Here is a 133,110-nt window from a genome sequence, read left to right on the forward strand (position 1 = left end):
CGAGGCCAGGCGCACCCAGGCAGTGCGCGAGTTCGTCGACGAGGTCGTCGAGCGGATGCAGATGAAACCGGAGCCTGAACCACCCGTCGACCCCCCGGCCGAAGACGACGACAGCTAGCTGCCGCGGCCCCTGGCTATACTCGTTGCTTCCCTTGTACCTCTTTCTTGTTTGCTTTACCTGCAAGTATGGCGCTTAGCACCGTTTGGACAATGACCTTTTGGTTAGTCCATGTAACCACTCGACACCTAGTCAATCAAGCTTGTTAGTATGCTCAATTTTTGTCCTTTACTCCCGAGGCCGCCTCGGGGGGTAGTTCCCATAGCCGGTGCGTGTCTTGCCTTGTGTTGCGGGGGGACTCGTGCACGCCTCACCCTTGACCAGACCAGGGACCCGGGACGGACCCACGGTGCCGACCTGGGGCCAAGCGGTAGCGGGGAGTCACTCCGCTTGCGGGGCAGCCCCCCAAAGCCGTGTCCTCCCGGGGCGGACCCGGGAGCCACACGGGGAGCGGACTTCCCCCTCAAGCGTCCCTTCTAACACTCCGGCTACGCACGGGATCCGGGGCCGCACCCAGCGGGGCAGCGCTCAGTTTCGTTCAGCTCTTAGCGAATTCAGCGTTCATGTTTAGATACTTAGCTTTCCTTTTGGTCCAACGTTCCGTGATGCTCTGCGATAGAGTGCAGACGGGGCACCGCCTTGGTAGGGACCCTCCCGGGGTACCTGTTCAAGGGAAACAATTTCTGAGGGATGCAGCAGGAGCGCGGGGGCAGGATCGCCGCCAGTGGCAACCGCCGCCGACGATGCTACCACCATGCCCATGCGGCAACCCTCGCCTTCAGGGACAGACCCTGGCCTTCAGGGGGGGACCCTGGTTTAGGAGGACTCTGCCCCGGGAGCAGCCGCAAGACGGCTATAACGTCCTCGCCGCTAGCTGCGCCCCACCCCGAACGGCGGGCACGGGTGGCGAGGAAGTTATAGCCTCCCAGCGACAGCCCCCGCAACTGGGGAAACCTGGTTTTTCTGGGGAACTCGCCCCAAGGGTTGCGACGACCCCTGTTACCCGGGAGCTAAACTGCTCGAGGGCCGCGACAGGGACACGGTGATGGGCCGGAACGATCGACGAGCGCCGGCACCGGTGCCATCACAGCGTCCTCGCAATGACCCGCGCCCGAAAAAGACTCTCTCAAAGGGAATGCGGCCGGGTCTCTGTGGTAGTGCACCCGCCGGCACAAGGCACGGATGGCACGCACTACCATAGAGTCTTCGCGGTCGATCCTGCTCCTTGCGGAGGTGTCCTACGGAGGGGGCGAGAAGGGCACTGTGGCAATGCACCCCGTCGGCGCCGGACGCGGACGGGACGCACCGCCACAGTGCCTCTGCGGCAACCCTCGCCCCGGAACCGCCCCTTTGAGGAAGCGCAGCAGGGGCATAACGGCAGTGCACCTGTCGGCGCGGGACACCGATGGCACGCACTACCCCCGTGCCTCTGCGGCGCCCCTCGGGGTGGGCTCGATGGGGTGGTGCGGCAGGGGCGCGATGGCGGCGCATCCGCCGGCGCTAGGTGCCGGCGGGAAGCACCACCTCCGCGCCACCGTCGCACCACCTACTTTCACGGCCCCGAGTCCGGCTTCGCTCTGAGCAATTCCGTGGTTGGGGCGCGCCTTTTATAGACACGGGGGGGGCTTGCCACCGCGCGCGACGGATCCGCGCGGCACCGTGGCGCCTTTTCCCCGAACGCGGCGCCGTTTCCGCCGCCATGCTTACCGGGTAACCACGGCACACGTGGCGGCCAGCCGACAACCCAGAAGCCTCGGAGTGCGGTGAACCCCTTGTGTTGCGGTCCTCCCGCACCACAAGGCACCGGTGTATGGTGCGTCCCGTGGGCAGCTCACGGGCACCACAGTGTACAAGATTCCTCCCTTTCCTGCAGGTTAGATCCGAGGTGCTGAAAAAATTTCGAAACTAACGAAAACAAGTAACACAGGTAAATCAGATAAATCTCATCTCTCCTGCTTCTGCATTTAAAGTTGGAGGCAAGAGGGGGAAAACAAGCGAATGAACAAGGCAAGAACAAAGCTCAGGGGTGAAACACCTATCTTTATTCACAGTTAACTAGCGGTTTACACACGGGGGCTGCCCGGTTACACTAGTTCGAGAGGTATGCATCGGAGGCATCACCTGAGGGTCGGGCTCCGCCGCTTCACGGGTAGAACTTGCGCAAGTGTTCAATATTCCAGCTATTGGGCACCGGCAAGCCGTCTTCGGTTTCCAGGCGGACAACCCCGGCCTGGTCACCTGCACTACCCGGAAGGGGCCCTCCCATTTCGGAGTCAACTTGTTCCTGGCCTTCGTTCCTTGTATCCGGCGCAGGACAAGGTCTCCGTTCTCGAGCCCCCGGGGACGGACTGGTCTGTCGTGATAACGACGGAGTCCCTGCTGGTAGCGCGCGGCTCGCACAGTAGCCCGGCATCGAAGCTCTTCGATGAAGTTTAGATCGTCGACCCTTTGCTCGTGTTGGCTGGTGTCGCCGTACATGCGTACTCGGGGAGATCCGTACTTGAGCTCGAGGGGCAGCACTGCTTCTGCCCCATAGACAAGGGCGAAAGGAGTTTCGCCCGTTGCCCGACTAGGTGTGGTCCGGACGGACCACAGCACGGGCTGGAGTTCTTCGATCCAGTGCTTCCCGTGGCCTTTGAGCTTGTCAAAGGTTCTCGTCTTGAGCCCCCGCAAAACCTCTGCGTTGGCGCATGTCTTCGCAGTAGGCGCGAAACGCTGCGCTCGTGAATTGCGTGCCGTTATCGGTGATGATGCTGTTGGGAACCCCGAACCGGCACACAATGCCCTTAAGGAACTTGATGGCCGCCTGGGCGGTCACCTTGCGCACTGGTTCCACCTCCACCCATTTGGAGAACTTGTCGAAGGCCACAAACAAGTATTCGTAACCGCCAACCGCCCTTGGTAGCTTGCCGACGATGTCTAGTCCCCAGACCGCGAACGGCCATGAGGACGGGATGGCATGTAGGGCCTGGGCTGGTTGGTTGCTCTTCTTTGAGTGGAACTGGCACGCTTCGCATGTCCTCACCAGCCGCTCTGCGTCGGCCAGGGCCGTGGGCCAGTAAAAACCATGCCGGAAAGCCTTGCCGGCTAAAGCCCGGGAGGCCACATGGTGTGAACATGTGCCTTGATGTATGTCCTCCAACAGTGCACACCCTTCCTCCTGCGGCACGCAGAGGAGTTTTACACCATTCGCACGCCTGCGGTAGACGCTGCCGTCTATCACGGTGTACATCTTGGCTCGCCGCGCTACGCGCTCCGCGGCGACGTCATCCTCCGGGAGAGCCTCCCATTTCAAATAGCGGGCGATCTCTTCCGCCCAGGGAGGAATTTCTCTGCCCATGCATGCCGCCATATCTGCGGCATGGACCCCTGCTGCTGCAGGGGTTCTCTCGGTTGCCGGAGGGGCGTCCCCGGCAGCCGTCTGGGGGGTGACTGAAGGAGCCAGTTGCTTCTGACAGAACACCTCCGCCGGAGGCTTCCGGCGCTCTGCTGCCATCTTGACCAGCTCATCAGCAGCGAAGTTGTCCTTCCGCTTGACGTGTTCGAAGCGCAAACCCTTGAACTTCCGTTCCAACTTGCGGACCTCTTCCACGTACGGCGCCATTTGAGGGCAATCGTAGTCCTTGTTCACCTGGTTGATCACAAGCTGGGAATCACCGCGAACAAACAGGCGCTTAATGTCGAGGGCGACCGCTGCCCGCAGCCCGGCAAGCAGGCCTTCATACTCCGCCGTGTTGTTGGTGGAGTTAGCAAAGTCGAGTTGGACGGCGAACCGCAGCTGGTCCCCTGTGTGTGACTCAATGACGACCCCGGCTCCCGCTCCCTGGAGACTGAACGCAGCGTCGAAGTAGAGGACCCAGTGGCCCTCGTCCAGCTTGCCGGGAAGGCCAGTCTCCGACTCACTTTCTTCTATGCCCGTGGACGTCCACTCCGCGACGAAGTCTGCTAGGGCCGTGCTCTTGATGCTTTTGGAGTTGGCGAAGTGGAGGTCGAACTCCGACAGCTCCATCCTCCATTCGGCCACTCTCCCGGTGGCTTCACGGTTGGTGAGGGTCCTCCCGAGGCAGAACCCGGACACCACCATGACGCGGCGCGCCTAGAAGTAGTGGCGCAACTTGCGGGACGCAAGGAGAATCCTCAGAAGGAGCTTCTGTACTTGCGGGTATCTAGTCCGCGCGTCGCACAACACCGTACTGACGAAGTACACCGGTCGCTGCACCAACCGCTTCCACGGCGCCGAGGTTGCCGGCTCTGGGATGGTCCCTGGGCTTGAGGTGGTTGCCGGAGGCTGCTCAGCCCCCTGCCCCGCAGCCCCAATCCTCGGGACATCTTCCTCCCTCTCGGCAACCAGCACCGAGCTGACCACCTGGTCAGTTGCCGCTAGGTAGAGTAGCAGCGGCTCGCCCAGCTTGGGGGCGACGAGGATGGGCGGTGACCTCAGGTATCGCTTGAGTTCCTGGAGCGCCGCCTCGGCCTCGACAGTCCAATCGACTGGACCCTTCTTCTTCATTATCCGAAAGAAAGGCAGGGCACGCTCGCCCAGCCTGGAGATGAAGCGTCCAAGCGCGACAACGCAACCGTTGAGGCGCTGGACATCTTTCACCTTGCGGGGGGCCTCCATCTTCTCGATGGCTTCTATTTTGGTCGGGTTGGCCTGTATCCCCCGGTGTGAAACCAAGAAACCCAGAAGCTGCCCGGAGTTGACGCCGAAGGTGCACTTATCCGGGTTCAGCCTGAGCTTGATCTTGCGGAGGTTGTCAAATGTCTCCCGCAGGTCATCAATCAGGGAGTCCCTACGCTTCGATTTGATGACGATGTCATCCATGTAGGCCTCCGCGTTGCGGCCTAGCTGGGGCCCCAAACATTCTTGCAGGGCGCGCTGGAATGTGGAGTCCGCGTTCTTCAACCCGAAAGGCATGCATGTATAGCAGTAGCAGCCAACCGGGGTGATAAACGCTGTATTTTCCTCATCCTCGACCGCCATCTTGATTTGATGGTAGCCGGAGAAAGCATCCAAAAAACTCAACAGGTCACAACCAGCGGTAGAATCAACTATCTGGTCGATACGGGGTACAAGGAAGGGATCCTTGGGGCATGCACGATTAAGATCGGTAAAATCCACGCACATGCGAAGCTTATTCCCCGCTTTGGGCACCACTACAGGGTTAACCAGCCAAGTGGGGTACAAAACTTCCCTGATCGCCCCGGCAGCCCTGAGCTTGCCCGCCTCTTGCTTGATGAAATCTTTCCGCTCTTGTGCCTGCCGCCGGATCTTCTGCTTGACGGGGTGCGCGTCCGAGCGCACCGCGAGCCGATGCTCAATCACCTCCCTGGGGACCCCGGGAAGGTCCGACGGTTCCCAGGCGAACACATCGGCATTTTCCCGGAGGAAGGTCATGAGGGCGCTTTCCTATTCGGCGGTCAGGTTTGCACCGACGGTAACGATGCGCTCCTTGCCGCCGGCTTGGAGGGGTAGCTTCTTCACTTTGGCGGCCTCCCCCCGGAGCCCCCGCCCCTTGCCGGGACGCGCGCTCGAGCCCGCACCTCCTCCGGCTAGCCCTTCGGGGTGGCGCGGGCCTTCTTCGTTGCCGGGGCGTCACCCGGCAGGGCGTCATCCTCGACAACAACTTCGTCGCCGGCGTCAGCTGCAGCAGCGGCCCGGACGACCTCGCCAACGCACCAAGCAGCGTCTTTGAGATCGCACCCGATGGAGAGGACTCCGTAAACGAACGGGATCTTCATCACGCCGTAGGCGCAATGCGTAGCCGCCATAAACTTGATCAGCGCCGGACGGCCAAGGATCCCGTTGTAGGGCAACGGGGTATGCGCCATGTCGAACACTATGTGCTCGGTCCTGAATGCTTCCCGGGACCCGAAGGTGACCGGCAGCGTGATGCGTCCCATCGGGCGCACGATCCCGGGGTTCACCCCCTGGAACGGTTCGGTGGGCTTCAGCTGCTCCATCGGCAGCTGGAGCTTTTCCACCAGCCTGGCGGACAGGAGGTTAAGCCCCGCTCCGTTGTCCACCAGGACCTTGGTCACCGTCATATTGCTAATGATCGGCGAGACGACGAAGGGTATTACTCCGGAACCCAATTGTCGCACCGGGTGGTCGTCGGCGCTGAAGGTCATCGGCACGTGTGACCACCTCAGCGGCTGTTGCGGCTCCGCATCCGGCAACAGTGGGCACACGTCGCGGGTGAGGCGCTTCACCGCGGCGTGGGATGGGACACCATAAGATCCCCCATGGATACAGGCGATGCCACGAGGCTCCTGGAAGCCCGGCTCGCCGCCACCTGGCAGGTCTTGAGTTGACCATGCTGCCCGGGACGGAATCCTCTCGAGAACTCAGAGCCGGGGCTCACGCGTCGCGCAACGGTGGTACCCCGGGTGCCACTGGTGCGACATTTCCGAGACGGGCGCCTCACATATAACTCGGATCTTATGTGCCTCAAAGTAATGCTTTAGCTTCTTTTCCGCCATATATACGCCATACGCCATCTTTTGGTAGTGGGGATAATTTTGCTTGGACGACGATAACACCTCGCTCAAGTAATATACCGGCCTCTGCACCAATTTGTCGTTTTCATCCCTTTACACTACGATGACTGCACTGACAACTCAATTTGTTGCTCCAATGTATAACAACATAGGCTCCTTCTCCATCGGCGAAGCTAATATTGGTGCCGTAGCAATCATCTTCTTCAATTCTTAAAAAGCTAGGTCCGCCTGTAGTTAGTTTCGGCACATCTTTGAGGCACTTTGGCAGTTTCATTCTTTCTATAGCAGCAATTTTTACATGCTTCGTTTTTATACCTCGGCTTGATACCAGGAAACCGAGCAACTTTCCTGCCGGCACACCGAATGTGCACTTGGCCGGGTTCAGTTTCATTCGGAATCTCCGCAGACTTGCGAATGTTTCCCGGATATCATCCAGACATCGAGCGCCCCGAGCTTCCCCACCAAGTCGGAGAAGAAGGGGATCAGCGTCGTGACGTCCGTGCCGTCCACCTCCGCTGCCTGCAGCTCGAACTTGTGCAGCAGGTCGCGCAGCGACTGGGCGATCTTCCTCAGCTTCTCTGTCTCGAGCTGCCGCTGCCCGATCAGCGTGCCGTGATGGAGTCGGGCATCTTGCGTGGCCTTCTTGGCCTTGCTGACGCGGCCCTCCAGCTTCGCAAGCTCTAAGGCCTTGGTCGCGTTGGCCTCGCCAGCTTTGACGAGCTCTTCCCGGACGGCGGCCAACTCGTCCTCAAGCCCGGCCGCTCTGTCTTTGGCGGAGTTGAGCTCGGCCTCGTGCCGAGCTGCCGCTCTCACCGCATCCTCGGCAGCCTTGACCTGCACCTCCAGCAGGACACGGAGGCCTTCGATTTCGCCGCAGAAATTGGCGATCAGCTCGCTCTTCTCATCCAGCCGCGTCTGGGCCGTCGCGAGCACCTCGGCATGCTCCTTCCGGGCCGTTTCGAGAGTTGCCGTCATCGTGTCGAGCCTTCCTTGGAGCTCCGCGCGCTTGACCTCCAGTTGCCGACGGAGCTCGGTCTCCGAGACTACCGGCTCCCACCTGGCAGGTCTTGAGTTGACCATGCGACCGATTCTCACGGAGGAATCTGCTGAGCTCGCCTTCCTATTTCTCCCCCAGGCCGGCACCAATGATGACGGTGCGGTCCGGGAACTCGCTGTCAACCTGTATCTTCTTTGTCTCCTTGGCTGCCTGAAAGGTCACACTTCCATGGGGATTGTTCATAGCCGGCAGGCCGATTTGTGCCGCCTGAGCCATCGCAACAGCTTCTTGTAATTTCTTCTTCTCGCCAACGATGACCAGTGACTCGGCCAAAGCAGACCCGGCCGCCGCACATTCCATTGAGCGTTTGTAGTTGCCAGTGATAGTTATGGTACCATTTGGTCCCGGCATCTTCATCTTTAGATAACCAATGTGAGTAGTAGCCATGAACTTGGCGAGTGCCGGCCTACCAAGCAGTGCATGGTACGGACTGCTAAGGTCCACCACCTCGAACACTAGATTTTTGGTCCGACAGTTCTCCCTGGTGCCGAATAAGACGTCCACTCGGATCTTGCCTACCGGGGCACAAGACACTTCCGGCACAATACCGTGAAAGGTAGTCCGGCTAGGCTCAAGCATGTTATCTGTAATGCTGAGCTTAAGCATCGTGTCCCGGTACAGGATATTGATGATGCTCCCATTATCAATAAGAACCCGAGTTAACGTCGGGCCCAATGAGCGTCGGGTCGACCACCAGGGCATATCCACCAAGGTTAGGCATAACCTTGGGATGGTCTGCCCGGTTCCAGTTGATCTCATGCTCCGACCAATACATGAACTTTGGAACTGCCGGCATAACAACATTGACCTCCATCTCTCGCTTGCGCTGACTTTGCTTGTTAATGGGCTCAGTGATGAAAATCATGTAGCTCTGGTGATGCTCCTTGTACTCGTTTCTCCCGGCATACCTTGGGATTTCTTGTCCCTCCACCTGGTTGACTGCACTGTTTGCCTGAGGGGGTCCTTGGATCTGTGCGTTCGTTCCTGTGAGGGGTGGAGGTGGGGGTAACCGGCTTGCCTCGCCCTTCTCGGCCCGTTGCATCCAGCTGCATTGCCGTGTTTGGTTCTCCGGCTTGTTGGGGTTAGTCGTGTGAAAACGACAAGGCTGATCCAACATCACCTCGAATGTATACTTCTACTTATCTTGCGAGGGCTTCTTTTGTTCTCCCTTCTTGACCCACTATTGATTTCCTGTTTTCTGACGCTGGCTAGAGCCGGCGTCAGGCTGGTCCTGAATTGCAGCGACATGGGCTGGCCCATACCGGTAATCCGGCTTGTCATCCCTTCTCTTGTTGCGATGATCTTGATGATCATTCCTCCGGAATGCCCCAGCAGGATTGCATGTCGGCTGCTCCCTTTGTGGTTCTGCCGCCATCAGCGATGGCTGAGTCGGATCGCCAAGCGCGTACATGTCGGCGATCCTGATCATTTCAGATAAAGTGGCCGGCATCTCTCTTTGCAGCTTCTGCCATAGCATGCTGCCGTGCCGACATCCCTGGGCAAACCACACTATGGCTTGCGATTCCACTATCCCTTCACAGGAATTACGGAGATTGTTCCATCTTGTCAGGTAATCCCGGTCAGTCTCGTTGTCTCTTTGCTTACTGTTGTGCATAGTCTTCCAGCCAATCTCCCGGCTAAGTACTGCCGTCATACGTTCTTGTATCCCTGGGCAGTTGGAAACCCGGGGCTGGTCTCTCCCTCATGATCCGATGCACGAAGCAACGCGGTCCCGGAGGGCCTTGCTCCTTTAGAAGCTCGGACAGATAAATTCTGTCAAGCCGATGTCGAGCATCCAGGGGCGATACCTGCCTGTTCCCAATTCGGCCTCTGAGCGGGCCGAGATTGTCGCGCTCTCGCCTGATATAACCCTCGTCAGCCATGGCCGAGTATCCGTCATCATAACGGTCATAGCGGCAATCTTCACCTCGATACAGGGGGTTGTGCCCGACACCCTGCTGTCCCGCAGCAGTATTGGGTGCCGGACCCCAAGGTCGGTGCCCATGATCATACGAGTAATGCTCCTGCTGATCTCGGCGGTTGCCGCCGGGACGCAGACCACTTTGGCTGTCATCAACCCTTCTGACTATTTGTTTCTCGGCCTGGGCCGGGTCATAGCGTTCCAACTGCTTATCCCGGCCAGAGTTAACGCTTTTGTCCCGTTTGCCACTAGGTGAGGATACTTGCTTGTCAACCCGGCCACCAGCATCTGCAGCCGAGTGAATGACCTGAGATGCACCAGGTTTGCCGTGCATTCTCATGTATGCCTCATTCTGTTCAGTAGCTGTTTGGAGCAATTTTTTCACGCGCAGCTGCTGCTGCCGAAGTGCCTCTCCCGTAAGATTCGGCAACTCCTCAGCCGCAGCCTCAGCAGCCCTGAGATTTTTGACAGGGGTATTGTATTTCGGCTTTAGTGCCGAGGCAAAATTTGCCGACACAGCTGGCACACCCCTGCCATCTCTTGTCATCTCAGCATTCAAGTTCTTGCCACGGTTACGCACCTCCCCAACTCTGCTAGGGTTAGCAAACACAGTAGAACTGAGACCATGAGCTTTGTTATACTCAGGGAGCGAGATGTCGAGCTGTTGTCGGGCGTTGGCGACGTCGACGGCTTCCTTCAGCAGTTTCTGTCTCTCCAACTCCAACTCCGCCTACAGCTGGGCCGGGTTAGCATTTGACGCCACCGGCGCGGTCAGCCGCTCGATGGAGGCCTAGATCTGAGTTGGCTTCGGCGGCAGAGCCGATGTGCCCGCTTGAGCGGCGATGTTCTCCGGCTTCTCCAAAGGGAGCTTCGCTGTTCTGCCGAACTTGGTTGGGACCACGCCACTTCCTGCAGTGTCCCTTCCCGCATTTGCGCCATGAGCCGTCACCGTAACTTCCGCACGGTCAGCAGGGCAGTCGACGTGCCGGCCGCGAGTGTAACATCCCAATTTTTTTAAAAAAACTCTTCATATGCATTGCATACCATAAGCATCATGTCACCTTGCATTTCATCACTTTCAAAACCCTAAAAATTTGCCCAGAAAACCTTTGTGCAAAAATGCCTTTATTTGATTTTGGGCTTTGATCTTTCTTTTGAGTATTTGCATTTTAACACATGAGGGTATTGTGATAAAAAGGGATTTAGTGCATATATAGAGCTATCCCATAAATTGGCTTTTGAAAGTATTCCGAAAAATAATTTGTTTCGATAGCCTAAGGGGCCCAAAAGCCATTTTATAGGCAAATGTATTTTTAAATATTTTATTTTGAGGAAATTCTTGTTCCAAAAGTTAGATCATATGAAAATATGATTTTTTTAAAAAATTGCATTTTATTTGGAGTGATTTGGAGCTTCGAGTCAATTTTGAGGTTCAAAAACAGAAAATAGATAAAAGAAAAGGAAAAACCGAGGAAAACCGGCCGAACCGGACCGGACCGACCGGCTCAGCCCAGCCCGAGCCGCCCGCTCTCACTGACCGGTGGGACCCATACGTCATCTTCAACCTCCGTCCGAGAAATCCGGCCACGCACGCCCCGCGAACAGCCCACGACTCCACCTCCGATTTCTCCGCGCACGGGCCGTTTCCTCCAAATCCCTGCGCGTCACCCCGAAGCCCTCGCTTTTCTCCTCCACTTCTCCCAAACCGCTCGCCCAATTTCACTTTGGTTAGAGATTAATTTCTCGCCGGAGTTACTCTCTGCCGCCGCCGTTCCGGTGAGTCTCCGCCCGCGCCAACCCCCTAATCTTTCTCCTCTCCTCGTCTCGAACGCCATGACGCGAGCCGTTTCCGATTTGGCGCCCCGCGCGCCGCCGCGCCGCCGTCTTCCCCGGCGCCGGCCACTCGCCCGCCGCCCGCGCGCCGTTCCCCTTCCACGCCCGCGCCCGCGCCCGCGCGCTGTCCCGCACCGCCTCCGCGCCCCGCGAACCTGCCGCCGCCCGCCGCCGCCGCCGCCGGCGAGCTAGCCCGCCGGCCGGAACCCTAGAACCGGGCCAGTCAAGTTTTGCCACGTTGCAGGGTTTTTCTTTTATTTTATTTCGGCCGAATTAGATAATGCACTTCTGCAGAAAAGACCCTACAACTTCAAAGCCCCATATCTTTCAAACCGTTTGTCCAAAATTTGTGTTCTGCACCTTTCTGGAATCGCACAACGTGTAGAATATTTTGGCACTGTTTAATTTCAGTTTTGAACAACTTAGATAGTAGCTATTTTCAGAATGGTTGAATATGGTTTAAATTTCAAATGAATTGTTTCAAAATAGTTTTGAGCATGTTAGCTTGCTATAAAATTATTTAAACTTGTTCTCTGTCCATTGGGACCAGAAAAGAAATTATTTTGTGTATATTCGTGGCATACAAGTCTAAATATTGTTCCATGTTGCAAAAGCCGCACAAACTTTTGTTTTAAACCCTATCCATGTATCATGCATATCAATTACCACTTGATGTTGTATAATCTGTCCAAATCTTTTGAAAAACTTTTCAAAACAGAAACGAGACTTTGTACGTTAGAAGTAACCTTTGTGTGCATCATCATGGCATATGCACCATGGCATGGTTTTTGTGTTGAATGTTGTGTTTATTTTGTGTGTGTGTATTTTTTTTAGATTGTGTGGAGTGTTTTCCTTGTTGTTGCGAAGAGTGCGAGAACTACCACAACCTTGGACAAGGCAAGTTCACTTTGATCATATCCCATTATTATTGTTGTTTTAAAATACTTATGCATTAGTGTTGTTGGTAGAGATGCATTGATAGGACTATTACTCGTACCTCTATGCTAGTTATAAATCCCAGGTAGTATAGTTTACCCTCGCCATTACCTTGCTACCAAATTGCCATCGATTGTAATTGAATGCTAAGCTATGGTAGTATCGTGGAGGAAATAACTACATTATGATATTGTTATGCCTTTGGCTATATGAAATGTTTTTGTTAGATGTAAGGCAAAACAACTAATTCAATGAACCATCCTGGGTGGGCTGCTTTGAGGATTTTGAGGATTAGCGGCGTTAGGTCCATTTCTATGGGTCCCTCTGAGTCGAGTTCTTGTGGATTCAGGAATGGATCGTCCATGGATGTCTCTCCCGTGGATTCGGGGAGCGCCTACGTTGCAAATGTGGAATGCCACCTGGGGTAACTGAGACTAGACTAGTATCCTATTTAGAAGCTTCTAGTACAACCACAATGCTATATGGGCTCTGGCGAGACAAGAGTAAGTTGTATGAACCTAGACCCGAGGAATTGTACTGAGGTAGCCGTGTAGGGGGAGCGTGATTCTCTTGTGGTTTAGGGAATTACCTCTGAAAATCTCGTAATCGATGCCGTTGCTACTCTACCCTGAGGACAGCAAGGGATTAACACGTTGGTTTCTTGTGGGGAATGTGTACAAACTCTCGAGAGCGTCAAAACTAAGTACTTAGCCGTGTCCCCGGCAACAGACAATTTGAGCAACTAGATGTGGAGCTGTAAGGAAAGTCTCACTCATTCCAATTTCTTAACTAAAATGAATGGTTTGAACAGGGTAAGAGCACTTGAAGAATCCACTTCAATGTACTCTAGGTTAATAGGAGCATGGGTGTGTCTACCCCGTGTCCATTAGTTAACATTATTATAACACTCCTATGTAGTAGGGTAATTTATGTTCTGCTTCCACGCAAATAGCCTAAACTCCACCTTGCCAAATACTGCATATACTTGGTAGGTTTTATTATAACTCCTAGTGAATCTTGCCAATACATTCAATGTATTGACCCTAGTGGCTGCATCGTTTAACGATGCAGGAAGCTCCGACGTCGAGTAAGATGTACGTTCTGCTTGTTTGGGTTACGGGCCTACATTCCAACACGCTCTCACCGTGGTGTTGATGTACCCTTGTATCTTTCGCTTTTCCGCTACTAAACTGTTGTTTTATTTCCAGCTAACCCATGAGGTTATGCGAGTTATAAGTACTTTTTAAATTCTGGATGATTCGTTGTAATATTGAGACCTTTGTTCTATGATATTACATCTTGAAACTGTGTGTGCTAGTGAGTCGATCCAGGGACTAGCACTAAAGCACAGAGATCGAACCCGTGTACGGGGGCGGTCGCTTCAGCGAGCCGTGCAGATGGCTGGGGGATCTTCAGCCATCACCACCTGCTCTGGGTACCTGCAAGGGCTGTCAGTAGCAACATAGACCTCGTGCATGCCGAAATTGATGAAGCGGCCTGCACAGGGAAGCGGTGTGCCGTTGAAGCAGCCCGCGTTGTTGTTCATGAAGCTCAGAGAGCCGAATCTCTGGACCAAACCGGAGACCACGTGCTCTCCGGTGACGAGGAATCTTCCCGTCCGAATGAAAACTCCAGCCAGCGCCGCTGCTGACCCCACGGTGGGCGCCAACTGTCGTGGTGGTGTCACGACATATGCCATAGGATGGTTTAACTTGGGGCTGATGGACGTAGGAGGATCCGGATGAGGGAGGACGTGAAGAAAAACACGCACAAAACACACAAGCACACACAGATTTACCCAGGTTCGGAGCCCTCTTGTCGAGGTAAGACTCCTACTCCTGCTTTGTTGTATTAGCCGAGATACGCAAGCTCTACAATGGCGCTCCTTGAGTTGTATTCTTGAGGAAGAAGAAGAAGGAAAAACACTAGATGCCTAAGTGCTCTCCTCCTTGTCTACAGAGGGGTAAGGTTCTATTTATAGACAGTCCATGTCACACTGACATGTGGGCCGAGTCTAACGTTATCTTCCTTGGGCCCCGCCGGGCACGCGGCTTGGTTCCCTCCAGGTAGCACTGTAGGAGACAAGACAACTTTACTTTTCCCTGCCAGTCTGCAACGAGTACAGCTATCCTCTACCGGCTTCCGTCATAGATTCTCTTTCGGTGCTTCTCTAGCATGGTCACCTGACACCAGTACGCAGGCGCTGACTGCTTTTCTGAGATGATGATGGCGCTGATTTACTTTGCACCGCGTGGTCAGGATAAGACCGTTGAGGGATCTCGGCTTTCGCCGAGATCGAAGTGCTCGTCCTTATCTTGCAAACTCATAAGACAAGATAGCCATGCCGGCATACGCCCGGGATGCCGGCTTAGCGTTAGTTTAACTTTACGATACCGGCATACGTAACTATGCCGGCTTTGCCTTCGTCATCTCGGCTAGAGTTGTGTCGCTATGACCCTACCCGGGGTCATCCCCCCCGACAGGGAGTCCGGCTGCTTCGCGCCTCCGCCTCCGCCTCCCGACCCGTCGAGAACGACCTCGTCCGAGTGTTCCGCGGCGGCAACGTCTATGTCTACTAGATTTCGAAGAAGAATTTGATCGGGGGCAATTTGATAGCAATCTCCTCGTCCATCCACACGTCACCGGCCGCCCCACACACCTTCACCATGAACTGGTGGGGCCCGCGTCTCTACCATGGACGCCCGGGAACCACCAGTCGTCTCGCGCTTCTTCTGCAAGAGGACCACCTTTTGTTGTGCCTACGGCGGCGTGATGAGCAGCGGGCGGAGTCGCAGCCGCCGTCGCGGACCGGATGAGCTTCTTCGGGTTTGGGGGGACGTCCTGAACGTCGACGGAGTCTGCGGCTCTGGACCAGGTCCACGTGACCCTGACGACAAGCTCTTTGCCCGACGACAACGCGGCCTTGCAGACGCAGGCGGTGCCCGCCTGACGGCGCCGTCGCGGAAGCACCCTAGTCAACTAGTCCAGGCCGCATTGGACTAACGGTAGGACCCACTTGGTGCCACGTCATCGATCCCTGTTCGGCAAAGCGCAGTTTAGCAACTAAAGACCGACCAGGATTCGGGAGTTGAGGGTGCTAAGTTAAGGATTTGCAGTCTAGGATTTGATGTGGTCCATTCTACAAGAACAAGGTTTAAAATGGACTTTACTCTTTTGTTCTGCTCCCCCCAGGTCCGGCCGAGCGCGGAACTCGCGGCCACAGCGCACCATAGGATCAGACCGTGACAGCGCCTAAACCTTGGCTGGGCTCGAGGCGGCAAAGCAAAGCCTGGTGACCCGGAAGCCTGATCAACGGACAAAAGGAGCCTAGATAGCACTAGTGTAGTACTGTGTGGTGGTTCCAGAAAGCAGGCGCACGGAATTCCCTGAGTCATGTTCTGGAGTCTGGACACGAGGCCGGTACAAGCTACTCCGTAGTTACATAGTACCACCGGCCACAGGCCACTATACGCGCAGCGTATGATCAGATCAATCTTGTACCGGACCTGTCACTCTGTCAGGTCATGCTCGGTTGGCGAGCGGCGGATTTTCCAGACGGCCTCCATTCCATGATTTCATCATAACCAGTGGTTTGTTCCTCCGATCGACAACACAACACACAATACGTGATCACCCCTGGTCCCTGGAGGCACAGCAAACACGTCCATTTTGCCTCCTAATCACGGTCTAATCTAATCGCCCCCCCTCCGGCCCCCTCGATCCAACAGCAGCAGGTGAACAATGCATATACATGCATCCACCAAATTGTTCCGAGCCATGCATCTAACCACTGATTGCGTGATTGGATCGGTTAATGTCACATTGTCACCTCAAATTAATTATAGGGCCATATATATTTAATTCAAGTATATAGGGGTCGATAATGAACTTCCTTTGTCACCTCCGAACGTCCTCGTTCTGCAAGTGCGAAGTCATTGTCGGGAGAGTAGGTGGCCTAGAGGCAAGATGATCTCCATGTGAAGAGGTAAATCAGATTCGACAATGGCGCCGGCCCGGTCGGTCGGCTCGGGCTGGCCCGGCCGGGCACAATCAGGTTCTCACTTCACTTTGCCCCAGCCCCGACGACTATCGTATGAAAAGAAACCGCACCTAAAAAGGGCGCAGAATAGCCTCAAAGCTACAAAGGCGCCTCTTTGATGCGTAGATCTCCTAGCAGGGCATCTGAAAAAACAGGTGAAGTGTGATCACGGCCACCCCTTCTGAATTCTGATCCAAAGGCTCGAGAACCTGAATATTTGACCATCTTGAAATAACGAGCCTGCTTTATGATCTGTAAATAACTGCTAGTAGCAGAAAGTATGCAGTCTAGTGGAGTTAGATATGTGCTGAGTATTCATTTAAGTTGATCGAAAGTTGGAGATCACAAAATCTACGAATGGAGCGAAATGTTCATGAATACACGGCCGACGCTGATCCGATGTTCCGATGTCCCTTTTATCATGGTGGAAACATGCCTTTAGAAGCATCATCATGAAAAATCGTATCGGTTGTTGGCAATGAACAGCTCCAGCTGCTGTTTATAATAACCAAAAGCATTAATAAATTTCGTTCCGTTTCCTCATAGGTAAAGTAGCTCGACATATATATTCGTTCGTTCCCACTTCCCACATACACCCGGCCCGGCCAGTGAAAGCCAAATGCCCACCAAACTGCACGTTGCATTCCAATATATAAGGGTCATATTTTCCGTTCCTCTCCTTCTCAAAGCGCAACACCGATAATCCTACTTAGCTTGTTGACACGGAACACTGTTGCTCCTGAGAGTTTCTTGGAGGCCCATTGTTTCCAAAAAAGAAAAGAAAAACGAGAGTTTGTTCAATTTGGTTTGATCAAGATGGCTTGGTTGTTGGCCTTGGGCGCGCTGCTGAGCCTGCTCGTGTCCTACTCTTTCTCGGCCGCCGGCGCCACCAGCTACACCGTCGGCGACAAGTCCGGCTGGACGATCGGCGTCGACTACACCAAATGGGCCGGCTCCAAATCCTTCAAAACCGGGGACAACCTCGGTAATATAACATCTGCTGATCATACATGCAAGTCCATCGTTTTGCACAAGTTCGATTGGCTGATTAATTAACAAGTTGGTTGTGGTTTCTATGTATATGCATGTTGCAGTGTTTAATTACGCGAGCGGGCAGCACACGGTGGTGGAGGTGAGCGCGGCGGACTACCTGGCGTGCGCGGCGGCGAACCCGCTGGGCTCCGACAGCAGCGGCGCCACCACCGTGCCACTCAAGTCCGGCGGCAAGCACTACTTCATCTGCAGCATCTCCGGCCACTGCGCCGCCGGCATGAAGCTCGAGGTCACCGTCTCCGGCTCCGGCTCCGGCGGATCATCAAGCTCCCCGTCTTCTCCGACGCCGACGACACCAAACACGCCGTACACGACGCCGACAACGCCGTACGTGACCCCGACCACACCGTACACGACGACGCCGACGGCCCCGGCGTGCTCGGGGAGTACCGGGACGTACACCCCGGCAACGCCGGGGACGACGCCGTTCATGTCGTACAACTACAATGGCGCCGCCGCGGGGCTCGTGCGGCCGGCGGCGGCGTTGGCTTGCTTTGGCGCCCTTGTTTGTATTGCCATCGTGCAGCTTGGGATGTTATAGATCGGTGTGTAGTCATACATACAGTAGTAGCTCTCTACATATTATACAGGTCATCACGTCGTACGTACGTGCTCGTGTAATCTGTTATTTGTTCTTTGCCGCGCTTATTGATGTGGAGACGACGCTCCGTTAATTTGGATGAATGGAACATGTGTGTTTCCTGGCTTCCTGCCGTGAATTGTGACACTGATGATAGTGATTCCTGTTCACTATAGAAAAAAAAACAGTATTGTGACAATCCTCCTAGGAAAAATTATTCCTCCTAGAAAAGCAGTACTGTATGTGCCAGCTTTTCAGCAGGCTGGGTGAAAGTCTTCTTAATTCTTCGTCACAAAGAAGAGAAGTCTTGTTAATTCTCTCAACGCCAACAACTTGTGTGCACTCAACGAATATGCTGCACTCGGTCGTTACATCAAGTCTCCAAAGTAACTACACAAAATACTAAGGGCACGCCTACCTCTCAGTCGAATTGTTTCTCAGTCGATGGCGTCGCAGCAATGTGATTAGCCCTCCGCCTGCATGTGCCTGTGCGTGAGTGCGTCCGTGTGTGTGCGTTCCTCTGTGTGTGTGTGTCCCCCCGTGTGTGTGCGTTCCTGTGTGTGTGTGTGTGTTTTGACTGTCCTAGATATTCCAAGAAAAAGGCTTAGCTGATATATTTTTTTGATAGAAAAATACATAAGTTTACGTTTCTATTATTAGAAGCGCTCGTGTTACTTGTTGTTGTGTGCATCGATCGATGCGGAGGTCAGGGATGTCCTTCTTTTCGTAAAAAAAACGTATATTACTTGTGCTACCGCCATTTTGGATTGTGCCACAAGAGAAATGGAGAATTGGGACCCGATACACATAAATAAAGCTCACGTGTATAACCTGTTTTATCACATGCCAAACACAACATGTAGTACAAAGTTGGGACGAACCTCAATGGTGAATCTAACGACTATAAAATCGTCTGAGCAATAAACAAAATCTCATGCCACTAAGATTTAGCAAAACTCATAGAGATATATTTGCTGATAAATAAGAAATGTTAAATCTCGGTCATCTGCAACTCACACACAAACAAAACTCAATTGCGCATCAAAAAATTTAATGTGCAACCCACCAAAAAAAATTAAATTGCACATTAGGAGGGAAGATGTGCAATTCATCTAAGAAAGTAGTCTTAAGTCCCAGTCATGAAGAAATATATTTAAACCTCAGTCATGCACAAATTCAATTGCACATCACTATACTTAACGTGCAACTCACCCCCCCCCCCCCACAAAAAAAATGCACATTATAAGAGGTGATGTGCAATTCACCTAAAAAAATATTCTTAAGTCTCGGTCATGAAAAACTACATTTAAAATAACAGTCATGCACGAATCACACATGAAATAACCCAATTGCACATTTGTATACTTAATGTGCAACTCACTCAAAATAAATAAATTGCACATTACTAGAGATGATGTGCAATTCACTTAAAAAAAACTCTCAAGTCACAGTCATGTGCAACTCACACCAAAAAACGCAATTACACATCAAGAGTCTTAATTGACAGCTCCTCGAGAAAAAATAAATAAATTGCACATTAGGAGAGGTAGTGTGCAACTCATCCAAAAAAATACTCTTAAGTATCAGTCATGTGCAACTCACACAAAAAATACTCATTTGCACAACAAGAGTCGTAATGTCTAACTCTTCCAGAAAAAATAAGTTGCACATTACGAGAGGTGATATGCAACTAAAAAAAACACAATTGCACATCAAAAGGTGTAATGTGCAACTTACCAAAAAAGGCTTAATTAATGTGCAACTCGATCACGTTCAAAAAAAATACTAAATTGTGCATCGAGGGAGGTGATGTGCAACAAACAAACAAAAATCAATTGCACATCAAAAGGCTTAATGAGCAATTCACCCCCAAAACACTAAATTCTACATCAAGAGAGCTGATGTGCAACTAACCAAAAAAACTCAATTGCGCGTCCATATAGGGCACGAGCAACTAATCCAATACTCAATTACGCATTGGGACAGATCTTGTGCAACTGGTCTCAAAAACTCAAATGGAATTATCCTCAACTATTTCTCTGACAACTTATATCTAGCAAACTCCAAACGAAAAATTTACCCCACTAGCATCTAAGTACATGCGTTGGTTGCTTGACCTCGGAAAAAAAAAGGCTAATCATCTTTCCAAAAAAAAAGAATACTAACCATGTCACGTGGCCAATCGTACGGTTATGGAGGTGATTGGGTTCTAATAAAAACAAGCGATTGAGAGTTAGCAAATACCTAAAAATAGGACATAAGAAAAATAAATAAAGTGCAGATTACCTTCTTTATATGTTGCATTTTAAGTTATGTCACATATCTAACTTGTTCAATGATAGTGGAACTCGGAGCGTGGAGTATGTCACATTTTACATTATTTTACTTTGAAAGTATCTCATTTATATAGACCCAGAAAACACAAATCAACCACTTGTGATTAACACAAACGAAGAAACTAAATAATAAAATAGAATATATATAGAGAGAGAGATGAAAACAGAAAGTCAAGAGAAACAGAAAAACCAAAACCAATCAAAGCAAGGTGCAAATAAGAAACCAAATAAAAAATGAAACAGACAAAATGCAAGAAGATAGGATCAAACCTGCAACCTCCATATACAAGCAAACAAATGGCACCATCTTTCTACCACCATGACAACAAGTTGCTAGTGCACATTCACAGTTAATCACCTATCTATTGTGTCGTTTGTTTGCTCTAGCTGCAGCACGAATCTCAATGCCCGATCGGACGGACCAGAACATCGATTGAGAAATAACTATTTCTCGGCCAACCGAAAAATAGCAAATCCAAAATACTAAACGGAAAGCTATCTGGAATTTTTAGCGCCATGACTTGCTTTGTGTGGGCCTAAAAAAACTTAAACCTATGGCGGAGCTGGAGCATAACTCGGGCTGGGCGGCTGGCGGCCCCATAGGTAAATCAGAGTGCTTTCATTTTGAGCCGAACCAGAATCGCTATAGGCGAAAGCCGGCTTTCCGCGAGAAAGAAAGTACTCCAGCTGGTCCGACCCATTTTGGGCCGAACCAAATCGCCCGGGCAATGCCTGTTCGTCAGATTCCTCCATTCGTGGCTAAAAAAAACTGTGGGTGCTACTCCAGCTGGCTTGCTGGGTACGAGATTCGTTGGCGCGGCCGGTGCCAAACCAGAACGCGCCGCCACGGCGGCACCGACGAGACGACACGGGCTCGCCTCGCGCGTGTCACCGAGTAGATCGAGCAGAGTAGCACTATTTAAAAAACAGGGAGCTTTGCGTTGCGTGGCGGTGGCTGGCTAGCCGTGCCTATTGTACTGCCTGGCTCTGCAATACTCTGGCTAGTCAGTCGTCCACCCAGTAAAAAACCCACCTCTTTTCTTCTTTCGGTGCGGAAAATGTCCGAAATTGGTGTCGATTGGTTCGACATCCTTTTACGGCTCTTTTTGACCTTCGCACCACAAAGTTTTCAACACAAGTAGTAAGAAACAAACCGAACTGTCCTAAAAATGGAAGAAGAGACAAACTCCAGCCTCGCTCAAAACGAAATCCAAGACGAACGGCGCAACTTTGAAGACTTTTTGTTCTAGCGCAAAACCATTAATTGGTCTCTTCCTCGGAACCAGGAAACGATATCGTTTCCTTCTTTGGGTGCCATGGCAGAGGACCAATTCCAATCCCACAGAAAACATCAGGGCCGTGCGTGCGCAGCAGAGCCGATGGAGTCGAAACATTTTCGCGGCTGCTTCCTGACGGCCGACTCTGGCTGTCTCGGACGCCCGTCTTGACGTTAAGTATATTTTGTAGACTTCCAACAGTGTAATGACTAACGACATAGGCATATATATGTTAGTAAATGGATTGAGTTTATGGGCGCACGAACACAGTCGACGTCATGGTGGTTCTGCAGCGACCCTATCGGCATACTGTATTATTTTTCCTAGGTCCGCCGCCGAGGCTCGCAACAAGTCAAGGAAAGCAACCCAACAGGAGACTAGAGGCGAAATTCCCTGCCGTGGAACCGAAGGATCCCCTCTCATTTCATCCCACGCCCACGCCAGATCCCGGATCCAGGCTCGGAAATTTCCCAGAAGATGTTTCACAGGGAAAGAAACTGAAAAAAAAGGGAAAAGTTGTAAATGTAAAAATAAAGCCCGTGCTACTGCTGCCGGTGCACGCGAGGAACAGCTCGGCCCGCGCGCCGCCAGCCCAGACCCAGCTAGCCAATTCAGCCAAGCCTGGCTCCTCAACAAAAAGAAAAGGTTCCGACCGGCCTTCCGGATCCCATCGCAACTCCAGCACAAGTTGCTTGCAACATCCGCGAAACTCACCCCGCGCTTTCCATTGACGCCCGCTGCGAGTATATATGCTGCCCGGCCATGCACAAACAACAACGAACTGCCCGGCCGTGACATCCATCCATCCTCTGATCTAATCTCAATCCTATTTGTCGCCTGGATATTCTTCTCGTGCCAAATGGTCATGGGCAAGAAGAAGTCCTCGTCGAAGAAGGCGAGCGCGGGGTGCCGGCGGCACCGGCAGCCGGCCGACGGGGTCGGGGTCTGCCCGTGCTGCCTGCGCGAGCGCCTCTCCCGCCTCTCGCCCGCGGCTTCGCTGCCTTCCGTCATCGCCGTGCCAGATTCTGCTTCCTGCTCGGACTATTCGGAGGCGTCGTCGTCGTCGTCGTCGTTGTCGACGGAGGGGTCTACCGGGGCGTCATCGGGGTCGGCCAGCCCCGGGTTCCACCGCGAGTTCATGAGGGGGTCCGCGAGGCCGTCGCTGCTGATGAGGCGCGAGCGGGTGGTGGCCGTGGACGGCGACGAGGTGGCGGGTATCATGATCAGGAGGAGGAGGAAGGAGAGGACGGGGTTCTGGACCAAGCTGCTGCGTGCGGCGACCGGGGGAGGCAGCAGCGGGAAGAAGAAGCAGGTCGATGGGTGCTCCATGGCGGCGCACTCCAAGACGATGGAAGCGGCCGAGACGACGAGGTGGATCATATTCTGATTTCTGATCGAGTACACGCGTGCTGCGTTCATTCCGATTAGTTAGTGTTGTTTTATCTGGCGTGGCGTTCTTTGGTTTGGTTCGTTGTTGGGTTTGGACGTTTGGTCGACGGAGGAACGGCTAGACTTGGACTATATCCGTGTTCTGTACAGATTTCAAGGAAATAACAGCTTTTGCTTCGGTGCCATTTACAGATCAGGTTACCAGGCAACACCACACGCAGGCAAACGTTGACATGTAAATTCTTGAATCTCGCCGAGTTCTTATCATGAGCACCATTGGACATTGAGTTGGATACGGATTATTGGGGTCAGTTCACCGAAACAAGTACTCCGTAGAGACAAACAATGCCATATACTCCGTATATTATCTGTAGAAATCAAGTTCATTCCTATAAAATTCATGTTTAATCAGATATCTATCCCTTCCTTGTGAGAACTTTCTATGTATGCAGTCGGCTATAATTCCAGTTGTGCCTGGGCGATGAGAGGACCGCTCAATCACATCGAACAATATGCAACTGACTGAGTTTATACCACCGCAGAAACACTCGTGGACTTCTTTTTCATTTAATACATTAGAGCAGTCACATTGTTTTCAGCCCAGAGCATCATATCGTACGTATGCATTCTTTTACAGCTTACACTCGTCAGCCTCAAGTATGAATCAGTTATCTCCAATACAAATTTGTCATTTAACAAGGAAAAAAGAACATGTCAGCAATGCCTATTTCCTGCATAGTGTGTGTAAAGCAGAAAAGTGTCATCCAGCCACGCTCCCATGATCTCTTGTTGGGAGAATCCGCTGTCCTTTCTGCAGGGCCTGTCATCATGTCATGCTTTCATGTTTGCAGCTTTCCAGATGGGCAGGCGTCTTGAGCTTCCGTGAAGCACACCAAAACCATCATCTAATCTATACATCCTGTATCTTCCTCTATTCTGCATCTAATGCTACCAAATCCTTTAATTCCTGAATTGAATATTCTAACTTATAGGAATATCACAGCCTATCTCCTCGATCCTGGAAATGTAGGATCCATGTCTCCAGTATTGTCATCATCCTCGTCATCGTCAAGGTAATCTACAGGCATGTCTGCAGGGCGACGTTTTATCCTTTGGAAGATGTCATCAAGTGATTCAGGCGAAGACAGATTCGAATGAGGAGTAAATCCTGGGTCTTGCCGCAGAGGAGTAAACTTCTTGGAACCCATATTCGCTTTAAAGTTCTGAAAACCAATCTTCATTGAAGCCCATGTTTGGGAAATTCCAGCAGACGACCGCTGCTCAGAATTCTCTTCTTCAAGCAGAGATACAGATGTTGACACGGTTTCCTTTTTCATTGGCTTCCCTGCCTGCCGACTCTGATCTCTAACAGATGAATACTTGTTGGAAATAATTTCCCTGTTGTGGGCATATTTTGAATTGCCAGCTCTGCCATCAACTCTAGATGCTCCCACTTTCATCTCCACTGTATTTTCAACCTGTAACACAAGAAAGTAATGAACAAGGAGGAATGCTAGTGATTGGAGACAAAATTTGGCCGAAGACAATACAAACCTTTCAAACAGAACAAAGATATATAACTATCAAAGCTTGGGGAAAATATAGTAATTATGCTACTCACCAATGGTACCTTTCCAGATTCAACATCTATATTCGCGCCATTGAACCTTGCCAATGGAATAACCTGTTCGCCGACTTTATATCCTTGTTCAATCCAAGATCTCTCTGCAGAGAAATTACAAACTTTACTTAGTAAGAACATGTTTTTCAAAGAATCAAAGGCAGCATTTGCACCAACTTTTGCAGTGGTGATACAAAAACAATGATAATGATACGATAAATAATATTTCTATTTAAAGCCACATAGGCCCGGGGTTCTGTTTATTGGCTACAACACCATACATGCTTACATTTTGAAGAAAACAAGAACTGAGATCAATGTGGAACCGTGGAAGCTGAAGGGACAAGGAGTTTAAAAAGGACAAAAAAAACATAATGATATGCTAACAAGAATAAAAGGATATCTGACAAATCTTAATCAATCTATTCTGATACAGTAAAGAGAAAGAAGGGTATGCCCACAGAAAAATCGATGCAGTTCAAACCTTTTTGCAGAATAATCATTCCAGATGGATCAAAACCATCCATATTCTCTTCTTCACGCTGGAATTTGAATATTTTCCAGCTTCCGAAATAGTCAATGACACGTCCAAAGAAGTTACTAGCAACAAGGAGCGTATAAACAACCATAATTAGCGGATAGATCCTGTTGAAGCCTCTCCCAAAGAACGGAACTGCATCATCAATGTTCCCCATTCTCTGCAACATATGATTATTCAGCGCAGAGCAGTTAGCTAGGTGTTATTTATCCGACAAACAATGAGCATAGTAACAAAAAGAAAAGCTGTAGGGCACCCCGCCTACAAATGTTAACTATTACTGCCTTCACAAAATAAAAGCATATATGCCATAAATAATACCGAAAAGCTGTCAAATAATTACCTTCTCAAAAGTGGTTTTAACATTACCACCTAGACGAATGAGATTCAGGAAGTTATAAGAAATAGGAGGCGCATATCTTGCAACCATCCTGCAAAACAGCATTTGGTGCACAATCTAGAATGAGTTGAACGAATTGGACGTGGAAGCACATGAAACATAAAAAAAAAGCAGAGCACTAAAAACTTACGAACAGATCATAAGCAAGCTGACGGAACTTGTTTGCCGTGGAGTGAGAGAATAAAACATTAACATCCCAATCTGAAATAGTGAATAGTATGTGCAAATACACATATACATCAAAGGGACAAATGCCGCAACCTGTAAACAAATAGGAAACATGTAAAATCATGCAGAACACGGTTGATTATGCAAAATAAATGTGCAACCGGGTTTTGCACTATCAAGCACCCAATTTCTTACCTGGACTAAAACCTCTTGCTTGCCCACAGACTTCACAAGAATGGAAAAAAGTGATAAATCAACACCACTTGGCAGCAAAGTAGCTTCTGCCAACAGTATGGCAGCTGACATGGAACCAAGGATAACGGCGAGTGCTTTCTGAAGCTGCTTTCTAAGTATACAGCGCCATATGAACTCTGATAATGCAAGAAAGTGTCACTGAGCCAGTTTCATCAATTATCAAGCAGCTATGGGCAACACATATAAGCTTGAACTTACTAAGGATCCCGAATGTTAATATTTAGATTGTTTCATCTAGAAATTGACTCAGCCATTTTAACTAGTCAAACTCAATAGCTTAAAAATATAAATAATTCGTACAGGTCAGAAGGATTACCCATAGTGTCCAAAAGTGATCCCAGTGTGCCTGATCGGCTATCCCTAAAACTTGATACATATTTCCTGGTTAGATAAAAAAAAGTAAGTCAATAAAGGTCTTGGTTGGATCTCTCAAAGGGTTTCACACGAGTATCACATCTGCAGTATATATAAATCAAGCTTTTACAAACAAGTTACAGAAGCATAATTTACAGTTCATAAAGACAAGTACATGCATCTATAATGGCAATTGAGATTATTCAGCCCACCAATCAACATTCTTTGTCAGTATCAATCATGGCACATCTAGTTACAACCAACAAATTAATCAAGCCATTTGTGGAATTATCCAAGTCCTGTTTGTACACACTTTACCCTTTTTTTCCATTTAACCAGGTCACTGAGGCATCACTAAGTTAACAAAACTGTTGAGTTGCTGTGGCATTGTGCAGCTTTACAATACAAGAAAAGGTTCCCCAAAATACATCATCAATAAATATAAGCGAATAGGACAAAAGGCCTCATTGGGGTACCTATAGACAGTACAGTGAAGTCGTAAGTGCTATTTGTCAAGATTAAAATACTCTTCTGTAGATAGCCATTTTCAACAATGAATTAGCACATTGTTCACTATAACAAAAGAGACAGCCAACTCACCATCCATTTGCATCACGCTGTTCGTAATTTTTAATTGTGTCTTCTAGATCCAGAGCTTCCATGACATAAGTCATATATTCACTGTAAATAACAGAAAATCCAGGTTAATATTATCAGCTTCCATGACACCAAGAATGTCGTTTGCTACACACACTAGGACTTTGAGCACCACACTCGGGCATGCCCAAAGGGATCTTTCCATGCATTTGGAGGTTTTGCCATGCAGGGCCCAGCTGACAGAAAGAAGGACTCTTGCCTAAGCTGTGGAACAAACCAAACAACCGCCTAATTCATATAAAATGAGAAAACCTTAGGCTGCAAGCCCTTATTACCCTTCAAGTTTCCATATAAAATTCAAAGTGCATTGGTTATTCTAGATATTACTAGGAGATACACAAAGAGTAATATTATCCTCTATTGATTTATTTCACGATACCTTTTACACCTATAGTACTCCTCATGGGCCCTCCTAAGTTGACGTCGCAGTGTGGCCATTGTCTTATCATCTGTATCATAGTCCATATCATTTTCGCCTAATCTGCCACCAGAAGGCTTGAAAGATGGATCATCCCGCAGCTGAATTGTACAAAAAAATCACAGGTTATTGCCTATAATTGCTAAAGTTTACGTCAACTTCAAACAGTAGTCTGATTGCTTTGATACCATTTGAGCAACCATTTTGTCAATGATATCCATATAAGGCCTTAAGAGATCACGCTTTGACATTTGATTTGAAGTGGCTTGAGCAACCTGGAAAAGGAACAGAACTTCAGCAAACTGCAATGAGTATGAAAACTATTAAGGATTTAGAACAGTACTTACAACAATCGCATTTGAATATTCTTGATGAGCATTATCAAGCTTTACAGCCATCTTGGCAACTCTATGAGAAAGTACTTTTTGGCGGTGAGTCCAGTCTGCATTTTTCCAAATGTTTCTTGGTATTTCACTCAACCCAAAACCAAGAAGAAAAGCACCAGTTACCAGTCCAAAGGTATTTGAGCATGCCATTGCAAAGCCCACGATACCTCCATCCCTGTCAAAACATTTATTCCAGGTCAAGAGTAGAGACAAGTTTAAATGGTATCCGTTCTTCCAGGAACTAATTTTTCAGGACTCAAGACAACGCAAATTTTAGTGCTACAATTTGTAAATTGTCAGTAGCAATGATCACATTATGCTTCTTTACCAATCAAAGGTGACTATATCCTAAACTAACACAGGATATCTTGTTCCATATAGAAATGTAAAAAAATTGTTTCTGTAAAACATTGCATTACTCGCTGGGCTAGAGCCACAAAAAGAGAGCTGAAATGGCTTAAAATAGTGAACAAATCTCAAGACAATACACAAAAGGTTATTCACATATCAGATGAGGCATGGAACACAGGAGCTCAAGTGGAGATTAAAACATACCAAGCTCTATGCATGACTAAAAGCAGTATAAGTCCAAAGAGGCCAATAGCTCCTACAATTGAATAAAAGAGCAGGTTCATGTGAATACTGGTTTTCAGCCTTTCTTTAACAGTGAAATCTCCAGCATCTTCATAGCCTTGAATAGTAGGCACTACAGCCCTGTTTAGAGATAGACACAAACCTTGTTTAAGATATAAACACTATTGAAAATGATAAGAATAAAAATTACTGCATACCATAAATATGTAGTACTATGAATAAAATGTAGCAAAAATTATTAAAGTAGTTCTTCCAAAAGACAATAGGTTGTCAACTGTTCTACTAAGTTCGACTAAAGCTAAAACAGTTGCATTGATACAAAAGAGTGCTTTGCAAAATCACTGATAGCTAGCTCCAAGGAAGCAGGATAAAAACTGCAAGATTTTTTGCATTTTAAAATTAGCACCAATAGCTAGCTCTAAGGAACATCAATTATACAATCAAGAACATTAGTAGCATGGCGGAACGCAATAGGTCATGTTGATGATGATAGTTACATACCATGTTAAGATAAATGTGCTCCAATACGACCAGCTCCAGAAGAATCCAATTCCACCTTTTTCAGAACCAATTAATGTCTGCGAGTGAGGTCATGCAAGAGTTTAGATCAAATAAGTAGATGAAGATCAATTTCCAGCACAATGCATGGATAAAGTTTGCCACAAAGAGACTGCGCTATTTATTGAATCATATATACATCTATGTGTCCGAGTTCTAAACAAGCATGAAGAGTTAAACTGTGCTTAAAAATGCTAAATGGCAGGATTATTCCATTTCATGGCCCGAGGCCCCAGCTTTGCTCGTATGGATGAAAACACCGCCATGTATGTGAAGCAGTGTAGGACATCAGCGACTAACACCCCAATGAGCATGGCATCAATGGAACATGTATCTACAAAATATGAAGGAATGCCAATGTGGCAAACCTAGGGCTTCTTGGTAGCAAACGTTTCCCCTGCACCTGATCTCTACGCTTGGCGGAGATAACCAAGTTCATGATCGGCCTTTCTACAGACAGCAGATATATGGCTACAGAGGGCACAACAATTCTCCCATAGCGTTCAGGCTAAAGATCCGTGTAAAGCTGGACTACATAGTGTGAAGAAGTTGGTGGTCTGGTTAATGTTTCGTCTCAGATTTTGGTTCTTAGTTCCCTTATGCTAAAAGTTGCTGCTCGCTGCAGCTGTTGATAAAGTAATGTAAACTGTGTGTCAACTATGCGGACATTTGTCGTATTATGCATGTCCTAAAGTATACTCCTATGAACCTAACATAACTCCTGTGAATGTCATGTGTGAATTATGAATTAATAGGTTATAAAGACAAACAGCAGAAAAAGGTGCCTATGGCAAGACCATGGAAAGGTCACTATGGCAATTAGCCGTGAAGGGTCAAATAGTGCAGAGGGGGGTTCGAAGCTAATTGGAGTCAAGCAGACCTTATGCAATTGCCCTCTGGTGCCAATTTAGCTTGGACGTAAGAACTATGAACTGGGTTTTCTTTTCTCAAACATAACTATGAAGGTAATGAACAGATTTTCTTCAATGCACGCAGGGGCGACCCTAATACCCTATTCACCCAGACCTCATTCCGCGGGCAGAAGCAACAACTCAAATGCACCAATTCAACAAACATTCTCTCCTCAAGCACCCAGGACACCACGCACTAACACGCTGCCCAGTTAAATTTGTGTCTTAATCCCAACATACAGCCAAATTGGCGCAAAACTAGAACGCGTGATTAACTCAGCCCGGGGCGGCGGATCTCAAGCCACCGACAGGGAAACATAGCGGGATCAGGGACACGTAGAGTCGTAATCGAGGGGTAGGGGGGTGGTCTCGAAGGATGAGAGATCTGACCGTCCAGATGTCGGCGGGGACGAGGATGATGAAGGAGAGGGAGCAGAACCAGGCGTAGCCGACGGTGGCCATGACGTAGCGCGGCACGCCCGGGCCGGCGAAGTAGCGCAGCGTGACGACGACCATGCCCAGCGTGAGGGGTAGCGATATCAGGTAGAACACCCACATCTCGCCGCCCTCCGCTTGGCCGCGACGCCGGCCGGCCGGAGGAGGGGAAGCGGGGGGATGGGGCGAGGGAGACGGTGGCTGTGGTTGTGGCGGCGTCGGGCCGCCGGCTTGGAAGCTTCTCCGCGTCGCGCGGCCCCCGCGTGGCGAAGGCTGGGGGCAGGGGAGATCGGGGGTGTTCTTTGCCTCCGGGGGAACTGGAAACGCGCACGGCGGGGAGACAGAAGGAGGATGGTGCTGGTGGGCTCTGCGTGCCGAGCAGAAATCGTTTTCTTCGGAAATGTAGATTTCGGGCAAAGGGGAGTAGTCCGCACGCAAAATTGGATCCATCCAATAAATAAAGTCGAATTATATTTTGTGAAGGTACCATGGGTAGAGTACAGTATATTCTTTTAGATTGTTTAGTTATTAATTGTCTCGTAATTTTTACTCCGTTTTGAGTTATATAAGTTTCCTAATTTTGTCCCAAAGTTGAAACTGTATTATTCACAAATATCAAATAAATATACTTTTTTTGAACTGGACTACGGCGGTCAAAAGTCAGCCTGCACAACATTTCAATTAAATGAAATAATCGGATACAACAAGGACAACGGCAGCCTTGGCCAAAAGAAACACAACAAAGAAAACCTAGACACTCGAAACATGCCAACGGCGAGAGAAATGCACAATAAAGAACACCGCCGATGCAGTCGAAAGGCGTCGATCAGCCGAGCCCACCCAGACACTGTGTCGTCGCCGTAGCTGAAGGGGAGCGCACAGCCGAGGCGGCCACGACACCTACGTAGCCGGCAGAGTCGAAGGGCCATGCACCACCGAGACCCGCCGCGACGCCGATGTGCCGCCGATGAAGTCGAAGGGCGACACGTAACCGAGATCATACCACCACTTGCCATCGGCTAAGCTGAAGGACCATATGCCACCGAGAATACAACACGACACCTACGTGCTGACAGTGAAGACGAAAGGCATCACATGCCGAGACTACACCAAAGGATAAGAAACGCACGCTCTCGTCAGACATAAACCGACGTCCAAGGCTAAACAAGACACAAGAAGAGACACCACCAAACATCCAACAACCCGAGACAAGAAGCTCCAGCAAAGACGGACCACACCACCCGGTGCCACCAAGAGCCATGGTCTCCATGGCGACGCCCCCAAGGAGGAAAGCGACGTAAAAACGCCGTCGACGCCCGATTTGGCCATGGCCAAATCTTAGGTTTTCACCCAGAGACACAAAAACATCGAAGTGAGGGAATGTAGAAACTATTCGACGACACCTCCAACAAGGTAAACGGCGCTACGACGTCGTTGTCATCGGCAAAGAACAAGGTCTCTGCAAGTTTTCACCCAAAGCCGACACCCCAAACACCTGAACCACTTGCCGCGAACCTAGCCCCAACACCGCAGCAGAAGATGGATACACCACGCCACCACGGCGTCGTGCCAGGACAACTACGCGGACGAGGAGGCCATGGAGCCGAGGAGGCCGTACAACACAGAACCCTGTGCAGATGGCCATACCTTGCACGCGGGCCAACCGCTACTGGAGATGGCAGCCTGCCGCCGGGAAGCCCTCGCCGCTGCCTGCCGACACCGAGAGAGAGGACTGAGGGAGGAGAAGAAGGAACCTTGGCTTGGGGACGCCAGATCTGCGAACGGAGCCGCCGGATCTGGCCGGGAACTCGCCGGATCTGACGGGGAGCCGCCGGATCTGGACGGAGTCAGCAGCCCGCGCCGAGATGCCGCATGGCCAGGCGGCCAGTGCCCTCCTGCGCCCAGCCCTGACCGATGGAAGAAGACCCCGCCGCCGCCATGCACCGCGCGAGCTTTGCCTGCCGGTGTCCACTGGCGGCGGCGAGGGGGAAGAATCCGCGTGGCGGCGCTCTCGCGGGGCAGGCTTTGTCGCCTCCCGAGTCGCCCCAAGACGAGCGACGTGGGGGCCAGTTTTTCAATAAATATACTATGAAGATATACATTATGATGTGTTTAATAAAACTAATTTAGAGTTGTAAATGTCACTAAGTCTTTCTATATATTTGGTCAAACTTTAAGAAAATTGACTTAGAATGCTGCTGGAACATCTTATAGTTTTGAATGGATGGGGTATACTCACAATCTTATAATTTGTGGTTACCAAGTTAGAAAACAAAATTTTATTTAATATTAATTGATGGTTTTTTAAACGCTGGTCTTGGCCTTGTGAGTTGAGAACCGCTTAAATCACTAGCAATTGAGCTTCAATATTGGATTTTTGACTTGGCATCATATTTTGTACTCCCTCCGTTTCATATTAAGTGACGAAATATTACATGTATCTAGACGTTTTTTGGTTATAGTTACATCCATATTTGGACAAATTTCAGTCACTTAATATGAGACCGAGGAAGTATATATATATATATTTTTAGCATCAAATGGAGATCCAAGCAGACCAAGCTTCTTTTGATAGGGTGTTGGAGCCATGGAGATATGACTCCATCGGCAATGGTTCAAATCTTAAAGTCTCGCACGTCGTGTTTACATATACATGATGCGTTAATTGGAATGCGAGATTTTGCATATTCTCCATCCATTTTAGCGTTTGATTAAGAACGACTCAAGTTGGATGTTAATGGCTAGAAACACATATGACTAAGACGTCGCAAGATCCTTTTTCATGAAAGATCACCCGGGACCTTAATCTGTATTCTGTTCAATGAGTTGGAGGTGGATGTAAAGAATGACTCTTGCCGCTTGGATGGTGCTCACCTAATGTTTTAAAGCTCACTTTCTTATATGAAATAATGATTTATTTTATGGCCGTTCATAAGAATAACAAATGTTCACATCGAGGATCGAGCAAAAATTAATGAAATGCACTTAGGACAACATCTTCAACATACAAGAGCAAAATTTAATGAAAAGCACGTAGCACAATATCTTCAACATACAAGAGCGCGGCCTTTAAAACGGACATATATGTCCATCCTTTAAATCAACAACCCTTAAAATACAGAATTTTGGGATGCTGGATTAACCTGAAAGCCTTACCGCGCACAAAGATGCAAAATGAGAGAGACGAATAAAGCCAAAGCGACTACGGTAGCGGCATGTTTTTAGCTGTAGAGATTGTGCATCGCCTTCTTACTGCATCTCATTCCTTCCGGTTTTTCTGCTTGATTTTAGATGTTAGACGAGCTTGTCTACCTCTTGAAATTCCCTCATCATGGCACAAAAATGTATGACCCAAACTTTTCCTTGTCAGAGTCAAACAAGTAATCTCCTAAACGTGCGGGATATCATGTAGTGGATGAAACGCACGGCGACACCTTCGACGCACAACAGCACCGACCTCTTGATCCTCATCTAGTCTATCTAGTCAATGAAATGCACGTACGACTCTTTCGACACACAAAGGCGCCTACCTGTCGATCCTCCTGATCCTCACCACCTTGTTAATGAAATGCATGTACAACACATTCACATCAGGCCATCGACCTCTAACTTTGAAAAACACCGATTACTACAATGCAGAAGAAGGGCGCCAACCTTAAAAACCCTCGTCTCCTCAGATGACCTCCGTTGCCAGCTTGAAAGTTCAGACCCATGCAAAATCAGTCGATCGAACGGCCGGCCGGCCAATCGAATTAACTTGACCCGAGCGCACACGGGTCACCGCGATCGCCGGCACTCCGGTGCTCCGCCGCCTGCTCCCTCTTCTCACGGATACACCTCACCCGCTCCGGCGCAAGCTTCGCCATCCTGCCTCTCACGCGCTCGGGGTCCCGCCGCTCCATGGCCACCCTCACGGCCACGCGCTCCTTCTCCATCAGCCTGCGCAGGATCCTCAACAGCGCCGGCCCGGTGCGCGCCTTGTTCTCCAGCGCGTCCTGCATCGGCGCCCAGTACGCGCCGTGGTACATCTCCTGCAGCGCCTCCCGGCACTCGCGGTCGGGGAAGAGCGCGTTGATGTCGTGCCGGGGGTGCTCCGGAGTCGGCAGCTCGAGCGCTTCTCTCTCCAGGAGGACCTTGATCCGCGCCATGGTGCGCGCCAGCCTCGTGTACCGGGCCTCGAACAGGCACGCTTCCCTGAATGGAGTGAGCGCCTTCTTCGTCTTCTCGCCGCCGTCGTTTACGGGCGAGGCCGAGGCGCGCCTGTTGTTAGCGTTGTTGCGGGGCTCGTCGGCGCGGGGTTTCTTGGCGCTGGCTTCGACAACAGCGGCGGCTTTGCGCTTCGGTGCTCGACGCGGCTGCGAGTATTCCGGCTCCCTCTTCACGCGGTACCCCGGCAAATCGCGCTCCGTTGGAAGAAACTCAGCGAAACCGCGGTGGAATTCTCCACCTCTATCTCGCGCGCAGAAGACGGCCACGGCCTGACCGTAGATCTCATGGGCGTCCAAGGTCGGCACCTCGTCCACTTCCTTCAGCAGCACGATGAACTCGCGGTAGAGCCGGGCGTCCGCGCGCTTCAGCCGCTCCAGGAACGCGAGCGCCCTGGCTTGCTCGGGGTCCACGGCCACGGCGGTCGTGCGGCGGCGCTCCGGCCTGCTGCTTCGCCGCCGGGGCGGCGCTTCGCGGGCCGCGGGAGGATTGCGGAACAAGGATTCGAAGCTGGCGAAGAGATCGGGCTGGCCACCGAGGAGCGCCTGCACCCTGGCGAGGAAGGCGGGGCGGGCGGCGGCCTGGGCGGCGACGATCTCGAGATCTTTGAAGTCCTTGAGGAGGGCCAAGAGCTCGTCGCGGACGGACGGCGTGGACGCGCAGCGGGCCTTGACGTCGTTCAGGAAGGTCAGGGAGGCGTTGACTGCCGAGATCGGGTACCTTTCTAGCAACTGCGCCAAGGCGGCGGCGGTGTCTGGCGGGGAACTAGGAGGTCGTTGTGCCATTGCGTGTTCTCGTGCGCCGTATGGAGTCTTGGCTTTGTTGGGCTCGCCTGTTTGTAGGCAGGCCGGGAGCACGAGGTTGAGTTTGAGTAGGAAACGGACGAACCGAACTGGAAGATGGAGTCGGGCGCGAATCTCCTTCGTCTGCCCCCGAATTCCACGGCTGGAGTCCCGGCCGTGCCGTTGTGGGTCTCCTAGTATTTGTGCGCGAGGTACGTTCGTTTACGTCTCGGACTCGGGGTAAACCGCTGAATTTGCGGCGACACTAGATAACATATCTGCATTTCTTTTGCGAGTGAACATATCTGCATTTTCATGTGACGCGAAACTTAATTAGTTCCTCTTACAACAAAACTCGATACAATCTGCATTTTGACGAATCTTGCGGGATTTAGGATGCGTTTGGTTAGCTTACTTTTCTGCTTTTGCTTTCAAAAAACAAAAATAGCTAACCAAAGGCTTTTTTTTATAGCAAAGCAAAACAAGTTGCTTCTTTTAATTCATTTCACAAAATATCTCCTGACGTACTTTCATCTGATTTTGCTTTGCAACTTCCGAATTTACTACCCACTGTCACCTGTAAGTCATACCGATTCATGTATATTTTTCAACCGGTGCCCCAACGCTCTCCTGCTGGTGCCTGCCCCACAATGCGTCGCCCTGGCCGAGAAGGGCTGCCGCCCGCAACTCCGTTGTTTGTTCCTTCCCATCTATCTCCTCTCGCAACCGCCGGGCGCCTTGGCTCAAGGAGGGGCCGCCCCCTCACAGCCCTGTCCTCCGCTGCAGCTCTCCTTCCTCTCCTTCTCCCTACCTTTGTTCTTTGGCCGTTCCCTCGGGTCTGGTGCCTGCTCCGACAGAAAGCTTATTAGCTGGTTTTGTTGAAGACCGACAGGTACATACGGCGGGGGTAAGGCATAGCTTGGATGCAATTTCATTGATAGCTCTCTAATCAACCTTTACGAATGAACAGCAAGGGGAGGGAAGAAGAAGATGGGATAAATGAGCACCAAGGGGAGGGAAGAAAAGATGGGAGCGGGGCGGGGTGCAGCTTCGGTTTTTTCAAAGAAGAAAAGGCAAATTGAAGAACCAAACGAGTTTCAGCTTTTTTTTTACAGCAACAAAAGCAAAGCTGCTTTTTAAGAGCAACAAAAGCAAAGACTTTTTCTAAAAGTAAAGCGAAACCAAACGCACCCTTAGTCTTGTACTCCGTATCTTGTACTCCGTATATTTTATTGTCTAGACTAACTATTTTAACTCCATATTTGTTTCGGCGTATATTTTTCTAGCCGGATCATAATAAGTTCAGCATAACACTACTTAGCAGCCACGAATAACATTTATGATCAATGCTATGTTTAATTTGAAGCACATATTCAGGTCCATCTCAGGCGTGTATCGGATGATCAAGGATGCAGTCTTCTTTGTTCTGTCCATGCGTGAAGTCCATTTTCTGCTAGTTGGAACTTAGTTCTCCATTTTCTGCTTGGAAGATCCAGGAGTCTCCAACCAAATCGGGTACAAGTCTACCGCGTGGCATACGTGGTTAGCTATTCTCTCAAAACAAAAAAATTCGGGTCCAAGTCTGCCTGATGGTTAATCAGGTTTGTGTTTTACTTTTTTTTCAATCAACTTTGTCTTTGTCAATAAAAATCAGACTCACTGTCTTGCCAAATTAACCAAATAACCACGATTGTCATGTCTACTTTGTTTGCGATAAATGTGACGCTCAGTTTGTTCCCTACGCTACATAAGCCACATTTTTTCTTGAAGAAGTGTAAAATGGGCGGTCGCTTAATTTCATCCGTAACACAAAGGCCAACACGAGCGCCGGAGGACTCGTGTCCAAGCGCAACACGAAATGAGAGAGAGAGAGAGAGTGGAAAAAACATCTAAAACATCACGCTGAAGGCTGAGTTGCTTATTCGTGACTTCCTGACTACCGAAACTTAATTCCTTCTCTAGTCGACGTTGACCTGGAAGACGTCCCTGCGCTGCTCCTCCTTGACCTTGGGCACGACCACCTTGAGCACGCCGTTCTTCATCTCGGCCTTGATCTTGTCCATCTGGTACACGTCCCCGGCGAGCTCGATGCGGCCGCTGTACCTCGGAGCAGCGGCGCCGTCCTCCTCGGAGTCCTTTTCCCCCTCGCCCTTGATCACCAGGCTGTTCTGCTCCGCCCACACCTTGACGTGCTCCTTCCCCAGGCCCGGCATGTCCACCCTCAGGTGCAGCGCCTCCTCGTCCTCCTTGGCGTTCCACCCGCGCCGCACCGTCGCCGCGCGGCCGCCCGGCGCCGCCATGTCGTCCATCAGGCTCAGCAGCCGTCCCAGGCTCTGCGGCGAGCTGAACGGATCACGAAACACATCTGCATTTCGGCACGAATTAAGCTAACTAATTAGCACTCTGCCACGCACGCCCAATATCTGTGTCCGCTTGGCAGGGAAATGGATGGATCGAATGATTTGTGGACATGGTGTGAGATGACGACAACCTGAGAAGAAGCTGGGCACGGCGACGTTACGCGCGTCGCGGCGGCTAACGTCGTCGTCCGAGTCATCCCTTTCGTAGCGGCGGAGTTGTGCGCCAGTGTTGTAGCCGCGGAGGCCGCCGGCGACGGCCACAGGCCTGAGAGCAGAGCCAGCGCCCGGGGCGGACGCCGCCGCCAGGAGCTTCTCCATGGCGCGCACCAGCGGGACCCTCTTGGAAGCCGCCATCGAAGCCATTAGCACAATTCCTCCTGTCTTCTTTCTCTACGGGCGTGTTCGTAAGTAGTTTCTGGATTGGGATTCTTGCGGTGAAAGAAAACTGACGCAGATGAGCGGCGACCGTGGAGGATTTATATCGGCGACGGAACTTCGCGAAGGGTTTCGAAGGTTCAGGAAGAGGCCGACATAAAGCTGCGATCTCCACTGTTTCGAGTTGCAGTCAGAACATTCCAGAAGGCACCGGGAAGACCAACGTCGGTTTTTTTCTTGGGGAGGGGAACCAGGTCTTTTGATGGATCGAAAACCAGTACCACGGCCCAACGAGATCCAGTCAGTTCAGTATCAAGCAAGTATATGATCAGAGGCCCATAGGCCCAACTAAACTTCAAGTAGGGTTGCTGGGCCCAGGTGCTCCCTCTCGGGCTCTGATCTTCCTTGGCAAATTCCCGCACCGTGGACACCATAGTGGGTTAGATAGATCCAAGGGAGCGCGCCGGCATGGACGAGGAGGAGCACGAGGTTTACGGCCAGGAGATCCCGGTTGACGGCGACATGGAAGGCGGCGACGTCGACATGACCACCGGCGGAGACGACGCAGCGAAGGTCGCCTCTACCCCCTCGATCCTTGTCCGCGCTAAACCCTCTTACCCTAGTTCTGAGTGTCGCTGCTGCAGGCGGCACTAGGGGCAAAACCCTAGCCGCCGATGCTACCCAAATTATTCTCTTCCTCGCCGCCGTCGGGGCCTCCGATCTGTCCGTGGCGACGGCCGTATAGGATCTAGTCTTTGGCGGACGGCGACCAATCGCAGGCGGCTACACAGGCCGCAGGGCGGCCTAGTTCGTTCGGGTTTGCTGTTGCCAATCGATTGAGTACGGGTATTCAGCGGTTGGTTGATTCGCTCTGCCCTTGTGATTTCGGGCGGAAGCTAGGGTGGCGCTGGAAGGCGATTTGATGTTAATTGATTGGATCTTGAAATTCTTCCTTTATATGAAAAAAAGGTTGTGGTGTCTAATCAGAGAGTTTCTCGCTAATGCAGGAGCTCGATGAGATGAAGCGTAGGCTCAAGGAGATGGAGGAGGAGGCCGCGGCCCTTCGCGATATGCAGGCCAAGGTTGCCAAGGAGATGCAAGGTTGTCTTCTTATCTGTGCAACTTACTTTTATGTTTGCACAGCTGTGCTTGTTGCGATTTCGTCAGTCTAGTTTTGCGGCTTTCAACCTATTTCATTATACCCCGTGACAGCCTTGTGCGTACATTAGGCTGTCAGGCTATTTGATCAATTACGAACTTAAGATTGGTATGGGTAAATTTAAACAGATTCTTGATTTTGTGATGGTTAGCTCAGTAAACTGTGAACTTGCTACTGTTGTAGGCTGTAGGTTCTGCTTGGGTGTTTTGCTTGTTATTTTTGACCTATCCTGTGGTTTGACTAGATTAAATAGATTCATACCGTGCAAATTTACAAAAGAATTTTACTTGATGTAGTGGTCTTTTCAGTTCTGGTACGATGATAGGGAGTAGAAGGCGTTTTCCTGTAATGATGGCCATTGAGGAGTTTCTGGCGGTTGTTTATCTTTTCTGTCTTGAACTCGAAAGACCTTGAACTGTACTGTTGATTTCTTAATTGAAATCGGGAGCTCGCTCCTAGTTCAAAAAAAAAAAACCATGCAAATTCGTGGAGTTTGAGATCATACAGTAGAGGTGTGCTCAAAGTTCTTTCTGCATAACTATGGACTTACGGTATCTTCTTTACCTGTGTTCTAGATATCTTATTCCCTTCAGGCTTGCTATATCCAGAATATCCATTTCAAGAATAGCTTTTGTGCTAAATTTGAATTGCCAATCTTCATTTTGTCTCTACTCTTTTATACCCCGTGTGCTTTTTCTCTTGTGCTCATTTCGTAATATCACCATAAGCGAGTTTAGTTGCGTGAAATGAAGATACCTTCATTGAAGTTGTGTCATGCTTCTGTATTTTGAAGTAGTTGCCCGCTTGTGGTGCATGTTTTACTTTATTTTGGTATGGATGCTTATTGGGAGACTTGTGTCCTTTTTGTGTGGGGTAATGGTTATGGCTGTCTTTAAAACTAGACAATACCCCACACATTTGATGCAGGAGTGCATGGCACAAAATAAGAAAAAAAAATCGCTCAAAATGTGCCCAAAATATAGGATTTCTTCAAGCAATAAATTTGAAAAATTATATAAACATGTGAAGCATGTACTAATATGGTCAGCCAAGATATTAGGAGAATTAAATAGTGGGTTGTAACTATTTAGATATAGAAGATTGAGGATCAGCCTCCTTTCCTTATCATTTCCTTTGCCTACGCTTATGCATGTATTGTTATTTCTGTGAAGGTCACACTCGTAATTATCTACCTGGATGCCTTTGAGATTTGATTTATGGTTTACTGCATTTTTACTTGTCATGGATAAGTTCGTGCGGACACAAGTTAACATACTGTCTAGTACCCACAAGTTCTCTTATGAAATTACTCTTTTTCTTTTGTAGGAGGTGATGCTAATGCATCTACTGCTGAGGCAAAGGAGCAAGTGGATGCTCGCTCTGTTTATGTTGGAAATGTAAGATTTTAGAAGCTCTTTTCTCACATATGCATGTCGCACACATTTTTAAGTGTTGGGATTTGTACCATGGTAAATGTAGTTGCATTACCAAATTGTCCTCATACTTTTTGTGCTATACATAAAGTGTGGAGGGTGGACATATGGATATGTGCATAATGCAAAACTTCAATATTTAATTTAATAATTTCTGCCGGCTAATTGAAAATATCTTTGCACTCCTGAAATTGCTTTATTCCTTCCTGTCTTTGATGCTGATTGGCTTTATTGTGGCTAGTTCATAATCTTTTTATATTTCTCCTCATCGTAGTCCATGCTTGTAACTTATTACCTTTCCTCAAACAACAAAGCACAATATCCATTTATGGTTTTGCACTGATGTTGTGATTGGTTGCGTTGCCACCATAGTTTCCTACAGCACTCAGAAGGAGTGTACTCTTTTCCCCTTATGTTGACATGTTTTTTCTATTCTACTGCTCTGGTGCATTAATTGTATAATGGTGATGGTCGCAGGGGTAGCCTTTTGAAATCAAGTACTTGTCATCTGGTTCAATACCGTCCCGTATTTTAGAACTGGTAGATACAAAAGGAGAAAAGGAATCCCTGAAAAAATTGAAAAAAATCATGAGAAAAAGGAAATGAAAAAGGGAAGGAAAAGAAAAGGAAGAGAAAAAGAAAAAGAAAAAAGTATACGTATTAGAGGATAGGTTGTGCCCCCAAAGAAGCAAAGGAAGTCTAGGAAGCTGCTGTGCATGCTTGCAAATGGCACTTGAGACTTGGATGGTGTGACTCCTGACCAGTGGTCCTATGAGAATTGCCTGGAATAGGAGAGCACCCCTTCTCCTGAAGTTATGGATGGTGCATAGGTATGACATGTAAGTGTATCATCAGAAGGGAGCATTATGTTGATTCTGTTCTTTTGCTTGCTTAGCCCTCATCTCCCTCTTTTCCCTCTCCCTTTTCACTTCAGAACTATTCATGTGCGCTGCCAAAGCATATATGAGCACTCTTTTCTCTCTCGTTTTGGCACCCTTGTCATCGAACTAAACTCTAACCATGACACTTGTGCCTTTTCATTGGCATGACTGCATTGGTTTTCAAGAATTACATATGACTCTAAACACAAGTACTGTTGCCTGGTATTCTGTAATCTAATACTGCACATAGGGTGACAAGTGGAACTGCAGAACAGCAGAAGACATTCTTTATTTTTATAAATGTTGTTTAAGGTTTTAGCATGGATCATGCCCCCTTGTTGTTGCAATGATTCTTTAAGGACCATGGTTGGACAAAAAATATCTGAAAATTTTATCTTCCGCACAAGTTAGACTCTTGGCATGCTTTTCAAGCTTTTCTTTCCACCTTTTCTCTGCCACAACTGCTACAACCATTTTATACACTGTCACATTTTTCTTCTCCAAGAGGACTTTCAAGTTTTTGACCCTTGTGATCACAACACAAATCTTCATGTTACCAAATTGACTTGTATCCATATATCAGTGATGGTTTTCTCATACCATATATATACAACCATCCTTGGTCATACGGTGTCATGGCTATCTAGTTTAGCCTTGATCTTGCATAGTGTTCAAATGCCATAAGTTCACAGCTAATGGCTGTAAACACTAAATAGCCGTCCATAACCAATTAGTTACTCTTGAACTCCACAAGTGCAAACGTGGTGAACACAAGTTAGACTCTTAGCATGCTTTAGAGCTTTCCTTTCCACCTTTTCTCTGCCACAACTGCCACAACTGCCACAATCATTTTATACACTGTCTTGTGTCAGTTAATTGGTAGCTGAATATCTGCCGGATTATCATCTTTGATGTCTATTCAGTTCACATTCGTTTTTCTGACATTATCATGTATTCCAGGTTGATTATGCATGTACACCAGAGGAAGTACAGCAGCATTTTCAAGCTTGTGGAACTGTCAACAGAGTGACAATCTTGACTGACAAGTTTGGACAGCCAAAAGGATTCGCTTATGTGGAATTTCTCGAGCAGGAAGCTGTCCAGGAAGCTCTTAATTTGAATGAATCCGAACTGCATGGTCGTCAGATCAAGGTGCACAATCCTTATAAAGATCTCTAGTGTACAAAACCTCTTGAAAATTTTATCTTGCTCTCGAGTTAAACTCAACTTTCACTCCGTGTCGAACAGGTGTCACCAAAGAGGACTAACGTCCCAGGGATGAAGCAGCGTCCACCACGCGGGTTCAATCCATACCATGGTTACCCATATAGATCATATGGGGCACAATATTTCCCGCCGTATGGTTATGGGTGAGTTCTGCAGCTGTTGTACGACGTGAATGTCCAATTGTATCCTCTTCCCTACTAACATCATTCTATTTTGTGGCCTTTCAGGAGAGTTCCCAGATTTCGCCGGCCTACGCGCTACAGGCCGTACTTTTGAAGTATTGAGGTCTCCAGGAAGCAACGCAGTGTCAACGTCACTCCGCAGAATAATTTCACCAGCTGCTCTTTTAACTATATTATTATGGTTGACTAGTAGACAGACATAATTCCCTTGAGCTCGATCTGTACCGTTGGCTTGCAGTACCCAAAACACATGATCAAATTAATTATGTGATATTCTGTGCGACGTACTGTCTCAGTGTCTCGTGATAGTACTCTGTTGGCTGGAATGCAGCTATTTTAACATGCCGATAAGCCTGTGCCTGGTAAGCCTGGAACCCACAGCACAGATCATCTCTCTCGCAATACCGGCATCTTGTTTTGTTGTGGTACCTTCTCCTGTTCAGGAGAGACTTTTGCCCCCTTTCATACGTTAGATCCGATCTTGCCTGTAGATTCTACAGTTCCATGGCAGAGCGACGGTGTCGCCAGTATCATGCGTGCTGCTCCTCTCCGAATACAGAACACACGGCACGGCGCTGAGTCGTTGCCGTCCCACCTTGTTTCATCCATCGTCTTCTCCAACCCTGCCATCGCAGAGTCACCCATCCAAACCTCCCAAGTTCAGTTGCTACAGAGATGGTTACAGAAGCGCCAGCAAGTCGATAAGCCTGAGCAACCCATGACAGGGTAATTAGTTACCAACTGCAAGTTCCAACAATAGAATCTCGCAAAGTCGATAAAGCAAGGGGACAAGAGAGCGGCAGATGAGGCGGGGGGCGACGACACATGGAAAACGCTAACCCGAAAGCGAAGGAGAACATGGGTTTAGGGGCAGCATAAGCACAGACATCCCATTCAGCGAATCGCATTAACAAATCCCTAATGCTGTCGATTACCCAAAGTTTGTCCCTCCTCCAGCCCTTTTGAGACCGCCGTAATCAAGAAAGATCTTACGAACCACCGCGCAGTGTAAAATACACTAGTACTAGTAAACTGGCAACAGCATTTTATCTTCTTTTTTCTGGACAGATTCTTGAGCTGTTGTCAGTTCATAAAATGCCAAATTCAACGTTCAAACCCTGAATCCCTGGCCTGATTCATCGAATCCTGAATGAGCATCGGATTGTATACAGTCCACAACTGCTTATCGAGTAGTGGTAAAATAATGAGAAGCGCGTTCACCATTTCAAAACTAGCACAGAATCGCAGCTCAGAGCATCAAATATTCTGGCCAGACCCAGAGGCATCATCATCCTTTCAGAGCCGGCCATGCCTCGAAGCAGATTTACAATAATAAACTGCAGCTATTGCAAGCGAGGAACACCGTTGCACACTGCAGAATCTAGCGTGCAGTGCAGCAGCAAAGTTGCAGAGAAGCATGGGAAGCCCAGTGCCCCAGTCGCTCATCCAGCCTTATCTTGCAAGCGGCGATCAATACCCAACGTGCCGTGGGAGAATAAGATCCATCCCTGTTTTTTCCCCCACAGCCACAACCTTTTTTTCTGAGACGAAAAGGCTCCCGCTTTTTTCGTATCGTTCGGGGGACAAATTCTGAGGATATCTGGCTCTCGTGGTCCGGCCTTAAAGCCGAGTTGCTTTTAATCGTCTTGTGCTGTCGATCCTGCTGAGATTGAGATTTGAGAGTGTCTCGCGTTGACGTGTAAAATTGTAGTAAAGGAGAGCAGGTCTTCTCTCTGCAGTCTGCAAGTCCCGGTCCATCAAATAGACAAGACTGCGTGCGTAAAGGCAGTAGTACATCTTTGTACCGTGTCACATAAACAAAAGGCAGTACAGAAGTCCAACCAAGAAATACAAAGATCACATACTGTTACTGTGACTGCAATGCAGATTAGAATCACACATACACACGCTAATGATACATGGTGAATTTTCACCATTTTGATGGAATTGCTTGATGCAAACACTGTAGCAGTTTACATCCTGATCAGTAGTACTAGCGCACGCACACACTCATGCACAGGCATCTGCAGGACTGAAAACCTTGGACAGGAGCATCACGAAGAAGAAGAAGAAGAAGAAGATGCAACATGGTCTGTCAGTCATGGAGACGGCGGCCAGTCGAATCCAGCATAGCTCTCGCTGAACCCGCCGCCATAGAACCTGACCTCGAGGTTCTCGAGCCCCTGGCCTTGATCCCATATTATCTCCTCGTCGTCATCGCTGCCAACGACGGCGTAGTAGTAATAATCATCGTCGTCTTCCATGAGCTCCCAGACATCTTCATCGTCTTCATCATCGTCAGAGCACTCCTCCAGGTAGCCATTCTCGAAGCAGTCATCGACGCGGGGGCCCAGAACCTTGAGCTCCGGTTGGCGGCGCCGGCCCTGCTGCAGGATCAGCCCATCGTCGACGGCCCAGCAGCCGCGGAGGTCCAGGAACTCGAGCTTCCGGCACCGGGCGAGCACCTCGAGCACGGCGTCCGTGGTGACCAGCATGTAGCCCATCTCCAGGTGCCGGAGCGCCGGCATGCCGCGCGCGATGGCGCGGGCCTCGTCCCGCTGGCAGGCCTTGCCGGCGACGTCGGTCGGGTGCATCACGCGCCGGAGCCCGGCGAGAGAGCGGCAGTGCTCGCCGAAGGCCTCCAGGGCGCGCGCTCCAAGCTTGGTGCAGCTGCTGATGTCCAGGAATGTCAGGTTTGGCAGCCTCGGCGCCACGGCTTCCACGATCGCGTCGCTGATCTCGCTCCGCGGGATCTCCAGCGTCCTCAGAGCTCTCGCGCTTGCGAAACCAAAAAGAAAGCAAATGCCCAGTGAAAAGAAGCACACCACACAGTAAACTAACGGCCAAATCAAAGAAGAACTTACTGGTCGCCGATGAAGGAGAAGAGCGGGTCGCAGGGGAGGCCGGAGGAGACGCTGAGGCGGCGGCAGGAGCCGGAGCTGCGGCGGACGAGCGTCTCGACCAAGCGGGCGAGCTGCTCCGGCCTGCTCTGCTGCTGCTGGCTCCACTCCTCGAGCTCGATCTCCTGCCAGCAGTAGGGGCCGGACACGACCCGTCCCCAGGACTTGCAAACCCTGGGAACCACCGTGAGCACCTCCCGGAGCGGTAGCTTCCGGAACACCAGCCCCAGCGCGTCCGGCAGCAGCTCCTCCCAGCACCTGTACTCGCCTACGCTGCTGCTGCTGCTGCACTCCCCCATCCCCTGTACTCTGCTCCCTCTCCCTGCAGCCAAAGGATCAGAAGGACTGTCCTTGGTTAGTGCAAGGTGTAAATGGTGTACCTCAATTCAGCTACCAGGATCAGTTGAACCAAATTAATGGGATTCCTTGGGCATGGGAGTGGGGGATCAAACAGTTAAACAGTTAAATTCTGAAAGGGGTTTGGGCATCGGAAAATTCAGAGTCTAAAGTGATGTGTGTTCTTGGGGGAATTGGACGAAGCAAATGAAATCATGCGGAAGAAGAGTACTACCAAGGAGCATGGAAGAACACAGAGAGGTTGAATTTCTTGCTGCAAGCAAGAACCAAAAGCTTCCTTGAATTTCTACTTCTCCCAAAGCGGGCGCCTACGTACCTTGGGGATCACTCAAGAGTCGGAGAAGCAGCTAAAAGCGGCAGCCTCTTGGGAGCAGATGGCCGGTGTGACACTGTGAACGAACCCAAATGAGGAAACCTATCCGAGAACTAAGAGAGGTGTAAGATATAAGCACCACCAAAAAGTTGGCAACAAAATGGGCTTAAATCTTAATTAAGCACTAGTGACTATAGTACTGACCAGGGACTCCAATCACCGGGTACCAGGATGGGGTATCAGCAAGGCACGGATCTAAAAAAGAAAAGAAGGTCTCTTGCAGGGATGGAAAGGGCTGGGGGCAGACTGTGTGTTGTGTGTGTATGTATGGTGTATGCCAATAGGAGCCCATCCATGCACTGTTCCACACCACTGCCAAACGGAAGCTATGGATGCGTGTGGGAAAAAACACAAAAATACATACCCTTTCGTTCCAAAATACAACTCATATAGATTTGTGCATTCGGACCAATACAGCTCTCGTTTTTAATGTTTGACCACTCATATTGGATTAAAAGTAAATGAATGTAAGTAGTTATTCCCCGGATGCGGGTATGAAGAGAAAAATGTGATGTATTGCGAAACAAATGAGAAAAATCTCTGAGCGTTGTTTTTTGGAACGGAGTAGGAACCTTTCTTTTGCTCAAAGAAAAGAAAAGAAAAGGCAGGATATGCATTGGTTTTTCCTACATGGATTTTTTATGAACAGTTGTAGGAGGGCGAGAGCTGTATTGCAATGCACATTTACCGGACTGCTGAGGGGATAGGAGAAGGCCCGGATTCCAATTCGGATCTGCACACCTGGTGAAGGGGATAGAGACTGGAACGGTGATACTGGAAGAGAATGATGAAGAGGCTGTAGGTTAAGTTTTTCCTTTTAAAGTCGATTCAGTCCATCCACATCACTGTCGACGGGTATCTCTCCTGCTGCTGAAAATTTATTTCACTTTAATGAAACAGACATGGAGTTTAACCTAACAGGCATTAAATTACGATCATCTCCACCAACCATCCAAGCAAACAGGAGTATTTTGCAATGAAGGAATAACTCTGGGGGAAAAAAGGAAATTAATTGTTGCTGTGTGGTTTAAGTCTAAGTTTTTAGAGGCATTATTTTTTGTAATTCCCACCGTGAATGTCCGGGCACTTCAGTCATAAACTCTCGCCGGCCGGCGTACAAACCTGGTCACCACCAGCGTGCGTGTGAAATGTGTCTGCAGGGCCGTTGATTTCGCACGGTGTAATGCATGCATGCAAATGTCAATGCGTGCCCAGGCCCCAGTCACGTACGTTACGTCGGACAAAGCTTGGATTCCTCTCATGCTGCTGCTGCTGCCGGAGAGTTGAATTTCACGGGGTCTTTGGCACCGTGCTCCTGTCGGCTGCCGCTTCCACCGGAGAGAGTGCTCTGCGCCTCGTCGTGTACCCTGCGGGAGCAGCAGGCAACCGGTGCTCTGTTTTCTCGTTTCAAGATGCCTTGTTGTTTTTGCGTGAGAGGTTCATCAAATATTTGCCCTAATCCTAGACGCCAAGTGCGGTTTGTACTGACATGAGAGCAATAGTATATATGCAGAAAGAAACTAAGACCATGTACTGATGAGCAAATGTGAGGAAATTGCAAATCCCACTCATCTTTGAGAGGGTTGTTGCAGAAAACACCTACTCGATGAATTTTTTTTTCTTTTGAAAACACCTACTCGACGTCTAATCCGATGCACAAAGGTCATAATCTCAGTTTGGACTCGGTAACTAGCTTCCTGACCGGTGGGGCCCGCTCATTTGGACTCGGACAGAGGCATTAACTAATGGACGTCACAGTCGACGTTTTCACACGAACTGGTCGAAATGGACATGGATCGGATTTATTTGTTTTATTTTGCTCTCGGGAAATATTAATTGATTCGAATTTTGGACGTCAGAGTATGGTCGAATCAGCTTAAACGTAACGCCGCCTGCTTCTCGCTCGTCGCTGTCGTCGTACGTACGTGTGATGTGGACGCACCAACCAGTAAAACTGTACTGCTATTTCGGTCCCTCGGCTGCTAGTGCTAGTGGCCGGTTCTTTTCTTTACATGCGGATCGTTTCACACTCGTAGGCTAGAGAGGCAGTTGCAGCTAACTTTGTTTGAGCTAAGGTGAGCAGTGTCACGAGGTAGCAAAAAGACCACCGAGGTGATAGCCATGCAGTAAGACGGGAACTGTTTTACGGCAAGGTGTACTCCTTCCATTTCTAAATATTTGCACTAAAACAGCGACAAATATTTAGAAACGGAATGAATACTTGACATATTCTGTCTGGTATCAGAATTCGAAGGCTATTGACGCTGCCAGAAAGGGAAAACGAGAACGCCTCACATCACTCATGCGTATGGCACGCCGTATATTGTTGTAGTTCTGAACAGAGCTTTTAAGCTTAGGTGAGGTAGCTGCTGCCAATCATTGTCCTTCCGAGTGAAATAAAGAACTGTCATGGAGTACTTAATTTGCTCTAGAATAGAGATACGCATCCGAGGAAGGCGACACACACATGCTTCGTTTCCTTCTCTCCGATCGAATTATCATCGTCATTCAGAAACAGATAGAAAAGAAAAAAAATGCATGATCCGGATTGACCGAATTCAAACGGCATTGCAAGTTTGGAGGCATCCGCTTGCATTTGCATGGTTAATTCTCTTTGGTAGCCACCGTAACTTAATCACCACGCCATTCCCTTTCTGTTTCAGCTCTCGAGGCTCCGCATGAGAAATTAAGTGCATCTTTTTGCCCATAACGCCCTAGATCGATCGTTGCATCATCCATCACCCAAAAGACTTTGACAGGTTAACACGATCGATCGATACACGGAGTAGTATGCAGTTACTATCAGTTTGGCGTGCACGCAGAAGCATGCTATGCACGTACTGTGATCGATCTCACCCAGAATAGAAGACGGCTAGAGACATTGCTGTTCTTCTTTGTTCTTTTTTTCCTTCGTCCCCAGCCAGCAGACTGGTGGCATTGTATCGCATGGTAGCAGCTAAGGTGAGCAGTGTCATGCGACTTGTGATGAGGACTGTGGAATACGGCCGATAGAGGCATGGTGCATGTACGTGCCCTACGCATCTCTGCATCAGTGCATGGGAACAGGGAGATGCCTATTTAGCCTTTTCATTTATGGTTTGCTTGGGCCCTGTCCCTGTGCGTGTCTCAAAGCGCAGGCCCCTCTCCATGCAGCTTGCATCCAAGAGTGGTCGCTCAATGCTTCTGCAGTGACGAGGGGAATAAATGTGCATTGAACCACTGGCCAACCGGGCAGGCCCCCGCAGGGGTTCGCTGTACGTGTGAGTGCGCGACAGCGTGAGCTTCTCTTTGTCACGGCTCGCTTCCCAGCTCACACACACGCTCGTGTCAGCTTCCTTCTTCTCACGGGCTTTCCCACTTCCAAAAGGTCAAAGCCTGCCGAGGAGAAAACAAAGCTTCAAGCTTGATTCTTTTGACAAATTTAGGGCCAAATGAACACCATTTTGGATTTTGGTTCTGAAGCTGTAGAGCTCAGAAAAGACTCCGCAAATTTGTCAGTTTGGAGTAGGGTAAGCATGCAGCTCGGTCGTAAAGAGAGCCTGTCCCATTGCAAAGCTTAGCCAGCATTAGCACATGTTTGCCTTTGACAGTTTTTACCTACCACAGGGGCCACAGGTAGGGGCATAGGGAGCAAGGGGAGGTGTGCACGCTAGAGCAAGCATACTCCTGCACAGCGCCTTTGAAAAAACAGCGATGCCCGGTGCAGTGACTGAGTCGATTCCCCTTAAGCAACCGCGTCCACAAGGTGTGTCAGCTCACATGCAAAAGGAATCCGTCTTGTTTTTCCAAATGAGACAAGCTGGTGTTCTGTTAACCCGAGCTTTTCTAACACTGTGGGATCACACATTCACACAGCATACGCACTGTATATGCCCCTCCCCAGCAGGTGCTGCTAGTACTCCTAGTATATGACTGCAGGTCTGAAATGATGGGTGATCACAGGGAGACAGGCAGCATTGCGAGACTCTTTCGGTGCACATAGCTGTGCTGTTGCTACATGCATGTCTTGGTAAAGTAACACGCTCTACCCCGGGGCCATAACCAGGTAAAATATTTGAGCTTTTTAGCCTTTTAGGTGCGCCTACAGGATGAAAAAAAGAAACATTCAGGAAACTGACAGAACGGAGTTGTTAGGCTGTTTTGTCGCTAGCAGTCTGCACCCTTCCAACTGCTCGTGATTAAGTGTTTGCGCTAATTCACGTGGTGACTACGAGCGTGATTAGTTCAGAGTTCAACTTTACCACGATTAAAGATTGGTGGTTTGCAGTAAGAGTGGGCTATCTATCTGTCGGCACTCTACTGCTAGAGGGTGTCACCAGACATCTGTCCCTGTTTTTTAGATAAATACGCATCTGTGAGCCTTGAGACTGGATTGCTTCTGGAGACGGCTTGAATTCTGGCCGCTGAGCACATGAGAGCTGCAGCGGCAGATGCTAGGCCAATGGCTAAAATCCGTTTTTAAGACGCATTCATTTGCGATGCAACGAGCCAGCGGTTAGGGCACAACACTGCAGGTATGGTATAGAGGAGGAAAGAAGAAACTGCCACAACGTGAAGACGGAACCGTGCATGTGTTCACTGGCTCAAGAAACTGTCCTGATATGTGTGTGTTAAAGGAAACACCGGGAGGAGTTTGCAGAAGAGGTTTTTGGGAGGTTTTAAATCCGTGGACATACACACAAAACTCGCTGTCTCGGCAGTTAGCAGGGCATATTTTGGGTATTGGCGGTGGACTTGGGATTTGCGAGAGTATATAATACGGGCCTTTTACTTCGGCCGTGGGCTGCAATGTTGGAGTGACTAGTTTTTCGAAGATAGGCTCATTTGTGTCTCAATTCAGCCCACCACCACGAAAGGACCAAAATCCCCAACACCGGTGCACAATTACAAGCCCTTGCGCCATGCACTCCGCACAGAAGAGTGGATGCGGCTTGCGCGCATGAAAGTCGGCCCTAAAGGCTGGGCCTTTATACGCGTACTGGACTAGTGGAGGAAAAAAACAAAAACTCAATCCGACCTGCCGGATTCGAACCAGCGACCTAAGGATTGATCTGCAACGACTACAGTCCTCCGCTCTACCAACTGAGCTAAGGTCGGTTTGTGTTTGCACGCCAGTGTATTTTAACTACTCATTTTAGAGTCCAAAGACACACATGGGACGACAGACATTTGAGTCTCATCGCAATTTGACGAATTCATCAGGTTTCACGAGGGACTCGAAGCCTCGTTTTGGCAGTCGTGGTCGCGGAAATACGGAATTCTAACACCAGTGTGTGATAAGCCGGCCCATGCCAAATCATCGGTCACCGTTTTTTTTTCCCAATGAAACAAAAATGTTAGAGGACCTCGAAGCTTCCAACACTCCAGCCAATGTGATAAGCCTCAGCCTACTTCCAGATCTTCAGACGGCATCATGGAAAGTAGCTGAGCTCCCCGTCTGATGATGCTCTTGCGTTCTCTCTTCTGGAGACTGAAAACATCAGATAAAATCAGATTAGTATTGGGGATTCATCCAACTGCAATTATGTTATGCTCAACCAACTTAAATTGCAAAGCCTAATCAGTACGCAAATGAACAAGACGAGACAACACTCCAAAGGAATCTAGATAGATGGCAATGCAGGTGGTCTATGCATCGTTTCCACAGCACCAGACAACATACAAGCTGAGCAGACTGAACAAATTCAGTTTCCTCTGAAATCCATACATTTCGTTCTCATCCATTCGAGTTTGCAGGCCCAGCCCAGGAAGCCGGCAATAGGATTCTCTGCTTCATGCTTGCACACGCACATGCCGAGGGGTGAGGACGACAGCCTCGCGCATTTCCTAGTCCCCAGGGCAGATAAAAGTTTCTTTTGTCTGACAAACCCCGTATTTTTATGTTAAGCTGGAGGACCTCCGTCGGTAACTCCATTTCATTACTCCTTCTCAATAGCGAATCTGCGAGGCTTCTCGCACGTGAGCCCAGCATATATGCCTTCATTCCTTAATATAGAAAATGTTGGAACTCACTGACTCGGCTATCGCTCTACAGCAAAACGATATTAGCAACATCAGCAAGTCAGTTTGGAACAACGCTCTCATCCAATACCGTTTCTTTTTTCATCAATCAAATGAAAGAATATTTCATTTCACCACCACTACAAAGAACATGAACACAGAGAAGATTAGCTCGTGTGGAACACTCTCCACACAGTAAAAACACCACCACCCCAACTATATAAACCACTACGTGTACTGTCATCATCCTCTCTACGGATCTCCTCATCTACCCGAGCGTGGAGCAAGCCGACGTGTCCGGGTCGACGAGCGCCGGGACAAGGTACTTCCTCCCATTCGCCCCATTCGCATTATAACTCGCCCCAGTCGTCGGATCCACGAGCAGCGACCCGGCGTAGCCAGGGTACGCGCCCTTGCCGTACACCCCGGCGCACGCCGTGGCGGCCTCGAGCGGCGCCTCCGCGGGGCCCTGGAAGAAGCCGTTGCCGAAGGGGTTGGTGACCGTGCCGACCACCATGGACGCGAGGGACACCACCATGCCGTCCACGCCGACATCGCCGTTGGGCGGGGTAAGCGGCGCCGCCTGGGGACCGTACTGCGGCTGGTGGTACGGCCACGCGCACTGGCCGGCGCACTGCGTGGCCGGGTTGCCGACCCAGACGTACGCGAACCGGCCGGCGCGTGACCGCGGGGACGCGCCGTGCGAGCCGCAGCGGCTCGAGCAGAAGCCGTCAACGGCGACATCGTCAGCCGTGAGCACGACATTAATGGCGCGGCTGGGCGAGCCCCGGGAGGCGAGCTTCACGAGGTCCTTCTCCCTGAGCCGCTTGCCGAGGGAGCAGGAGGAGTCGAGGACGTGCGCGCCCATGGTGAGCGCCGGGAACCGGGCTTTGGAGGTGGAGTAGTACTTCTGGGCGGTCTTGAACCAGGTGGCGACGGAGGGCTCCGGTTGTGGGGAAGGGGCGGTGGTGGAGAGGGAGGAGAGGAAGTCGGTGATGACGGCGCGCTGGGAGGCCGAGAAGTTGCCGTACCAGACGAGGTTGACGGCGATGCGGCCGGAGAGGAGCGCGCCCTTGTGGTACTTCATCGTGATGGGCTGCTCCTGCACCAGCGCCGTCAGCTTCCTCGTCGCCAGGCACGTCTGGCACAGCAGCAGCGCGCACACCACGAGCGTCGCCGCTATTGTAGAACTGGAGGAAGCCATTGTTGGCGGATTGGAACAGAGATATCTTCTCTGTTTTGGCTTGCGGAGGAATTTTGTGTTGTTGGTGATGGGATTTGGGGGGGAACAGCTGGGGGGTTTTATAGAGGGAGAAGAACAGAGGAGACAGTGGAGCAAGGAGGAGTGGTCAGTGGTGGTACCGAGAGAGCGCGTGACGTATGAGTGAGTGAGTGAGGGAGCTGCTTTTTCTCTGAGGAGGAAAGTAAAGAGGGGCCGTCCTTGGCTGCGCTGCCCGAACGGTCACTGACAGCTGGCTTTGCCGTGCCCTGCCCTGCTCACTCACTCACAGCTGTAGTGAAACGAACAAGTTACCCTTTTGCCCCTTCGCTTTGTCCGTCGGGGACCAAAGCGTGAACGCGTGAGCGTGCGACACGGCGGGAAGCGGCGAGCGAAACCGGGGGCAATTTGGTGATCGCGGCTGGATGGGGTAAAGTGGGGACTCTTCTGTAGGAGTGGGTAAAAGCAGGTTTGCTTCTCGAGGAGTTTGAAAGCTTTGCTTCGTTTGCTAGGCTGGGGTTCTTCTTCGGCACGGCAGCATGGCTGGAGGGGAAAACGCAGTACGTTGGGAGAGGGGAATGGGCCCGGGCTATTTGAGTTGTTTTTTGGTACGTTGGGGAGTCACTGCTGCATGGGCCCGGTGCATTGGGGCTGGCTGTATGGTTAACAGTTGTCTGGAACAGTACCGTAGTACTACTGCCGTGCTATAGTGGCAGGTTGGTCGCACGCACGCACTCGCCGATGGTGGCAGTACATGCTGGCGTTGGGCTGGCACTGGTTGAATCTGGTCGCGGAACGCAGAAAATAACCGTGATGGAGTAACCTTAACCACATCCGCGATGCCTGTGGCCACTTGCCTTGCCTCCCCCGTTATTTTACCTCGAAGAAAAATGACTGCAAGTGAAAGAAGAAAAAAAGAACACAGCGGCGACAACGACAGAGATGGAAGTAGAAAGACATCCTCTTCCGTTGCACACACAAGTAACAGCATGTCATCATTAGCCCGGCCCGGTTGCCACGGATCGAAACCGTAAACAGGCCCATCTACAAAAGCATACCATCATTACCAGCGTAAGCGCGGGACCCGTAGGCCGGCCCATGAACAACATCTCCGTAGGCGCTATCCGGCACGTTTTATGGCGCCACAGTACTGCGCGCCCCGGGCTGCTCATCTCGCCTCGAGATCCGCGTACGTACGCCAGCTGGGGATGAAGCGGCTATTAGCTAGACGCGTTATCGTCCGGCCGCGACACGGGCCCCATGCCCCCATGTACGTACTCACGCTCAGGCCTCACGGCGCGCTCGTGAATCCGCCTGCTCATTGCTCGTCGAGCAGCCGGACACAGCCGCCTAGCTAGCAGGCGCCAGCCGTCACGTACGCTGGGTCAAGCAATCAAGCTCCCTTAGCCGGACGGTCCGTGTCAGTGGCTGCGAGCCGTTGGATCTGGCCGATCAGGATATACTACGTGTAGAACAGTACTCCAAGTACTACACGGACGACGAACAGGCAGAGCACTGTCTGCAATTTGAGTGACCGACGAGCAGGATCGCACGTTCGCGCCATACGTGCATGACGACGGCTCTGTCTACCCGCATCGTCGACAACCGTTTCTTTCTTTTTTAAGAAAGGGATTTTTCATTAACAACATAGTATATGTCGAAGTCCGTATAAACAGAGCTTTAGGAGTTACAAAGTAGTCGAAAAGGACAAACAACCGTTTCGTGTTTGCGTTCTCCAAAAAAGAAGTTGGAAAATCGTGTTTCCATTGCAACAGTTTTGGCGTACGTACGCGTGGTTTGAGACAGAAGACACTGGCATTGCATGCAGGAGCACGAGTAGGTTCTCAGGTTCCTTTCACGCGAATGATTTCGGTCCAGCTGGACCGACGCACACGTTAACGGAGGATGCAACAGCATTTGGCATCTTGTGTGCTCCGGGAACCGTTGTGTTTTACTCTAGGGGATCTGTGGATAGCCATCATGTGCTGCGACTCGACTCTGGTTCAGGAATCGCACGCAGGTTTACCTGTTCTGTTCTGTTCTGTTCTTTGGAAAATCTCTCCGTCGACGCGACGCCGTGTTCAGGAATTGCACGCAGGTTATACCTTGTTTTTTTCTCGCTTCGACGTGCTCCCGTCGACGACGCTCGTGTTCTTCAGAAAAAGGGGGAAATACACCTACGCATTCCGGTACGAAGATCGGGAGTTATTCTTCCCAACTTTGTCGCGCATTAAGTGGCCGTGATCTCGGTATCTCTCCTTCAATTCCGTTCGGCCAGAGTACCTAACCGCCATGAAGGCATCCTGTCATTTTACAGTCGGGAACAGTCTAGCAGACAAATTAAGCTAGAGTCCAGTACGTACTGGCTAGCTAGCTGGCTAGGCGCCTCGTTAGGGCATCTTCGGTGGCAAGATGATACTAATTCTCGTCTCTCCCTCCTATCTTTTTTCATTCTCTACTTTTTAATAATGGGACCACATGTCATTTTCTTTTCATTTTTAGTATCCGTGTACAAGTTTTTACTTATGCAAGTAACTAGTATTATCTTTTTCTATCCATCTCTCCTCCACGTAGGACCAGTAACGACTTAAGGCTCTATTTGTTTGGGCTTTTAGCCTTCTAAAAATCACTTCTTTCGTTTACAAATGAAGCTGAGAAGCATGTCCGGAGGTGCTTCATGCAGCTTCTGGAAGGAAGCATCTCCCGACGTGTTTCTCAACTTCATGCGTAAACGAGATAAGTGCTTTTTAAAGAGTTAGAGGCAACAAAAGCTGCAGCTGAAACCCAAACAAACATGCCCTTAGTACCTCTTGTTGGAGATGCCTTAGCTCACTGTTTAGTTACTCTGCCAGCAAGTAAAAAGGCACGGCAGGTTACTGTTCAAGCTTGAAGGGCCTCGTACAGTGGCAGCTTAATTACCGGGTTGGTAGTATGAAATTATACCGGCCGGGCTGCAAGACTTCGAGTGCTTGCCCGTATAATTACGAAGAAATGACGCGCTCGTATAATGATGCCTATATATGATGCGTTCGTATAATGATGCCCATGATAATGTGGCTACGCGTACAGGCGCCCGTCCGGACACGCATACGACACAGTACTGTATCCAGCTCTTTTGGCCCTGATGTAAAGACAGGGATAGGGTACACAGGCTGTCACTTCGTAGGACGTCGATCGATCCCTTGGGCCTCACTAATTAACACGGCTGCCTACGCAGCGCCGTGTCTCGCGCGTGTCTCCCTGTCCTCTTGTTCTTGGACGATCTTTAGTGTACAATCTCCTATGGGCTTGCACTTGGAGTCTTGGACCTGCGCTGCACACGACTGTATCCCGTTCTTGTAGGCTAGGATATTTTTATTGTTTGTTTGTAAGAGTGTAGCCAGGGATCAAGTCAAGTGGTGCTCAGCGCGAGAGAATCGTGTTCGTGGCTTCGTGCATGCGCTGGCGTAGGAAACATGTTGGGTTTAAGAAATGGCTTTGCCGTTGAATTTTAGTCATGCTATAGCTAGCTACTCCTACAAGCTAGAGTGGTATTTGCAGGTTGTTTACTTGCTAGGAATCCCCGTTTCGAATCTTTCAATTCCGTTTCGAAAAACATATGCTAGGAAACGGATAGGCATGCACGGAGATATGGAGACACCGCATTGCACGGGCGTTGGATCGAGTGCTACTCCTACAGTGGTTTTTGCAGGCTGTTTTACTTGCTAGGAAATGGAATGGGATAGACATGGAGAAATGGAGACACCGCGCTGCACGGACGTTGGACCGTGTGTGACTAGACTAGAGTTCGTATTTGCGGGTATTCCGCAAACAGCTGGCTGGAGTAATTTAATCGCAGTGTCAATCCTTAGAACTTTGGTTGTCAAAACTCTGATGGGTATTTGGGTAAGAGAGATGCCCTTTCATCCTTGAACGTGCTGTTTCGCATTGGTGTCGTCCACCATGCAGCCATCGATTGGTACAAAGCTAGCTTATGCCTATGTGGGTGATAATTCGATCGTGCACACAACACCTAAACCAAAAGGTCGTGTTAAGTTACTCACTTTGGTTGTGCGCATCGACATATCCCTTCTTTTAAAAAAGAGTCTTCTTTTCTTTCATCGGTGTGACTGTATCTTAGTTGCTTGATTTTTAAACAAAGGGTTAAATTTAATTTAACGAATCCGAATCATTAAATTAGTATATATCCTTCTTTTTCCACCACCCGTTTTGAATCTTAAAGCATAAACCATATTCAATGGTGGAGGAATCAATTTTTCTCCAACTAAAAATCAGGCAATTTAGATATAGTAAAACCTTTTTTATAGTACCAGTTACTTCAAAACCATACCTCGGAGTACCGAATTGATCGAACTGTTCAAACGAAAAGGCAACTTAGTCATTTTGCAAAAAGTAATTTGGTCTTTTCTCCTCCTCGCATCCCGATTCTGTCAGCACACTTGAAATCACCCTCGCTGGCCCTTTTAGTGTCGCAGACAACAAGTTCATCGCCCCGTCCCATCTGGATTTTCCTGTGCATTTTCACCTGCAGCCGATTCTACCATTCTCGTCTCATTTTGGCATAGAGCCCAAGACAATCTGGTGGTGATTTCCCCTGCTTAATCTACATGAAACAATCACAAGATTCTGACGATGGACAAGAAAATGGACCTCTAAATTGACCTACTGTACTTCTCTAGAAAATACCCTTTCTGTTTCTAAATACCTATACACTTGAGGTTGTCCTAAGTCGAACTTCGTCAAATTTGACAGATCTTAGATGAAAACAGCAACATACGTGATACCAAACCAATGAAGTATGAAAATATCTTAATACTAGTTTAGTGATAGTAGTTTGGTTTTGCATACGTTTGTTTTTCCCCCTACAAATTAGTCAAAACCGACAAAGTTTGACTTAAGGCAGCTCCAATTTGTACAGATATTTAGAAACAGATAGAGCTTGGCCTTGACTTGTAGACCACGCATGTTTTGTTTGGGCAAGTGTCCTACTCCCATACAATTTTAAGAGATGTGATCTCGCGGGTTGGATTTTGGCCTCCTTGCGATCCACTAATAATAAATCAGTGAATTTGGAGATCTAGATGGGCACTCTAATTGTACGTTCGATATATGCAGTGGATAATTAATTGATCTACGTGCTCAGTTTCCGTTTTGTGTTGCCCGCTCTTTCTCCTACTGTCCTAAACATTAAAATATGCCAAATCAGCTGTATGATTTGGAAGCACTGACCACCCGAGCTGTCTGCATGGATGGTGTTTGGCGCGCGAGGAATCGACAAAACAATGAGCAAAGCGTCGCCGTCAGCGCTCTCGATCCAAAGGGACTCCAGCTGCCTCCCACCGAGCCGACTCATGATCAGAGCCAGTTGAGCCTTGAGGGCTGAGGCCGGCCGGATCAGCATGGGCATGGCCAGGAAACGTACACGAAAGTCCTGCAGTCGCACGCGGAGATCGCGCCTATAAAAAGACCCCAGACCCTTGTGCACTTCAAAAACGTACCACAGACCACAGAGAGGAACACACGTACTCACGCCACATCGCCTCTTCCACCAAGCCACCACCAGCTCCACTCTCTCGCCACAAGTCAGAAATGGCCTCCTCCCAAACGAGCCACGTCTCACTTGCACTGGTTTCGGTGTTTCTGCTGAGCCTCGTCGCACACGGCTCCTCCGCGGGCGCCAGCAGGAAGCTGTTGGAGCTGTACCGGCCACAGCCGAGCGAGCTCCTGACGTACCACAACGGCGCCGTGCTGCAGGGCAGCATCCCCGTCTCCATCCTCTGGTACGGCCACTTCACGCCGGCGCAGAAGGCCGTCGTCTCCGACTTCCTCCTCTCCCTCACCACCAATTCCCAAACTCCTTCCCCCTCCGTCTCCCAATGGTGGAACACCATCAATAATCTCTACCTCTCCAAAACCAACGGCGCACACGCTAGCATCAACACCCAAGTGACTCTCGCTCGCCAAATCACCGACGACAAGTGTTCTCTCGGGAAGAACCTCAAGCTCTCGAACATCCCCGAGCTGGCGGCCAAGGCCAAGCCCAACAAGGGCGGGATCGCGCTGGTGCTGACCGCGGAAGACGTGGCCATGGAGGGCTTCTGCATGAGCCGGTGCGGGCTACACGGGTCGGACACGGCAGCCCAGACGGCCCACGTCTGGGCCGGCAACGCCGCGGCCCAGTGCCCCGGCCAGTGCGCGTGGCCGTTCCACAAGCCCGTCTACGGGCCCCAGGCGCCGGCGCTGGTGCCGCCCAGCGGCGACGTCGGGATGGACGGCGTGGTGATGAACGTCGCCAGCATGATCGCCGGCGCCGTGACCAACCCGTTCGGAGATGGGTTCTACCAGGGACCCAGGGAGGCGCCGCTGGAGGCCGCCACGGCGTGCCCCGGGGTTTATGGCAGCGGCGCGTACCCTGGGTATGCTGGGAACCTGGCCGTGGATGGCGTTACGGGGGCGAGTTACAACGCTAATGGAGCTCGTGGGAGACGGTTCTTGCTTCCCGCGCTGTTCGACCCTGCAACGTCTACTTGTTCGACCTTGGTGTGAACGAGTTGGTTGCTGTAGCATGGTGCAATCTGTAACTCTGTAAGGATTATGTAGTGCTCTGTACTATGTGTATATACGAGGGAGTTCTGTGAAGATGATGATCGGAACATGTGCTCTGTTTTCAAATACTCTGGTTTTTCCCTCAAAAAAATACTCTGGTCTTTTGGCGTGATCTTTGCGGGTGCGGAGCTGTTACGTGTTGGACCTACCAATTCAGCAAGTTTATCGGGTTAACGACTGGCGGCGTCTCTCAGCTGTTTGATGAGATTTTGTACTAAAAAAAACAAAGTATGAAATCGAGAGATACAAGAAAGAAAGAAAATTTAATAGTCAGCAGCATGCATGCAGCGACTAGCTTTGCTACACACAAGAATGTATGAAGAAATCTCTCGGTGGCTGTCTGTTCACGTGCAGGCGACCGGTGCATGCACATAGCAATGCCTAGGCCAGCTGATTGAACCTGAACCGGCCCAAGCTAGCGTACGGATAAGCATCCGGATCAACTTGTCTGGCAAGCCAGCTCTACCCGCCCGAGCGCCACCATGCGCGAAGGTGCGGACCTGGGCGACGTCCGCACAGTGGCCGCTCCACGCGGAGCACTGTCTTGACGAACAGATCGAACCGACGTACAAGTTGCCGCCGCACGAGGGCCGTTTACTCGAACATTGTCGTCATCGGCAGCAGGTTCTCTGTGTCGGCAGGAGGCGCCCGCCGGTCTGCAGGTCTTCTCCAATTAATCGATGGATTCCCCGCGTCCCCGACGAATCGTCGGCATGTCCGAGCCAAGCGGCATCATGCATCTACACCAACTCCACTTTTAGGTCGTCGAGCCCGACGAGGCTTGGCGACAGGGTGGGCGTGGCCACGGCTAAGGTCACGCTCAACGGCGCGTGTACTGTCTTGTACACGGGTTTTGCAGGCACCCACACCATCACCACCCATACATGGATAGGTGACGCGAAGCGAAGACATGAAGACGACCACAACAGCTTAATCGGAGGTTTCTCGCGGGTTTAACCCCGCGGGAGTAATTAAGCGGGAGCCTTTCGAGGCCCCGTGAACCAGGAGATGACCACAATCGCCTTGTCAATCAAGCCGTGCAAGCAGGCCACGGAGCGCACGAGGAATTGTATTTTCTAATTTCAAACAGATTAATAAAATATACGATTCCTCTCATTTTTCTTGTGTACACAATACACTGGCACGCCTGCAATTTTTCTTAGTTTTTCTGGTGCGATAGGATCTATTTTTCCCTCGACGGTAAATATTTCTTGAGCCAGACATCAGCATTCATAAATTTCGGTACCGCTTGTTCAAAAACAAGATGAATAAATTGCAAGACGGTCACAGATACTATGAAATGTCGAGGATGACTGGACATGTTTCTCTCGTCACTAGTCAGACAGCGCGAATACATGGGAGGGATAGTCCTGGAACTGAAATTGTGGCCGTTTCTCTGAAGAACTGTCAGGTTAGTTTGGCGGTAAATTTGTTCATCAAGGTTTGCTCACAGTTCTTAAGTACTCCGTATTCAATATAGGCAGGATACATCTTTCATAAAATTTGATGCTGCCATGCACAAACTATAGGGCAAGTTTCCTAAATGCCTCAAAGTTATTTTACTACACCAGGAACTTCACTATTTGCATTCGTTTTTTTTATCCTCACGAAGAACACTGAGTTTGAGTTCCAAAATTTGCAGGGATATGCTACAAACTCTTCACCAACGGTACAAATCCTCGGAGATTTTTTTGAAAACTTGACATGTTCTGTTCATGCGATGTTTTCAGATTTTTAAAAGTCAGTTTCACAAGATATGTGCGTTGACAACTGACGAGTACAGTACAGCAGTATCACCAATTTGCTGATATTTATCCTTTGTCCGAAGATATGCAAGTAATACTCCGTTATGCCACCCATCACCCACTGTGCGAATCTAGTGCAAAGGGAATTTGCCCTGAAAACCTGCACGAGCGTTCAAATTACTACGAATTTATTTTGGTCAGAGTCCCAAGTTCCAACTGCAGATTGCTGAAGCCTTATCCGGACAGCCCATCGTCCACTGGGTGGCACTTCTTCGCGAGAAGTTTCCTCGGTCATGTAGTAGATCAAGATCGAACAGTATTCTGAAGAGTCATGACTTCCCAAACCAGGGGGCATGGATCCCATACCGTTCGCAGATGCTGCACATAGGCGTATGGTGAACTGGTGAAGGCTGCATCACAGGAAGGAAGAATGCTCGAGGTTATTGCTGTGCCACCACGTACGTCCAGCCTGATCGCGATGGCGTTCAACGTCAACGCCCAAGCCCCATTCCGTTGACGTCAAATTAAAGATGGAGCAGTGCTAGTACGAGTATTGTTCAGCCTGTAAGACATGCACAGCCTGTGCGCCCATCCGAACGGCAACATGATCCATGGACTCCTAATCCTTGGATCGTGGTGTCTCCTGTCCGCACGCCCAGCCGTTTTGTCTACTGAATCGACAGCCGGGAAGGGCAAGGCAGCCCTTTGTCGCCCATCACCATCCGGCTGTTTGTAGTTAACCCGTTGACCTACGCTTTGTTTAGGCTGGAGTAGGCTTCTAGCCTCAACCCCAACAGCTCAGCAAGGAGGGAGCCGCCCGGCCTAGATTTTGCAAGACGCCGCAACCTTGCCACGAGCGGCAGACAGCTCACAGCTGCCCCTCGAGATCTGCATGCATTGCAATAATAAACTGATCTATGCTGATCGACGGAAGCATCCGGGAACATATTGCTAACCATCCGATGGTTCGGCAGTACTTCAGCCTCCCTATAAATAAGATCGTTTCTTCGTTCACTTCACTCACAACTCAACATCACTCACTAGTCACTCCAGCTTCTTTGAGTTTTCCCCCGCTCTCTCACGTCAGTTCCTAGCCATCTACGATCTGTACTAATACTCCTAATCAGCAAAATTCCCAAGCCTGAAATGGCACTCGTTCGTGCAAATGCAATGGCAGCGGTGCTGCTCGCAGCAGTGATGCTTGCCAGCACGGCGCAGCTTTCCATGGGCGCAAGGAGGCGCATGGAGCTGTACACGCCAGACCCGGCCGACATGCTCTCCTACCACAACGGCGCCGTGCTCCACGGCGACATCCCCGTCTCCATATTCTGGTACGGCCAGTTCACGCCGGCGCAGAAGTCGATAATCCTCGACTTCCTCCTCTCGCTCACCGCCGCGCCCCAGGCAGCCCCCGGCTCGCCGTCAGTCGCGCAGTGGTGGAGCACCATCGACGAACAATACCTCTCCCCTGCAGCAAACCCCAACGGCGCGAGCAAGCAGAAGACCCGGATCCTACTCGCCAACCAATTGTCCGACGACACGTGCTCCTCCATGGGCAAGTCGCTCACCATGGCCCAGATCACCGATCTGGCCGCAAAGGCCGAGCCGAAGCAAGGCGGCATCGCGCTGGTGTTCACGGCGCAGGACGTGGCCGTGGACGGCTTCGGCATGGGCCGCTGCAGCGTGCACGGCTCCGATGCCGGTTCCGGCGCGGCATACATCTGGGTCGGCAACCCGGAGACGCAGTGCCCCGGGGAGTGCGCGTGGCCGTTCCACGAGCCCGTGTACGGTCCCCAGGGCGCGCCCCTCGTGGCGCCCAATGCCGATGTCGGCGTGGACGGCATGGTCGTGAACCTCGCCAGCATGCTCGCGGGCGCGGCCACCAACCCGTCCGGCGACGGGTACTACCAGGGGAGCCGGGACGCGCCGCTGGAGGCCGCCACTGCTTGCCCGGGTATGTATGGCAGCCGCGCGTACCCTGGATACGCCGGCGACCTCAAGGTGGACGAGGTGACCGGGGCGAGTTACAATGCCGTTGGCGCGAATGGCAGGAAGTACTTGCTCCCTGCGCTCTACAACCCTTCCACGTCTGCCTGCGACACTTTGGTGTAGTAGCACAAACTCCAGCCGCAATGCAGGATGATTCTTTTGTTCTTTTGTTGATGAGATGAGGAGGTAGTGTATATACCAGCACTGAAAAATGTAACCCGTTTGTATGCCGGATTCTCATGTGTGGGCTTAATCGAAGAAATTGGTTTTGTTCAATTTATTGCAAGAGCCACCGAGACTTCGAATCAATTTTGTCGCGAGAACCATTGATGAACTCTGATACGAATCACCCCAAGGAGTAGTCTCGAGTGTCGTTCGATTGAACTATGCAACTCTCATTTCTTCGCCTGTATTTCAACTTCTATGGATAACAAAGTCACTTGCCAATTTTACAACGGGACGGGTTACCAAACCAAGTTCGTTTCGCATCACGTTGACGTATACCTATGCCATGCTAGCATGCTCGTGTGACTAGCAATAGATGGGTGCTCAATTCACGATTGTAACCCCTGTGCTGCCGGTAGAGATGCAACGGTGTACTTCAAGGAGCACCGGGCTAAGCAAAGTCCACCAACGGGGTCACAGGCCCAATGCAAGGCAAATAACCAATGCTACTACTCAAACTTATAACGTGAAACAGGTAATTATTGAGAATTTTGGACAGCTACTCAAATTTCCAGCTTCCAAGCAAGACCTTCAAACAAATCTAGCGAGCAGGGCAGCGCGCGGCACCGTCTTCTTCCCCGGCGAAGTTATTAGACATGAGCTGTGCCGTTGCGGATGAATCTAGATCGCCGGACTTCTACCCGTAGGAGCCACACAAATAGCGGCCACACCGGGGGCCGGGCGACTCAAACACGTGTCGCCCATTCGCAGCCACGGCACCACGAACGCACGAGCGCTCAAGTCCTTTGGTGTCGAGGGCACTACTGCACGCAGCACGCATATGCCTCCCACGCCACAAGCACACGATAGCTTCGCGGCCGGTGCCATCTGCCATGGGCCGGCTCGTCAAACAATTCCGACGCGTCTTCTCGGCGGGCGCGCGCGAGGAGCCTCGAGCCGCACGGAGGACAGCCTGTGCTCTACTGCCTGTGTACACTTTCGTGGTACTCCCTCCGTTCAACAAAAAATGTTTTAAATTAAACTAAATTTAGATGCATATTAGATACATTCAAATTTTAAGAAACTTGAGACATTATTTGTTGAACGGAGAGTACTGACCAGTGGAAGAAAAGAAAACTAACCCTTGCTTAAACTACTCCAGTGCTCCTGGCGGAGTCAGGTTATTCGCCTGCTAGGTTCCGTGTATTTTTGCCGGTGCATGCATGCCCCGGCGGGCTGCCTCGTGGAAGGGTGGAACGCACGCAGGGCTGTCACTGACGCCTGAGCAAGCCGTTACAATATTGTTTACTCTATGTTATAAAATCCGGTCTAGGTTCATGCACGTACGCAGGTTTTGTGATTTGTGAACCCAAAGCTTGTTCTCTCCTCCTTGAAGCATTTGTCTCAGCAGCATTCACTTTCAAGTTAACCTGCTGCCACTAACTAAAAAGAACTTCGATTTCTTCAATAAAGCAGAGAGCGTTGTGCAGTACCAGAACTTTTTGTTACGTGACTAGTTAGAGAAAGAGCCCCACAAAATTCAGAAATAAAACAAGAGTTGTTCAAAACTCATAAATACCAGTCTACCAGTATGCGTACAGTACGTCAACCGAACTCCAAAGCTGACTTTGGTTTCCATGCCAATCCAGCGTGGCCTGTCCCCTCCGAAGTGCCAGCACAGAAATATTCTTGCAATGGCAGAAACGCTGCGCGAGCGCTCACCACAAAAACAAGATTACTCTATAAACAAACTCACACGCACCACAGCAAGCACTGGAACTCGACGAATCCATCCTATCCAGATTCCAGATGCAGTACGTTTGCATCCTGCATGACCACGTGGATCAGTGGATGCATGCACTACTTCGTGTTCGTGTGTGCCTCCAGTTCTTGCCACGCGTGCCATTAAGATCTCGGCTTGATCTCCATGTCGACCCGGTCAACGAAGCGCTCAAACACATGCCAGACCCCGCTGCAGGTCAGTGTCTATGGACAACGGAGCAAAAGGGAGATTTTAACTAAACACCGTGTGAGATGGATGAAATACCATACCCAAGATTATCCGCCGCCGCCGAACGATAAACAGCCTGCTAATCGACCGACGGAAATGTCTGTCTTTGCACGCAAATGGACCACAACAATTACCTAACCCGCCGGCCATGAGCAAGCGAAGCATCGTGCTGCGTACCAGGTTTTGGCCGGCGTAAAGCTTTGCATTGCACTCCCCGGCGTCATACGCGGAAGAGCTCATGGATCACTTCGCTGAAGCATATCCATCCATGATCCATAGTCGTCTCGGACACCAAAAATCTTCGCTTCACTGAAGCTCATGCAGGGAGTACTCCGCTCCGCCCAAAGTTGACCCGCCGCGCCTCTCTGTGCTGTTGGGAACCTTCCCCGGACAGCTGTGCCTCCTCGATAGGCGGCGGGAATCAGCTCTGCCAAATCGCCATCCCACGGACGGGAACAGAGAACGCGGCAGTTTGAGTTTGACCAGTGCGTGCGTCGCCACTGTATCTGAATTCTGAAATGATGAAATCCTGTGCCCGGGAGCAACTGGACAGCGCGCGGCGCGCGGCGAGCGACACCCGGCGGCCTGCGTTCGTGCGGTACAGCTCATCGTTGCCCCCGGGCTGTCCCCCGCCAGACTACCCGCGCTGCCCCAGATCATACATTCCGCACGTAGGACGGCTATAAATAAAGAGCCCGGCCGGGAAGCCTTCCAGTACTCCGTCAGCACAAGTCCACAACACAAGCAAAGCAGCGCAACAAGCTCGACTCACGACTCAACTCACTCTACCCCATCAGCAATATGGCTTCTGTTGCTCTGGTAGTGTCGCTGTTATTACTCAGCCTGGCGCAGTTCTCCGCGGGGACCCGGAGGCTCGCGGAGCTGTACAGGCCTCCGGCGAGCGACCAGCTCACGTACCACAACGGCGGCGTGCTCAGCGGCGACATCCCCGTGTCCATCCTCTGGTACGGCAAGTTCACGCCGGCCCAGCGGTCCATCGTCTCCGACTTCCTCCTCTCCCTCACCTCCTCATCCTCCGCGGCGGCACCACCAACGCCCTCCGTCTGGCAGTGGTGGGGCACCATCGAGAACCTTTACCTGTCCAACGCCGCCACGCGCGTGCATTTGGCCGAACAGGTGACGGACGAGCAGTGCTCCCTCGGCAGGTCGCTCACCTTAGCCCAGATCGACGACCTCGCCGCAAGCGTAGGCGGCAACAACAAGAAGAAGAGTGCCGGCAGCGGCATCACGCTGGTGCTCACGGACGAGGACGTGGCCGTGGAGGGCTTCTGCAGCAGCCGGTGCGGCCGTCACGGGTCGGCGCGCCCGGCCGCGGACTCGGCGCACATCTGGGTCGGCAATTCGGCCAAGCAGTGCCCGGGCCAGTGCGCATGGCCGTTCCACCAGCCCATCCACGGGCCCCAGGGCGCGCCGCTCGTGGCGCCCAACGCCGATGTCGGCATGGACGGCATGGTGATGGTGCTCGCCACGATGGTGGCCGGCACGGTGAGCAACCCGTACGGGGACGGGTACTACCAGGGCGACAAGGGCGCGGCGCTGGAGGCGTGCACGGCGTGCCCCGGGGTTTATGGGAGCGGCGCGTACCCGGGTTACGCCGGGAACTTGCTCGTGGACGGAACCACCGGGGCTAGTTATAATGCCAATGGTGTCGGCGGGAGGAAGTTCTTGCTCCCGGCGTTGTATGACCCCGCCACGTCCTCCTGCAGCACGCTGGTCTAGTCGGACATCGTGTGTACACTCTGATCTGAGAAGTTGTACATAGTGGAGTAGTACTACTTGTAACGTGTTGGAGAAAATGAAATGAAATTGCTTTGTTCGTTATCTGTTGTTGCTTCGGCCCACGGTATATAGCCCATTAACAGTTCAGCGGAGCGAACAAAAGCTAGCGAAATATGGCTGCAGGCCTCTAGGCCATGAATACAATCCCAGTTCGGCCCAAATAAGGTACGGCACGTCGTCAACCGAACCGTCCAGCCTCCAGCGGGCCTGCCTGTGTGTGCACAAGATTTACGACTAGCATGTTTCTTGACTGATTTACCGCCCAAATAAGTAGTAACTACTAGTAGTAGTATTATCCGCTCAAAAAAAAACTAGTAGTAGTATTTTTTTTTTAAAGTACTGTACTGGTTTCAAACTAGGATGCTCATAGTTTTGTTAAGAGCTTCTTGTCCCTCCAGGCCAGTTTACTTGGCTCATCGAACCAATGCTTACTTTCGCTAAAAAAAATAGTACTGTACTGGTACCTAGTCACGACATCCCGGCCATGCCATGCAGTGCGCACCGTACAGTATCCAGTGATCTGCAGTCTATACATGATACATGTACCTACGGTTATACCTTGCTCCTTTTCACCCAGACTGAATCCCGTTCCTAAACTCTGCTCTCCTTGGAGGCTGTCAACCTGGGACTTTTTGCGTCTTCGAGAAATCAGTATCCGGAAGCTCCTTGTTTTGGAATATTTTTAGTTGCTCTATGGCAAAACATACTCTTCCGCCTTGTAACAGGGGCTCAAAAATGCAGTGCCGGATGGTATCTGTTGCCCCGTTTATTAACGATAGGCAGTGAACCATATCAGGCAGGAACTGAACGTACTTAATGCCATTTCTCGATCGGCCTGTCCGCCTTAATTTCCGACAGTGTCCAGATAGATAGCCGCACAACCCCCATCGTTATGGCCTGCCACGCTCCGAACGCGCGAGCTGCTACCATTGCGTGATTGGGAGAGAGACCACGTGCCAGGCTGCCAGCCGCTGCTGCAAAACTGTTTCAGCTAAAACGCTATACTGTAGCGGCGTGCATGCACGGGCCGGTTACCCAGTGCAAGAGTCGTGTGTTACCATTGATGCATACCCCAGCCGTTGCATGAACTGTCCGAGAATGAAAAAAGGAAGCGGAAGTTCCGGCTGCTCGCTTGTGTTTGCTCGACTGGGAGTGCCTCTTCTCTGGTTCCTGTCACACTTTTCAGCTTCCATTCGTCCGGCTGGCCTTGACCAGCATTACTCATTTCATTTCATAAAAATTGGATGACTTTGTACTGAGCACTGCTATGCGTACGACGATTTTCATACTATTTTCATACGACAATGCATAACAGCCGTTCATCGCATCACGAGTGAAAGGCTGCAGCCATCCAATCAAGTGTCGTACAGAGTTTGGACAAGAAAACGTCGTACACGCAGTGATTCCGCTTTAAACCGTGCCAATCTTTATGAAACGGAGAGAGTACGTTCTACCGATCTTAGATCAAGCTAGCAAGCAATATTCATAGGATCACCAATTCACCGTTGATGCATGCATAGCATATATATATAGAGAGAGTGTATCACATATACAGAAACCTTACATTCTGTTGGTAGTTGTGCAACGTCGTCCTCAGTCCTCACCAAGCGCTTCGGTTTGGCTGCAGCGGGGAATTTGGACCACGTACTGGTGGATCGACGCGGACTGTTTTCACCGTCCTAGCTGCCACGGCCAAGCCAAGCTAAGCTAGCTAGCCGTTTTTCATCGACACCAGCATTGGCGCTAGCTCTCGTATCCGACGCAGCATCGCTGTCAGTGTTGGGTGGTGGCCGTTTGCCCTTTTGCTGTGACACGTAGGCTAGACAGTCCATGCCGGCGTCAAACACGGGCATGTTCCCGAAAAGATAGCGATTGTTGTGGCGGTAGTGCCATTCAACGAATCAACTCTTTTACTCCGATAGGGTGTGTGACACAAGCAGGTGTTTGACGTAATTTGAAAATGTAATCTGCTGCTCCGTTTTAAATGTTACTCCCTCCGATCCAACACATTTATTATGGATCGAGAACTTATGTTTGCAGTGTTGGTTTGGTTACTGAACGAACTTTTTAGTTTTCCCCAGTTTAACATTTGGTGAACGGTTTGGTTTCTTGCTGTATGCATTTAAAAAAAAAACTATGCCTGTATGCAGTTGAACCGGGAAGGTTTTGCTCTCCCTGAGCATGTAAACAAAAAATGGTCAGAGTGCTAACATCTTTTGCTTCCTACTACCTCCGTCCAACAATAGGGGGCGTATTGAGCCCACAAATTAGTCTAATAATATACTCTTATAATTATAGGACATAAGTTGATATCCATTATATTCATATTCAACAATATTTGCTTATGTTTACAATTATCATCACATTATTTATAATATTAATGGAGTAATTTGTGGTCAAAAGTTTGGTCAACCGAAGCCTTATCTGTCCCCTGCTGTTGGACGGAGGGAGTAACGACTGGAAGCCGCGCGTTTAGACAAAGGCAGCGTAATTAGTAGTGGTAGGTATACATGTGGCAGCTAGGGGTGGTCACCTCACGCCTCCCCTGTGTTTTCTTTGTGGCCTCCATCCTGCAGTGTCATCCGCATATATGACCGTCACGTTCCACATTCCTCCTCCCCTTTGCAACCTCGCTCTCTTTGTAGGCAACTGACCGCCTTCTAACGCTCCGCCAGGCCCATCCTGCCCATCTGCGCTAGCCGGCCACCTTAAGCTGCAAGAACCAACCTAGTCCTAGCGCTAGCTAGGCTTCTCCTAGTTGCATCTTTAGCTGCCAGTCCGGTCCGATCTTAGAATCTACTACACGCAAGGAATTAAAGCTTCTCTTCGATCTCACTCCAGTCTCCAAGCTTGATACAAGCTTCTCTTCGTCTCTTCGAGGCTTCGACCTCTGTCACCAATACACAATTTCCGGGTGTAACGACCGAGATGGTCGGATGGCCGTGAGCTCAGCACCTCGCCGAGCGTTCCTCGCGGCCATGTTCCTCGGCTTCCTCCTCGGAGCTGCTACATGCAGCCGCACCACGACGACGCTCTCCTCCTTCCAGGTACGACAATACTACCACTCTCACTCCCTATGCTGCCACTGCATCAGTCTTTCTTATTTTTGGATAGGAGGCGAGCAGCTGAGGTTAGCTCAATTAAGCTCCTGTTGCTGACTTGATGTGCGTGGGCAGAACTTAGCGGAGGACAAGTCGCGGCTGGGGTCGACGCCGCCGAGCTGCCACAACCGGTGCAACGCCTGCAACCCCTGCAAGCCTGTCCAGGTGACCACGCTCCATGGCGGCGCAGCCCGCCTTGACATCCAGAAAGCCGCCGCCGATGCGCAGTACTCCAACTACAAGCCGCTCGGGTGGAAATGCCGCTGCGCCGGCCGCCTCTACAACCCCTAGACCAAATAGATCGTTGCTTACATTTCTAGGCGGCGGCCTCTCTCTGGAGAACGTCGCGCTGCTATATTTTGCTAGCTCCCGGCCAGTTGAGATGTCTTAAATTTTGGTTAGTACATTTGCTCACATTCCGATTCTATCACCTCGTACGTAGCTTAGCTTCCATCTCCAGCGTTTTACGGAGTAATTAGTTAGCAGCATGCAACTCATAGCTTCCTTCTTTTGCCATGCGGATTCCAAAACATTTTACACATGTAAAATTGATTGGGATCTACTAGCGGTAAATCGTGCAGATCAGTAGTAGTAGATGTAATAATAACAGTACTACTAGTGCTGTGGTCATGGCAGGCGAAAGGCAAACCTGTATGGGTCGCATGTGACGCTCTCTGATGAATCTGAAATCCTGAATCTAGCACAAAGTGCTATACTGCTACGCCCCCACGCACAGTGCCGATGGATGGATCGGTCTGATTGATTAGCGCCATTGACCGGCTCCCCGGCAACGACTGGGCCGTGGGGTCTGTAGACTGTAGTCCGTTCCTCGAAATAATGGCGGGCCTTATGCGTGAATGTGTCTTTGTGTGCGTGATCACTGCGCTGCAAAAAGATCTCTGAATGTAAATTGGAGGCTAGTGCAGAAAATTTAGCCTGACGATTTCCGGCTGGTTGGCATTTGTTTTGTTTACTGAGGCGTCCCCCTCGTGCGGGGCCGGCTCGTATGGGATCACCCGGTGTGGGTGGGGTTCGCCGCGCTTGGAAGCACACGCGTGTACAGACGCTGCTCTTGTCGGCCTCCCTTCTGCGTGGCTCTGTGTACGCACCGTCTCACGCATAGATTACAGCATGAGCAGAGCAAGCGGGGCACTAAGCAAGAATCTATTGGACGGGGCCAGCCAAATCGTCACCCGATCGAACCCCCCCTTCCCAAACTAATCCACGTTACTTTTAAAAGTCCTAACCGAAGTGAAATTTGATGATTATTTCTCGAAAAGATAGGGGGCAAGCCCCACGTGAAATTTGACAAGGGAGTAGAATCATAGTAAAACCGGTGGGGATGAACCCGAAATATGATATGGTAATGTAACCGCAGTGAAATTTGAATCCAAATAAAATCAGATAGAAACAATCTTGAAGATATTTCGTTTTTTACCGAACGCCCAGGCTCTACTTAGAGAAGGACACGCATGGGAAAAAAAAATCCCTTGCCAGGCTGCTGTCAAAGAAACCGAAAAGTGGAAGACCGGAATGGTTCGCATCGAGCAAAAGGGAAAGGAAAAACCGGCCGGATCCTCTAGTTGGCCCATGCCCAACAAAGATCAGAAATCTCTGGACATTGGGCCTATTTGGCCCTTTGGACAGTGTTGGGCTGTTATTGGACCAAGTCCTGCAGTCCTCGGCCTAGGGATTTTTTTTGGGCGGGTCTCGGCCTACGGATTTTAGCTTCGTGTCTCAGAACACGAGTCAAGAACAAAACAACAACAAAAAAGAGACAGACGGCATTGGTACTATTCATGGTTTATTTATCTTTTTCCTATATTGTAGGTCCAATTTTGATTCGGAACTTCACGGGTGGAAGTGAAGCTATCAAACTATAGCTGATTTTCTTGGTGACGTTTTGAGTTGCGACTCAAGGACGCCGTGCACACACAAAAGCGTAAAGTCAGTGCCAGATTTGCGCAAGCAAGGAGTGCCGTACAGTATCAGTCCATTGCTCAAGTCAACCCCCACACTGATCACTCAGGACCCATCACTCTCAAACAACACAAACATGGAAAGAAAAGATCAAGCTAATTAATTCTTGGCCAGCAGCACGTCACGAACCAGTCCTTCCAAGTTGCGGTGAGCCGAGCCGCCGGGCAAGGCCGCCCTGACAGCCTTCTCCTTCCACTCCCCAGCCCTCTTCCTCATCTCCTCCCCCTTCTCCCCATCCACGATCTCCGTGATAAGCCCGGCGACGGCATCCCTCTGCACGTTGCTGTCGATCTCCATGCCGACGCCCCACTCGTTGCACTGGTACCTGCAGTTGGTCTGCTGGTCGGCGAAGAAGGGCCAGCTGATGACCGGCACGCCGCCGCACATGCTCTCGAGCGTCGAGTTCCACCCGGAGTGCGTCAAAAAGGCGCCGACTGCCGGGTGATCGAGCACCTGCTGCTGCGGGCACCATGACGCCATGAGCCCTCGCCCGGCAGTCTCGGCTAAGAATTCCTCGGGCAGCACGGCCGCGTCGCCCTTTACGAGGTCCCGGCGCACGATCCACAAGAACTGCTTGCCGCTGTGCGCTAAACCCCACGCGAACTCCACCATCTGCGCGGCCGTCATGACCGTGATGCTGCCGAAGTTGACGTACACCACGGAGCCGGGCTCCTTGCTGTCCAGCCACGGCAGGCACTCCTCCTGCTCTTTCCACAGGCTGAGGCTGATGCCGGAGCTCGGGGTGGGCCGCAGTAGCTGGTCCTCGTGGGCTAAAAGCGGGAGTGGGCCGAGCGTGTAGACCTTCGGCAGGCCCAGCGCCTCCATGGCTTCCACGGCCTCGCCCTCCAGGTCGCCGAAGCTGTTGAGGATCACGGCGGCTGCGCCGGCCGTGCGCTCCGTCTCCCTCAGCACGTAGTGCACCAGGTACTCGTCCGGGTCCGTTGTGCGCATGAATGTCGGGAAGTCCCGGAGCCTCATGTTCCTCAAGCCCGGCACGTCTTCCACCGGCGTGTCCAGGTACCCGTTCGTCAGCTGCTCTGCATCTTTGAGTGGGGTGAGGCCACGGTTGATGAGGAGGCGGTAATGGCGGTACCCGAGATAACTTATGGCGCTGGCGGTCCAGAGCTGGACGTAGGCGATTCCGAGCTCCTTGGCGGCGGCCATGGAGAACCCCATGACGACGTCAGAGATGACGCAGGTGACCGGCGGGCGCCCCGCGGTGTCATCGTTGAGGTCGGCTAGGAGGCGGCGGAAGGGCGGCAGGCAGGTCTCCGTGGTGGACTTGCAGAGCGAGGGGATGTCCTGGGTGACGTCGTCGTCGTCAGACGGAGGCAGGCCGTCGGGGATGGTGGCGAAGCGGAAGCCGTCGACGCCGGCCACGGCGGCGGCGCCACGGGAGCGGAGGAGGCGCGCGTGGTTGTACTCGCTGTTGACGAAGGTGACCTCGAAGCCCCTGGCGTGGAGCAGCTTGGCCACGTTCAGCATCGGGGTTATGTGGCCCTGCGCCGGGTACGGCACGCACACCGCGTGCGGCGCCTTCTCGCCGGTCTCGGCTGCGGAAGCTCCCATGGAACCCATTTCTGCAGGTATTTTTGTCTGGTTCCTCTTCGTGTGTGCAGGCTCCGAGGGGATCGAGATCGACAGCAACAACGGGTGAAGAGATCGAATAATTCTTCTGGGAGAAGTAGTGCTCTTGTTTCGGTTGTAACTTAATTGGCTGAGGATAGATGAATGGGCTAGCCAGGCATGTGTCTCTGTATTTATAGCCGTGGCCTGATCCGTGATCAGGTAGGATATAACGGTGAGCAAACACCATTTTTGTTATGAGCAACGCAAGTGATTACGTGTTTGGATTCTGCTTGGGTTTTGATTTATATTGTTTGTTTATTGCTGCATCTTCCTCGTGGATGCCTCCATGATCAAGTAGGTCCACGCACAGAAACCAGCCGGGCGACTGGCGGGTCAGCGTGAGGTGGGCACACGTACGGCGCCGCATACACACGGCGGCCAATATCCAATGGTAGGCGGCCGCCCCGACCATCCGGGACCTTGCATGGCTACACGCTCATTTCCCGGCCATGTGCTATACGTGCGCGCTGAATTTGCCGACGAGCACCGACGCAGGGACCAACGGGATGTTAAAAGTCATCTGGCGCGAATACACAAATTAAAATTCGGTCAGGAATCGAAGCTTCTGGTGATTTACACGGCATATGTTCCTGACCAAATTTTTTTTGTTCAACAATGAATCTGAATTTCTGACATTTCCTGAAACATTTGACGAGAGGAAGAAGGGGACAACTCTTTGCACATGGCACGTTTGTATGCAACAGCCAAAATTTAGGTCCAAAAGGACGGCAGCGGCATGCACAGGGCACAGTTAGCACAGGCGTAACTCTTCCGGCCAACCAGGAGCAAATTATTGCACTCGACTGAAACGTTGACCACCAACACCAGACTGTAATGGCGCCGACCGAAATCACGACTTCGAACTTCCTAAACGGGACTAGGGTATTTTTGGGACGAAGTAGGAAAGTGGGAAGTTTCGATGGAAAATATATACAGTATAAGTATGCAAATGTACGAACCGAAACTCCGATCGGTAAGCATCACATGCTTATTTATTTTTTGCACTGTCGCATTCTGTTCTTGTATATAGTACCACAGAACAGAGGATATATTTTGGCCAAAAATTGCACGTTCGTACGCAGTAGTCCCCCGTACCTCGTATTATGGATAAACACTATCGAGCTTTCAACGGCGAGTTGTACCATTGTACTAGTTGTACTAGTACAGTACCGGTACGTTGCCACGGCCTCTTAAGCATGTGTACACGAAAATTCATGTTTATACAAAACATAACAATATAATTGGACATTCATTAAAATGATCTCGGGGCCGATGTTAGCAGCCGCAGCCACGGACATGGCACCCAGTCCACACTGCCCGCCGGCCGTGGCTGGCGTTAGAGCACGCGGTGGTGCAGTGCACGAAGAACGGTGGATAGCACCGATCAGCCCTGGACCCCTTTGCTCGTCTCTTGCACGATAATCTAATCCGGCGTCGACGCATATCGAGAGCGGTCACCACAAGGAGGTGCTGCGCGGGCAGTTTAGTCAGCGGCGGCGGCCCAGGAAGGCAGCGCTGTGGGAATAGAAAAAAGAAGGTTCGATGGAATATAAGGAGACACGGAAAATCAGAACATGCACGTAAATTGATACACGACGAAAGAAAACCTTCCTGCTTTTACTATTAGGGATAGACTAGTTGTATCATTGTGGCAGACATGTGTCCCCATACGTCGTCGTCGAACAGTTCCGGATGCTCACACATAGGTCGACCCGTCATCGGTGGAGCTAGCTAGTGTGGTCTCAGATTCAACGCATGCACTTTTCTCTAAATTATCTGCAGCTCCAGTCCATAGTGTCCAGATCAAGTGCATTGGAAATCAAGGCGCAACGCTGTCATCGACGTCTATGATTTTGGTCCTTGCGCAGCCGACCGAGGCCCCCCAAAAAAGCAAGGTACAAAGTTCGATCTGGATCCTGATTGATTAGCTATGATGTACAGACGGAGGCACGCTGAGATATATAAAGAGGGCGTCGGCGATGAGCATTAGCTGGCGGTCCGTCGCTCTCTGCAAGTGGGTACGGAGACACCGGCCGGACGTATTACGTACAGTAGTCGCATCTCAACTCAATCGCCTTGGCCGAACGAGACGTCAACCCTTCCCGATCGAGTCAACATCACTGTCCGTTGGTACACCGCGAGTCCCAGAAGCTAGCTAGGCGTGTCAGTGTATCGGTACGTAGGCACGCACAAAGGCTCATCCGTGCGTAGCAGCCGGCTTGTGGGAACTGTTCCAGACGATATTTTCATTCCTGGTTTTGGTGAGACGAGTCGACGATCGTGCGTGTGGAGCCAGGGGTCGTGCATGCATGGCGTCGTCCCTTACGTCATCGCGGCTTGGTTGAATCTTGAATGACAGATGATTAATGGATTACAGGTCAAACTTCAACGCCGATCGACGACGCCAGGAAGATGGGAACGGGATTGGGCATGCGTGGCCGGGGCAGGCCGGCTCGTTGACCATGGGGTCAAAGACGGCGAGCCCATGACGGTGCCGCTCGTTGCTCGACGATATTAACGGGCCGTCCGTGCGAATTTCAACTCTCCTTGTATGGGCTTCACGAGAGATATAGGATGCACGACGAGAGAAACCTATGGAATTATTGTCGGGCTGGATTTCTTACGGAGAATTGAAACGACGAAGGCGTGGCGTGCACGCTGGTGTAAACTTTGGACCAGATAACGCAAAGATAATTATTTGTTTGAAGGGCCGAAAAGTAATTCAAGAAAAGCCCATAGACTCAAACTTGAAGCCCAATAAGTTTTGAAGTGTGCGTTTACTGGCAGGGACCAAGCCCAATGTTCTAAACAAAAACACCTGCGGGGACCAAAATTAAGAATTTACTTCTTCTTGCTCTGTTTCTTCAAGAAGTAGTACTCCAACTATAATCATTTTTTTTTGCGGGTCCAATTATAATCATTCGATGGATCTCCGGGCACTGACGAGGAACGAGCAACAACTCTTGTAACCTGCACTCTTGCGTCCCATTTCATTTTTCTTGACAGGCATTCTTGTCTCCTTTCTGTTTGTTCTTCCAGGAGAAAACCTCAATTTCTACACGCAGCCGCTCAGTGTCCGTCACCATCATCATCCTCGAATCATCGATCGCCTCCGGGATTAACATATACAGCCATCACTATCACGCGCCGCCCACTCCTTTGCCACGGCATCAGATACACCCAAAACCAACAAACTATCGAATCAACGATCGTCTGCGAGCAGAACACCGTCGATCCCCCAGTGCACGCCCAGCCCGGATTCTGCTCTGAGAAAAACGACCATGAGCTGCTCCGGCCATGAGCAGCAGCAGCCACACGCGGTGCTCGTCCCGCAGCCGGCGCAGGGCCACGTGACGCCGATGCTGCACCTGGCCAAGGCGCTCCACGCCAGGGGCTTCCACGTCACCTTCGTCAACTCCGAGTACAACCACCGCCGCGTCCTCCGGTCCCGCGGGCCGGGATCACTGGACGGCGTCGATGGCTTCCGCTTCGAGGCGATCCCGGACGGGCTGCCTCCGCCGTCCGATTCCGGACACAACGACGACGTCACCCAGGACATCGCCGCGCTCTGCTTGTCCACCACCAAGAACAGCGCGGCCCCGTTCAGGGCGCTGCTGTCGAGGCTGAAGGAGAACGACGACGGGACGCCGCCGGTGAGCTGCGTCATAGCCGACGGCGTCATGAGCTTCGCGCAGAGGGTCGCCGAGGAGGTCGGCGTCCCGGCCTTGCTATTCTGGACTACCAGCGCCTGTGGCTTCGTGGGTTATCTCCACTTCGCCGAGCTCGTCCGACGAGGCTATGTGCCACTCAAAGGTAGTACTACGAGCCGGATTATTGGAGTACTTCTGCTCTGAAAGCGAATGATTGTTAGTAATTGTTGTGTGAATTTTCCGCAGATGAGAGTGACCTGACCAACGGATACCTGGACACCGAGATCGACTGGATCCCCGGAATGGAAGGCGTCCGTCTCAGGGACATGCCCAGCTTCATCAGAACCACGGACCCGGACGATATCATGCTCAACTTCGACGGCGGCGAGGCGCAGAACGCGCGCGGCGCCCGCGGGCTCATCCTCAACACGTACGACGCGCTGGAGCACGACGTTCTCCGCGCGCTCCGCCGCACGTCCTTCTTCCCGCGCCTCTACACCGTCGGCCCGCTCGCCGCCAACAAATCCTCCGTTCTGGACGGCATCGGCGGGAACCTCTGGAAGGAAGACGCGAGCTGCCTCCGTTGGCTGGACGCCCAGGCGCAGCGGGAGGGGCCGGGCTCGGTGGTGTACGTCAACTTCGGCAGCATCACTGTGGTGACGCCGGCCCAGCTCGCCGAGTTCGCGTGGGGCCTGGCGGGCTGCGGCCGCCCGTTCCTTTGGATCGTCAGGCCGGACCTCGTGGCCAGCGGCGAGAGGGCCGTGCTCCCAGAGGAATTCGTCCGAGAAACCAGGGACAGGGGACTCCTGGCGAGCTGGTGCCCGCAGGAAGAAGTCCTGAGGCACCCGGCGACGGGGCTGTTCCTGACGCACTGCGGGTGGAACTCGACGCTGGAGAGCATCTGCGCCGGGGTGCCCATGGTCTGCTGGCCCTTCTTCGCCGAGCAGCCGACCAACTGCCGCTACGCGTGCGCCAAGTGGGGCGTCGGGATGGAGATCGGGAACGATGTGACGAGGGAGGAGGTGGTGCGGCTTGTGGGAGAGGCCATGGATGGCGAGAAGGGGAAGGCGATGAGGGCGAGCGCGGTGGCGTGGAAGGAGAGCGCCAGGGCGGCGACGGAGGAAGGCGGGTCGTCCAGCAGGAACTTGGACCGGCTCTTCGAATTCTTGCGTGCGGGATGCAGGGATTGATGATGCTGCAAGCAGAAGTTAAATGGGTTTGGAATCAGTTTGGTTGGGCTTCCCTGCTGCTTTCACCCCTGTCCGGCCCATCAGTTCAGCACTACGAAGAACACAAAATAATGCTATGAATGCAAAGATAAGGACCCGTCGTGATCCCAGGTTGGTTGGGCCTAAATTTATTTATGGGCCTGGTGGCGCAATGCCAAATTAGTCCAACTATATCCTTCCTCTTCTCTTTTTTAGCTTGCCCAAATGTAATGGGCAGAGTGGCTGACGGCAGATATGTTCGCCTGGCTTTCGATCGGGCTCGTTAATCAATAAAGCCAGTTTCGCTCAAAAAAAAATTCAATAAAGCCAGTGGAAATAAAATATCTGATCGTTTACTTACGAAGAAAAATCTACCCTCTGCTGCCTCACTCGCTAAAATGCTAAATTCAAAAGCTGCTCCAAACACAGTTTTTTCGCGTCACTGCTTCGCCAGATACGGAATTTTCAGAGCAGTTCACAAAATACGCATGCCGTGGAGCTTCTCCGGAGATCACGATAACGATGTTCAAGTTCAAGTGTTCAACTAGTCTACGACACGGGAGTAGTACGTCGTTTTCACAGGACAAGTACACGTATAAACTGCAGCATCATGGAGATCATATCTCCAGTCCAGCGCTGCACATAAAATACGACAGGATAAGTGCACCGGTGGCGGCCTACTCGCCGGCGCGCGGCGGCTATATGATCATCCAATCCAGAACCAGGAGAAACGTGGCAAAGGCTCCAAAACAGCCCCCCGGTCGGTGTAAGCAGACATTCAGACAACGACGGCTTTGTCGCGGCTCCGCCGGAGCACAATCCTAGCGATCCGTGGCTCGGATTTAATGTTTGATCACGAAATTCCTGGGTTTTCCATGCTCGTCCTGGATAGTACGTACATGTAATCGTAGTAGATCCCGATAAAAGCTTGGCTGGTGTGAGTTTTGATGAGAGTATGAGACTTCTGAGGAGCTGATTTTTCTGCCTGGGGGTGACAGGGACTAAAACGAATCAAACATCAAGGGAAAGAAACAAGAGATAAACATCAGGGATATCCAGCAGGACAGAAATGTGAACCGTGTTGGTTTCGAGTAATGAAGCCGGGAGCTTGCTCCTTTTCTCTAAAAAAAAGGGATATCCAGCAGAGTCAGAATTTAGTTAAGACCACAGCATTGTACTACTCCCTCCGTCCTAAAATAAACGACGTGGATTTGTAGTATTTTCTCGCTGCCTGCACTTTCACCGTAGATGGTTCTGAAACGAAAAGTTCTAGATAAGATATACATAAACCACAGATGATTCTGAAACAAAGTTGTTGTTTTCTTACAAGAGACATAAACAATACTGCTCCGTATATGATTCTGGAACAAAGCTCTCTGATAGGAGACATAAACTAAGTACTGCAGCAACGGAGTACGGAGGGGCAAAAGAGGAGCGAAAGGAGGCCAATTTTGCTTTTCAGCAGCAAGCATGGTTCTCTGCAGCCACCTTGTGCAACTTGCAGAAATTCAGAAAAGCTATGTGCTGCGAGCTTTAGTCATAAGTACAAAACCCTAGCCTCACACAAACCATTTGTTTAGTGCTGAGAACATTCATATGTCAAGAAAAGTGTGAGTTCAAAGTTTAGTAGGAAAAGAAACATTGTGGATGTGCAGCAGCCGATCGAAGCTAGCGGGTGCACGGGAAAATACTCCTACTCTTTGCTACAGTTGATTAAGAGAAGATTAATCTGTTCTAAGTTCGCCGGTAATGAAGCGATCTGACTTGTAAGAAAAGGGCATTTTAAATTAAATTGGCACATTTAATTGTTCTTGGTTTGCGTGTTTGTCGCATGCATGCATGTCCATGCCGAACACTGATAGGTGCAAGTTGTTTTCACTCAACTCACACCGCACAAACTTGGCGGCTCTTGTCTAATCCGGACTCTTTATGTGTTCGGGTCTTGAAGGCAAAATATTACCCGGAGTCAGATGTACTACATGCAAGTTCTAGGGTTAGCATGTCCTATTCATGGAGAAGTATTCTGAAAGGGATTGAATTATTGGGAGATGGTATTATAAAAAGGATTGGTGATGGTCTTTCCATAAATATCTGGTCCGTGCCATGGATTCCAAGAAAATGGTCAAGGAAACCAATCACTCCTAGAAGGAATATTGTAATTGATCGGGTCTCAGATCTTATGCTACCTGACGGGGGCTGGGATGTGCAGCTTGTGAAGGAAGTGTTCTAGAAAGAAGACGCACAACTAATTTTGGCTATCCCGGGGTTTGATGATATGGAAGATACTTGGGCATGGCATTATGAGCCAAAAGGGATATTTACAGTGAAATCGGCGTATCGCCTAGCTCGGGAATTTGAACGTATTAATATTGCTGAAGGATCTCACCATGACGGTTGTGACCAAGATTTTAATTGAAACTATATCTAGTCAGCGCCTTGCCTGGCAAAGATTAAGCAGTTCTTATAGAGATTTGCACATAATAGTTTACCTCTTCGGATGAGCATTCGAAGGCGAGGAGTTGACTGTGAAACCTGCTGCCCGATCTGTCGCAGACTGAATGAAAATGGGGGTCATCTATTCCTTCAGTGCAAATTTGTACAAAATGTTTGGCGGACACTAGATATGGAACCTGAACATGCCTTATTGACTAGATATAATGGCCCAAAAGCGATGCTGGAACATATCTTCTCTCGGCCCACAAAACAAAAGATATTGTGCATAGCAATGCTTTGGACATGGTGGAATGTTCGTAATAAGATTAATGCTGGTGAGGGGGTCTACAACCTAGATGATGTCCGCTTCCGAATCCGGCGTTCTGCTATTGAGTATGAAAAATTCTTCTTGAAACCAGAGAAGCCGGCCCAACCTCCACCAACATCCTGGTCTTTACCTGACGAGAATTGCCTCAAGATCAATATTGATGGCAGTTTCGATGCTGGGACAAGGTCGGGCGGATGGGACTTTATTATTAGAGACCACCAGGGGGATGCTGTTGGTTCTGGAGCTGGGAAGATTAATCATGTTATGTATCCTCTACAAGCTGAAGCGACTGCCTGTATCAAGGCATTGGAGGCAGCCCAGATGTGGGGAATGACAAATGTCATAGTGGAAGCAGATGCTTTTCTGGTCGTTCAGACACTTAATGGATCAGATCATGATTTGGGACCAAATGGTGCGATGTTTAGAGAAATCAGGGCCAATGTTGTGCTTAACTTTACTTCTTGTCGATTTGTTCACTCTAATCGTCATTGTAACTCGGTTGCTGATGCCCTCGCGGCTTCAGGTGCAAAGATGGAGCATGTGCCCCAAGCCGTATGGCCGGGTCCACCCCTACCTTCGTACAGTCATACGTTGCCAGTGATTTTGCAGGCACGTTAAAGTAATGGAATAGATATGTTCCTTCTAAAAAAAACTCGCACGACAGAAGCCATCAGGATAAGGACCTTCGAAGCCAATGTCGAGCCCAAGTACTGAACGCCATTCTCTTGTCCTCTTCATAAGGGTTCAGTGTTCTTTTCGCCCAATACTACTATATTCTTGTAAAATGCTACTCCTGGATAGTGTAGCAAGTGCTCAGTCTTGACTATCAGGCGGGGATGACTCCAGGGTTCCCGGGTGATCCTCACGGCCAATATATATACGAATGAGAATGACACCCTCTTCGCCCCGGACATTTCTTGCCACGACACACAGCAAAAACTGCCACCATGAGCTCCAGCTCGCGCCCGCACGCCGTGCTGATCCCGTACCCGGCGCAAGGCCACGTCACCCCGTTGCTGCACCTCGCCAAGGTGCTCCACGCCAGGGGCTTCTACATCACCTTCGTCAACTCCGAGTACAACCACCGCCGCCTCGTCCGGTCCCGCGGCGCCGCCTCGCTCTCGCTGCCGGCCACGGACGGCTTCCGGTTCGAGACCATGCCGGACGGCCTGCCGCCGTGCGACAACGAGGACGTCACGCAGGACATCCCCACGCTCTGCACGTCCCTCTCCACGCACGGCGCCGATCTCCTAAGACACCTCCTGGCGAGGCTCGTAAACGATGGCGAGACGCCGCCGGTGACTTGCCTGATACCCGACGGCGTGATGAGCTTCGCGCTGGACGTGGCCGAGGAGATGCGCGTCCCGGCCTTGGTCTTCTGGACCACCAGCGCCTGCGGCTTCATGGGCTACCTCCACTTCGCCGAGCTCATCGAACGCGGCATCGTGCCACTCAAAGGTATTTGATCGATCATTTGATTGACTGTATATATAGCTGTGCTTTGGATTACATATATATGTCGTGGTTGGGGCAGATGAGAGCTGCCTGAGCAACGGGTACCTGGACACGGAGCTGGACTGGGTTCCCGGGATGCCGGGGATCCGGCTGCGGGACATGCCGAGCTTCGTGCGCACCACGGACAAGGACGACGTCATGCTCAACTTCGACAGCCGCGAGGCGCAGAACGCTTACCGCGCCCAGGGCGTCATCCTCAACACGTTCCACGCCGTGGAAGAAGACGTCGTAAACGCCTTCCGTGGCATCTTCCCGCAGGGCGTGTACGCCGTCGGCCCGCTCCAAGCCTTCGCGGCATCGGCATCCCTGGCGCATCCCGAGCTTGCCACCATCGGCGGGAACCTCTGGACGGAGGACATCAGCTGCCTGACATGGCTGGACACCAAGGAGACCGGCTCCGTGGTGTACGTCAACTTCGGCAGCATCACGGTCATGTCGCCGGGACACCTGGCAGAGTTCGCCTGGGGCCTGGCGCGCTGCGGGCGGCCGTTCCTGTGGGTCATCCGGCCGGACCTCGTGGCTGGGGAGAAGGCCGTGCTGCCGGAGGACTTCGTGAGCGAGACGAAAGGACGTGGGATGTTCGCGAGCTGGTGCCCGCAGGAAGAAGTCCTGAGGCACCCGGCGACGGGGCTGTTTCTCACGCACTCCGGGTGGAACTCAACGCTGGAGAGCATCTGTGCCGGGGTGCCCATGGTCTGCTGGCCCTTTTTCGCGGAGCAGATGACCAACTGCCGCTACGCGTGCACTACGTGGGGGATCGGGATGGAGATTGGTAGTGATGTGAGGAGGGAGGAGGTGGCAAGGCTCGTGGGAGAGGCCATGGATGGGGACAGAGGCAAGGAGATGAGAGCCATGGCGGAGATGTGGAAGGAGAAGTCCGTTGCGGCGACGGAGGATGGCGGGACTTCGAGCGTCGACATCGTCCGGCTCGTCGAGTTCTTGCTTGCAGGATGCGTTCCTGGAAGCTGACATGTTGTCACGTTGTTGATTCAGTCAGTCCTGATGAATGATGGTTGTGATGGGTATATGTGGGAATCACAGTGTCATTTTGGCATGTTCAAAACTGGCGCGTCCATAATAAATCTGGTCTGAGGAAACAAGACCCAAACAATATATATGTAAGACAAACTATGCCTATAGTGGAGTAGTTTTCTACGTGGTTCAGGTTTGTCTCTAGTTTCGCCTCTGTCCTGTAGCACTAGCAATTGGCGTTGCAAGAAGAGTAGTCTTTACATATTCTTAGACATGGAGAAGACAAATTCCTATCATAATGCCTCCGGAACTTATTCAGGCAAATTCCAATTTTCTGACGTGAAGTCCAGTTTCACCGTACAATGGATTCACCAAAGAAATGCGTTGCAGAAATTGGAAAAGAATCAGAAATAATGAAAGAACAGGTCTTTTGATGCTATTTTTTTCAGTCAAGAAAGGAGTATCTTGGGATTCTTTTGTGGACCACCAATAGTCCGCTCCAGATCGACATTAATTTCTTGGACGAGTTTTCAGTTCAGCAAGTCAGTTCGAGGTGTTTAGATCTGAGTTTGATCTTGTAACAGGCGTTGACGCTTCCTGGTCTTCTGTGCTTGTCGCCTCAGTTGCAGGAATTGCCTGCGTTGGTTGAGAACCTGAAAGATATGTCAGCACGAATGCATGAGTTTTACTCAAAACATATGGTGATTTTCATGAATTATCTATACTGCCGTCCACTTTTATCGCATGTTTTAACTGTCAAAACCGTTACAGAAGCGCAATTTGAAAATGGACCTGCTGATTTCTACTGAACAGTGAATGAAAAATACCGTACTCCCTCCGATCCTGATTTCCTACTGTAGTAGTAAATTTGTATGCCATGCAAAAATTTAGTGGTAGATAGGAAACTGGAAATTTCGAGTGGTATTTGAGCATTCAAAAAAAATTCTGAATGCTAAATCTGGCATTCTCTCTATGTTTCAACCTTCAAAACCAATATTAAGGTGCAATTTGAAAATGGCCTACTGATTTCTACTCAACAGTGAATGAAAAATTGAATCGAGAATGACATACAGGATGTATCGTCGGACTGCCTTGAGATTGCACGAGGGGGTAACTGGAGTCTGAAGTTCGGAGGGAGCGAAGGGGCTGTCTGGAAAGTACTCTCCATCTGTGCCGTCGGCTGCTGAAAGAACAGCGGCGGCGCCACTTGTTGCATTGGCGAGAAGCCAGCCCTTGGACCCTGGCCACCAGGCATGTACCCCATGTATGGGTAGGGTGATGTTGAAGGCGAAGTTTGACCATACATATGAGAGAAGTACTGCTGCACTTGAGAATTGTACAAGGCCTGTTCATGAATTTTCAGACATTGCATGGCTTCATGTCAGTTCCTCGAATGGAAAATAAGATGTATGCATTTCTGCTGATGTCTAATCCTGATATGATATATACTGTAGTAAACTGTAACAAAATACCATGCAGTTTCGGATTTAAGACATAGCCAGTGACTTCAAATAACCTGATTTCAGAGAGTTTCTGATCCTGAATACTAGGTTGCTTAAAAAAACTTGTGAACACAAAAGGGTGCAACTTTTCCCCTTTTATTTTTGGTACCATTGCCATTTATTGTTGATGCGTGTGACAACAGAGCAACTGCATGTGATTGGAATGTAAAACAACAGAAATGACATTGAAGGATATGAATGGGGAATGCTTGCCTGTTGGTATGGATAATCAGGTGGGTACCAGTACCTGCAAAGGTTTACATAACTTCATCAATGCCTTTTATAAAAGATCAATAAGGATCGAGCTGAGCACGAGCCCACCATTTATCTATAGGAGACATATGTACCAACAATCATGGCTGTAAAGCTCAAACTTTTATCTCAGGCACCGATATATGTCTAGCTAAAACTAGGACCATATTAAACAAAACCTCCCTCCTCATCTACTTCCAACAAGGTGCTTGCTTGCAGGAATGTAAACAAAATCTAGCTAACTAAATCACAACCAGTGACAAAGGAATGTATACATATCGCATGTCCTAATTAACCTTCCTCCCCTAATAATTAAACTGAAAAAAGTAAACCACCTGCTTCTAACAATTCAACTAGTACTTGTCTTGTTCCTGAACAGATCGGCCATGGAATTTGACCAGATCAGTCATGGAATCCTCAATCCTGATCCAAGCCTCCGACTGATCTGTACATGACCATGCCAATAAATTCAAATGGGGGCACACCCACCCTAACCCCAGAGCAGTGCTCCAGCAAAATAGCCAACTCCGTCATGGCGCCATTTAACTCTGTAGCAAGCCAACAAAGTGCAGAGAGCGATTCCAATTTTCACGGTTGCTAGTACCCACGTATGCCATGTGGTAAGTGCAGAGTGTTTGTAGGGAAGGCAACACCCATGGTGCTCTAGACCAGAGACAGCAGATCATACAGAAACGGTGTGGGCATGTGGGCCCCCGGAGTTGAATGCCCATCTGTCTCCCCCCCACCCCACAAAGGCCCAAATTTACTGGGCCTCCTCGGAGGGCCCAACACATGGGGAAATGGGGACGCGCGGGCCCGCATGTGCACCCTTGGCACCCGAACCCTTCTGTCCGGTTAAGGTAACGGAAACAGAAAGCTGCGGCGCGAAAGCAACCCGACCTGGCCTGTCCCTGACCTCGCAGTATAGCTGGTTCGGTAACCGCCCCATCAGCTGCAATAAAGTCCAACGTCCATGTCTGTTTTTCACCTCGGGTAAAAAGATCAGTCAAAGAGTGCTTGTCTGTTACTCCATCCTACCAATCTACTGCTCCTATTTACCATGAGGATCAAAAGGCACACTGTCGTCTACGTCTCTCTGAAGTCTAAACCCTCCAAAATGCAAGCAAACCGCTATGATATTGACATGGGTCGATACTACCGAACAACGCCTTGTATCCATCATCATTTGAAATTTTTAACTGGTACTCTCAACAGAGAAGAAAAGGACGTGGCACTCACCCGTACTGCTGAGAAGGGTAGAACATGGCGTGATGCTGGGTGGCCATCTGCTGCTGCTGCTGCGACTGTATCCTGCCGCCCATGTAACTGTAAGGCGGTGGGGCCGGGGGCTGCTGATCCTGAAAATGGGCCCCGCGCGGGGCCCTCCCTGCAGACAGAGAGAAAACGAGAGGAAATAATTTAGGCATTGTTATATACTCCAGGCTGCAGAGGAAGCAAAGGCACACACCAAAACAAAGAAATAAATGTGCTGCGCAGAGGTAGCAGACGTGCGTGTATTGCAGACAGGACAGGAAGGCAGGGGCCAGGGCTCGCGAAACAGTTGCATGGCCTGTGCAGGGAGGAGGTATCACCATGTGACCTACGTACGCTAGGCTGGGTTTGACTAGAAATACATGCATGGTGGTGTTTTACTAACAGGAATGCTAATTGCCTTGATATTCTTTTCAGGACAAAGAGAGCACCAGATTCTTCTCAAGAATAATGGAAGAACTATGGACCGTTTGTTTATATGAACTCTGCAAAGCTTTTTTTAGCGCAGTGCCAAATAATTCAAGGCTTTTTTTAGCTAGCTTGCACTACAACGTACTACAGGCTGGTACTTGCTGTAGTGCACAAACCTATATATACCGTTTGTTAAATACTATATGCAGACCCAACCGTTTTATTATCACGAAAGCAATGAGAAATTGTTAATACAACACAGACGACGTTCAATCCAATCCCTTGAAAACACACATTTATGATGATCGATACAACATGGCAACGGGTCGAAATATGAAGCTGGAACGGTGGAGAGCTGCCGTGCACGAATAAATCGAAGGGCAAAACTCAAAAGATAATAAAAAACCATGCATGCCATGAGCAACATGCATATATAAGTAAGAAGTAAATATTCCCTCAAATCTCGTTGACACCCACCGAACGCTATCAAAGACTGCTAAACGAGTAGTATATCCGACGGAACATTTTTCTAACGCCGTGCACCAAATTTTCGCCAGAAAAGCAAAGCGGCCGGCCGGATTCCTCATTCTCAAGCCAGATAACATGCAAGTGCAACAGCTTTACACCGCATTCTCGCTGGGATGATTCATCGTATCATCACTTAATTAAATACGTTCTAAATCAAAACAGTTATCCCAACAAGAGGTGACGACATAGACATAAATATATATCAGCCCCGTTGGTGATCAACCATTCCATGACCACCATCTTGCCATATAGGCCTGAATTCATACGGTTGGCTATAGAAAAACAATGTAATTGACCCTATGTGTATTTGCTCTTCCATATCTCCTGGAATGTCACTAGAAACTTAATCATGGTCAATATCTTAACCTAACATAAACAACTTAAGCTAAGAAAACGAGCCCCGATTAACGCCATGAATCAGTACAGTTGTAGAACCCGGGTTGCAGAGAGGCCAGGCTGGCCAAGCACACAGCTAGCCATGAGTGATGAGCCAGAGGAGCCAAGGCTTGGTGGTGGTCTGACAGTCTGAGCATGCCTCTCCCCTCTCCCAATGCAGGCAGACCGTGCTACTCCAAGTCGTCGTGCTGCTTCCCGTGCGCTGGCGCCCATGGTCTGTCTTTTAAGGCCTTTTTTTTCCCCGCAGCTGGAAACCCGGCCCCGCCGCATCTCGCCCAATTAGCCAGCCAGCGGGGATCCCTCCCCTAACCGCATCGCACGCAACGAAGGAGGAAGGAGAAGGAAAGACGGCAGAACAAAACCCGGCGCGCGCGCGCGCGTGCCCTAACGAAGCTTATCCCCCCGCGTTGATTGCGTGCGATTAATTCCCCGCTAATCATGTCCCGGCCGATGTTTACTGCCATGCACATGCGCACGCGTCCCCCTTGTTCTCTGGCATGGTAGAACGGAACGGGAAAGAGTAAAGAGAGAGAGGGCATTGATTCGGGTGTTTGGGTTTGGCTATGCTGCTTGCCTGATCTCTGCGGCGAGGGCCGCGGCGGGCCCATGGACGCAATGTTGCAGTTGGCCCGCCGGCCGGCGATCACCGGGTTCGGGTTCTGCACCGCCTGCCGCGCCGACTCCGGGTCCCGGAACGTCACCTGTAACAAACACACGCACGGGCATATATACAAGGGCCAGAGATCAATCAACAAGCGCCGCTGGCGGCGATCGATTCGAGAGCAAAGGAACGAAGGGGGATGAAGAGGAGGAAGGAGACGTACGAATCCGTAGCCCTTGGATCGGCCGGTCTCGCGATCGGTGATGACGACGGCCTCGAGTATCTCGCCGTATTCTCTGAAGTGGTCGTGGAGACCCGTGGACGGCGTCTCCCACGCCAGCCCGCCCACGAACACCTTGGTCAGCGTCGTGTCGCCGAACCGCGACCGGTGGTACGGGACCCCTCCGCCGCCGCCGCCCGGAGCCTGCGCCGGCGAGCCGCCAGCAGAGGAAGACGACGAAGCCGCCGCCGCCGCCATGTGAGTCGACCCTAGCTCGATCTGACGCAACCAACACGTCTCCACGGAGCTGTACTAGAGCTCCTTTCCTTTCTTATTTGAGACGGGCTCTCACCGGGGATCGATCGAGACAGATACGAAAACGAACCTGGACTTGCCCGATGGATGCGTACGTGGTTATTAAGAGTGGATTTGGCCGGGCCGGTTCGGTCCGATCCGGCACGCTGATTCGGCTGCCTTGCGCAGAGACCCGTCTTTCCCCGTCAATTGCTTGGGTTTCCAAGTTGTGGAAAGATATCCTTCCATAACAAAACCCCTCTCTGCCTTGGAAGAGACAGGAAGAGAAGAAGGGATCTGTTAGCTACGGAAGAAGAAGAGACGGGACGAAGGAAGGAAGGCAAGGCAAGGGGGCTGCTGCTGCTGCGGCTATGCGCTGGAAGAGAGGGTTCGGGTGTGGGATGACAGCTGCATGAGCGACCCTTTCTAGTCTCTACTAGCTATAATAAGCTCCTCGTTGTATTCCATTCACTTGTTCAATTCTTCTTTTTTTTATGCGAGAGGTGCTGGAGTCGTAGAGCAATGCAAAGACCGTAGAATCACAAGCTGTGCTGCCCACTTGGCTCTCCGCCAGCAGCCAGCCACCTGTCGCTCTCCATCGGGCGGCCTCCCCGATCGATCCATCGGGCCGGGCCAGGAAGCCGACCACAACGAACTACTCCTGATTCCTGAATGTGTGTTGAGACTTCAGACTTTCAGAGGCGCCGGTGGCTGAGGCAGCTGGGCGAGCGATCGAGCTAGAGGCTGCATCCGGTTGCGGTTGCTTGCGGTGCTGCTTCTCTGGCATCGGCCACGCAACCCAATTTTGCCGCGTGCGGAAAGATCCACACGCTAAAGCAGCACCTACAGATGCAGGTTGCAGGAGCTGAGGAGAGAACCGACGGCTGGAGCGTGTTGCCACCGTTAATTTTTGCTTTGCTAATGGCAATATATGCTTCAAATTAAACGCTAATAAAAAGTGAGATACTGTACGGGATACGGGCAGTTAAGGAGAGTACGTATGTGTACACGGTTACGTGTGCGCGTACGTGTGGACCATTTATGGTCGTACAGAGTACTACTACTTAACTGCTATGATTAAGGAGGAGGGAATTCTGTCCGACGAAACCAACCGAGAGCTGGATCGCGAGGAGTTTGATTACGCGTGCATGCATTTTGCTGGCGAGTTGACCGTGGAGATGGTCGTTTCGTTCCGATCCTGACAGGCGGGGAAGGAAAGTGTGAAGTACGTGTTGTTAGTTATCTACCGGAGATTGGTTGGTCATCGGGGCGACGTCAGCAGCTGTGTGCTTCCGTCGGGCGGGCTAACTTGCTGGTGACGAAGCCTGTAGATGCATGCTGCCCTGGACAGCATTATTAGTGTAGTACTACGAGATAAACATGTTCGGCTCGACCTCTTCGCACAATCTTGCTCTACAAAGTGACAATCTCCGTCCTGGTTGCATTTACTATGCATGGCATCATCTACCGTGCCTTCTTTCAGTACGAAATTTGAATGCATCCAGACATGACTAACTTGATACATCTTTTGTTGGACCGAAAAAGTAGTGCATTTTTAAATGCACAAAATCAAGCTGCGGGCTAGAGAGAGCAACAGAGATACTATACTAAGGAGTACGTATATGCGAGCCCTTTTCAGCTAATTTTACCAACCTGTCCTTTGGCTTTAAGCAATCCAGATGGATAAGGGATTGCAAAATATACTCCCGGCGGCCAGACCCCACCCTCAACGGAGGAAATATATATTTCTCTCCCTCAATCAATCATTAACAATTGGGGCTGAATCGGCCGTCTCTGTCAACCATGAGCCCGAGTAAATCCCCCTTCCTTCCTTCCTTGTACCAAGCACTAACCTTGTTTTTTTTCTTTCTTTCTTTAACAACAAGCAAGCACGAGTTGACGACGAAACCACACGAGACAGACAGAGAGATGCAGCAGAGAAATGACGTGCTCCAAGCCTCCAAAGTGACAAAAAATCCAACGCCCATCCATCTCATCTTTCGTTGGACAGCACGATCATCCCCCCCTATCTGTCCCCCCCTGCACGTCACCGGTGAATATATCCTGGCTGGTTTTGGCTTGGCCGGGCAGCGAATGTCGCGCAAGAACCATGCATGATCACCCCTGTGCTGGCTCCTTTGCTTTTGCCTGTTTGGCCTCTAGCAATTCTCGTTTTCGATCTTTGATTTCTCTCCTCCTGCTGTGTGTGTGATCTGGCGTCCCTTTCCACCAGCGTGCCCGTCGGTTTGGTTCTCTCCAAAGTGATCAAGCTGCCGAATTGTGCAACGCCGGAGCTCAGCAGCTGGCGGGGACAAACGCCCGGCTTTGCATGCATGCATATTTGCACGGCCAACGCCGGCCTTTCCATGCTGTACGAGGAGTCGTGCTGTGCTCCGGCCTCCATACATCATCAATCTCCCTGTCATCTCTACAAGATTTTTGTAGAACGTGCCATAGAGCCAGAGATTTTGTTCGGTGGCCAGCAATCTGTACAGGTCTGATACACCTGGCGACGGATTCATTTACCAATGCCGTACTGCCTGCTGGCTAGCGCTAGGCTGGAGCTTGGAGATGCGCATGCCGCTGCGGCAGAGGAATTGCTACCCTGTGCAGCAAGTTGGTACCGAAAGTTTATCACGTAGGGGTAGTGTATAGGTAGACGGCGCAGCATCTCTGCGTACCGATTTCCTCCCTATCTTTAGTGGGAGTTGCCGCAAGTTCGTGCTGGAACTTTATCACGCATCCAACGAGATCTTGGTAGCATCTTTTGGGAGGTGACGGTCTGTGTTCTGATTCTCTTTCCCTGTACTGCTTGCAGAGCAGGTTCGTGCCACCCACGTAAAGTAAGATTAAGTTTTTCCCGACTCTTCGTCCGCCGGGATCTCGCCAGCGACGTTAAGGAGGACGGAAACCGTTTGGTGATTGCTCTCTTTGGAGTTTTGAATCTAGCTAGTATTATCTTCATGTTTTGCAGGTAGTCTATCTGTCTTGATTCGTTGGTTTTTTCTTCAATCAGCGAGGCTTGGTTAGCTCAACCCTTTTCATTCCTTTGTTACCCGAGATGAGAATCGTTTTTCTCAAATCACTATTGGTGGTGTCTTCTGTTTTCGACCAGCGACTTTTTGGCTACCACGTCAACAACAACGTTGTTCGGAGGTCCAGTCGCCGCATCGAGTTTCGTCCAGGACATGCCATCGAGTACAAGAAAAATATTGCAATTTTCCATTGATATAACGTGGTCCCGTAAGTGGTCTTAATTTATGGACATGAGCCTCTTAAAATAAAAGTGAGTTATACATGAGGGCATGCACGTGGTACTTGGTGTTTCTGAAAAAAAAGAGTAGAACGGTGCATGCTCCTCCGTATTCTAAAGAAAGGTTAGTGCGGCTAGCTGGACAGTTCGGTCATTAAGGCCCATGGGCTATACATTTCATGCGTCTGATTGGTGGGCTTAGAATTGACTAACATCCTGATACATGAGGTAATGTTTCGTTCACCCGTGAGAGAGAGTCCAACAGAGGTAATCTAGCGACGCGTTGACGGAGTGTCATTTTTGTACCTGTTTCCAACATCCCAGGTGTAGTTGTACTTTCTTTGAACCCACTCCCACCGCCACATCCACACAATTAAAAGTTTGGTTTTGCTATATCTAAATCGCCTGATTTTTAGTTAGGTATAAGTTGATTTCTCTACCATTACATATGATTGGTGTTTTAAGATTCAGACAGAACGATGTAAAAGAGAGAGTGAAATGACATCCAAATACTAATCCAAAGGCTCTAATATGTCAACTGAGATTTAAGCATTTTTCTTAAAAAGCAGCCGTATGAGATATAGCCACATCCTTAATATATAAAACCGAAGCCTTGAGATGGAGTTATTACTGTTTCAAGTAAGACATATTGTATTGTGTGTCAAGCCTGGAGTTCAACGCTGTCGTCACAAAAGAAAAACGTTAGACTAAAAAAAACACTTCATAAAATTACATGCAAAGTGGTTCGTAAAAAATAAAATCACAGATTTCAACCGTACAAACAAAAGTAGCTCTAAATTGTTTCTAAAGAATACAATGTATACAATTTGTATCCAACAAATAAGTCATGCGAGGCGCCGAGGCGGCTAGATAGACACACACAATGTGTACACATTAATTTTGAAAATGCCTATAACTTGATTGTCTTAGAAATAGTTATTTGTTCATCGACGTTGATAACCAATTAACCATATGATCATCTTCGCATCTCTAGTTGCCGTGTCCTCCTCTTCAATATATGATACAACCGTCTTGGTGTGTTCTAGAAGAAGAAAAAAAGCTGTGCGGTCTATAGAGCGGACGGGTTATAGTGATTACTTAGAAATCATATATTTTCGTACAATAAATTATTTTTGGATAGGAGAAATAGCATAAACGAAATAATTTTTATACAGCTCTACATTGAGTTACCCATCGGCATCATTCGTGTCAAGTATTGGTAGAGTATTGGGGCCAAAACCACAAATTTGACTCTTTTTTGAAACTTGAGGCAAAAATAACCCATGCTCGAAACTATTTTCAAAACTAACCCTTTTTGCAAGCGCCTCTCGTCGCGGCGTTTTCATTACGAAGGAAACGCCACGGACAACGGTGTTTCACCCTCTAGCTGGCAGGCGGACGTGGCACGGCCGAAACGCCAGAAGTCTTGGCTTTACCTTTCACGGTCGCAACCAGTCTGGTCATTGGTATTGCCGCGTTCGGACTTCCACTAGGATGTGGCACAATCTTGACCATAATCTTCCAATAATAAATCTTTGAACGTACTTTCGAACGAATTTAATCGCAATCTATACAAATCCACGTCGGTTAATTCGGGACGGAGGGAGTATAATGCATGTTTTGTTGATCAAATTGATAATTTGTAAATACGTGCAAACCTTATAATCTGTAATACGCAAATACTTATGGCGTTTCGATCGCACCACGTTAGTCTTCGGGACGAAGTGGAACGCCAGCTGGCCGCTACCAAGGGTGAAACGCCATTGACCGTGACGTTTCCTTCGTAACTGAAACGTCAAAGTGAGCGACGTTTCCAAAAAAGATCACTTTCATAGTTTCGAGAAAGGGCTATTTTTGCCTCAAGTTTCGGAAAAGGGTCAAATTCCTGGTTTTGTCCGAGTATTGGCAGGGGAAACAACGATAATACGCTTTCGCAGCAGTTTTACGGAAGTCTTCGCCAGCCACGCTTGTTCCCTCCCGAGTCCCAGACCCCCTTCGCCCTGCACAGTTCCGGCCCTAAACCATCCCCTGAACCCTCCAAATTCCCCAAATCCTCCTCCGCTCCCACCCGCCGACCTCGCCGCATCCCGAAACCTCGATGGATATGGAGGAAGGCAACGAGGCGCAACCACCGCCGCCGCCACAGGAAGCGCCCGAAGCAGCGGAGCCGGTTCCGATGGACCAAGACGAGGACCAGGCAGCCGCGGATCCCATGGAGGACGAAGCTGCGGGAGGAGATGCCGCGGCGGCCGTGGATCCCATGGAGGACGACGCGCCTACATCCTCCCCAACCCCGTCCGCCCCCTCCGCCACCGCGGCCGTGGACGACTCCACCGTCGCGCGGAAGCGCCGCCGCCGCAAGAAGCAGTTCCCCGGCATGATCCCCACGGCCGGCGTCCGCGTCCTCCGCGCCTCTTCCTCGTCCGCGGCGACCGCGGCGCATCTCACCGGCATCCCGCGCCGCCGTGGGCGCCCGCCGACCAACAGCCACGTCCGACAGGCTCGAGAGCTCGATTCCGAGGCCCTCATCGCCCTAGCTGCGGGATTCCCCGCTGATACTCTCTCCGAGGACGAGGTCGCCGCCGTCGTCATCCCAACCATAGGTGGCACCGAGCAGGCCAACTACCTCGTCGTACGCAACCACATTCTCGCGCTCTGGCGCTCTAATCCTCTCTCGCCCGTCTCATCCAACGCCGCGCTCGCAGCCATTCGTACCGAGCATGCCCCCCTTGTCGCCGTTGCACACTCCTTCCTGTCGGACCATGCCTACATTAATTTTGGCCTCGCCCCCTCCATTCTATCCCTCCCCCCATCACCCCCTCCATCCCTTCCTCCCCCTTCTGTTCTCATTGTCGGTGCTGGCTTTGCTGGCCTCGCCGCGGCACGCCACCTTATGTCCCTTGGATTCAAGGTTGCCATTGTCGAAGGACGACTCCGCCCAGGTGGTCGCGTGTTTACAAAGACAATGCGCTCCACTGCTGCAGACTATCCTGACATTGCTGCTGCTGCTGATCTTGGAGGCAGTGTGCTCACCGGTATCAATGGGAACCCCCTCGGTGTCATAGCACGGCAGCTTGGGTTCCCACTCCACAAGGTGCGGGACAAGTGCCCGCTGTATCTCCCGAATGGCAGTGAAGTCAACTCCGACATGGACGCTCGAGTTGAGGCTGCCTTTAACCAGCTTCTTGACAAGGTGTGCCAGCTGCGGCAGGTGGTCGCAGATAGTTTCCCACATGGCGTTGATGTGTCGCTTGGTATGGCACTTGAGGCATTCCGGGCGGCGCATGGTGTTGCCGCTGAGCCAGAGGAACGAATGCTTCTTGATTGGCATCTGGCAAACTTGGAGTATGCCAATGCTGCTCCTCTTGCCGATCTCTCAATGGCCTTCTGGGATCAGGATGATCCATATGAAATGGGTGGTGACCACTGCTTTATTCCTGGCGGTAACTCCCAGTTTGTGCGAGCACTTGCTGACGGCATCCCGATATTCTATGGGCAGAATGTGCGAAGGATACAATATGGGTGCGATGGTGTTATGGTGTACACTGAGAAGCAGACATTCCGTGGTGACATGGCGCTCTGCACTGTTCCCCTTGGTGTGCTTAAAAAGGGAGACATCGATTTTGTGCCTGAGCTGCCAGCTCAAAAGCGAGAAGCTATCCAAAGATTGGGCTTTGGTCTTCTTAATAAGGTTGTGATATTATTCCCCTTTGACTTCTGGGATGGCAGGATTGATACATTTGGGCACTTGACAGAGGACTCTGCTCAACGTGGCGAATTCTTCCTGTTCTATAGCTATTCTTCTGTCTCAGGAGGGCCACTGCTTGTCGCGCTTGTTGCTGGGGAATCTGCTATCGAGTTTGAGAAGAAATCACCGATGGAAAATGTCGAGAAGGTGTTAGAAACACTTAGGAAAATCTTTTCACCCAAGGGGATTGAGGTACCAAACCCATTGCAGGCAATCTGCACTCGGTGGGGCACTGACAGGTTTACATATGGATCATATTCATATGTTGCTATTGGGTCTTCTGGTGATGATTATGACATTTTGGCTGAGAGTGTTGCTGATAGAATTTTCTTTGCTGGAGAGGCAACAAATAGGCGATACCCTGCAACAATGCATGGAGCTCTGCTTAGTGGGTACAGAGAGGCTGCCAATATTGTAAGAGCAGCTAGGAAGAGAGCAAATAAGGTTGACTCACCTGAGAAAACAGATGTTAATTTTGAAGTCAAAGATACTGATAAAGATGACAACATCGATTTGGATGATCTCTTCCGTACTCCTGATGCTGCTTTTGGTGGCTTCTCAGTTCTCCATGACCCATCTACATCTGAACCTGATTCAACTTCGTTACTGCGTGTTGGAATTGGTGCCCGAAAGTTAGGCTCTGGTTCACTTTTCCTCTATGGCTTAATAATGCGAAAGAATGTAGCTGAGTTAGCTGCAATGGAAGGCGATGAGCAGCGTTTGAGTACCCTGTATCGAGATTTTGGGACAAAACTTCTGGGATTGGATGGCTTGGGTCATACTGGGGAAAGCCTTATATCACGGATAAAGGCTGCTTCTAAGAAGTAGCATCCAGTCAAGATGTTGGAAAGGTTGACTTGCCTGTAATAGTTGTCAGCTCTGAGCATTTAGTTTGCTAGCCCGGCATGGTTGCTGAACTTGCAAGTAATTCATTCATTTCATTGATTGCCTTATACCTCTTAATTTCTCGTCAAAGGTGTATGCTGTGCCATGTTGTACTGGTAAAACCTTCTATGATCATATCACCATGGGAAATAATGGAAGATTCTAATCAGTACTATCTTCAGACATAAATCACCTCTTTTGACACTTCTGTGATGACATTGTTAATTAGCTTAGTATTATCATTTTTTATGTGATGTAGCACTTGGTAGCGTCAGTTTACCCAAACTAACTAGGGATATGTGAGCAAGAAAAGGATGTGAGAGTTCCTGCTAGTCCCAATAACATCTACATTTGGGTGTGGTGATAGATAATCAACGATTCTCGTTCCTGTTAGGCTTGTTTTAGTGATTTGTCATTTGGGGTTCTGGGTTATATTTGACAATTCTGTCTCATTGATTACATGTTAGTTCTTTATTCTGGAAGGTGGTTTTGTATGATTTGCAAGGCATTTCAATGTTGATTATTCATTTTCTTCAGCAAGCTGTAGCTAAAGGATCATCTAAGTGACAGATCAAGAATAGTTTGATAAAACTATCAGGAGGTTATCCATTATTTCACCGCACGGCCTATATTTGAAGTTTTTGGAATAAATTGTTTATGGTGTCAAGCAGGTAATGCCATAACTGACATTTTGATGCCCTAAACATGATTTAATAAATGTAGTCCTTGGGCTGTCCAATTGAACCCTATTGTATTTTATTTTTGTCAAATAGGTATGACATATGTTAAAATTTACATGCTTTGATGCAGAGTGCATGTTTCTGTTTGACCCTTGAAGATGTTGCATTGGTTGATAGTTGTTTAATTTTTTTCAGCTGTGTCATGTCATGTCTCCTCCAGCGTGCGCACCTTGCTTTAGGCTTAAGCTCAAAATTGTCCAACTGTAGAGTGGAAGCTCGAGCCAAAAACACAGGCTGGATTTGGACTCTTTTCTTCAGCACTTCCTTAGTTTGGCCTCCTTGCTATGTTCCCTTCATATCACCTTTTTGCACATTTGAGATTAGTGGAAGGTGCCTCCTGCGCTGATTTCTTAACGAACCTATGCTTATTTGCTCGTGTATTGTTTTTATATTTTGTATGCGCTGCATCTCCTTGTATATCTGGAAGTATATGTTTGTCACAAGCACGGTCCATTTTCGGTGCTGCCTCTGCTTGGTCGTTTATTCCTCCTTGTGTTTTCCGCCATTTCAGCTTGCACCCTTGCTTTTTACTTCCTCCGTTTCACATTAAGTGACTCAAATTTGTCCAAATATGAATGTATCCATGTCTAAAAAATGTCTAGATACATGTAATAGAAAGTCACTTGATATGACACGGAGGGTGTAGTAGTTAGGTACTGCGCCGAAATTTGGCAACACTTGTGTTTTGGCTACCCAGGTTGAATGGTTGAAGATAGCATTAGTCAATTGTCCTTGTTGACCTGTCCTAAACTATTCAGCATTTTGTTCTGAGATATGGTCCCGAACTCCTCATCTGAACGACACCTCATTGTCATCTCAGACCATCGTTCAATGCATGCATTGCGTTCTTCCATACATTTGTAACCAGGATTTCAGTCCATTGTTTACTGGATTACTTCCGTTCTATTTGCTGCTTACTGGCAAGCGACCAAACCAAAAGGTGTCGTCAAGCTACTCATTTTCAGTATTTGCAAAATTGCAAGTGGCCGGAGAAAAGCCCCCGTGTTAGGCCCAAGCCAACTGCGCTAGATTTCGTTTCAGCTGCTGCCGGTGTAAGAAGAATCATCCAGCGTTATCTTGGCCTCATCTCATATAAAGTGCCCATCCCACCACCAGCCTCCTGTTTGACATTGACGCAGGTACTGTCAAAGAATCCTAGCTGTTCTGTTTTGTCCATCTAGTCCTCTTCAGATCCGTGACCACGTCTGCGTCCAACACGGCGATAGATTTGGTATCGGCTCTAGCACGGGCTTGCACTGCTGCACATTCTTCGCTGCATCTACAGTACGTTTGGTAGTTTGTAGACATACATAAAATATAGAAGTGGTCATAGTAATACTAATTCAGTCTGGCACTTGGCAGATAGGATATAATTCCAACTGAAAAATGGTGGGTACTGTTTGCTGGTTCAAATGGACGGGCGGGCAGCAAGACGTGGGTCGAGCTGGAAAGGGACGAGACGCGGGAGCCATTGATTCATTGATTGTGCGTGGAGCTTAGTTATCTTGGAGTAAGTAACAAATGCCAGATGCAAGCGGAGAAGAAACGACGGATAGACGACGGATGCAGGCAAAGGAACGATGGATTGTCGGTGTCAGCCACACCTGTGCAGCCAGCTAGAGAAGCAGAGAATTATGGTTGTACGAGTACATGAGTAGTAGTACGAATTTAATTAGGGGTCGAGAGCGGGAGCTGGCAAGTCTCGCCGACACGCATGGTCCAGGGTTTAGACTTGCTCGATGCGCTGGGGAGAGAGAGACAGTTGCACAAACAATGCTCGCTCGGTTTCTTGCAAGATTCCAGCGATTTGTGGTAATTGTCGCAACAACATGCCTGTCCAATTAACTGGAAGATGCATGGTGATTCACGTGGTCGGTCTTCCAGCTGCTTGCCGCACTGATCCCTTCCGATTGACCAACGCACTCAAGAGGCTCAGCCGCTCAGGGTATTGCAATTCTTCTCTTTTGCGAACTGGACTGGAGTAGTAGCTCGGCCTTTATGGAAGCATCACTGCCCCCACTGACCTCCGGCTACGGCACAGCTCGTTCTTTAGACAAAACAAAACAAAGAAAACATCTCGTCGACGCACGCACGTTGCAGTGTGTTGGGAGCGAGCCCACCAATGGCTCGTCTCGGGAAATGGCCGTCGACATCCGCCCGCCGCATCGTCGCATAGAGGCGAGATCATCGGTTCGCCGGGTGGGCGCGGTGCGAAGGCATTACCGTATTGCACTTGCACGGCACAATGTTCGGCCGGCCGGGCCGGGGTCGTGCGGCGTCTGCCTCACCGGGACCGCCGCGCAGCCACGTGACCAAGTGCAAATGCGGCCTGGATATGGACCCTTTCCACGCACGGGAAATCATTTCGATCGCCGCCGCTGCACACCGCGCCGGCCGCCACCTTTTCCAGCGTCGCCCGAAGTGGCCATTCGGTCGCCCAGAAACGGAGAGCGAGCTACTGCGCGCTTTCCTACCGGGTTAAGGAAGGATAGGGAGAGATCGGAAATGGCGTCTGACTCTGTCCCGGTCCCGAATGTAGACGAGAGATCTGGTCCTGCATTTTCGACCCTCAGATTTGCCACCGTAGTATACATAAGTTGTGTTCAATAATTACCAAACCTCAACAGACAACGCAGGTGCACTGCACGACTCCAGTCATGTAAAATTTGGCCGCTGTGCCACTGTTCAGTGTCCACCGTAAATTTGGCCAGTATTTGTTTGACATAGAAGAACACGCGTATTCTCTTAACTCAACGGAAGCACACGGTATCGTATCCTGCATCCCGTTAGATAAAGTATTCTTTTAATTAAACCAACCCCGGGATTACACACGACCTCCTCCGACAACAGTACTTGATTTGGGATCGAATGACCAGCACAATTATCAAACTAATCACAGTAGTACCAATTTTATACTACTATCTCCCATCGTGTCAATCTTTGTTCCCATCTTTGTTTATGTCTCCATGCGCCAGAGCCCAATAGATTCGGCAGCGCAACCATGTCCAGAACACACAAATAAAGAAAATCCACATTCTCTAGTGTCACGAGACTGGCCTTGGCCAAACACACGTCAAACTCATTCGGTACATAACCAGCCACGCCATGGGGCCCCACACGGCATTGATGTTCAGTTCCATTCCCAACAGCCCCCTCTCTACCACCGACTGCACCGCGGGCCCAGGAGACACGACCCGGCCCCCACCTGTCACTGTCACGTACCAACGCCTTAGACCGCTCCTTTATTTATACCGGTGTTTTACGGAAGGGGCAAGAGGCTGTTAGCACACACGTACAGAAAACAGATAGACAGAGGAGAGTGTGTTTGCTCGCTGCGTCCCCGGCCGAGGCCTCGTCTCGTTCCGTGCAGAAAGGGAAGAGGAGGAGCCGAGGTGGAGGAGAGATCCGGAGCGGAAACGGCCAAGGAAGGACGCGCTCGGGTTAATTGCTGGTGGTACCATTGTGCTATCTCTCCTCCCGCTCCATTACTCGCCGTGCGGCCACGGTGAATTGGGGAGGCGGTAGCAGTGGTGGAAGAGTGCTGGAGTTGGACTGGCGGAGCAGCGGCTGCCAGCGCCATTGCGGGATTGCGATTGCTCGTTCGCTGGAGTTAGTGGTGGTGGTTCGAGTCTCGCTCTCCATGCGGCTCTGGACGGGCCTGTGAGATCCGCAGCGCAGCAGCCATGTCGCGGCCGCTGTACCGCGGGTTTTCGGGGATCGGCGGCAAGGCGGCGGCGGCGGGCGACGAGGACCGCTACGACCCCAAGGAGCAGCCCGGCGAGAACGGCATTGGCGCGTGCGCCGCGGCGTCGCGGGGGCGGAAGCGGCACCTCGCCGTGGCGGCGGTCAGGATCGGGGTCCTGGTGCTCGCCGCGGCCGCGCTCGCTGGGTCGGTGGCGTGGGCCGGGTCGCTCTACGCGGGGCGAGGCGCCGCCGCGGCCGTGGCCGCCGCCTCGGCGCACCGCGGGTACCGACGGCTGCAGGAGCAGCTCGTCACGGACCTGCTCGACATAGGCGAGCTCGCCGGCGGCGGGGTCCGCTCGCGGGAGGCGGACGTGTGCGCGCCCGAGTACGAGAACTACGTGCCCTGCTACTACAACGTGTCGGACGCCGTCGATGTGACGGATCTGGGCGGCGGCGTCGTCATAAGCTACGAGCGGCAGTGCGCGCGCGAGGGCAGGGTTCCGTGCCTCGTCGCGCCGCCGCGGACATACCGGACTCCCGTGCGGTGGCCGAGCTGCAAGGGCTTCATCTGGAAGGACAACGTGCGGATTAGCGGGCAGGAATTTTCGTCCGGGAGCCTGTTCAAGAGGTACAACGAGCTTTTTGAGAAATTTGGAGGTGTTGGCTTCGCGTATTGGTTGTGAATTTGTCTGTTCTCTTGCGGTTATCCTAGGATGATGGTGGAGGAGGACCAAATCTCATTCCCGTCAGACGCACATATGTCTGACGGCGTGGAGGATTATGCGCATCAGATTGCTGAGATGATTGGCCTGCGGAATGAGTTCAATTTTAATGAGGCTGGGGTGAGTGTTTTCAATTCCCTTGTTTTTACGATTTTGTAATGTCGTAGCTGGTGATTGGGACTAGCTACTTGAACTAAACCAGTGACATTTCTGTTTATGGGGAATTTTGTTGGTCGAAAAGACAAGCTTGCTAGTGTTCTCTGTCAATATCTAATAATTCTGATGACAAAAAAAATATTCCATCTGATTTTATTGTACCTAGATATTTGTAGTGATTCCATAAGAAACCTTTGACTTTAACTCTTTGAATTTTGGAAGAGTGGGAGCAATGTTTATTCAGATTCTTTGGATAATTGTATTTATTTATTTTTATGGTAGGATCTGTGTTCAGCAGCATTGGTCCATTGTGGTCTTTCCATTAAACATTCCTTTACGGATTTTGCATTGTGAGTGGGTTTGGAAAGTGCTAGTCGATTCCACTTAATCTGACCTTTGAAAACCATGTATAGTCAATGCGTTGGAAAGTGTGTATCAGGGTTTCCTGTACTGTGCTGCAAAAGTTTCTTGGTAGGGCAGTCAGGAACATATGATCCATCATGCAAAACATAGTGGAGATATCTTGCATTATCACTTTCTTTTCGAGTTGGTATGATGTTTTCCCCTGTTGCTGTTTACTACGGAGTACTCCACTTCCTAGTTAAACTGCTAGTATGATGCCATGGTTCTTGGGGTAATTCTTGAGTTCACATCAGTTCTGATAGTTCTCCTTGGCATGCCATTTGCAGGTTCGGACTGTCCTTGATATAGAATGTGGATTCGGTACCTTGGGGTCACATCTTTTTGAAAGAGATCTCCTGACTATGTGCATTGCTAACTACGAGCCATCAGGCAGTCAAGTGCAAATCACCCTTGAAAGAGGAATTCCTGCATTGATTGGTTCATTTGCATCAAAGCAGCTCCCATATCCATATCTTTCATTCGATATGGTGCACTGTGCAAAATGCAATGTTGAATGGGACAAGCACGGTATGTACGACGCATTCCTTGTTCTTTCCAGTGTCTTAGCTTTCATTTATTGATATAATTGTAGGCACTGTGGTTCCAGTGCGAATTGAATGGACCAACATCCACTAAACCTGCATATTTACCATCATTTAACATATACACACACACAAACATTGATGCATGAGTACTAAATGTTCAAGGGCATACTGGTGAATAGTCATACTTGCCAATGAATTCTACCCCAGTTTTATATCTGGAGTGCTACGAACATGCATGTGTAGAATTACCAATTTACCATACAGATGTACTTAAAACCATTTTTTTTTACTTTTGGATGACAATCCAATTCATTTACTTTGTGTTTCTGTAATCTGTGATGTTGCAGATGGTATCTTCTTGGTTGAAGTGGACAGGCTTTTGAGGCCTAGTGGATACTTTGTTTGGACATCAAATCTGAATACGCACAGGGCCTTACGTGACAAAGAAAATCAAAAGAAATGGACAACCATTCGTGACTTAGCTAATAACCTCTGTTGGGAGATGCTGTCACAACAAGATGAGACAATTGTGTGGAAGAAGACAAACAAAAAAGATTGTTACAGTTCTAGGTATCAAATCATACTGCTAATGTCTATAACGTCTGTAGTAGTCAATAAAGATAAAATTTAGATGAATGCTGAACTTGCACCTCTTGTTTTATAGGAAATCCGAGCCTGTGCTTTGTGGTAAAAGTCATGATCCAGAATCACCATACTACCAATCACTAAATCCCTGCATAGCAGGAACAAGAAGCCAGCGTTGGATCCCCATTGAACATCGCACAACATGGCCTTCTCAGGCTAGATTGAACTCAACAGAACTTTATATACATGGTAAGTATCATGATACACAGAGCAACTGGAGAACAGATAGATACTTAAGATGTGAGCGTTTCTATGGTCAAATGTTCTCTACCTTGCAATAAAAACTTCAAATTGTCAGGTGTGCATTCGGATGTCTTTGCTGAGGATACTTCAAACTGGGACTCCATGGTGCGAAACTACTGGTCTTTGCTATCGCCACTTATATTTTCTGATCATCCTAAGAGACCCGGTGACGAGGACCCACAGCCACCATTCAACATGCTACGGAATGTTCTAGATATGAATGCTCACTTTGGTGGATTTAATGCTGCTTTGCTCAAATCTGGAAAATCTGTATGGGTGATGAATGTTGTTCCTACAAATGCGCCGAACTATCTGCCCCTAATCTTTGACCGTGGGTTTATTGGGGTTCAACACGACTGGTAAGTGATTGCCTATGAGTTTTTTCCTCTCTGATTTTCCCTGTTTCTGATGTATAGGAACTCTGCTGATTCGATAATCCTAGTTTTTTCCCCTGTTATAATTTCCCACGCTGTACCAAGTGCATGCGCATTCATACACAACCTTAGCCAAAAACAATCTTTTAGCACGCTTATGTTTTTTATTTGTACTACCTCCGTTCCTAAATTCTTGTCGCTGTTTTAGTACAACAGCGACAAGAATTTAGGAACGGAGGGAGTACAAGAAGTAGGGAATATCTCAATTAGATGGAGATCACTGTATACATAAAATGTTCCTTAAATAATTCCTGCCATGTGGATCATCTGATCACTTTACCTGATAGAACGTCAAACTTTTGATTAGGTGTGAAGCGTTTCCAACTTATCCAAGAACGTATGATATGGTACATGCTGATGGCTTCCTGTCACTTGAGAAGCGCAGCAAGCGTCGATGTTCGACTCTCGACATATTCTTGGAAGTTGATCGCATCCTGCGGCCAGAGGTAAGCAATTTTTGCTAATTATACAATTATAGTGATTTAGAAACGGGATCATTCAGTCATTAAACACATCTCCAACTCACATATAGAGGTTCCTGGATGCATGTGGACCAGTGAATCATAAATAAATAAATGATTCATATGGCTCCTTTCTTGCTATTATTGCTGCTTAACTATGCCATACGGAAGGAAGTCTTGATCATTTGTATTACTTGGTTTTGTTCCAAAACATTAGTTTCTTGAGAACCTGGCCCTTGTTTAGCCGTTCATTGTGGCAAGGCAAATTGAAAGGGCTCTGTTTATATCTAACGGTAATTTGAATTCTACTACTGAAGATGCTGCATTTGGTACTATATAAAAAAAAGTTAACACACCCTTTTGCTAATACATACTTGCATTTATGTACTGTATATACGAGGCGCAGATGTTGTCATTAAACTGGTTTATGAAATTATTATTCCTGTAAACTATGTTGAGTGTTTAGCCTGTTGTTTCTCGGACAAGTCTTCCACTCACATATATTTACAGTTATATGTGAAGGCGTCAAGCGCTACTTGGATTAACCATTAAGTGAGACATGTTCAGTGTATTGTCTAAATTGCCTATTTGTTTGGCTGCTATGCAGGGCTGGATTATAATACGTGACACCGCCCCACTTATTGAAGCTGCAAGATCTGTTGCTGCTCAGCTCAGGTGGGATGCACGTATCTTGGATCTTGACATAGCTAGTGATGAAAAACTGTTGGTCTGTCAGAAGCCCTTCCTGAGAAAACAATGAGCATACCAGACACTGACACACAATATGGAATTATTCTTTACCCCCTACATACTGTTGTAAGTATTGTCCAAGGACAATTGAGAACAAATATCAGTTCAAACATTGGAGGCATGGGTCAGCTAACTCGTCATGAATTGTCGTGGCCCGCAAGGTGCCATGAGACTGATCGGGCAAGTGCATGCTGCAGAGGACAGGCCTGGTGGCTAAGCTTTCCAGGCCAAGATTTTACTGCCAGGATACAGAGATGGAGGCCATCAAAGTTAATTTTGTAGCAAAACCATATTCAATAAAGGGATGATGCTGCGGCGTACATAATCGCGGCCAATGTGTCATATAGGTATAATTCAATTTTTCCTCATTACATTCTCCTTTGTAATGTGCTCATTTGTTCTTGTATCTTCTCTGTAAATTTGCTGGTATCTATACCGATCATCCCAGATTACAGCCCTGTGAAATCAAGATCAATATTACAGATGAATGATAAGAAAAAAAGCAAAACGTAGTTCTTCCAGTTAAATGTTTCCACCTCCATTTCCCTCTGTCTGTATTTTGTGCATCTCTCGGACCATGGTAACTGCATTATTCAGGAACCTTCTGCTTACTGAAATTACTATGTGACCTCCAATCTTTTCAGAGCTTCTTCTAGTGCAAGATCTCAACCGGCTATCTTGCACCCAGTTTGCTTCGCTAGTTCTTGCTCATTAGCCGAAGCTGTATTGTTTGAACCTTCCATGATTCTATGCAGGGTGGAACGTCTAATTCATCATGGCATTTGCCAGATTCCAGGCACATTACTACTCCTAGTTTGCTATATTTGCAAAATAGCAATGACAGTACATCGATGGTGATACGCCACCCCAATCCAAAAGTACTGTCATGCCCATGCCATTTGTGCTCGATTCCATCCAAGGTTTCTCTCTTTCCTTCGTACTACTCCTGGAAGGTCAACTCTGCCAAGGACAGACAACATCATAGGATATATCCGCAGAAGTCATATTCCGAGCTCTCGCACAGCAACTTCCAAGTTCCAATGCGAATTCCGTCGCTCTTATTTGTCTTATGGTCGAAACAAACCGATGATGTTAACAAAGACTTCTTCCTTCGAGCTTTGCAACGCACATCTGGACTGCGCCCATTCCTGCTTCTATTCGCCAGTTGGCCCAATCTTGCTCGCCATTCTGGCGACAGCGACAGGCCATCTGAGAGACTGAGACCAGGGAATGATTGGTTCAGCTCCACCTGCAAAGCACAACGACCGGTGTTCTAAGCAAGTCGGTTCGATTGGTCCAGAAAAAAAAATGCAAGCATTCTTCACAAGATTTGCTATACAAATGCAAAGAGCAACAAGTGGCGTATATATTCTCCTGTGTCCAAATTATCGGTGACGCTGACCCAAAGCATATCGAATCTGCAATTTTTCTTCATGAAGGTGTACCAGACCTCTTTAAAAAAACAAGCTATCACTCTGGCAGGGAGGTCCCACCGTACGTGGTCCCTGGGTTGGCCCACAGGATTCTTTATGCCGTAAGCGGCCGCGTAGCTAGCTATAAATATCGCGTCATCGTACTGCGGGCTGGGCAACTAACCCCCTCACCGCCAGGTGGGCCCAGATTGTCATTCTCACGATGCGACCTCCCGTCCCGAGTCCTCGAACCGGCTCGCGAGGCAATACGGACCGTTGGATCGGGATCGAACGGAGATTTGATGCCCGGACCCGATAAAGCGGACCCCTTCACAGCCGCAAGCCTCACACGCGGCCCAACCAACCAACCTCCGCCCCGCACCCATCGGCGCCACCAAATCGCCATGGCCGCCGCGCTCCCCCGGCGCTGAGCGCTCGCTCGCTCGCTCGCGCATGCGCCGCCGCGGAAGAGCCCGAGGAGCCCGGATCTAGGGTCGGGGACGCGTTTGCTCCACAGCCCCATGGCGCGGCGATCGCCGTGCTGGCCGGCGCTGCTGCTGCTCCTCCTGCACATCTCGCCCGCCGCCGTGGGGCACTCCTCCGCCGCCTCGGCACCTCCCGACGCGTGCCCGGTGCCTACCGCAGTGGAGTCCATACTCGGGCCTTCCTATACGTGCTCGCCGCCGGATCGCCGCCTCGGGGACCCGGTCGGTGTCATCGAGGTGAGCTATTTGATTCGACGCTATGATAAAATATGCAAAAAAATAATTATATGCGAATTGGTTCAGACCATGTTTAAATTGTGCTTTGGGATTGTCTGGAGACTGGCAGAACGATGGATGGGGCGAATTGTTGAGAGTGAAAAGTTTTGGGGTTGTGAAATTAGGAACTCTGTAGGGTTCATACCTAGTCTGAAGGGTGTTTCTCAGGTTATGTGAATAGTTGATTCTACCGTTATGTTTCGTATCAATTAGTTTTTGTGACATGTACATGTCGCTTGCTGAGTTAATCAGAATTACTATGTATCCTGCTTCCCAATTTGGTTGCATGAACCTGTATTTCTTAGTTATGGATCTTCAAAGCTAATGGTTCTTAGGACATATAATTTTTTTTAAAATGGATATACTCTTCGACCCTGTTTTTTTTATGTGCTCAAATGTCTAAAACCAAGAACATAAATTCGTAGCATGGCTCTCTTTGCATTGAGTTAAAAAAATGTCTGAGAAGTATTGCGTAGCTAATTCTGTTACGGAGTATGTATTTCTTTCATTTTATCTGCCTTTGTTATAGTCTCTGTTTTTCCCTCTGTTCCTTCATGAACACAAGGAAGTTTAACTCTTAAACTTTTTAACACTGAAGGGAGATGAGGCTACATTAGCGAGGGCAATTAATCTTCTTCACATGAACAAAGATGACTACATTGCCATACTTTTTTATGCCTCGTGGTGCCCCTTTTCACAAGAGTGCAAACCAAATTTTGAGGCATTGGCTCACTTATTCCCAACTATTCGTCATTTTGCATTTGAAGAATCTGCAATCAGACCAAGGTATATGTCTGCCTCTGGAGTGAAGAAAATTATGTTTCTTAGTGTAATACGCTATTTGTGTTGAAACTTAAAGTTTGCAATTGGAAACTGCAGCATAATATCGAGATATGGGATTCATGGTTTTCCAACACTATTTCTGTTGAATTCAACTATGCGAGTGCGGTATCATGGACCACGAACTGTCAAGCCCCTAGCTGCTTTCTACAGTGATGTTTCAGGTGCGTTATTGTTCCATGCAAACTCTTGTTTTTTCTTTTATTTCCTTTGCTAGTCGTTAGCCCTTTTTTTGGTTGCATGCTTGTTAGTGTTCATTATTGTACACCGAGCTACGAATTTGTACTTATTTTCGCCTCACAAGTGGTACGAGGTATCTTTGTTCCAAAGTAGTCTCACTGACTCCCTGCGCTTGGACTTAGAATTTGTTGTGTTTAAGCATCTTTTGTGTCTGTATATGTTTTTGTAAATGAGTCGCTGATGGTGAATTTATGTCATGAAGGCATCAATGCTTCAGTGAAGTCAACTGCTGAGGAGGCCATGGTGCATTCGTTAGAAGACATTGAGCCTAAGAAGGATGTTGAACAGGAAAATTGTCCATTCTGGTGGGCTCGTTCACCGGAAAATATACTTCAGCAGGATACTTATCTAGCACTGGCAACTTCTTTTGTAATCTTGAGGCTGCTGTATCTTCTATTTCCAAAGATAGTTTCCTTAGCAAAACAGGCATGGAGGAGGCATACTCTCTTTGGAAATTTGATGGGTGTGCATGAGTACTTCTTCACCTACCTTGATCAAGCAAGACAGAAATTCAATAGGTTATACCCTTCGAAACGAGGGAATTTACAGGAGGGGGCAAGGAATGCAACTGCTTGGGCTTCGAAATCATTAGCATCGGTATCAATCGGAGAACCCAGCACCATCGGAAGGACCAACTCCACGAACGAGCTAAGATGAAGTGTGTAACTTTTTTGTCCGCATGGATATATGTACAGTAGAGTGGCCAGGATATGAGCTATGATCAAGAATCCGCTGTAACCAGCTTTATCAGCTATTGTATCATTAGAATAAGCATGTCACGCAGTATTGCTTTCATTAGAACTTTTACATTGAATAGCCGTTCAAATTCATATCCTTGGAGGGAAAAGGTTTGATCTGTTAACCAGTTGTTCCAAGTGTAGTGTACATATGTATGGCCTCTGCAGTAGAGCATCATGAACTTGTTGGGAATCTTCAGTTTGTTACCTATTGGAGCAAAATTCTGCTTCCACTAGCTATTTCTCTGTGGACAGTTTACAAATTTGCAGCAGCCCTCCGTATGAAACAGAGTACAGGAGCAGTTCCATAATTTAGGATCAGAGGGAATATATCTCTGTAAAAAAAAAGCATATACAGTATACGGAGTATCTAGTAATTATCACCACTAAAACTTCCCCATTATACTGCTGTCTGCAGGTATACACATAAGGCGTAAGTCGTAACTCGATCGAGTACACAGCTCAGCATCAGCGAAGAAATTCTCCGAGGCACAGGTAGTTAATCGATCGATTAAGGGCACAGGAGCAGCTGGCTGCGCGACTGGGCGTACCAGCGCGTGTAGCATTGCTCGAGGTTGGGCCAGTCGGTGTACGGGCATGCGGCGAAGTGGTGCAGCCAGAGCGCCATGGCCTCCTCCTGCTGCTCCCGCCGCAGCTTCTCCACCAGCTCCTCCAGCACGGACACAGTCTCCGCCCGCTCCTTCCCGCTCAGCGCCGGCGCGTCCGTCCCGTTGCTGCCCCGGCACAGCAGCGGCAGCCACGACCGCAGCATCGCCATCCGCTGCTCCGCCTTGTTGCCTTCGTCCTCACCTCCGGCGTCGAACTCCGCCGAGTTGGCATGCCTCAACAAGAACACTGCAAAAACCGGATCGGTGATTAAGCGAATCGAAATGGCCGTGCTGTGTAAAATGTGGATGTACGATGCGTACCGGCTAGGCGGAGCAGGGCGACCTGGAGCGAAGGCTCGGCGACCAGCGCGCGGCTCCCGAGGCGCTCCGCGGCGCCGAACTGGACGGCGGCCTCGCGCGCCGCGCCGCACTCGGCCATCTTCTGCGCGAGCCACAGCAGCTCGGCGGCGAGCTTCTCGGCCGCGGGCCCGCCGAACGCGTCCTCGGCAGCCGCCGCCGCCGTCGTCGTCATCGGCGCCGGCCTCCACCACTGCACGCCCAATCTCACCGCGCGCGCGGCGAGATCCATCAGCTCCCCGCCGGGCCCTCCCCCCGCCGCTGACGACGCCGACGCCTCGAGCTGCCGCAGCGTGCGCTCGAACGCGCCGGAGAGCGCGGCGCGGTTCACGGCGGCGGCACGCGCGCTGACGTTGTCGTCGAGGAGGCGCTCCGCGAGCCCGCGGACGAGCTCGTACTTGCGGGAGGCGACGGGGAGGCGGGAGACGACCCAGAGCACGTGGCCCAGCGCGCGGCCCACGCTGGTGGACGACGGGCCCTGCGTGTGCCCCTTGGGCTTGGGCTCGTCCGCGCGCGACAGCGGCGGCGGCATGGCGGGCACCGCGAGCGAGGGGGGCGGCGGTGGCGGCGGGGGCGAGAGGACGGAGAGGAAGACGAAGAAGAGGGAGAGGAAGGCCTGCGCGGCGAGGAGCGCGAGCCGGCGGAGCACGCCCAGCGCGCGCGCCGCGGCCACGGGGAGCGGCAGGAGGAGGAGCGTCGTGGAGACCGCGCTGCTTCCTTGGTCGGGCGAGAAGGCCGAGAAGAAGCTCGCGGCCAGCGACGCCAGCGGGTCCATGGGCGTCCGGAGCTGGTGCCTGCGCTGCTGCTGCCGCAGCGTCTCCATTCTCTACGGAAGACCAAGTGATCTGATCTTCTTCTTCTCGTGGAGAGCCTCGACGGTGGAGTCCTCGTGGGCTATGTTTATGGACGGAAACGCGTGGTCTCGTTTACTTATCCAAGCCGAGAGAAAATTAAACACATGCAGCGCAAAACAGGTCGCCTGTGCTCACACGGACGCGGGGGCGGAGAAAGGACGCGACGAACCGGAGGTCGCCGTCGGGCGTCGGCTGGACGATTGATTCGTCGGGACGGTTGCGTCGAGTTGTCATTGATCCGTTGGGCGTTGGGCGTTGAGAGCGAGAAAAAAAAAACGGTGGTCGTCAGGGTTCTCTGCTCGGCGGGGAAAATCGTGGTTCATGCGTTCGGGGCTCTACGTGTTTGGTGCCTTCTGGCTGCTCACTTGCTCCCATCGAAGCGTGGCCGTGTTTCTACTTCGTGTGGAGAAAAACTTCCCGACGAGAGAGGTATTATCCGGAGGTATGTGACGGAGAATAAAAGAACGGTAGATATCGATTTACCGGTTTTCTAGGTTTTGTTCGCGTGGTGGACATAGATACAACTTGACAAGAGTATAATCTGACAGATACCAGAATAAACGGGATGAGCTGGACTCAAGTCATCTGAACAGATGAAACAGACAGACCGCGACAGACACCGGAAAATCTCACTCATGCAAGGCTTCGATATCGTTGCCACACACAATAAATTGTACAGCCTCATCAGAACCACTCGCTTGGTCAAAATGTTTCGTGCGACAGCACCCGGACTTTCAAATTTGCGTGTGGCGCGGTTTACAGTTCCACACTCGGAAATGCTGACATCTCCGTGAATTGGTAACTCAAAATTTGAATTTATGAACACCTCGACAGAAGCCAGGTGTACAAGGGCTTACCAAAAATTCATCTCTGACATCGCAGAGGGGCTTCCTTTACAAGTAGTTGACAAAAAATGCCTTCGAGCTCTTCCAAAAAATTCACAACTTCAAGCTCCTCTATCGGATTACCTGAGGCGTTTCTGTAGTCTTTTCTCTGCTGCAAGGGCTGCTCTGTTCTGCGGTTCCAAAGCTAAAGCATGCCTGAAATCTGTAAGTACGATGGATGATGTATGAGGATAGCTTAATGGAGGAGATTATCTTAAACGAGTATTTCAGATAAGCGAATACAATTCACAAAAAATAAAGGTCCGCCTCTGGTGCCAACTCATGTATAATGAAATCACTCAACTTTTAACTCTTCCCTCAAAAAGAAGGAAAAACCAGTCAACTAAATGTTAAACCATTCCTAGCTAGCCCCACTTCATAGTTTCAAAAATACTAGCCACACTTGCCAATAAAGCTAGCTTCAATCCTTGTCCAGCATTAGTGGGTGCAAGTTAATTCAAAACCAACAAGAATTTAATGAAAAGGCTGTGTTTTCTTTTAGATTTGTATTAAAAGTAATGACATGCTAAAACAAATCACCACACCTTGGAGAGCTTCTTGGTAATTCAGAACCACTTCTTTTGCGGTACCTCGTCGCAGATATGCTTTAACATTCTGAGGCAGCAACAACATAAAAGACAGAATAATTTTGAATTTCTGAGGTTGCCATGTAATGATATCCTAACCATGGAGAGGAGGGAGAGACTAACACAAAACCACTTGCCTTTTTATCCAACAGTAAGGCCTTGTCACAATCTGCTTCGGCTTGCTTGAAGCTGCATAATAAGATAAAAACAATGCCTAGCTTGAAAATGCTGATTTCAGGCAATCCTTGTGTGGTAGATTAAAGTGGATGATTGAAAATTATAAAGTATACCGGCCAAGTTCCAGATAAGCAGCAGCTCTATTGCTATAATACGCCGCATTCGTGTCATTCAATTTGATTGCCTCAGAATAGAATTCAATTGCCTTGCTCCACTCTTTTATTTTGAACGAGTTGTTTCCCTGTCAACGAAACATAACAATAATTTGTAGTGCATGCTTTGAATGATAAATAAATCGCCTGATTGCAGCTCATGGACCTACGATAATAACCAGGGAGAAAGATCTCAAACTTTTACTCGGTTGTATTAATATTTCAAACTGAATTACCTCGATGTGCCAACAAATTATCCCCTTAACAGATACATTTCCTAGATTTGTACATGAGGATAAGGCGTGAAATAAAGTCATAAATGATCTCCTGAATCCTATTTATTTATCCAAATCTTTTTTCGAAAAGAGTGAGGGGAGGGTAACAATGCAGCTGCAAATAGCATGGAACGGCGTACTGGTCCATTTTCTAGTTGCATCAGGACTGTTGGAATTTTCCTAAGATCAAATAGAAAAGTTATTTCGCTTTTATGGTGTTTGATAGTCCTTTGCATCCTTTTCTTATATATTTATACTACTAACAGTTGTAGACTTGTACATGGATACAAAACCAAAATCCTACCCAGACTCGCTAATTACCAAAATCAACGGAGGACACAATTAACAGTCTTGGCTAACTCAACTTTCCAAAACTAACACATAAGCATAACTCGAACTAGGCCTTGATTGTATCAATAAGGACAGACAAGGTGTCAAAGAAGACGTAATTTAGAAATCAGGTCCTACAGTATCTTTGTCAACAAACCCATTTTTATCCCCTCATACCCCTTAGCAAAACTAACTATCTTGACATATTTTTCATAAAAATAAACCTTTTCGTTTAATACCTAGATACATCAACATCACCAGTGGTTACTGCTGACATGCTGGATGCCCAAAATTATGTGTTCTTGGATGGGACAATACATATCACAGGTAGCATGAAGAAAATGCATCAGATCCATGCGCTGCTACAAATGAAAAGGGATACCTTTTCTTTCAACAACTCTGATGCGCCAATATCATTATTGATTACTGGTCGGAGTGCCAACTTGGATGCAAAAACTAGTTGTTCTTGGATAGTAGAATACATATCCAAGATAGCACGAAGAAGGAACTTGTCTGATCCATGGGGTGCAACAAATGAAAGAGATATAGGATGATCACTGTGATTTCCCAAGGGAACAGTGGCCTGCAAAAGTGAAAGGAGTCATGCATTGATTGTAAATAAAAAATTGGAAAAGAAAAGAAATACCTTAAAAACTAGATAAACTACCTGGCAACACCCTGAAAGTGCAGCAATGCAGACAAATGCATACATTCTATCTTCAAATTCGGGTGATAGTCTCTTTCTGGAGTTTCTTTTCAAAGGATATCCGGCCATGGTTGGAAGAACTAAAATTCCAGTATCCTAAATGATAACACATGAAAGAAAAAGTAAAGCATAAAAACTTCATGAGCACTCCATGTAGGCTACTGGCAAACTTTTGTAAAGAGATAATGCAGAATTATTAAACTTCATACTCTATCATATGGATATAAACAAATTGAATCATATGAGAATTCATTGTTCCCTTTTTCACACATATTGTGAATGAAATGGAATGCATAGAAAGATTGCTGTCAGTTCCTTCTTCACATAATCCAGTCTTCCATGTTCAAGTACCAACAAATGACACTCATAGTCACAAACTATTGCAGGAGAGTACCTTTAGAAGATTCTTGAGTGCAGCTCGCCATTCATTCCGTACAATGTACAACGATTTGATGTTATCGTCTGTGAAATTTACAGCTTGTAGTACACGAGTAGAGATATCAAGGCCAAGCTTGGGTTTTACAGTGTTAACCCAATCTTCATGGTTTGCTTTGAATTCATATCTGAAAAGTTGATTGGAATGGTTAACTCTATGTTCATAAGCAATTAAAAATACGTACTAAAAGACCACTAGATGGCACCAGAAAAAAAAACTGATTTTACTGCACCAAACCCTTGAAAATTGTACATGTATCCATCAAAAGCACAAGCAAATATAGCTGCTTGCTAAGTGGTATGTAGATGGTGAAAATAAAACAGACAGTCCACTCAACACAAAAGCTTTGCTTTTAGTCGGACACCAAAATCTAGATCAGCAAGCCAGCGGACATGAATTCAAAAACTAGGGAACAAATGAACACTGCTGTTACTAGGACCTAACAGCCAGCTATCCCATGCATAAGGTTCAATTTAACTACCTGACATGGTGGTGGGGCAATGACTTGCCACTGAATTCAAACTTTGACTCTTTACTCATCAAGTCAGGCCACAAAGAGGACACTAGTATTGACCAGTGAATCAACATATGTGATTAATGCTAAAAAAATATGGCATTACTGGCATTGCTGCAACCCAAAATACTGATTACGCTGTCCACTTCGAAATATCTGCAAATTTGGGTTTGTCCTAAGTCAAACTTTATCAACTTTGACCGAGTTTGTGTAAAAAACACCAACATATACAACACCAAACTAGTATCTTAGGGCTACAATCAAATATATTTTCAAATTGCATTTGATTGATGTTTGATATGTTGGTATTTTTTTCTACAAACTCGATCAAAGTCGACAAAATTTGAATTAGGACAAACCCAACCGTATAGATACAAAGAAACAGACAGAATAGATGTTTCAGGCCTTTAAGGTCCTTACTCAGTATACTTGTTTGTACCATTTCCAGAAAAAAATGAATTATGGATTCACACTTTCATTATTGATTCTACCATGGACCAAGAATGATTGAAAACAAACCTCTGCAACAACAGCATAACCGCGCAGAGAGCTTTCAAGGCTGAAATGCCACCTTGCAACTTTGTAGCATGTTGACAGAACTCCTTCAGGCTAGGTACATTTGAACTGATATACTGGCCAATATTGATGTGCTTAGGTGGCTGATCTGCAAGACAGATGTGGAGTTGAATGTGGCACATATGGGTGCATAAAATAAACCTAATCACATATGCGTTCAAGAAAAAGAGACAACCACGAAACTTACACCCAGGTAATGTATGAACAGCATTTTCTATGATATGCATAGTTTTCTGCTTTGGAACCTTTAGCAACTCAAAGCAATCATCAGCAAAAACCAGCTGCTTTTTTTCCTTGAGTCCACCTGAAGCAGCAGGTAATAAAACATCTCCAACACGGTGCAGAACACGGGGATCTCGTGCAAACCATCCTGACAAGGACCAGAAAGCCAGTGAAATAAGAAATAGATTACATGAATATCCAATAGAGAAAAACAAAGTATCTACCAATTGACAGCAGTAAAAGGTCTACTAGCTCTCAGTGGCTACTGGTCTTCTAATCTATAGTCTATGATATGATGTTCTGTAAAGATGGGGCTTTAATCATAAGGCCAAATCTGTTGAGATAGCACCAAAAACATATGTCTTCTAATCTATAGTCTACTCTCTAAACTATCCCCAGTTTCTCACTTGGCTCTTAACTTCTGCACTGGGCGCCTGGGCCTCCCTGAACCTGTCCCCGTTTCTCACATAGCTCTTTTTCAGACTAATAGAATCCATTCGCTGGTCACTAACATGGAAACTGAATGCGAGCCACGTCACCCATTACACTTGGTCTAGAAGTGAAAATGGGCCATATGAGAAACACAGACAAGTCAATGAAGCCTATCGCAGAAAAACAAAGTTAAGGGAGCCAAGCGAGAAAGTTTGATGGTTTAGGTAGTTCAAATGCTATTTTCTCTAATAAATAATAAACATGAAAGCATAAATAATTGATAGGGTGAGAAAATACCAATGGTATCTAAACTTTGTGAATTTGCAATGGTCCCAAGAGTAGACACAACTCCATGAGAAGGCCGGAAACAAAGTAAACCACAGAAAGATGCTGGAATTCTCAAATCACCAGTTGTATCGGTACCTAAAAGAGTTTCAGGGCTTTTAAGGTCAGTTCGCATGTGGAATATGGATATATAAAGGAGCAAAACATAATAACCAAGCAGTTTGTTGCCTCAATAACTTGTCCATGGAGAGAAGGGGGGAATGTGCAATGGTTGAACAAGTACTACTAAGATAAAGATGCAGATGCATGATGCCATCAGACATAAGTATCACAAAGCATGGAAAAGAAAAAACCTAACACATACTTAGTAACCACAGAGATGGAGACTAAAATGATAACAAGCGGTTAATTTCTAGATCTTCCATCAGAAGGGGCGCTCTGAGCAAGCATTATAGATTGAAATGACATGACCAATTCATGAACTCACTCTGTACCCAACCAAACATTGTAATGCTGTTTCTTGCACCCAGGCTGGTCTTAAACTCTTAATATGATAACAGGATAGGACAGAATCATCTTACAGAAATCACACCCAACAACAAGCACACGAGCTATAATTCAAATAATCAAAGTTATATCTAAAGGACTTTATAATATACGATATGCACATTTGTTACTCATATACTCATCCCTGTGAGGGGTTAAACCAGATGCAAACTTGTAGTGGAAGTGGAGTCACAAAAAAAATCTGAGGAAAAAAAAACCAACTAACATAAATGAGTGCAATAACAACAGATGCCAAAACCATTATCACATATGAAGTCATGAAGATATGATGGTTTACATGAAGAAACAAAAGCATATCATGGAAAATGTTCCGTTACATGGATAAGTAAATATATAGGTGGAGGAAGTCATAGGTAAGTACAAGGCTTTAAAAATACCAAGAGCGAAGTCGACAAGTTGTGCAGAAACTGCGACAGCAGAGCCACTGCAGGACCCTCCAGGGACAACTGTTGGAGATACTGGGTTAATTGGTGTTCCGCAGTGTAAATTTTCTCCAGTGACACTGTAAGATAGTGCAATTTCAAGGGATAGTACAGGTGGATGCAAAACAAAACACGATTTACTACGACTAAAACAGTGAAGTAAGAATTATTTCTACAAGATCCACATCAGTTAAGCAACTTTGTGATCTTTTAGCACCATCAGCTAGCCCTCTACCAGAAGGAGATATGGGTTGGCAGTTCCAAAGGAATATATCGTGCATCTGCTGAAATTTTAAAATTGTTAGCAAGTTATCTACTTCCTCCTTAAGTCCCATGAACATCAAAGTTCTAAACTGACAAACTTAAAAAAGCACACCTGACTAGTGGAAAACAATGGGTTGCATTGCTACTACAAGACACATGATCAGTTTCTGTAAACCACGTAATCTGCTTTTAGCACCTCACTGTTATCTACATAAAGTGCACTGAACCAGCAGATATTGCAAAGCAACCTTATTTCGATCAGCATTTGTGCACAACTGCATGCACATTCAAAGATTTGTAAGGATCGGCTGTAAAATGCTGGAGTTATATAATTGAGCCTCACTGATTCAAAAGAAGTGAAATGACACGGCAGTGCATTTTGGAATGCCATAGGGTAACGGGTAATTGTCTGTGCATGAGAAAAACTCAATGAATCTCTGGTTGAACTAATGTGAGGAGATACCCTGCACAAAATATGGAAAAATCTGAATTGCATCCCCATTATGGAAACCCTTACTTCCTTAATACTCCCTCCGTCCCATATTAAATGCCGAAATATTACATGTATCTAGACGTATTTTATTATATAGATGCGTCTATATTTAGACAAATTTGAGTCACTTAATATGGGGTGGAGGGAGTAGATTAAGAAATGGAGCAGAATGGAATGGTAGGGAACAGAACAGAACAGGGATATCCTTCAAATTCATGATGTTACTTCATTTCTCTTGCATTCTCCTATTTCTACACACATCATTAAACTCGCATTCTAGAGCTCTCTAATAAGTATTGTTCACTGCGGCTCACAGTAATCTCGCATTGGCACCAACGACTAGCAACATTAGCAATCATTCGAAATCAATTCAATTTGAGACAACAACAAGTACAAACCCAAAGCCGAGTTCATCCATGACTGTCCTTCCGACGCAGGTAGCCCCCTGCTTTAGTAGCATCGTGACGGCCACCGCCGTGCGGCTCGCTGCCTTGTGCGTCCTCTTCCAGTCCGGGTTCCCAAAGCCAGCTACATAGCCCTCGATCTCAAAGCTAAAAACAAGACAAAAAAGTATCAACCCCACGGCAGCAGCAAACGCGCGATCCCGCAGAATAGAGAAGCAGAGCTGGGAAGCTTCTTAAGTAGGCTCACTTGTCGCTGGCCGCGAAGGTGAGGCCCGAGAGCAGCTGGCGCGCCGCGGGAGGCGGCGGCTGCGGCGGCGGGGCGAGCTCGAGGCGTTCGCAAAAGGCTCCAGAATCGGCGGGGACGGTGCACTTGCCGCGCAGCCACCTCCGGCGGCGCCGCGCGGCCTCCGCGACGACGATGACCCCGGCGACGGCGATGCCCGCGACGATCCAGGCGCGCGGGTTACCCGTGACGCCGCCGGCGCCCGATCTCGCCGACGAGTCCATGGGCGAGGGGGAGGGCGGAGGGGAGCTAGGGTTTTAGGAGGGTTTAGGCTTGCAGAGTACTCTGCTCGAGAAGCACCGCGGAGTGGGGAAGAAGAAAGAAGAAGCTGGAGGAGCTTGGTGGGTTCTGACTTCTGAGATTCTGGCCCCACAGCCTCTGCTTTTTGCGGGGGGGTTTCCGGACGGCGGTGGTGAGCTCGAGGGGAGGGCCCACATGTCAGTGACACCGAGGCTTTTGGCCTTTGTGCGAATCAAAAGAAGCATGTGCTTGTTTGACAAGTTGATGGTGGGCTTTTTTTTTTTGAGAAACCAATCAGGTGGGCTTAGCTTGGGATACGGAATGGACCGAAACAAGGCTTGTAGACGTAATAAAGCCCAAACAAGAAGATAATTTGGGCTGAGATGGCCAACAGCCTAATCCTTTTGCCACTCAATCGAATCAGGGCTTTGAGAGGTGGATGCGGGCCTCACTGATCGTGGTCACGAGGTCCGCTGAATGCCATGATCTGCACCTGGGCTCTGGAGCCTAGAAACGGCTTTTATCCAGTTGTTGTAGGTTAGCACCTTTTGAACAGTTCTATTCTTCCAAGTGGTGATTTTGAAGAGCTCCGTGACATGCTGACAGGGAGCACCCTTTCCGGACCAGTCATCTTGCCAGAACACAGAAATAACAGACGACAATCAACATTTTTTTTGCATATGAAGCTGTAGGCTAATTCGAGTTACTTCCTTTGTTCCTTAAATTAAGCCCTATATTGTTTCCTTTGACCGAGTTTTTATCAAAAATTACTCTATTAATATATACTATTTTGAAATAAAATTGATATCATTGTATTCGTATTGAAAGTGCTTGCTTATAGCTATGATTTGTATCACATAAGTCACGCATCGATGAAGTAATCATTGGTCAAACACTCGGTCAAAAAAAACAATATACGTCCTGATTTAAAGAACGGAGGGAGTAATTCATAAGCCTTATGCTCAGAAAATTAATAATGTCCAGTTGAAAATCAATTATGTCGTCGCAAACTCGTGTCACGGTCTTGTCCTTTAATTGCGTAGTCCACTAAAAACTGCACAAGTTGGCACTTGTTCTATCGTAAACACAGCGTGTTAATCTGACAGACAAAAAACTCGTTTTGTTTTTGTTTCTGTCTCTCATGATTGTAAGCGAGTGTCATCACGGATACGCTGACATATTAACCATATTTGACATTGTCATGGGTTAGCACTCGCGACATGCTGTTTTTTTTAACCTAAAATGTGACCAGATTCTTGACACCTTTGCAGCCATGCTCAGTTCATGGGTCTATCAGACAGCTTATCTTTTTAATTCTGAAACCGACATATAACTTATTTGTAGTAAAACGTATTACTAGTAATTTTATTTTGACCTTTCCATAACGGAACAGAAATATCATACGGACACAGCTATCAACATGGTAAGCAGAGCTGACACCAAGGTTTTCGCTCGCCGCCTACCGCTAACAAACCAAAACTAGGTAAAAAAAATGCATATCAATAATCAACTGTCTGCAATGAACCTGCGTATAATTAGAAGTCACCGCACGTCCGAGACAGGGGTTGAAACTGAATACCCGATCGAAAGCAACGAGTACATTTTACTACTGTATTAGAGCTCAGTTTAATCGATTCCCTGCAATCTGCATACGAAAAATACTTGACTTTTGTTGCTGGAAAAAAATATCTTAACCCGTTAAGGGGCTAAGACTTAAACTAAGGAGTACAAAATAAACTGATATGCAAGTTTAACTAGCGAAATAATAGACTCTGCAGCAGTATAAAAAGCTTACTGTCGCCTGCAGCAAGTGGGGCTGCGGAAAGCAGCAGCTGCAGAGGCAGGACAAGGACTGTATCCTTTGCACGGTCAGCAGCACTCATTAGTGTCTCCAGTCAGTTAGTGTGTTTGTGGGCACTTCCCAGCTTCAGCCTTCAGACAGCGAGCGAAACGACGAGTAGTAGCGGTCGGAATGCTTCCTTTCCTGCAAAGTTGGACAAAACGGTTGGGAAAAAAGATCAAACACCGGCGCTGAAACCTGCACACGTCGGCCGTTGGATGCTATAGTAGTGCTACTACGGGCCTATCTGCGACTTAGGAAAGCAACGTGTAAACAGCCATGTACGTAACCAGGTTGCAGGGTCCAAGAACATAATATTGCAGTATCTAAGAGTCTGAGAACATATCAGAGCAGCCTCCAATTTCCATCAGAATTACAATGAAATTTACACTCCTATGATCCTATCTAACAACAGAGATCTGAGAATGCAATTTGATGCAATGTAGTCGTAGCAGAGCAGAATTAGCGGTTATGAAACACCGATTCCGTCACATTTTGTGGCTCCATATATCTGGTTCGATGACCAAAAGTGTCTTGGTGTCCTTGTCAGTACAGCGAGTCAGTGATCCGTTGATTCGTGCCCAGGACTCCACCGGACAGTTGCGAGGGGCTAGCTAGCTCAAGTCACAACCACCCAGGAAGGAAGCCGTAGTTGAACTAATCATCAAGCCATGGCATGAAAGCTCCCCTTGGCTTCTTCGCCTGTTATTTTCATTGGCAAACAAGATGGGATGGATGAAACTGTAGCTATCGACCCATTGGGTTAATTTCGCGCGTATTGTACATTCAGACAGTTGTTGGCTGCATTAGTTTAGTTATTACTGCTCGATCCATCTCGTTGACAGCACCGTACATATGTACCTGCTTGATTCGAGCTAGGTATATATAACTAACTGAGGAGTTGTAAGCTGATCGATTGCCGCAAAGTATTAATTTCCATGCAAGAACACGGGAGAAGATAACAGTGGATTAATTTGTTCTTCCACTTGGTTAAATTATTGATTAACCCTTGTTGTATTATATCACCAGACAGTGCTGCGACATGCGGTGTGCCAAAGCAAATAACTTATGGCACAGTTAGAAACCCATGTCCGGAAGGAACCGCGCCTCTGAGTTGGACCCAATGAGCATGGTCCCTATCATCGATCGCATAGGAGACTTTTATTTTATTTTTGCACATGACCGGTAAATACGAAAGTATATATATCAACTACAGGAACACAAAACTTCTTATGTCGAACACCCTTCCGAAAAATAACCCGCGCGGAGTCGTAGGATGACGATCTTCGGTGCTACACCGGGAGAAAGTTCATAAACACGACAATTCAACAATGAGTCAAAAACAAAAGTGGATAAAAAAACAGAGACAATGATTTCATGTTGTATGAAATGGAAATGGGCGAGATTGAGCCTTTTTCTTAAAAAAACACTGTTTTTTATGAGAAAACCTTTGTGGAAAAAAGAAATTGACAATAGGAGGGTGATCTTTTGGGAGAGAGTTTATAAACCCAGAGACTTATTAATCACGAGTCGTCCGCCCAATTAACATCCTATGCAACAGACAAGAGGTATATAGGTGGCTTACAAGTGGCTCGAGTCGGAAGCATGAACTCACCGGCATCCGCTATGACAAATCACAACCTAAATCTTGTTAATTGGAACCCCATGCCCGGAATTATACAACCATCTTCTTCTCTATCACGGTAAGACTTTGATCAATACATCCCTCAATACGGGAATACGTGGACGAGTACTCCTTTGATAATGACAACCAATTTGCTACGCTTGTTAATGGTTCCTTTCGTGGGGTCATGGTAGTTTGAACCTTCAACGAGGAATGCATGCATTGCAGCCCTGGCCTGTCTCTGTGGAGCAGGAGGAAATCAAAAGGGGTTCCCAGAGAGCAAGAGCAACTTTATCTTATTGCTTAACTTGTTGTCAATGGGAAATGATGCAATTTGTGTGCACAGAACGAAGGAGACAAGTCGCGCAGGACAGCGGGTGGGGAAGATTAGGGACCAAGAATCCCTCTGTAAGCCTGTATCCTTGCGCCTGTCGTCTTCCATCTTTCCTCTGTTGCACCTGGTCCTGTGCATGCATGTGTTATATATTTATGCTGTCTTTATGCCTGCCATATCTTCTTTTCCAAATAATGTGTAGAACCCACATGCAAATTATAACTGTTCCAATAATGCAAGTGTACATTATCATATTCTATCTGCATATATAAAGATCATCTAAAATATCTGCATGTATAAAGCCTACGCCTGATGCAGCACTGAATCCTTGGGAATATGCAGGTGGCTTGCAGGTTGCAGCAGAACCTGGCGATGTTAGTATAACCAGATTTGAAGAAGCCCTTAACATTGAACTTGGACAGAACAGGACAAGAGGCTCCAAATGAAGCTTTAACAAAGGGAGCTAGGTTGGTGCATGTGTCTCTAACTATATATATCAACCAGGCCACTCATTTCAGCACACTTTTGGATGCATCGGTCACCGTGGGTTAAACCCCAAAGCGAGCATGGTCCGAGGCATTTGGCTCCTTCTGACGGTGACGGAGCGCTGGCCCTGATCAGGAGTGTTGAGGAGGGCAAAGAGCGTCATCGGCAAAAGAGATCTGGGTGGAATAATATCCAAGGCGACGAATGCTTGGAGGTTCTTTGGTTTGTTGGCTGCACCAACTCCCTCTCCCCACACATATGTCAAAAGAGGGTGTCATCACTTAATTTTGCCTGTCAGTCTGACAGTCTGAATTTTTATAAATTGACATGTCTTTTCTCTCTATCTTTTTTGAACTGTTGGACTTGGACATGCCTTTCCTTCTACGTACTACTGCATGCCGTGAAACAAGTGTGCGTTCCAAGCCTTTGTTTGCCCGCAGGGGCCACATTAATTTGTTCAACGCTATGAAAGTAAACCGAATGCGATGGTGATGCATGGTCGACTAGCTAAGTTGAGTTCTGATCGACTCTGTTTTGGTACTCTTCTCGATTCTGTAACACCTTGCGCCCAAAGTTTGCTGAGATTTGGCAAAGCCACTGTCTGCAAAGACTGGAACAACTCTGAAGAAATTAATATCCTCAAGCATGAATGAGCTGAAGAGCGCCTTTCGAACCGTCAGTTTGTAGTTTTCCTTGCCTTTTAAGCTCTGAATGGATGAATTCGTCTTGTATTAGCTAGCACAGTCAATCGATCCAGGCGTCAGCGGAGATCACAGCAGATCAATTCGTGGGTTTAAATATATGCGTGGCCTATGAGATAACAGGTTGGTGAGAATTTGAAGCAGCTGGCGTTTTGTGCCTTGGACCATGCATGACTCACTGCGAGATCAAGAATCTTTCAGCCTGTACGAGCTAAATTAGAGGCACGTATACGTCTATATGTGCATGGCTGCTGTCATTTGGGTAGTTAATTAATCCTGGTTACGTTACATACACAGGTGCTAGGAAATGTCATGCATGCTAGCTAGCCGCATGCACAATTATTTAGGACAAGGTGCAACCCACCGTCATCCTCCGTCAGAATTATGGTGTTCATATGGCAATGCTCACATTAAATTCACTACGGAGTACTAAAAATGTTTTATCTCCAACAGCAAAGAACAATCGAATACTATAAATCTACAGTAATAAACCGGGGACTAGATCGAGTGATATATATATATATATACTTGGAGTCTTCAGAAAGGAGCAGCATGCATGCATGGAACCGATACAGAGCGTACAAATACGCATGTGTGTATGCAGCTGAGTGCTATTGCTTCACATGACATGCATAACATGACACGTACCTACGTATACACGACTAACAAACTACGTAGACTTGAAAGCTTGCTCATTACACAAATGGAAAAATGTATAGGTTGACATCGATCAGAGGATTGGGAGAAAAGGTGCCAGACAAAGCAGAGCCTTGACTAAAGATTGCAATATATATATATATTTTAACGGTGGTTTTGCTATTTCTAAGACGAAGACTAAGATAATTATTTTGAAGTCGACGTTAACAACCGTCTGATCAAAGCATTGAGATTCGTGTAAGATTTCACGCAAATACAAAAGGATGAGAAAACCTTGATCCGATCGATGGCAACAATTGTCTACTGAGGAACAACTATTTTTAAGTCTACTGACATATAAACACTCCCATATTTTAAAGGCAGCTATCGATCACAGGAGCTATAACCTACGTACGAAATTAAAGCATACTCCAAATAACCCTACTCTACAAGGGTCTAGAACCAAATCAAACCTACAATTAAACAACTCATCAGTAAACCAAATCCACTATGGAGTACTATAGAACAAGTATCAGAACAAACGAAGAAAAATAAATTAATGCTGTCCGAACGTTTCTTCCCAAAGACAAAGAAATTAAACAAGCCAGATCTTCTCGTCACACACATATATACCGTTTGGATTTGGGCGACAAATAGCCGCAGTTTCACGACGAGGTAATTACCCGGAGCCACCAAACACACGCGTATGGTACTTTCTCCGTCACATATTAAGTGTCTTTCTGTTACATGTATCCAGGCGTCTTTTAGACATCGATACATTCACATTTTAGACAAATTTGAGTCATTTGATATGAGACGGAGGGAGATGGAGTATGTACAGAGCCCTACTGAGATACGGTAAAGAAAAGAAAGGAGCTGTTCTTGTCGACACAGCTAGCTAGCTAAGCTAAGCCTCTCCATCGGCCGAGGGACCCTGAAAGCAACATGGGAACGTACGTCGTCGTTCGTTAATTTAACTATGAGCCATGTGGAGGGGAAGAAGGTGGAGATCGTGACGATACATGACCCGTGGAAGGAACAACGTTGCGTGCATGGGGAGGGCTCGCTTTTCGCGCGCGGCCCCATGAACGCCGCCGAGCACGTTAAACCCGTCGACGCGAACTGAAAATTCAAATGGTTAATTTGATCGAGCCGGCCGGCCGGCGGCCTCGATCTGTTACAGTGTTACTGCGTGGAGGCCCAGTTGTTATATATGACGATGACTGACGAGCGAATCTCTAATCCGGGACAGCTAGCTTATTTGGTTGCAGCTAGCTCAGCGACCTGCTGCACTGCATGCATGGCTGTTAATTTGTCAATGACATGTACGTTTCGGCAAAGTCAAGTGGATATGTACGTGCATATGCTAGCTACGTTGCTTGAGCTTCATACATGTCGAAGTGCGTGTGCAATCTACGACGAGAATATTCTGCCCGGACGTACAGATCGAAGAGATATTCCCTCACTCACATGTTAATCGAGTCGAGGCACAGATACATTCATATTTTGACAAATTTGAGTCACTTAATATGCGACGGAGGGAGTACATGTTGCTGAAATTGATGCACACATATGTACAACCAAGGGCGGAGCTGCATAGTCCCTCCCTGGTGCACAGACACCAGGTTCCAAATTTTTTTTACTAGCAATTAGGACAAAAGGTTACAATGTGCGCCAAGTTAGATCAAGAAAAGTGCGTCATGTCTTGAAATTTCATTTCATTTGCATACAACAATGCATTATCGTGCACCAGGTCATTCTTTTCTCTAGCTCCGCCCCTGTGTACAACAACCGTTTAGACTTGTGCGGTAATGGTTACTTAGTTTCTTGTACTCCCTCCGTCCAACAAAGGATGTCTCAAATTTGTCAAAATTTGGATGTATCTAGACATGACTTAATGTATAGATGCATTCAAATTTAGACAAAGTTAAGACATCCTTGTTGGACGGAAGGCAAACTTTGATTTTTTTTTTCCAGCAAGCTAGTAAACATTCATGCTGGGCCGGTACTTCTTTTTTTGGGGCACCACCCTGCTGCTTGGCGGCTTGGCTCTCGTGAAGTCGCCGCGGGTATCGATCAGTCATGCATTCGGAGTTTCTCATTTTTATTCTTCGTTGGGGGTACGTATTCATCAGAGTTTCCCTCTGGTCGCACTATGAAATGCAGGAAACAATTAACATATGCATCATGCAGACGGTACCTTTAGTACCTACCTAATCAACGCATTTATATATACTTATTACAAATTTTGGGGTTGCACGAGATACGACTACGCCCGGAGTCCAACCTCTGCACACGCAATTCCCAGCTGTGAACTCTGTCATTAATTTAGTACACTTGCACATTTTTTCTCTTAGGTTCAGGATAGATCCCACTCCAATTACTTATGCATATACATAGGCAAGTTAGGTACCCATTGGGAAAAGAATATATGTGCCGCATGTAGGTACTAAGATATCCCCAGGAATCTACTTATCTACATGTTGGCTGGCATGTGTGCATGCAAATGGTGTATCTGCTGCACACTGTGTGATATAATACAGGTTCGTAATTCCAAGTACAACATTACCAGTACAATATGTATATATGTGTAGTACAAACTTTGTAGGCATATGTAATATATAACTAGATAAAGAAACCAATTGGTGCCGGGATAATATAAGGTTCCTGTCAAACAAGAGTTGTTGAAATTGCGCCAGTTTAGTGTGACACTTCCAGCAGGAACCTACTTCTGAATAGTGTTGCTCATTTTATATGGATTATGAAAATAACACTGAAGCACACACACCAGGGCCCCCAGCGAGTAATGACAGTATATATATGCTAGCTAGGATATATACATCGTACGAGATATCAGACATGTGCTAATGAGCTAATTAATTAATGGTCACTTGACAATTATAACAAGTGAAATATCATACTTGCACAGAACAACGACCAAAACAAAAGAAGTAAGGCTTCAGGAAATTAAACACCTTGTTTGAAAACACAGTATCTGTATCTGTATGTGCTTGCTTGACCAAGTTAATACTCCTACCTAGCAGCCAAGCAAGCACTCATAGTCCAAAAGTCAGCGACACATATCAAATATCAAGGGCCCTTATTTTAGTGTGGACACCAAGACCCTTGCCCTCCAGCGCTTGACATGTACACCGCATACTCAAATGATCAAAGGGCAAACCAGTCCATTCTACTTAAAATAAAAATTAAGTCTGAAATGGGTTCAGGACACCAGGATTTCTTCGCCTTTATATAGAGGAAGCTGTGTTCCGGTGACCAGCCATCCTTGGCACAGGAAACCCAAGGACCAAGCTAGGGAGGCAGATAGATTGTCTCCCTTCTTCCCACCTGCACCATCCTACCCTGATCCTATCTCAATCCTATCAATGGGGAGGTCTCCTTGCTGCGATGAGAATGGCCTCAAGAAGGGCCCTTGGACCGCTGAAGAAGACCAGAAGCTCACAGACTACATCGACAAGCATGGCCATGGGAGCTGGAGAGCACTGCCTAAGCTTGCAGGTATGCGAAACACGCCGCTCTTTTCTGTTTCAGCACCAGGCACGAATGCCATGGCTAGCTTTTTCGTGCAGAATGTAGCTCATGTTCTGCTTCCATGTATGTCACAGGACTCAACAGGTGTGGCAAGAGCTGCAGGCTGAGATGGACTAACTACCTGAGGCCAGACATCAAGAGAGGAAAGTTCACCCCAGAGGAAGAGCAGACCATCCTCCAGCTCCACTCCGTCCTTGGCAACAAGTACTGCACCGTACCTATCAAATATCTCCCATATATGTCTACATGTTGATCTAATCTTCAAGAAAGTCATATCGGACATGTTGTGCTCTTGCTAACACGTGTGAAACTGTTGTGTCAACCAGGTGGTCAGCCATCGCTAAGCACCTCCCAGGAAGGACCGACAACGAGATCAAGAACTTCTGGAACACCCACCTGAAGAAGAAGCTGATCCAGATGGGCTTCGACCCGATGACGCATCGACCAAGAACGGACTTCTTCGCTGCCCTGCCACAGCTCATCGCACTAGCCAACCTCCGCCAGCTCGTGGAGCAGCGGCCATGGGATGAACACACACCCAACCAGCTGCAAACCGAGGCAGTCCAGGCAGCAAAGCTAGAGTACTTGCAGTGCCTGCTTCAGTCCGCAGCGGCCATTGCCGCTAGCCCCAGCTCCAGCAGTATCAACACCATCCCCGGTGACCTGGAGCAGATTAGCCTCCTGAGTCCTCCTCAGATATCTTCACTGTCTTCGCTGTCGTCTCCAAGGATCCTGGAGGGTATCAATTGCCAAGACTTGGTAACTGGACAACTGCCTGACATCCAGATGCCTAGTAGCTCCTTTTTCGAACAGCCTATCATTAACGGTACCAACCAGAACTCAGATTACACTGCAAACAGTGGCCAGGGGGAGAATGGCACCCCGAAATCGCTGCTCATGTCGGAGAACTCCCTTCCACCACTTGCCGACTTCCCCATTTCCAACCTCGGCGATGCATGCAGCACCTCAATCTGTGATGCTGATGGCAACAGCACTCAACTCCCTATTTGGTCCGACTCATTTTATGATCAGTTCATGAGCGAGTTTGCATGATTTTTGACTGCAAGTGTGTGTTACTCTTCGGTTTGATTTTCCAGTTTTAGTTTCCCACATCTTGCCTCCTATTTGTGATGTGGTTTCCATTTTAGTGATATAGTTCCAGTTGGATTATTTTTAGCGCTATAGCTTCTCCTATGCATTGGCAATTCATATGCTCCTATGCCGATACAGTATACACAAAAAGACTTGTACATAATCATCAGCTCCTATCTACAATTCCCTTCTGGAATTTTATGCGTGTTATTTTTCTTGCAATTTCCTAGTTTAATTGTTTCATGGGAGTCTAGAATCCTGCTCACTAACTCCTAAATAATATATGTTTTGGTCAAAAAAAGAACTCCCAAATAACATATTGTGTCACTATAATGCTATAAGAACTGCAGGCCTGTGAATAGTACTATATAACATGTGGCATGCTAACCATTTTCTAAATGCCAACGTGTATTAGTTGCAGACCTCCACACCCATATATAATAATAAGAGAATAACACAATTTGAATACTCAACTATCAACATATCGTAAAATCAAGATTTACTGATTACCAGCACAAGAACAGAGTTGCAGATCAGCCTAAGACTATTATGCCTCAATATGTAGAGAAGAAACAGAGATCAGTGTGTTGTTTTTCAAAGAATGCTTGTGTTCTCTGCAAGTTGCAAACATTTTTATTGAACAAATGATATGATGCTCAAAGAAGAAACCTTCTAGAAGCTACTATTGGCAGTAGAAGGCTGCAAGATATGTGAAAGAAACTTGTCTTCCTAGGCAGTTATAGGAAGTTGACTAAAATCTTCCGTGTCAAAAGAGAGACTAGAAAGCAAGTAGCAATGATAGGAAGGATCCAAGCACCTAAAACATATGCTGATGTCACTACTAATATTCAATTATACTAATCATGCATGAGCCGTCAGCTTTTCTGAAGCACTGGTAGTGTTTTCCCATTTCAGTTGTCATGACGTCCTTGTCAGATATCAAACATATTGAGGCTTGAAACAGTTTAAAATTTACTTATTAGTTATTTTAAAGTGTTAGGCTTTCTAGTGAGCAGGTACTAGCTGATGTCTTTTCCTCCAAGACATTGACGGCTAACATTAACAAACTCAATTAAAATCAAACAATAACAGCACAGCTTTATTTGACACTCACAAGTGCCAGTTTTCAGATTTTTCTATATAAAGGTGTGAATAGAGTTTGGTTAAGTTTTGGTATAACCAAGGACATTTGAGAAAAGTAAGCAAATCAAGGGGCTATCTATGATCGATGCCACAGGTTGGCTGTTGCATTAAGCTTCCTATGTCAGTGGAAGAAAATGAGCATGGAAGTGAAATCATAGGTAGCACACCTATTGAAAGTCGAAAATTACAGAGTAGTTGGAACTGGCAAAGAAAAATGCATAGAAGACACAACTAGACAAACCCATCCTATTCAGGCCACACAATGCTTTAATATTTGAAACAGTCCTGCTGAATAAGTCTTCATACAATTTTCATATTTGATACGATATCACATAGCTGTTGAATTTAATCGCAACATCATGGTTTATTTAGAGGTGTTCTTTTTTTCTATCGACTGGATACATAGAAAATGATTTCCGTCAACGGTAATCTTCGCTGATGTTATCAACAGGTCCTAACATAGACTGAAACAAAATATTTACGAAAGGTGAAAGTAATCGTGCAATGGGAATCTGATTCTAATCCTGTGTGACATGAGCAATTTCCTGTTTAATCTTTAGCAAGTAAAACTGCAATTCGCTAGTTATTATGCATCTGGAGGCACAGCCAATAATCTATAACGTGAAGCTGGTTGACAAC

At 48.9% G+C, this 133,110-nt stretch overlaps 22 protein-coding genes, 1 long non-coding RNA gene and 1 other non-coding gene across 35 annotated transcripts; 15 read left to right on the top strand and 9 right to left on the bottom strand.

The window, feature by feature from the left end:
• Positions 1-16,925: 16,925 nt before the first annotated feature.
• Positions 16,926-18,106, top strand: LOC100842755 (mavicyanin). Of its 2 annotated transcripts, XM_014900341.2 has the most exons (3): positions 16,926-17,330; positions 17,440-17,752; positions 17,816-18,106. In XM_014900341.2, the coding sequence occupies exons 1-3, from the start codon at positions 17,162-17,164 to the stop codon at positions 17,937-17,939; spliced, it is 606 nt and encodes a 201-aa protein (XP_014755827.1). In that variant the 5' UTR covers positions 16,926-17,161; the 3' UTR covers positions 17,940-18,106. The 2 variants fall into 2 exon arrangements, with proteins under 2 accessions (XP_014755827.1, XP_003570597.1); XM_003570549.4 differs by having other exon boundaries at positions 16,929-17,330; positions 17,440-18,106.
• Positions 18,107-22,338: 4,232 nt separating this feature from the next.
• On the top strand, positions 22,339-23,267 carry LOC100837798. The gene has a single exon (XM_003573021.4). The coding sequence runs from the start codon at positions 22,451-22,453 to the stop codon at positions 22,976-22,978; it is 528 nt and encodes a 175-aa protein (XP_003573069.1). The 5' UTR covers positions 22,339-22,450; the 3' UTR covers positions 22,979-23,267.
• A 244-nt stretch (positions 23,268-23,511) lies between these two features.
• On the bottom strand, positions 23,512-30,655 carry LOC100843056 (LMBR1 domain-containing protein 2 homolog A). 2 transcript variants are annotated; one of them, XM_003570550.4, is made up of 14 exons: positions 30,231-30,653; positions 28,873-28,949; positions 28,333-28,491; positions 27,739-27,952; positions 27,580-27,666; positions 27,353-27,492; positions 26,917-26,997; positions 26,279-26,343; positions 25,903-26,078; positions 25,670-25,800; positions 25,483-25,570; positions 25,086-25,299; positions 24,602-24,705; positions 23,512-24,458 (listed from the first exon to the last, which is right to left on the bottom strand). In XM_003570550.4, the coding sequence occupies exons 1-14, from the start codon at positions 30,396-30,398 to the stop codon at positions 23,985-23,987; spliced, it is 2,178 nt and encodes a 725-aa protein (XP_003570598.1). In that variant the 5' UTR covers positions 30,399-30,653; the 3' UTR covers positions 23,512-23,984. The 2 variants fall into 2 exon arrangements, with proteins under 2 accessions (XP_003570598.1, XP_024317672.1); XM_024461904.1 differs by having other exon boundaries at positions 23,985-24,458; positions 24,611-24,705; positions 30,231-30,655.
• A 3,372-nt stretch (positions 30,656-34,027) lies between these two features.
• Positions 34,028-35,266, bottom strand: LOC104584320. Its single transcript, XM_010238600.1, has one exon. It carries the CDS (start codon positions 35,264-35,266, stop codon positions 34,028-34,030), a length of 1,239 nt encoding a protein of 412 aa, XP_010236902.1.
• A 1,715-nt stretch (positions 35,267-36,981) lies between these two features.
• LOC100843879 (24.1 kDa heat shock protein, mitochondrial) lies at positions 36,982-38,080 on the bottom strand. Of its 2 annotated transcripts, none has more exons than XM_003570553.4 (2): positions 37,755-38,080; positions 36,982-37,628 (listed from the first exon to the last, which is right to left on the bottom strand). In XM_003570553.4, the coding sequence occupies exons 1-2, from the start codon at positions 37,984-37,986 to the stop codon at positions 37,222-37,224; spliced, it is 639 nt and encodes a 212-aa protein (XP_003570601.1). In that variant the 5' UTR covers positions 37,987-38,080; the 3' UTR covers positions 36,982-37,221. The 2 variants fall into 2 exon arrangements, with proteins under 2 accessions (XP_003570601.1, XP_010236093.1); XM_010237791.3 differs by having other exon boundaries at positions 37,752-38,080.
• Positions 38,081-38,390: 310 nt separating this feature from the next.
• LOC100844180 (polyadenylate-binding protein 2) lies at positions 38,391-43,168 on the top strand. Its single transcript, XM_003570554.4, has 6 exons — positions 38,391-38,571; positions 39,006-39,099; positions 40,484-40,554; positions 42,432-42,623; positions 42,720-42,841; positions 42,926-43,168. Exons 1-6 carry the CDS (start codon positions 38,467-38,469, stop codon positions 42,972-42,974), a joined length of 633 nt encoding a protein of 210 aa, XP_003570602.1. The 5' UTR covers positions 38,391-38,466; the 3' UTR covers positions 42,975-43,168.
• A 1,504-nt stretch (positions 43,169-44,672) lies between these two features.
• Positions 44,673-46,853, bottom strand: LOC100844781 (F-box protein FBW2). 8 transcript variants are annotated; one of them, XM_024462638.1, is made up of 4 exons: positions 46,655-46,853; positions 46,352-46,526; positions 45,745-46,102; positions 44,673-45,658 (listed from the first exon to the last, which is right to left on the bottom strand). In XM_024462638.1, the coding sequence occupies exons 2-4, from the start codon at positions 46,359-46,361 to the stop codon at positions 44,980-44,982; spliced, it is 1,047 nt and encodes a 348-aa protein (XP_024318406.1). In that variant the 5' UTR covers positions 46,362-46,526; positions 46,655-46,853; the 3' UTR covers positions 44,673-44,979. The 8 variants fall into 8 exon arrangements, with proteins under 8 accessions (XP_024318406.1, XP_010236094.1, XP_024318404.1 ...); XM_010237792.3 differs by having other exon boundaries at positions 46,352-46,552; XM_024462636.1 differs by having other exon boundaries at positions 46,352-46,563.
• Positions 46,854-51,521: 4,668 nt separating this feature from the next.
• TRNAY-GUA lies at positions 51,522-51,607 on the bottom strand. The gene is given in 2 exon segments: positions 51,522-51,557; positions 51,571-51,607. It is a non-coding gene; the product is annotated as a tRNA-Tyr (tRNA).
• Positions 51,608-52,590: 983 nt separating this feature from the next.
• On the bottom strand, positions 52,591-53,851 carry LOC100845089 (protein EXORDIUM). Its single transcript, XM_003570557.4, has one exon. It carries the CDS (start codon positions 53,712-53,714, stop codon positions 52,779-52,781), a length of 936 nt encoding a protein of 311 aa, XP_003570605.1. The 5' UTR covers positions 53,715-53,851; the 3' UTR covers positions 52,591-52,778.
• Positions 53,852-59,202: 5,351 nt separating this feature from the next.
• LOC100845396 (protein EXORDIUM) lies at positions 59,203-60,403 on the top strand. Its single transcript, XM_003570558.3, has one exon. It carries the CDS (start codon positions 59,319-59,321, stop codon positions 60,273-60,275), a length of 957 nt encoding a protein of 318 aa, XP_003570606.1. The 5' UTR covers positions 59,203-59,318; the 3' UTR covers positions 60,276-60,403.
• A 2,676-nt stretch (positions 60,404-63,079) lies between these two features.
• On the top strand, positions 63,080-64,342 carry LOC100838104 (protein EXORDIUM). Its single transcript, XM_003573022.4, has one exon. It carries the CDS (start codon positions 63,227-63,229, stop codon positions 64,190-64,192), a length of 966 nt encoding a protein of 321 aa, XP_003573070.1. The 5' UTR covers positions 63,080-63,226; the 3' UTR covers positions 64,193-64,342.
• A 2,246-nt stretch (positions 64,343-66,588) lies between these two features.
• On the top strand, positions 66,589-68,089 carry LOC100838399 (protein EXORDIUM). Its single transcript, XM_010237797.3, has one exon. The coding sequence runs from the start codon at positions 67,047-67,049 to the stop codon at positions 67,983-67,985; it is 939 nt and encodes a 312-aa protein (XP_010236099.1). The 5' UTR covers positions 66,589-67,046; the 3' UTR covers positions 67,986-68,089.
• A 2,511-nt stretch (positions 68,090-70,600) lies between these two features.
• On the top strand, positions 70,601-71,809 carry LOC100846309 (EPIDERMAL PATTERNING FACTOR-like protein 1). The gene is made up of 2 exons (XM_003570561.4): positions 70,601-71,092; positions 71,222-71,809. Exons 1-2 carry the CDS (start codon positions 70,982-70,984, stop codon positions 71,435-71,437), a joined length of 327 nt encoding a protein of 108 aa, XP_003570609.1. The 5' UTR covers positions 70,601-70,981; the 3' UTR covers positions 71,438-71,809.
• Positions 71,810-73,083: 1,274 nt separating this feature from the next.
• On the bottom strand, positions 73,084-74,954 carry LOC100846003 (7-deoxyloganetin glucosyltransferase). Its single transcript, XM_003570560.4, has one exon. It carries the CDS (start codon positions 74,702-74,704, stop codon positions 73,226-73,228), a length of 1,479 nt encoding a protein of 492 aa, XP_003570608.1. The 5' UTR covers positions 74,705-74,954; the 3' UTR covers positions 73,084-73,225.
• A 2,484-nt stretch (positions 74,955-77,438) lies between these two features.
• LOC100845698 (7-deoxyloganetin glucosyltransferase) lies at positions 77,439-79,930 on the top strand. Its single transcript, XM_003570559.4, has 2 exons — positions 77,439-78,568; positions 78,652-79,930. Exons 1-2 carry the CDS (start codon positions 78,037-78,039, stop codon positions 79,593-79,595), a joined length of 1,476 nt encoding a protein of 491 aa, XP_003570607.1. The 5' UTR covers positions 77,439-78,036; the 3' UTR covers positions 79,596-79,930.
• A 2,341-nt stretch (positions 79,931-82,271) lies between these two features.
• LOC112271616 lies at positions 82,272-83,021 on the top strand. The gene has a single exon (XM_024461278.1). The coding sequence runs from the start codon at positions 82,285-82,287 to the stop codon at positions 82,990-82,992; it is 708 nt and encodes a 235-aa protein (XP_024317046.1). The 5' UTR covers positions 82,272-82,284; the 3' UTR covers positions 82,993-83,021.
• A 136-nt stretch (positions 83,022-83,157) lies between these two features.
• Positions 83,158-85,004, top strand: LOC100846612 (7-deoxyloganetin glucosyltransferase). The gene is made up of 2 exons (XM_003570562.4): positions 83,158-83,832; positions 83,909-85,004. The coding sequence occupies exons 1-2, from the start codon at positions 83,322-83,324 to the stop codon at positions 84,856-84,858; spliced, it is 1,461 nt and encodes a 486-aa protein (XP_003570610.1). The 5' UTR covers positions 83,158-83,321; the 3' UTR covers positions 84,859-85,004.
• A 124-nt stretch (positions 85,005-85,128) lies between these two features.
• Positions 85,129-90,811, bottom strand: LOC100846923 (probable RNA-binding protein ARP1). Its single transcript, XM_003570563.4, has 6 exons — positions 90,047-90,811; positions 89,797-89,923; positions 87,855-88,002; positions 86,577-86,610; positions 85,933-86,206; positions 85,129-85,514 (listed from the first exon to the last, which is right to left on the bottom strand). The coding sequence occupies exons 1-6, from the start codon at positions 90,299-90,301 to the stop codon at positions 85,405-85,407; spliced, it is 948 nt and encodes a 315-aa protein (XP_003570611.1). The 5' UTR covers positions 90,302-90,811; the 3' UTR covers positions 85,129-85,404.
• Positions 90,812-95,538: 4,727 nt separating this feature from the next.
• Positions 95,539-99,053, top strand: LOC100821112 (lysine-specific histone demethylase 1 homolog 1). Its single transcript, XM_003570564.4, has one exon. It carries the CDS (start codon positions 95,689-95,691, stop codon positions 98,164-98,166), a length of 2,478 nt encoding a protein of 825 aa, XP_003570612.2. The 5' UTR covers positions 95,539-95,688; the 3' UTR covers positions 98,167-99,053.
• A 3,186-nt stretch (positions 99,054-102,239) lies between these two features.
• On the top strand, positions 102,240-108,439 carry LOC100821410 (probable pectin methyltransferase QUA2). 2 transcript variants are annotated; one of them, XR_001406909.2, is made up of 9 exons: positions 102,240-103,275; positions 103,360-103,489; positions 104,215-104,455; positions 104,820-105,042; positions 105,137-105,306; positions 105,416-105,719; positions 106,102-106,240; positions 106,863-107,352; positions 107,761-108,439. XR_001406909.2 is itself a non-coding variant. In XM_014900837.2 (8 exons), the coding sequence occupies exons 1-8, from the start codon at positions 102,647-102,649 to the stop codon at positions 107,013-107,015; spliced, it is 1,989 nt and encodes a 662-aa protein (XP_014756323.1). In that variant the 5' UTR covers positions 102,240-102,646; the 3' UTR covers positions 107,016-107,532. The 2 variants fall into 2 exon arrangements, 1 of the variants encoding a protein (XP_014756323.1); XM_014900837.2 differs by lacking the exon at positions 107,761-108,439 and having other exon boundaries at positions 106,863-107,532.
• Positions 108,440-108,755: 316 nt separating this feature from the next.
• LOC106866514 (5'-adenylylsulfate reductase-like 3) lies at positions 108,756-111,088 on the top strand. Its single transcript, XM_014900838.2, has 4 exons — positions 108,756-109,139; positions 109,777-109,964; positions 110,058-110,182; positions 110,461-111,088. Exons 1-4 carry the CDS (start codon positions 108,939-108,941, stop codon positions 110,913-110,915), a joined length of 969 nt encoding a protein of 322 aa, XP_014756324.1. The 5' UTR covers positions 108,756-108,938; the 3' UTR covers positions 110,916-111,088.
• Positions 111,089-111,306: 218 nt separating this feature from the next.
• Positions 111,307-121,148, bottom strand: LOC100822336 (outer envelope protein 64, mitochondrial). The gene is given in 15 exon segments (XM_003570568.4): positions 111,307-111,850; positions 111,925-112,805; positions 113,783-113,861; positions 114,244-114,313; positions 114,423-114,474; positions 114,576-114,703; positions 115,602-115,802; positions 115,887-116,021; positions 116,320-116,488; positions 117,395-117,539; positions 117,639-117,821; positions 118,403-118,528; positions 119,335-119,459; positions 120,535-120,687; positions 120,788-121,148. Coding segments are annotated over 15 exon segments (3,051 nt in total). The 5' UTR covers positions 121,048-121,148; the 3' UTR covers positions 111,307-111,506.
• LOC112271447 lies at positions 112,787-113,553 on the top strand. The gene is made up of 2 exons (XR_002964413.1): positions 112,787-113,256; positions 113,363-113,553. It is a non-coding gene; the product is annotated as an uncharacterized LOC112271447 (long non-coding RNA).
• An 8,820-nt stretch (positions 121,149-129,968) lies between the features above and the next one.
• LOC100822645 (transcription factor MYB93) lies at positions 129,969-131,550 on the top strand. The gene is made up of 3 exons (XM_003570569.4): positions 129,969-130,203; positions 130,311-130,440; positions 130,563-131,550. Exons 1-3 carry the CDS (start codon positions 130,071-130,073, stop codon positions 131,287-131,289), a joined length of 990 nt encoding a protein of 329 aa, XP_003570617.1. The 5' UTR covers positions 129,969-130,070; the 3' UTR covers positions 131,290-131,550.
• Positions 131,551-133,110: the final 1,560 nt, after the last annotated feature.

The sequence above is a fragment of the Brachypodium distachyon genome, chromosome 3, assembly GCF_000005505.3.
Source record: "Brachypodium distachyon strain Bd21 chromosome 3, Brachypodium_distachyon_v3.0, whole genome shotgun sequence".
Classification (NCBI taxonomy): domain Eukaryota; kingdom Viridiplantae; phylum Streptophyta; class Magnoliopsida; order Poales; family Poaceae; genus Brachypodium; species Brachypodium distachyon.

Bases quoted from the DNA above. Each gene is read 5' to 3' on its own strand.
- LOC100842755 (XM_003570549.4), top strand. From the start codon at position 17,162: ATGGCTTGGTTGTTGGCCTTGGGCGCGCTGCTGAGCCTGCTCGTGTCC. The intron at 17,331-17,439 runs GTAATATAACAT...TGCATGTTGCAG, and splicing joins CAAAACCGGGGACAACCTCG to TGTTTAATTACGCGAGCGGG.
- LOC100837798 (XM_003573021.4), top strand. From the start codon at position 22,451: ATGGTCATGGGCAAGAAGAAGTCCTCGTCGAAGAAGGCGAGCGCGGGG.
- LOC100843056 (XM_003570550.4), bottom strand. From the start codon at position 30,398: ATGTGGGTGTTCTACCTGATATCGCTACCCCTCACGCTGGGCATGGTC. The intron at 25,801-25,902 runs GTAAGAAATTGG...ATTTGTTTACAG, and splicing joins AGCAAGAGGTTTTAGTCCAG to GTTGCGGCATTTGTCCCTTT. The intron at 25,300-25,482 runs GTAATTATTTGA...CATATGTTGCAG, and splicing joins TTAAAACCACTTTTGAGAAG to AGAATGGGGAACATTGATGA.
- LOC104584320 (XM_010238600.1), bottom strand. From the start codon at position 35,266: ATGGCACAACGACCTCCTAGTTCCCCGCCAGACACCGCCGCCGCCTTG.
- LOC100843879 (XM_010237791.3), bottom strand. From the start codon at position 37,986: ATGGCTTCGATGGCGGCTTCCAAGAGGGTCCCGCTGGTGCGCGCCATG. The intron at 37,629-37,751 runs GTCGTCATCTCA...GCCGAAATGCAG, and splicing joins GCCCAGCTTCTTCTCAGGTT to ATGTGTTTCGTGATCCGTTC.
- LOC100844180 (XM_003570554.4), top strand. From the start codon at position 38,467: ATGGACGAGGAGGAGCACGAGGTTTACGGCCAGGAGATCCCGGTTGAC. The intron at 39,100-40,483 runs GTTGTCTTCTTA...TTTCTTTTGTAG, and splicing joins GGTTGCCAAGGAGATGCAAG to GAGGTGATGCTAATGCATCT. The intron at 42,624-42,719 runs GTGCACAATCCT...CGTGTCGAACAG, and splicing joins TGCATGGTCGTCAGATCAAG to GTGTCACCAAAGAGGACTAA.
- LOC100844781 (XM_024462638.1), bottom strand. The intron at 45,659-45,744 runs GTAAGTTCTTCT...TGGTTTCGCAAG, and splicing joins TTCTCCTTCATCGGCGACCA to CGCGAGAGCTCTGAGGACGC.
- LOC100845089 (XM_003570557.4), bottom strand. From the start codon at position 53,714: ATGGCTTCCTCCAGTTCTACAATAGCGGCGACGCTCGTGGTGTGCGCG.
- LOC100845396 (XM_003570558.3), top strand. From the start codon at position 59,319: ATGGCCTCCTCCCAAACGAGCCACGTCTCACTTGCACTGGTTTCGGTG.
- LOC100838104 (XM_003573022.4), top strand. From the start codon at position 63,227: ATGGCACTCGTTCGTGCAAATGCAATGGCAGCGGTGCTGCTCGCAGCA.
- LOC100838399 (XM_010237797.3), top strand. From the start codon at position 67,047: ATGGCTTCTGTTGCTCTGGTAGTGTCGCTGTTATTACTCAGCCTGGCG.
- LOC100846309 (XM_003570561.4), top strand. From the start codon at position 70,982: ATGGCCGTGAGCTCAGCACCTCGCCGAGCGTTCCTCGCGGCCATGTTC. The intron at 71,093-71,221 runs GTACGACAATAC...GTGCGTGGGCAG, and splicing joins CGACGCTCTCCTCCTTCCAG to AACTTAGCGGAGGACAAGTC.
- LOC100846003 (XM_003570560.4), bottom strand. From the start codon at position 74,704: ATGGGTTCCATGGGAGCTTCCGCAGCCGAGACCGGCGAGAAGGCGCCG.
- LOC100845698 (XM_003570559.4), top strand. From the start codon at position 78,037: ATGAGCTGCTCCGGCCATGAGCAGCAGCAGCCACACGCGGTGCTCGTC. The intron at 78,569-78,651 runs GTAGTACTACGA...AATTTTCCGCAG, and splicing joins AGGCTATGTGCCACTCAAAG to ATGAGAGTGACCTGACCAAC.
- LOC112271616 (XM_024461278.1), top strand. From the start codon at position 82,285: ATGCTGGAACATATCTTCTCTCGGCCCACAAAACAAAAGATATTGTGC.
- LOC100846612 (XM_003570562.4), top strand. From the start codon at position 83,322: ATGAGCTCCAGCTCGCGCCCGCACGCCGTGCTGATCCCGTACCCGGCG. The intron at 83,833-83,908 runs GTATTTGATCGA...TGGTTGGGGCAG, and splicing joins CGGCATCGTGCCACTCAAAG to ATGAGAGCTGCCTGAGCAAC.
- LOC100846923 (XM_003570563.4), bottom strand. From the start codon at position 90,301: ATGGCGGCGGCGGCGGCTTCGTCGTCTTCCTCTGCTGGCGGCTCGCCG. The intron at 88,003-89,796 runs GCAAGCAGCATA...CTCTGTCTGCAG, and splicing joins GCCCTCGCCGCAGAGATCAG to GGAGGGCCCCGCGCGGGGCC. The intron at 86,207-86,576 runs GCAAGCATTCCC...ATTCATGAACAG, and splicing joins CTGATTATCCATACCAACAG to GCCTTGTACAATTCTCAAGT.
- LOC100821112 (XM_003570564.4), top strand. From the start codon at position 95,689: ATGGATATGGAGGAAGGCAACGAGGCGCAACCACCGCCGCCGCCACAG.
- LOC100821410 (XM_014900837.2), top strand. From the start codon at position 102,647: ATGTCGCGGCCGCTGTACCGCGGGTTTTCGGGGATCGGCGGCAAGGCG. The intron at 105,307-105,415 runs GTAAGTATCATG...TCAAATTGTCAG, and splicing joins AACAGAACTTTATATACATG to GTGTGCATTCGGATGTCTTT. The intron at 106,241-106,862 runs GTAAGCAATTTT...GCTGCTATGCAG, and splicing joins ATCGCATCCTGCGGCCAGAG to GGCTGGATTATAATACGTGA.
- LOC106866514 (XM_014900838.2), top strand. From the start codon at position 108,939: ATGGCGCGGCGATCGCCGTGCTGGCCGGCGCTGCTGCTGCTCCTCCTG. The intron at 109,140-109,776 runs GTGAGCTATTTG...TTAACACTGAAG, and splicing joins ACCCGGTCGGTGTCATCGAG to GGAGATGAGGCTACATTAGC. The intron at 109,965-110,057 runs GTATATGTCTGC...TGGAAACTGCAG, and splicing joins GAATCTGCAATCAGACCAAG to CATAATATCGAGATATGGGA.
- LOC100822645 (XM_003570569.4), top strand. From the start codon at position 130,071: ATGGGGAGGTCTCCTTGCTGCGATGAGAATGGCCTCAAGAAGGGCCCT. The intron at 130,204-130,310 runs GTATGCGAAACA...TGTATGTCACAG, and splicing joins AGCACTGCCTAAGCTTGCAG to GACTCAACAGGTGTGGCAAG. The intron at 130,441-130,562 runs GTACTGCACCGT...TGTGTCAACCAG, and splicing joins CACTCCGTCCTTGGCAACAA to GTGGTCAGCCATCGCTAAGC.